The sequence below is a fragment of the Vitis riparia genome, chromosome 9 (genome assembly GCF_004353265.1).
Source record: "Vitis riparia cultivar Riparia Gloire de Montpellier isolate 1030 chromosome 9, EGFV_Vit.rip_1.0, whole genome shotgun sequence".
Taxonomy (NCBI): domain Eukaryota; kingdom Viridiplantae; phylum Streptophyta; class Magnoliopsida; order Vitales; family Vitaceae; genus Vitis; species Vitis riparia.
In genome coordinates, this window is record NC_048439.1 from 19,214,653 (window position 1) to 19,358,831 (window position 144,179).

General features: G+C 34.5%; 5 protein-coding genes across 6 annotated transcripts; 2 read left to right on the top strand and 3 right to left on the bottom strand.

Moving 5' to 3' along the window:
• Positions 1-4,933: 4,933 nt before the first annotated feature.
• On the bottom strand, positions 4,934-9,540 carry LOC117921893. Its single transcript, XM_034839839.1, has 4 exons — positions 9,204-9,540; positions 8,865-9,086; positions 6,961-8,738; positions 4,934-5,179 (listed from the first exon to the last, which is right to left on the bottom strand). Exons 1-4 carry the CDS (start codon positions 9,538-9,540, stop codon positions 4,934-4,936), a joined length of 2,583 nt encoding a protein of 860 aa, XP_034695730.1.
• Positions 9,541-21,224: 11,684 nt separating this feature from the next.
• Positions 21,225-69,213, bottom strand: LOC117921614 (vacuolar protein sorting-associated protein 53 A). Of its 2 annotated transcripts, XM_034839559.1 has the most exons (25): positions 69,050-69,213; positions 62,223-62,289; positions 61,600-61,694; positions 52,191-52,247; positions 51,846-51,996; positions 49,365-49,435; positions 48,229-48,353; positions 44,603-44,763; positions 44,355-44,496; positions 43,724-43,787; positions 36,313-36,498; positions 36,159-36,200; positions 35,337-35,441; positions 35,128-35,187; positions 34,866-34,943; positions 34,252-34,359; positions 34,068-34,133; positions 29,986-30,063; positions 29,774-29,907; positions 29,596-29,689; positions 29,159-29,236; positions 25,794-25,856; positions 22,370-22,438; positions 22,189-22,284; positions 21,225-21,690 (listed from the first exon to the last, which is right to left on the bottom strand). In XM_034839559.1, exons 2-25 carry the CDS (start codon positions 62,269-62,271, stop codon positions 21,382-21,384), a joined length of 2,481 nt encoding a protein of 826 aa, XP_034695450.1. In that variant the 5' UTR covers positions 62,272-62,289; positions 69,050-69,213; the 3' UTR covers positions 21,225-21,381. The 2 variants fall into 2 exon arrangements, with proteins under 2 accessions (XP_034695450.1, XP_034695451.1); XM_034839560.1 differs by lacking the exons at positions 52,191-52,247; positions 61,600-61,694; positions 62,223-62,289; positions 69,050-69,213 and having other exon boundaries at positions 49,365-49,458; positions 51,846-51,934.
• Positions 69,214-74,851: 5,638 nt separating this feature from the next.
• LOC117921894 lies at positions 74,852-75,400 on the bottom strand. The gene has a single exon (XM_034839840.1). It carries the CDS (start codon positions 75,398-75,400, stop codon positions 74,852-74,854), a length of 549 nt encoding a protein of 182 aa, XP_034695731.1.
• A 7,267-nt stretch (positions 75,401-82,667) lies between these two features.
• Positions 82,668-92,870, top strand: LOC117922535 (tubby-like protein 8). The gene is made up of 9 exons (XM_034840675.1): positions 82,668-83,141; positions 83,224-83,338; positions 90,606-90,782; positions 90,875-90,930; positions 91,015-91,111; positions 91,243-91,332; positions 91,433-91,525; positions 91,757-91,824; positions 92,316-92,870. The coding sequence occupies exons 1-9, from the start codon at positions 82,780-82,782 to the stop codon at positions 92,389-92,391; spliced, it is 1,134 nt and encodes a 377-aa protein (XP_034696566.1). The 5' UTR covers positions 82,668-82,779; the 3' UTR covers positions 92,392-92,870.
• Positions 92,871-111,537: 18,667 nt separating this feature from the next.
• LOC117921664 (AP2-like ethylene-responsive transcription factor At1g16060) lies at positions 111,538-115,135 on the top strand. Its single transcript, XM_034839613.1, has 8 exons — positions 111,538-111,861; positions 111,959-112,041; positions 112,186-112,194; positions 112,373-112,461; positions 112,699-112,772; positions 112,891-112,941; positions 113,177-113,253; positions 114,433-115,135. Exons 1-8 carry the CDS (start codon positions 111,713-111,715, stop codon positions 114,987-114,989), a joined length of 1,089 nt encoding a protein of 362 aa, XP_034695504.1. The 5' UTR covers positions 111,538-111,712; the 3' UTR covers positions 114,990-115,135.
• Positions 115,136-144,179: the final 29,044 nt, after the last annotated feature.

A 144,179-nucleotide genomic window follows, 5' to 3' on the forward strand; every position in this document is an offset into this window, starting at 1 on the left:
TGCAAAATCCACGAGTTAAGAAATCAGGGATTGAGTTATTTTATCTTTTAATATACTCAATTTGAAAATTAGAATTACTTAAAATGGTTTGTCATCTAACAAAAATATGCTTAGAAGATATATTCTAAACATCTTTTTGTAAAACTGATTTTGTAGATTTACAATCAACTCTTAATAAAAACTCTTGGTTCAAAAAATCATCTTGAAATTTTGAAATGCATAAATGTGGACCCTCACCCGATCCACCGGACCGGCGCGACTTGCTTTTAAAAGAAAATAAAGAAATGAAAAAGTTGAGTTTTCCAGTTTTGAAAAACCCGCCCCCGGTGAGGAACGGTGTTGTATGGAGTCGCCACTTACTTTTTATTTTTATTTTTAAAATGGGGAAAATTAAGTAAGAACAAAAATCCCTAATGACCCTAGTATGGAAAAAGCGGTCTGCGAAAACTAGATTCTGGGTCCGGGGATCAGGTTACCCATTGGGAAGGTACCTCATGCGAGGTAGCACCCCTCTAGGCCCGGAACTCGGTCTCTACTAATGAATTGGGTATGTGGGAGCATATGGGTCAAAGATGAAACCCTAGGCTAAATAGATGTCATGAATCACACAATCCTAATTGGTATTTGGCATGCATATGAATTCAACCAACCAAAACAATGGGTGCGTACCTGTGGTCCCCAGCCATGCGCTGCATAAAAAGTCAGCCAAACACAGATAAACACATAACAAACATTCAGGATTAAGCACCATGAATGCATATGATTCAACAATCAAAACCAACGATGCATACCTGTGGTCCCTATCCATGTGCTACAACAGAGGGTGAGTCAGCCACGCAACATGTATTCAAAATCAAGCATCAAAGCTTGTGCCAAAAAGGAAGATAGCTGGTTGAAATGAGGTAAAGGACTCCCCAAATGTCATATAAATCAAATTAGACTCATCTAGACCACACCACCCATAACTTCAAAAATGCTCATACTAACTGAAATCAAACACTGACTTAAACCTTAAAGATGGCTCACAAGTGCCCTATAGCAAATGGGTTTGAGCCCCAATGGATAAGGGCTCGAAAAATGCCAAAATCAAAGGCTACCTAAAGTCCTCCAGCAGAACAGGTTGAACTAGTTCTCAACTGGTACAACCTATTGAGAAGAATTTCCACATTTTTCTAGAAAACTCCTAAATGAGTGAGGATTCAAACAAAAGAAACGATTCTCAATTCCGAGCCCGGATGAGTGAGAACCAGACAAAGAAAGGTCAGGGGTTCTTCATGGCTGACAGCTCTAGACAAATTTGGGATTTTTTATCAACCATCTGAACCGGTTGAACCAGTTCCCAACCGGTTCAGACGGTTGATAAAAAATCCCAAATTTGTCTAGAAAGTTTCTAACTGAATAAAGAAGCAAGCAAAAGAAACGGTTCTCAATTCCGAACCCGGATGAGTGACAACCAGACAAAGAAAGGTCAGGGGTTCCTCATGGCTGACAGAGGCAGCCAGCTATGGCGCTGAACCGGTTGAATCGGTTTAACCGGTTGATGAAAATTCCTAAATTTGGTCAGAAAGTTTCTAAACCATTCATAACCAATCAACAACAATCATGTGTGGCCTTTATTACCCACACCCAAGCAATACAATTTTCATATCAAAGGAAATAAAAGATGATGCCGAAGGAGAAAACGCATATGAAGAAGATGAAGATAAACTGCAGGTAAAAAAAAATTCAGCCTACTTACCTCAGAATCTCCACCAGATATGATCCGTGTATGCAGATGATGACCTCCAAAAAATAAGATGTTGTAGCTTTCCTCTTCAAAATAACCAAAGTGCTGAAGCTTTCCCCCACGCTCTTAACTCAGAAGGTGCTCTGACCTTTTGTTTTTCTCACCAGCAAAATATCCCCTCTCCAAAGTGTCCTTTTTTTTTTTTTTTTTCTTCCTTTCTTTTTTTCTTCTCACCTTTTATACTCATACCCCTCTCAGCATTTGAGCCTCCTAGGTTCCTTCCCCTTCAGCACCGAAATCCCCTCCATCAGCATGGAAAATACACCCCCCATTATTTCTCTTGCACTTACGAGGCCAGCTCACTCCCTTCAGTTTTCAACTTGCTTCACCACCAAGAATCCATATGGATTTGTGGTGGGCTACAAGGAACCCAAACCAAGGCCCAAAATGGGCCCACAACATTGCCCAAAACCGATCTGGAGCTTATGGGCCTAAGCCATGTAGGATTTGGGTCCTAAAATTACCAAAATCAGTGTTTTACACTGGCTGACTCGATGAACCGGCTGAACCGGATGGCAACCAGTCGAACAGGTTTGCAAAAAATTTTGAAAATTTGACAAAATGTTCCTGGAAGAGTGAGGAATCCATGAAAAAAAACGCTGAGCAATTCTGAGTTTGGAAAATGGAGATATGATCAAAACAAACCCGAGTGCTCCGAACCTCAACATGCCCCTATAAACTCCAACTAAGCTAAAACATCGAGATGACCCCACTTCCTTCCTATAGGGTGATGTGAACGACTAGGAAAATGGCCACGATGACCCTTCAAAATGAACCACATACGCACCACAATGGACCATAGACAAGCCCACACGAGGCTCGAACACCGACTAAGCCCAAAAGGGGCCTTAGTGGTGCCATATGAGAACGATGGGTGCAGGTGACACCCAAAGGATAAATGTCAGTGTCGAGGGACAAAATTGAGGGTCTACAAATATGCCCCTCTTCAGTAGAGTGAATGAACGAGTGAATTGTGAGTGCGATGTGCAAGCAATGCAAAAGTGAAATGAACTTTAGTGAAGAACCCAAATGACCAACAATTTTGTCCCCACCCAATAATAAAGGAGGCTAAGGGAAATAAGTCATGCTGACCGAATGGACTATGGGATATAGGCACGATGCCGGAAAAAGATACAAGAAGACTAGATCACAAGGTCAAGAAAGATTAAGGATCCGATTCGGGCAAGTACCAGAAAAAAGGTGGAATCCGGGCGAGTACCGGAGAAGGGTTCGGGCAAGCACCGAAAAAGGGTCCGGGTGAGTACCGAAAAAGGGTACGGGTGGGTACCGGAGAAGGGTTCGGGCAAGTATCGAGAAAGGGTCCGGGCAAGTACTGGAGAAGGGTTCGGGCAAGTACCGGAGAATGGTGGAATTCAGGCGAGTACCGGAGAAGGGTTCGGACAAGTACCGAAAAAACTCCAGGAGAGTATTGGAGAAGGGTTCGGGCAAGTACCGAAAAATGGTGGAATTCGGGCAAGTACCGAAGAAGGGTCCGGGCGAGTACCGAAAAATGGTAGAATTCGGGCGAGTACCGGAGAAGGGTTCAGGCAAGTACCGAAAAATGGTGGAATTCGGGCAAGTACCGAAAAAGCTCCGGGCGAGTACCGGAGAAGGGTCCGGGCAAGTACCGGAGAAGGTTCCGGGCAAGTATCGGAGAAGGTTCCGGGAAAGTACTGGAGAAGGGTTCGGGTAAGTACCTAAAAATGGTAGAATTCGGGCAAGTACAGAAGAAGGGTCCGGGCGAGTACCAGAAAATGGTAGAATCCGGGCGAGTACCGAAGAAGGGTCCGGGCGAGTACCGGAGAAGGGTTCGGGCAAGTAGCGAAAAATGGTGGAATTCGGGCAAGTACCGAAAAAGCTCCGGGCGAGTACCGGAGAAGGGTCCGGGCGAGTACCGGAGAAGGTTCCGGGCAAGTATCGGAGAAGGTTCCGGGCAAGTACCGGAGAAGGGTTCGAGTAAGTACCTAAAAATGGTAGAATTCGGGCAAGTATCGAAGAAGGGTCCGGGCGAGTACCGGAAAATGGTAGAATCCGGGCGAGTACCGAAGAAGGGTCCGGGAGAGTACCGGAGAAGGGCTCGGGCAAGTACCGAAAAATGGTGGAATTCGGGCAAGTACCGAAAAAGCTCCGGGCGAGTACCGGAAAAGGGTCCGGGCGAGTACCGGAGAAGGTTCCGGGTAAGTATCGGAGAAGGTTCTGGGCAAGTATCGGAGAAGGGTTCGGGTAAGTACATAAAAATGGTAGAATTTGGGCAAGTATTGAAGAAGGGTCCAGGTGAGTACCGGAAAATGGTAGAATCCGGGCGAGTACCGAAGAAGAGTCCGGGCAAGTACCGGAGAAGGGTTCGGGCAAGTACCGGAGAATGGTAGAATCCGGGCGAGTACCAGAGAAGGGGATCGAACTCGGGCACGATGCCGAGGAACCACCGAACTAAAAGGAGTAGGGATGCAAAGACTAAGGCTTTGGACGCCTAAACAGACAGGAGATGCCTTAAAACAAAACTCAGAGCATAATTGGGAGACTCAAGATGCAACCGTCGATGTACTAACCTTGATGACAAAGGGGTATGCCCCAATATGACTCTCAGGATTGCCAACAAATGACTCGAAGAGGCCAGAAATCAAACACCTCTATCATGACAAAAGAAAGGGGCATGCCCCAGTGTAACCCCAGAAAATGACGACAAATGACAAGAGAAAAAACAATCACCATTAACAGATGGAAGGCAAGGGGTATGCCCCTACAGGACAACTCACAAATGTGACCAAGGGTGGCAAGAAGGAGTTATGCCCCAGTCTAAGGTATCAATATCATGTCAGAATCCCCTAACCACACATATGGTTAAAGTCAGAGGGCTGAAAATATCACAAACATCCATCCTTGAAGAAAAAACCCTCAACTCTAACCCATAACATTCAATATCCACAAAAACTGATAGGGGGTATGCCCTAGTGTGTACATCTGAAACTCAAATATCTCAATGAAAACTCTGAAACACGCCACTGAAGACCCACTCGTTTGAACTTAACGAACAAGACAATGAATGGGGTATGCACCCCTACTGGGTCGATGAATACCGTGAATCTGACCTCGAGTTAGATCCTAGAAGCACTATGTTGTATGAAGAAACTGAGCTGAATGCGGGGCTTACTCAAACTCTGATGCCCATAACATCGCTAGGTGAAACGGAATGCCTGCGTACATGTACAAAAACCACAGCCAGCATGCAAGGACGGGGGCATGCCCCAGTATGAACATGTCAAAACATCGAGTAAAGGTGCCCTCAATGGTCCCAACTGTTTGTATCGTCTGTCTCTGATCACGAGCCTGAGACAAGTAAATTGAATGGAAAAACAATATGTGACCCTCGATATCCCCCGAAGTAATGGAGACCTGTCAACATCCCATACTCAATCAGTAGACGAAGCCTGTCTGAATGAACCGCATCGAAGCAAACACGAGACCTCATGGCCTCAGGGTAGTCTTACGACTCGAACCATAATGTAGGCCAGAGGTAAAATGTGAATGAAACGATGGGAAACAAAGGCCCAAATCTCCAAATAGATAGTGCCAAGCCTCTGTGCGTAATGTCAAATATCACAGAACCATGTGAGTGAGGTGACTCAACCTTGTATCTAAATAAATAAAAAAAATCAAACAATAGGTGACATGCACCAAAGAACTCATCGTTCATGAAGCGAGACAACGATCGACGAGGGTAGCTGAAGATGAAGAGGGATGAGACAAACAATGAGTAGAGGTATAGGAAATGGAGAAACAAGCTAGGAAACAAGTGTAGCAATGTGTGACAATGACGAACAACTCATCTTAAGAACGGCAAATCAAAGCAAGTCACTATATGATGGGAATGGTGATGTAGATAATGATCCAGGAAACCTAGTGCAAAGGAAACCCAAACCTCACTCCCAATGTGTCACCCAGATCCATGGTGAGAAGGATCGTTCAATGCTCTCACCCGACTCTTAAAGGAAAAAGAAATCCCTCAAACCCAAAACCACCCCTGATGACCCCAAGTACATCAACGAATACCAAACAAGCACAATTTTTTCTTTTTTCATTTTTTATTTTATTTTTTCATTTTTCAATTTTTTTTTCTTTTTTTTTCATTCATTTTTTTTTTTCAAAATAGGCCGAATACCCCACTAGCATAGTCCAACCAAAAGAACCTCAAATCTCAAACCCAAATGGTCTCCTCAAACTAAAACTCCTGGATCAAAACCTAAGGGTGGAAAGAAAGATGTGACAAGCCTGACTTGTAGCCTTGAGACGAGAGCGCGTCACCATCACACAAGGGAAAACATAAGCGAAATGAATACGGTGTGAAGATGCAAAACGGAGAAGAAAAGAAACAAGCAATGATGCAAAAAAGAACAAACGAAGAATAACATAATGCTCCCAATGCTCATAGATCTAATCAATAAATACAAAGCGCGCAGGGGCAGGCCCCCAACCTAGGTCAAAAAATATATGCAAGGCTGAATGAAAGAAAGGGCCAAAATAAACCGCGTGAGGCTCAAAGGGCTAGCAGTAGGGTATATCGATGTATGGGTGTGCAATAGGGAATATGGCTACTCGAAGTGACGACCACCCATCCTCTGACCATGATCTCACACATAAAACTTTTTCAGCTGATCCACATTGACTAGCTCTGTGAACTGATTTCCGTCTAGGTCTGTCAACCAGGCAGCTCCCTCTCGAGTCAGATCTCGGATGACATAAGGCCCGCTCCAACTCGGTCTAAACTTGCCTCTAGGGTCGCTGATCAATCCCCTAAGGACTTTCAAGACTAGGTCACCTCTTTGGAATTTCCTAGGCCTAACCCTCTTTCTGAATGCACGGGTCATCTTTCTCTGATAGGCCTAAGCATGATCTACTGCCCTCAATCTCTTTTCATCCAACAGGCTAAGCTAATCATAACGAGACTGGACCCACTCGGCCTCGGATAAATGTTGCTCTAGTGCTACTCTTAAAGATCTCATCTCAATCTCAACAGGTAACACTGCCTCCATACCATACACCAAAGAATATGAGGTAGCTCCCGTAGAGGTACGAAAAGATGTACGATAAGCCCACAATGCGAAAGGGAGCTTTTCTGACCAATCCCGAGAAGTCACGACCATCTTTCTCAAAATCCTCTTGATATTCTTATTTGCGGCCTCAACTGCCCCGTTAGTTTGTGGCCTGTACACAGACGATCTGTGATGCTGAATGCCATACTCCTGAATCAACGTGTCCACCTCGCCCCTGAAATGCACTCCTCTATCAGAAATCAGCTCGTGAGGGACCCCGTATCGGCAGATAATGTGCGATCTGATGAATTTGGCCACCCTGGTCGCTGTCAATCTAGCATAGGAAGCGGCTTCCACCCACTTGGTGAAATAGTCAATGGCTACTAAGATGTACTCATGACCACTGGAGGACTTGGGCGAGATCTTCCCAATAATATCAACACCCCATATTGAAAATGGCCAAGGGGATGTGAGTGCATGCAACTCAGAAGGTGGCACGTGTATCAAGTCTCCATGCATCTGACACTCCTGACATCTCTGTACAAACTGGCAACAATCTGTCTCCATGGTCAACCAAAAGTAGCCAACCCTCATGATCTTACGAGCTAGCATATGACCTCCCATGTGTGGGCCACAGACCCCTGCATGAACCTCTCTCATCACTCGATCTGTAGATGTACGGTCTAGACATAATAATAACAGGCCATCAGGTGATCTCCTATACAGTGCATCCCCGCAAATAACAAATCTAGTGGCCAACTGTCTCAATGCTCTCCTATCCTTGGTCGAGGTTGACTCTGGGTAAGTGTCGCATGACAGAAACTGATAAATATCGTGATACCATGGCAACTCAATCTGATCCTTTATCTCTCCAATCAGACAATAGTAAGCTGGTGCAAACCTAGTTTCAATCAGCAATAGCCTAACGGTCACCCCCGCGGGGATCACAATCATAGAAGCCAAGGTGGCTAATGCATCGACAAACTGATTCTCCTCCCTGGGCAGATGTATATACCTTAACACATCAAATCCATCAATCAACAGGTCTAAGTAAGCATGGTAGGGTTTTAGCTTCTCATCCCGAGTCCTCCAGATACCCTGAGTTTGCTGTATAACCAAATTGGAATCCCCGTGGATCTCTAACTGTCTAATGACAAGATCAAGTGCAGTCTCCAAACCTGTAATGCAAGCTTCATACTCCACAATATTATTCGTCAACCGGTGATGATCGGAAAATGCTAATCGGACTGATCTGGGGATATGATCACCCTGTGGTGATATTAACAAGATACCAATGCCAAACCTCGACTGATTGGCGGCACCATCAAAGTACAACCGCCATCCCTTAATACTAGTCATTGAAACGATCTGCTCATCAGGGAAATCATCATCAACCGATTTGTCATCGGATATCGGTAAAGAAGCTAGATGATCTGCAATAATGCTTCCTTTTACTGACTTGTGTGTGACATAATGAATATCAAACTCTGTTAACAATACCAGCCATCTCATGAGCTTACCGGTCAGAACAGGCCTGTCAAATAGATACCTCAACGGGTCCAATTGTGAGACCAAGAGCACGGAATACTCTGTCATGTAATGTCTAAGTCTTCTAGTGGCCCAAACCAATGCCAAGCAAAGGCGTTCAATCATAATGTAGTTGCACTCATACTCAAGCATCCTCTTACTCAAATAATAGATGGCACACTCTTTCCCTAAATCATCAAGCTGAGCTAACATGCATCCTAAGGCCATGTCTGAAACTGATAAGTACAGAAGCAAAAGACGTCCCGGTGTGAGAGGCACTAAAACCGGAGGAGAAAGGAGACACTCCTTAATCCTCTCAAAAGCGCGCTGACAATCATCACTCCAAACTGTAGGCTGATTCTTCCTCAGAAGGCGGAAGATAGGCTCACAAATGTCTGTCAGTCTAGCAATGAAACGACTGATGTACTACAATCTGCCTAGGAATCCCCTAATCTCTTTCTCAGTCCTCGGGGCAGGCATGTCAAGTATGGATCTGATTTTCTCTGGATCAATCTCTATACCTCGCTCACTAACAATGTGTCCCAACAATTTTCCAGAAGCCACCCCAAAGGTGCACTTTTTGGGATTCAATCTCAGCCTGAACTGTCTGATCCTCTCAAAGAACCTTTGTAAGGCTGCTAAGTGATCTGTCCTGTCTCGTATCATGTCATCCACATATACCTCGACATCTGTGTGCATCATATCATGGAACAGAGTAGTAGCAGCTCTCTGATAAGTGGCTACTGCATTCTTCAACCCAAATGGCATAACCCGGTAGCAGTAAGTACCCCACTCAGTAATGAAAGAAGTCTTTTCCATATCCTCTGGAGCCATCAGAATCTGATTATACCCAAAAAAACCATCCATGAAGGACAACATCGGATGCCCTACAGTGCTATCAACCAACAGATCAATGTGTGGGAGGGGAAAATCATCCTTAGGGCTGGCCTTATTCAGATCTCGAAAGTCAACACAAACCCTAACCTTACCGTCCTTTTTGGGAACAGGGACGACATTAGCTAGCCACTCAGGATACTCAACCACTGACAAGAAGCCAACACTAAGTTGCTTCCGAATTTCTTCCTTAACATGCAAACTCCATCGAGGGTGTAGTCTCCTCAATTTCTGCTTAACGGGCTTAGCATGTGGTAAAATGGGCAGGTGATGTTGCATTATGAAGGGGTCAAGGTCCGACATGTCCTCATATGACCATGCAAATACATCCAAGTATGACCTGAGCAGGTCAATCAACCTACTCCTCTCATCAGGAGATAGAGAAGAGCCAACCCTAATCTCCCTGGGCTGATCTGGTGCCCCAAAATCTATCAACTCTGTGCTACCAGAAATGGGTGTGACTTTCTTGTCCTTTGTGTCAGAATCACACTATGACTGACCACCCAGTGGGTCATCCGTATCTCCCACATCATCAACATCATATATATGTGTCGTGGGTGCTGGTGGTGCAATCAAAGGAAAATGTTGTGACACAGTCAAGTACTCGAAAATACTCATATCATTATTATCATCAAAAATATCATCAAAACGGATGACAAACCCGGAAATAGTGTCAGAAGAAAGAGGCGGGTCCACAGAGTCGGACGATCCCTCAACAAAAGTAAAATCAGAAGTAACGACATCAAGGACTGACTCATCATCAAGTACGAAAACTCCAAATATGTCAAAAGCAGAATGGGGCCCGCGTGGGGCTACATCAAGGATACGACCAATGCCTATAAAATTCATATCATCAGTGTAGGCATCAGGAATAGAGTCATCCTCATCAATCTCGAGTACAGAAACTCCGAACATATCGAAAGTAGTATGAGGCCCGCGTGGGGCTACATCGAAGATACGACCTATGCCGATCATGTCCATCTCGTCAGTGTCATATCCCAAATCCATAGGTAGGTCATAGTCAGGGATCTCCTCAGGGAAACACATAGAGAACACACTAGCTCGGTCTAGTGATGGGGCCCGCGTGGGGCTGCATCGAAGATACGGCCTATGCCGATCATGTCCATCTCGTCAGTGCCATCTCCCAAATCCATAGGTAGGTCATAGTCAGGGACCTCCTCGGGGAAACACATAGAGAACACACTAGCTCTATCAACTGTCAACATGTGAATAAGCCCCTCTAGGGTAGTAGCAATGTCAACCCTAATCTGGCCAAGGGCTCTGACCAATGCATCTCTGTGTGTACTAGATGAGGCCAAAAGGCTCCAAATAGATATGCGAGCTTGAGTAGTGCGCAGCTGGCGTAATATCTTATCATCTTCCCTCTGAACCTCCTCTCTGGCAGCTATACCAGCAAATGGCCTGTCAACGGGTGGAGGTTGTGCTACCCTTCCACTCCGTGTAACTATCTGAACATCTCTGTGAGAGGGCCTATATTCCTCTGGGAACAGAATGAAGGGTGTCATAGGTGGCACATGCTGTAAGTATATTGGTGATACTGGAGGCGGCCCATAAATCTTGTCCGGGGTCAAATTGAATGGCCTAGGGATCTGTTGTCTAGGTATATATCCAAAAAAATATGACTCCTCATATAGACTGATCGTCTGAGGAGCCTCTCCATCCCAACCCATCATAAATATCTCATCCCCTGCAAACTCAATCAAATGTACCCCTTTCGGGGGTGGAAGTACTGCTCTAGTGTCATGAGTAGGTAGCGGGTTTGTGGCTACACCCGGGCGCCCCAAATCAACCAAGCCCTGATCAATCAAATCATGAATGACATGTCTCAGTGCTGAACAACTGTCTGTATCATGGCCTGCTCTCTTATGGTAGGTACAGTGAAGATCTGTCCTGAATCCTGGGGGGGTGGGCTGTAATGGTGGTCTAAGCGGTAGTGGGGCAATTAGTCCTCCCTCAACCAATCTATGAAAAGCTCAGCTCAGTGGCATCCCAAGCTGTGTGAACTGTCTAACCGACCTCGGTGGAGGCGGTGCTCTATACTGATGATGGAACTACATAGGTGGCCTCTGAGGTGCCTGTGTAGCATATATCGGTTGTGGTGGTGGGTGCAGATAAGTAGTCCCTGTTGGCCTAATGGAAGCAACTGGTCTGTACCGATCATGTTGTACCATTTGATAAAGAGTGCCTAAAAACTGACTCTGAAATGGAGGACGATGTGCGGACCTATGTCCTGTCATGCCAATAGTACCAACATCTGAGGGCCTGGGTCCTAATCCCGGCTTCTTCCCCTTTGAGTCCGAATGAGAAGAATCTGCCCATAAACCTCTAGATATACCCTCCTCAATGCCATAGAGGGCCTGCACTAACGAGCCAAAGTCTATTTGGGGGAAGCCCATGAGATGCCTAGCAAAGCAGGGCTGAAGGCTACGCATAATCATAGTGATCTGATCGCGCTCTGAAGGTCTATCAATAATCTATGCTATCTTCTCCCTCCAACGGGAAATGAATGAAGTGACTGACTCATCCGGCCCTTATCTGAGGGCCTCTAGCTCCCTCCGGGATACATCCACTACAGTATTGAAAGAATACTGTTTGATAAACTCTTGTCCCAAATCAGCCCATGTTCTACGTCTCGAAGGGTCCAATGAGGCAAACCAACGTTGAGCAGCACCACTCAGTGACAGAGGGAATAACATAATCATTTGTGTCTCATCTAGTCTATGTCCGCGCATAACAGTGCTATACAACTACAAGTGAATACGGGGGCAGCTTATCCCCGTGTATCTCTCAATGTCCAGCATGCGGAACTCAACAGGCAAAGCTGCTACTGCTAGATCATCATATCCATCCCAACTCATAATCCCATCAGAAACATGTAGTGATCTCATCCTCTGCTCAATCCTGTCAATACGAGCCTGGGTGTCATCAACAATCTGTGCAGGTGCCACAACAGAATGCGGCGTAGTCTCAGTTCGGCCGTGCAACACAAATGCTCCAGCCTGGGGAGCTGACTGAACTGGTGGTGATGGTGTGGTGGAACTATGTAGTCCTGCTGTATAGTAGGTCCAGATGGCCCAGGTGGTGGTGGTGGTGGTGTGGTAGAGTCATGTGGGGTGCTTCCCCGAATCAGTAATGGCTAGGCCTGGTGCCCATCAATCTTTTGACCCAATCCTAAGATAGCGTCCCTAAGTGACACCATGGTATCGGTAATCTCAGCCAATTGGTCAACAGTAGCGTACTAAGGGTCCATATCTCTATGATCTGGTATCTGCTCTAACTGGCTGTGTGGATATGATCCTCTAACCAGTCTATTTCCAATCCGAATCCAAGCTTGGGAACCTAGGTTGCTCTCAATCAATAATCCTACAAAAGGAAAGGGGTACGCCAATCCCAATGACTATCAATCTTGACATCAAACTAAGAATGTATGACTAAAATCTTCCGAGAAAATGAACTGACATGTGATGTCAACAGCTAAACCGATATACGGTTCCGCAAGCAGGAGCGAGATTCTGACATGGTGATACCTTAGGGGTAATGTGGCTCAAAAGTCAAAAAAGAGAAGAGGCAAGTCCTAAAAGACTGGATGACTGTACCCACAGGGATACACAACCTAAGGTCCTAACCAATAATCAAAGTGACATGCTGACCACGCATGTATCCATGAAATCTAGCTCAGGGTTATACAGGTCTTCATTGCTCAGATATTCGTCTTCTCCATAGTGCTCCCAAACATTGATATAGCCCTTATGCTAGACCCTATTCCAAACCCCTAGCTTGGTCGAAGGTGAACAATTGGGAATGACTCCCAAGAAACACAAGAAATCCATGAGGAATAGTTGACCAAGACTAGTGATTCGGAAGTAAGGGGATACACACGTGCCCCACAAACACAAGTAGCAAGCAGTCATGCAAGGGAAAGAGCAGTCATACAGCAAATAGTCATGCACAAAGAGATAGCCTACCACACATCTACACACAATCTAATCATCTAAGTCCAATCCCAAATGTCATAGCTAGATACCAATCAACAATGAGCAAGCATGCTAGAATCCAACAGGTGAACACACAAGCAACAACACATCACAAGTGCAAGCCAAATACCAACCAAGTACGTGATCATCAGTCATCTATGTAGCCTAAGAGTCTACTGATCAATGAACCATGTGCTCCAATACCCAACTCAAGTTCAAGCTTGATCTTCTTATGAAACCAGAGATTCTGGGTTCGATCCCCAGCAGTGTCGCCAATTTGTGGACCCTCGCCCGATCCACCGGACCGGCGTGACTCACTTTTAAAAGAAAAGAAAGAAATGAAAAAAATTAAGTTTTCCAGTTTTGAAAAACCCGCCCCCGGTGAGGAACAGTGTTGTATGGAGTCGCCACTTACTTTTTATTTTTATTTTTAAAATGGAGAAAATTAAGTAAGAACAAAAACCCCTAATGACCCTAGTATGGAAAAAGCGGTCTGCGAAAACTAGATTCTGAGTCTGGGGATCAGGTTACCCATTGGGATAGTACCTCATGCGAGGTAACACCCCTCTAGGCCCGGAACTCGGTCTCTACTAATGAATTGGGTATGTGGGAGCATATGGGTCAAAGATGAAACCCTAGGCTAAATAGATGTCATGAATCACACAATCCTAATTGGTATTTGGCATGCATATGAATTCAACCAACCAAAACAATGGGTGCGTACCTGTGGTCCCCAGCCATGCGCTGCATAAAAGGTCAGCCAAACACAGATAAACACATAACAAACATTCAGGATTAAGCACCATGCATGCATATGATTCAACAATCAAAACCAACGATGCATACCTGTGGTCCCTAGCCATGTGCTACAACAGAGGGTGAGTCAGCCACGCAATATGTATTCAAAATCAAGCATCAAAGCTTGTGCCAAAAAGGAAGATAGCTGGTTGAAATGAGGTAAGGGACTCCCCAAATGTCATACAAATCAAACTAGACTCATCTAGACCACACCACCCATAACTTCAAAATTGCCCATACTAACTGAAATCAAACGCTGACTTAAACCTTCAAGATGGCTCACAAGTGCCTTATAGTAAATGGGTTTGAGCCCCAATGGATAAGGGCTCGAAAAATGCTAAAATCGAGAGCTACCTAAAGTCCTCCAGCAGAACAGGTTGAACTAGTTCTCAACTGGTACAACCTATTGAGAAGAATTCCCATATTTTTCTAGAAAACTCCTAAATGAGTAAGGATTCAAACAAAAGAAACGGTTCTCAATTTTGAGCCCGGATGAGTGAGAACCAAACAAAGAAAGGTTAGGGGTTCTTCATGGCTGACAGCTATGGTGCTGAACCGGTTGAACCGGTTCCCAACCAGTTCAGACGGTTGATAAAAAATCCCAAATTTGTCTAGAAAGTTTATAACTGAATAAGGAAGCAAACAAAAGAAACGGTTCTCAATTCCGAACCCGAATGAGTGAGAACCAGACAAAGAAAGGTCAGGGGTTCCTCATGGCTGACAGAGGCAGCCAGCTATGGTGCTGAACCGGTTGAACCGGTTCCCAACTAGTTCATATGGTTGATAAAAAATCCCAAATTTGTCCAGAAAGTTTCTAACTGAATAAGGAAATAAACAAAAGAAACGGTTCTCAATTCCGAGCTCAGATGAGTGAGAACTGGACAAAGAAAGGTCAAGGGTTCCTCATGGCTGACAGAGGCAACCAGCTATGGCGCTGAACCGGTTGAACCAGTTCCCAACTGGTTCATAAGGTTGATAAAAAATCCCAAATTTGGTCAGGAAGTTTCTAACTAAATAAGGAAACAAAAAAAAGAAATGGTTCTCAATTTCGAGCCCGGATGAGTGAGAACCGGACAAAGAAATGTCAGGGGTTCCTCATGGCTGATAGAGGCAGCCAGCTATGGCGCTGAACCGGTTGAACCGGTTCTCAACCAGTTCAGACGGTTGATAAAAAATCCCAAATTTGGCCAGGAAGTTTCCAACTGAATAAGGAAACAAACAAAAGAAACAGTTCTCAATTCCGAGCCCGGATAAGTGAGAACCGGACAAAGAAAGGTCAGGGGTTCCTCATGGCTGATAGAGGCAGCCAGCTATGGCGCTGAACCGGTTGATGAAAAATCCTAAATTTGGTCAGAAAGTTTCTAAACCATTCATAACCAATCAACAACAATCATGTGTGGCCTTTATTATCCACACCCAAGCAATACAATCTTCATATCAAAGGAAATAAAAGATGATGCGGAAGGAGAAAACACATATGAAGAAGATGAAGATAAACTGCAGGTAAAAAAAAATTCAGCCTACTTACCTCAGAATCTCCACCAGATATGATCCGTGTATGCCGATGATGACCTCCAAAAAATGAGATGTTGTAGCTCTCCTCTTCAAAATAACCACAATGCTGAAGCTTTCCCCCACGCTCTTAACTCAGAAGGTGCCCTAACCTTCTGTTTTTCTCACCAGCAAAATATCCCCTCTCCAAAGTGTCCTCCTTTTTTTCTTCCTTTCTTTTTTTTCTTCTTACCTTTTATACTCATACCCCTCTCAACATTTGAGCCTCCTAGGTTCCTTCCCTTTCAACACCGAAATCCCCTCCATCAGCATGGAAAACACACCCCCCATTATTTCTCTTGCACTTACGAGGCCAGCTCACTCCCTTCAGTTTTCAGCTTGCTTCACCACCAAGAATCCATATGGATTCGTGGTGGGCTGCAAGGAACCCAAACCAAGGCCCAAAATGGGCCCACAACATTGCCCAAAACCGATCTGGAGCTTATGGGCCTGAGCCATGTAGGATTTGGGTCCCAAAATTACCAAAATCAGTGTTTTACACCGGCTTACTCGATGAACCAGCTGAACCGGAATAACCGCATGGCAACCGGTCGAACAGGTTGCAAAAAATTTTGAAAATTTGATAGAATGTTCCTGGAAGAGTGAGGAATCCAAGAAAAAAAAACGGTGCACAATTCCGAGTTCGGAAAAGGGAGATATGATCAAAACAAGCCCGAGTGCTCCGAATCTCAACATGCCCCTATAAACTCCAACTAAGCTAAAACATCGGGATGACCCCACTTCCTTCCTATAGGGTGATGTGAACGACTAGGAAAATGACCACGATGACCCTCCAAAATGAACCACATACGCACCACAATGGACCACAGACAAGCCCACACGAGGCTCAGACACCGACTAAGCCCAAAAGGGGCCCTAGTGGTGCCATATGAGAACGATGGATGCAGGTGACACCCAAAGGATAAATGTCAGTGTCGAGGGACAAAATTGAGGGTCTACAATAAAACAATGCTTAAAATCTCTTTTTTGATGGTGTTATAGTTGAGTTGGGCATTATTCCTAGTTCCTGAAGTATACCTAACCAATATCTCATGGTTACCATCTCTTTGCTTAAGAATCCCACCATAACCTATGTCTGAATCATTAGTTTCAACAATCTTAAATGTTTCAGGATCAGCTAAGGCAAGACATGGTAAGGTCTTAACTATAGACTTAATGGTCTTGACAATCTTAGTGTATTCCTCATTCTAAGGAACTGGATTCTTCTTAAGTCTTTGTCTTAAAGGGGCACAAAGTTGGCTTAGATCCTTAATAAAATTTGACACATAATTAAGGCTTCCTAAGAAACGTTGCAATTGTTTCTTATCCTTAATTTCATTAGGAAACTTATCAGCAAACTAGATTGACCTCTAAATTAGGGTAATGGTTCCTTGGTAAATACGATGACCTAGAAATATAATTTTAGTATAAAACAAGTTAATCGTAGTGGTTGACAAGCTTAAACCATTACTTTTAATAGTTTAAACGAACTTATTGAGATGCTTTCAATGTTCCTCTACAGAAATAGAGTAAACCAAAACATCATCAATGTAGACAATGATGTAATCAGAAAACTGGTTAAAGATTGCATTTATTATGTTCTAGAATTCTGAAAGGGCATTCTTAAGACCAAAGGGCATTATGTTCCATTCATAATGTCCAAAGGGTACCACAAAGGCAGTTTTATACCTATATTTTTCTGCAATCTGGATTTGCCAAAATCCTGATTTCATATCAAACTTAGAAAAAATTTAGACTTAACTAACCTTTGCAGGAGGTCTTTCTTATTTGGAATAGGATACCTAATCCATCTTAATGCATCATTAGGAGGCTTGTAGTTGATAACTAGACTAGGTGTTCCTCTTTCTAATTCATCTTGTTTCTGAACATAGAAGGTTGAACAACTTTAAGGGGACTTCTTTATCAACTTTTTGTCAAGAAGATCTTGGATTTCCTTTTCACAATAGCTTAATAATTCCTTATTCATTTGGATAAGTCTGGCTTTAGTAGGTATATTCTTCTCACTAAAGTCTGGCTCATAAGGTAATTCTACCTCATGTTGTTTCCTGTGCCAAAACACATGAGGAATGTTAGAGCAAACTTCTCCAACAATCATATTCTTAAATTTTTCTATCGCATCTTGAGTTTTCTTAACTTTTAATTGCTCTTCAATTCTTACAAGATTAATCTCTTGTTTTAAAAGATTACCTTGGTTTTCCTTAGCTTGAATCATCTGATCCCTTAAAGTGTTTATATTCCTTTCATTAGGTGGGTTAGTGAATTCAAATAAAACTTCCTTATCAAGGAGCATTGTTCTTAGACCTTGATCATCTACCTTAATAGGATAGATATAATTCAAAAAAGAGACTCCAAGCAGAGTCTTTTCCTTTAAGTCTCTAACTAGGATGAAGGTTTGATTAATGCAAATGCCCTAGTTACAATGTGAGCATTTGACAACTTATACTTAATGGTAAGTCTTTTACCATTGGCTCCTAAAAGAGTTTGTCTAGTTTTCTCATAAAACTAGGTAGGTACAAGACCTTCTTGTAGGCAATTCAAAGCTGCTCCTAAATCAATCAAAGCAATAATATTAAGGACAAATTTATCCTTGATTACTATAGTTAGGGAGACTTCCCACATTTGGAAAATAACCCTACTAACAGTATTCAATTATGCATCTGTCACTTCATCATTAGCTTGTGAAGATTTTGGAACCTCTTTAAGGTTTTCATGGTTATCAACAAGGTTTCCTTGATTAATAATAATCCTATTGATTTGTTATTGAAGGTTTGTAAAACCTAAGCTTGTGAATTATCTTAAATCTTTAATTTCCTTCTTATACTGTCTTACCTTTTCTTGAAGATCCTTAATGGTTAAGTCTTTGGGAGACTTCTGATTAAATCTTGTTAAGATTTCATTTAGATTATAAGGGCTTACTGTCTTCTTAACTTCTGGTTTACCAACAGATTTCTTAAAGACTTCAAAAAAGTTCTTGCTTAAGTTTTTCATAAAACATCTAAAACTAGTTCTTGATCCTGACTTATGACATTTATAGTCTTAGGTTGACAATCACAATTACCCTAAATACAATTATCTTGATCACTAGAAGTTTGGCTTGAAATCTCATCACCACTATCTAGTTGATTAATATCGTCTTCATTATTTGAATGAATCATTGATTCAGATTCTGAGGAGTTTAACATTACTTCGTACAACATGTCTTTTAAGTCTTCTGAGATATTCAAGTTATTAATTTTCTTTCTAACCTTACAATTTTTCTTATAATGGCCTACCTTACCACACTTAAAACAAATTAGCTTAGATTGTAAAGGGGCTTCTAACTTTTTCTGGGCTTCCTTGTTCATCCTTCTTTGGATGTGTCTTAATCTCTTGGTTTCATTCATTCTGTACTTGTCATGAGTACCTCTCTTGTTGTGATAAAACTTTTCCTTACTAGGTTGTCTTCCCATTTGTTTTTTCTTGCATTGTTTAAAGGGATGCTTAGTTTCTTTTTGGCTAAATCCAAATTGGCTATAGAATGAACCAAACTCATTCTTGTAGATCTTTTGCTCATTTTTCATTTGTTGCTTAAGTCATTGCACAGGTTAATTTCTCCTACTGTGACAATGCTTATAATTTCTCCATAAGTTAGCTTATCATAAGGGATTTGACCATTAAACTATTCCCTTATCTTAATCCTATTTCTCTTAGAGAAAAGTCTAGGTAGTCCTGAAATGAATTTTTCTTTCCAAAATGACTTATTACAGTTTGATCTTAGCATGACTTTGGTTAAGAAAACATCTCTATACCATCTAAAGTCATGAAGCTTGGGACACTTAAGGTTGGTTAAGAGATCTGCAATCTTGTCCTTAATCTTTGCAGGATCTCCAATGAAGTGCTTTGATATTGAAAAGATTAGAGTAGCCATTGCATCCTCTATATCTTGTCCTTCTTTGTCCTTAACCACTTCATTTTCCTCATTAATCCTATAGGCTTTTAGGATACCATTTCTATCATCAAATGTGAGATAGTTATCCCACCATTCTTTTAGCTAACCTGTAAACCTAGCAACGAGTGTTTGAGCTACAACATGATCTGATAGTTTATTGTTTAACTTATAGGTTATACTAACCATGGTCATTTCTTGAAGCTTAGTGAGTATGTTATACTCAGTCAAACCATCTATGTTCCATTCATAGATAGTACCACTAGTGTAGGAAGCTTGATTATACTGATTTCTTTCCTCAAACTACATATCAGGAAATGTTGGCCTAGGGTGGAAATTCCTAGTCTTAGGAACTTATTGGTTATGGATAATCCTTAAAACTCTTTGATCTGAGGGTTCATCAAAGATTTTGATTAGGTCATCAACCTCTGCTTCAGAACTAATATCCTCCTTAATAACATTGATTCTCCTGTGAGAAGGTTGAGGTGTCTCAAGGACAATTAAGCTATCTTTAACTTTTTGGCTAATCCTTTCTATCAATGCTTGATCAATATGAGGATTTTCCTGGAATTTTTTAGAGAATTCAAACGGCTTAAATAAAGGCTTATTATCTTTCTTAACAAACGATGTCTTAATGTGGTCTTGGGTTTCAATGATCTCCTCAACCCTATTGAGTTGATCACTTAGAGTCTTAAGAAACATGTTAGTGTAGTTGTTTTGTTCCATGATTCTTCTAACATCTACAACACTAGCAGTTCCTTTATCCTTAGGCTTAGTCTTAAAAGGTGAAGTTATTATAGTTCCATTAATATTCTTTTCTATCTCAGCTTCTGGAGGGTGAATGGATTCCATGACAATGTCGTCACTAGTTTTCCATACCTTAGTCTTTGTGGATGTGTTATTGACATGTTTACCTAGGTAATCTGGGTATTCCTCTTGTTTGAAGAGTTCAAACCAGATCCAATACTTAATATTTTTCTTTTCTTGTCTTAAGTATGTGTAGAATTCTTCTTGGTAGATGGTTCTAAAGACCTTAGGGACCTTACTAAAGAACCAATCTCTCCATTCCTTATTGGCTTCAGAATAGAAGTCCTTACTTAAAAGATCCTTGTCAATCTCAAAACCCTCATCATCTAAGCTTACAGTGTTAATCATCTATGAATAAGTGGGAGACATATAAGGAGATTCATCCTGATGTGATCCTTGAGTAGACTCCTTTTTCCTCCATGTAAAAGGGTCTAGCAAGGTTGGTTTGACTTGTAACACTTGTTAACTTAATGTTCTTAGGATTTGCTAAAGAGGATACTTCTTCTATCCTAGTGGTTCTTACTGGGATAGATGAACTTGAAGCTCTAAAGGGTTCATAATATGAAATTTTAGGGTTGCTAGAATGTCTAAAAGAGTTGGAGAAAACCAAATCTCCACCCCTATCTGGGTATAGAACAATCTATTCATCTTCTCAAATCTTTGCTCTAAGGCTGCAACGACATTGGCAAAATGCCAAGTTGCTAAAAACTCAACCTCATTCCACATGATCCTTTTGGGGATTATGAAGTTTGACTTGTTTAGTACATCTGAGTGGAAGAGAATAGTTTCACCCTTAGGACCCGCGCACAGTGCTCCAAATCCCACACTTGTGATCATACTCTTATAGGCAAATCTTGTGATGATAGAAACAGGACTATTTCCTTCCTTAATTGAAGACAATACATTCATAAAGTTTGATTTAACTATGAAGACAATAATTAACAAAATTTGTTTCCTTTCTTAATTGAAAAAGCAGAAAATACAGGATTGATAGTTACAAAGAATAACCAAAAAGGTTGATATATATATAACAATTATGTCAGATTCTCATGCATTGAAGAGCTTCCTAAAAGGACCATCCTTCCGGTCTTTTGCAGCTTCTGTCAGTGCAAGGAACCTCTTGAATCCAGTGGTGGCTGCACCTCGTCCAAGTGCAGCAGCTCTGGTTAGCACATCCTCTCGAGAAGCAATAACTCCAACTGAAGCGGGATTTGCAACTGTGAGAGCAGCAGGAGCAACAGGCGCAGTGGGGGTAGCCTGGACTACTGGTGTAGCAGTAATGGAAGGTTGTGTAATCCCTGATCCACGCTTATTGAAGTCGTCCAGTATACTTTGCTGGTCAGCTTTTTTAAGGCCCTGCACAAGTCGTATTCATGTTAAAAAATCAAACGAGAACTACCCAAAGTTAAGAGCAGATTCCCAGATCTCAACACAGGAGGTGCTCCCATCCATAAGGCTGAAAAGGTACGTATTCTCCCAATTAAAATTCATCAGAAAGGAGCTTAAATTGCTAATACTGAACCCGGTTACCCCAGTTAGCATAGTTTCTTTCTTATTAGGTTCACTAGGGTCATTCTTGGGTTGCAACCCAGACCATTAGGTGTGTATGAGCTTCGTGTTTATAGACGACTCTAGTCATGGAGGACAAATTGTGCACCAAATTTGATCTACTATCTAGATCTAGTCCAAATACTGAGAACTCTTGGACAGGGCTGGTTAACTCAAATAGTATTTTAGTAGCTTCATGGATACATTCAGATGGGTACCCCCTTTTGGGCAAAGGAGAAGTATTTGATAGGTCAGAACACCAAAAAACATGAGAGGGAAAAAGACTGAGAACTATGAGACTCCAACCTTAAGCTCCAGAATCCGCTGAAACTCCAAGGGCGTTCCCTCTGGCAACAACGCACGATATGTATTGGCCACTGAATCAACTGGAGACAATATAACCTGTATAAAGAAAACAAGTAAAATTCTTGAAACACAGAAAACTGAAACATGCAGAAAGGAAAATTACACTGGTCTGATCAATCACCTTCAAGAGTGCTTCAGCTTTGCTCATCTCACGGCTTACAAATTTTGAGTAGCTAGCAGCTCCTGACGTCTGTTTTAGGTATTAAAAGAAAGGAAACCAGTTCATTGCACGCAATTGAAGAAAGAAAGAGTGAGAAAGCAGGTCCCACTGAGTATGATTAACATACAAAAAGGAAATCATATCAAATAATCATGCAACTTTTGTTTTTCTAGATTGATTGCATATGGCACTCATGAGAGTGATATAAATGTTGATCAATATTAGTCAACATCTCAAATATTAGAAAAGCAAAGGAAGATTTCACTCCCACCCCTTAAACAAGACAGATGGCAAGATCATCCATAAAACAGCACTACGACTAAGAATTAGGGATGGGTTCTCTGCCTATTTAGGAATTTTTTAGGAGTATAATTGAGAACCTCTGCTGTTCTCTTCAGTGGGGCTGTGGTGCTCCCCTCAAAGTTGGTTGGTTTTTTCTTTTTTTTTTTTCCTTTGGTGTCTCAGAAGCAGTACAGGAAAAAAAAAAATTCACAACCCATCAATTGATGCAAACGGGATGCCTTTGGTCAAATTGATGCTGCCCGTGCAAGCAAGAGGAAGAATCAGCAAACCATAGTCTCCTTCATTATGGATTCATCTGCTGCTTGGGCTTGTTGATATTTGCTGTCTTTGGAGTGTCCTTTGCTAAGGACTCTATTTTTGTCAGTACAGTAGTTTTATCAGCGACGGAAGGAGAAGCATATGGGTTTTTTTTTTATATAAGAAACAACAATGCATTATATTGAAATAGGAATTAAAGTACAATAGAAAGATGAGGAATCCTCCCACAAACGAAAGGTGTGGAGCTCTATGTGTTAGTTTTGAAGGATGTCTTTCTCAAAGCTCTATTTGTCTAGTAAAAGAACGCTCCAGTGCATTCTATGCTGCCTGTGTACTAAGTTGCACCCTCTTTTTTGCTAGGCATTCATTTTAATACATTCCCTTGCCTAGCCCACACATTTAGCCATATGAGACCCAAACAAAGCAATAGTGGACTCAAAACCATAAAAGGGACTAGATGATGGAATAAAAGACTTCTTAATTTGTGTAGGCCACAAGATTAGCTTTAGGCTTCGAAAGAGTATCTTTATTTTTTTCCCCTTTATTGAGGATATCTTTTGTCATCTGCCTAAATGTTATCATGTCACTACTTCTAGGTTACGTTGGTACTAGGAAAATATTAAGGAAATAAAAAAATGTTAAGGGAAATGATTTTCTCATGTTTGGTTGTACTATGGAAGATATCAAAGAAAATCAAATATAATTAAAATTGGTTTGAAAATTATGCATTTTCAAATTATTTAATCTTTATATCAGAGAATTAAAATAAGTGAAATAAATTTGAAATAGTGTATAAAAATAATTGATTGACTTTAAATCTATTTTTTATTTTCCTTCACCTCTTCTTCTACTTTTTCTTTCCCTTGCATTTTCCCTCAAACTTTCCGAAAACCAAACATAGCGTTAAGGATTTTATCCCAACACCTTCAACTTTTAACTTATGTCACACCTTTTAGTTTCATTTCACAAGACAAAACCATCTCATTCTTGCTCTTAAATGGTGCTATGCCTAACTTCTCAAGAATGTATTTGCTTTTTGTACTTTGGTTCTTGCCTAGCCACTACAGTTCAAAAAGCCAGTGGCAGTATTGATTTCAAATACATGGTATAATAAAAATGGCTTGTTTTTTAGCCAAACATAAATGGATGAGACAAAAAACTCCTAAAACAATCCAATACGATTTATGAAAAATATTCTAAAAAAAAAAAGGAAGAATGCGCATTTAGATTATACAAGTAAAGCCAATAACATATACAATTTTTTTTTTTTTTTAAAAAAAAAACTATAGTATAACCTATAACAAAATAACAAGAGGCTGTCAAGATACTTTACAATGAAAATTAGAAATTCAATGAAAAAAGAATTAGAAATGCATACTTTGGATGTTTGTATGCCTGATTGATATCTATCAAAAAATAAAATAAAATGCCTGATTTAAGGCATGCCATCTTAAACCATGTACAAACAAATATACATTAATCTAAAAATCAGAAAATTCAAAAACGAAAAAGAAAATAGTTTTTTTTTATGGAAAATGCAGATCTAAGGATTGAATTTTATCTCCTTGATTAGAATGTCATATGTTGTAGTGCAATGTGAAACCATCTCCATGTCAAATTTTTTGAATTTATTTTCATGATAAAAAAAATTTATATATATCTTTCATGTTAAAAAAAAAAAAAAAAAAAAAAAAAAACCTAACGTACACAAGATAATGCTTCCATGGTTCAGCTACAAAGAAGTGTACATCAACAAAGGAATGTAGCAGAGAATATATAACTTAAAAATAAAAAAGGACCCAAGGTGATACTTCCATGGTTCATCTACAACAAGAAGTGTAGGGTGGTGTTTGTTTTCAGCTAAAGTAACTCACTGACATCAACCAACATAATTAAACTAAACTTATTGATAACAAATTCACTTTAGTTATATTGGTTAATATCAACAAGATACTTTTAGTTGAATGGAAAAAGTCAAATATTTTGGCTTTTTCTATTCAACCAAGAAACAACACCACCAGGTCTACAAAGGAATGTAGCAGAGAATATATCAAAGGCCTTTGAATACTTTTATAAAAAATGGAAAAATACTGGTCCCTATGATTATTTAGATTGCCAGGCCAAACCCATAGTGTCACCACAACATAACTTAAACTTTATATCACAAATTGAAAGTCTAACTTCTGTGGTCCCTATATTCAGAAGAAATTGACCTTTAAAGCATCCCCTATGTGAATGCATAAAAATATAGTATACAGAAATCAGGTGATGAGGCAGGGGAAAACAGAGAGTAAATCTCATGCAGCAACAGAACTTCCCAAATTAGAAACTTGGTTTATGCTTTTCCATCTCATGTGTGCAAATGGGCCTTCTCTTGCAATTTAGGACCAAAAATTTTCAATCCATATTTACATTTTTATAGTAGTTAATATAGAAACTCTAGCCATGAAGTGCCTGGCTTGTTTTCAAGGTTTTTGACTTTGTCTTGATCATAAACTAAAGACTTAGAAAGTTAAAGAGTTTTTATTGAATTTCGTTAATTAAATTTTGTGAAAGGGAAGGATTGAAATTTGGCAAAATAATCATAAAACTTTCAAAACACTTCCACATAACATTCTTTGCAGTTTCTACCATATGCTCCACAAACAACCCATGGAACCAAATATGACCCCAGATATAAGACTGAAGCACGACTAACACTTGTCCTGCCCAAGTCCCAAACAGTAATTCAATTTGTGTAGTGATAATATGCTGATAACCAATCAGGAAAAGAAATTATATACCATAGCTTCTATAGATAATTTATCTTGGTGCACTAACTCACCTGTCGTCCAAGAGAAGGAATCTCAAGAAGAATTGTCTTTACTGCTTGAGTATCCAACAACATCTGCAGTAGCATCATCCAATTAAATTATGTCTAAATTACATAAATAAATCAGCATAATTCACTTCCCAAATTCATTTTTTCTACTATAGATAATCAATGATGGAAAGTACTTTGCACCAGTAACTAATTTTCAATGTGAAATACATGCTCAAAGTATTTGTAGTACTTCAAAGTTTCAAATTGAAAATAAATTAAGTTTAATCAACTTCTAGAGAAAAAAAAATAAAAAAATGAGACCCATGCTTTTGCTTTCTGCACAAGGCATTGGGTGAACCTCAGGCCAAATTGTGGAGGGTGCCAAAATCTCATTCTGATCCTGCCCAATACTAATATTTGGTAGCACTATCAAGAACAGGAATCTCATTGACCCAAAATAGGACCATAAGTGATGGGTCTCCCATTAATCACAGACAGTGTGGTTTTCTCATTCACATGCTGGTGAAATAAAAAATAACAAAGAGATGAGGACCATGATAATGTTTTTCAACTACTAAAGGTGTTTCAGTCAACAATGATGTATCAAGAAAACACTCTAACATGCTTCATAAATTTACATCCAAATATCCAAATGAAAATCACCCACTTCGATCCTTGATTCCTATTTCCTAATTCCCTCAATTCCCACACCCAAATGACCTCATCATGTTCCCAACAAATTCCATGTGCATCCACATCACAATGGGAACCACCCACGTAGATCCTTCAATATTCATTCCTATATTTTCTCAGTTCCTGCCACCCAAACGGAGCCTAATGGAAAAGTCATGTAATTCCTGCGGGCATCCAACTAAATGAGGCCTAATGGCAAAGTCATGGAATTCCTGAGTGCATTACACTTTGATCCAAGAACTTGACCCTGAAGGACGTGCTACTAGACATCCCTCCAGCCTCAATTGAAGGCACGCCTGCAGTTGTAAACCTCACATTCTTTTCAATAGTGTGGTAATATATGTCTAGTTATTCTTTCTTAATGGCAATGATGTTATAGTTGAATTTGTGATCATGATAAAAACAGTCCTTAGCGTAAATAATTTTAATTGGGTCTTGCTTATCTAACATTCCTAGTTACAGGTCTTCATGGTATAAGATCCATCAATAGCGATGTCAAAGATTGAAAAAATGTAAAGGGACTTTCTTTGTTCAAGGAAAGGAGAGGGAAAGTGCAATCATCTCATAAATTGGGATCTACTGTACAACCCCAAAGTGGAAGGGGGTTTGTGATTAGAAAAGATTTCATTGAGAAATAGAAAGCTTTTAGGGAAGTTGCTTTAGAAGTCTTCAAAGGATAGTGACGCTCTTTGGCATAAGGTAATATTGAGTATCTATGGGTCTCTTCCCAATGGTAGAATGTCAACATTCTATTCAGATGGTCACACCAATCTCCTTGGAAGGCCATTTGCACATGTTTTTCAAGATTTCTCTTGATACACTCTCATTTTGTGGTGAGTGACAAGTATTCATTTCTAGGAAGACATGTGGTAGGGGGGTCAACCTCTTTTCTCTCATTTCCAAATCTTTTCAAAGTTGTGATTGCTAGAAGTTCTTTTATTTCATCTATACTTGGTATGTCTTTCCTTTTTTTTTTTTTATCTTGGAACCTTATGTTTCATTGTAATCTCACTGTTGGAAATAGAGGACCTTAAGGGGCTTACGTCCTCTCTCTCTTGTGTGCACCTGTCACCATTTGTCCTTGGGATGAGAGCTTGGTCATTATCTTCTTCAAGCCTATCTTTAGTAAAATCTTTCATTTTAGCCTTTGTCCAACCTATTGGATCTTGCTCCTTTCCCTGAACAAAATTCATATAAGAAATCTAAAGCTTTATCTAAGATCAAGGTGTTTGTGTGGCTAGTGGCCAATAGAAGGTTAATACTAACGACTTGCTATAGATGAGAAGACCATACAAAGATCTTAGTCTTGATCATCGCCCTACATGTATGGGAATGAGGAATAAATTAACCATCTTTCTTACACTAGCCTTTGACTTTGGGGTTATGGCATCTTAGTCTTGATCACTGCACTATGTGTATGGGGAGTGAGGAATTGATTAACCATCTTCTTACACTAGCATTTGACTTTGGGGTTATGGCACAACCTTTTCAAATTAGCTAAGCTTAATTGGGTTCCTCATAGGAGCATATGTGACATGATTTCTATATCCTTTAGTGGTTTGGAGAGCACAACTAAAGGCAAAATTTTGTGAAAAATTTATTGTCTCACTTAGTGCTATCAAAGGCGATTGCCAGGTTGCCTAGGCCATCAGGCCAGGCAAGGTAGATAAAAGTCGCCTTTTGAAGACCAAGGCAAGGCAATTTCAAAGAGGCAACGCCTAGGCAATCGCCTTGGGATAAGGCACAAGGCATAGAGGCCGCCTTTGACCATGAATTAAGATTAAACATATTTAGATTATAATTTCATTCAATCAAACATTGGATTAAACAAAGTATAAGATAAAATATTATATTATCAATCATAAAGGTAATAAGATGGAGGGTTATCAATCTAGTCTTGATGGAAGTAATGACAATTTTAATTTCAATAATGACCATGATGATGATGCCTAAAGCTTCTCTAGAATGTTCAATCTCTTATTTTGTTTTTTATTTTATCGTTTAGATGTTTGAAAAATAAGAATATATATTTAGATTGGATGAATATCTTTAAACAATATGATGTTTTTTATAATATGGGGTATAATATTTAACACTTTCAATAATTATTACTATTTTGTTAATTTTATAAGACATCGTGAGTGATGAAAAATTAATAGTGTTGATTGTTGAAGACAACACTTATATTGGTTGAATATCGAATAGGTAAATAGATGTATATTTTTTATCGCCTTACTATAGTTAGGTTGTCGCCTTGTTTTTCGCCTGTCGCCTTAGGCTAAAAGGAGTCTTATTGCCTTGATATCGCCTTTTGCTTTTGACAACATTGGTCTCACTCTGATTTGGATAGCATGAAAGGCAAAAAATGCAAGTACTTTTGAGGATGGGTGGAGAACTACAAAATCTATATGAGAACTAATTTATTTTTATTCCTCTTTTTGGGCCTCAACAACCATAACTTTCAAGGGAACTCCTCTCAATGTAATTTGGCTCAATTGAAATTTGGTGTGTAAATCATAAGGGTCAAAATAGTTAAGCCTATAAACAAGCTTCAGCCTATAGATAGTAGAGTAGCCTTTCCTTCGAATAGTTTCTTTTGGCAAAATATTGAGGTATATGTCTTGTTTTGCATTTTGGTATCAACGAATTACTATTTCAAAAAATAAAAATAAATAAATAAAAAGGGTTCTCACTTGTTGGGCTCCAGTTTCTGATATTTGCTTGCATTTGAAAATGTTGAGGTAGAAGCGTGGACCAAGAGATGATGCAAGCTGCATAAAGTAATTAAGAAATTAGCATATTGAATAGACCATAAACTAGACAAACAGACTGAACAAATGTAAATTGTACCCAGCTACTTTGGCACAAAGCTTTAAATTCTATTATTGCCAGTAGACAAAATAAAATAAACCACATTGAGTTTAAGATATCTGAAGTCAAGGTTGCATCATCCTGGAATAAACGAAAGTAGAGAAGGATGCAATAAATGACATTTGAGTTGGCTGGGATATCAAGAAGAGTAAAAAGCATACCACACTGGAGAACCTGAAGCATTATTGATGAACCTAAAAACACCAATATCAATGCTGGGAAGCATAAAGAAAGAATAAATAATCCTCTTTATAATCACCTTGTCTAAGAAGAACTGGAAGTAAATTGGTGAAAGAAGGCTCCCAAGTGCAGGAATACTACTAGTAAGGATCAAATTAATGGCATTAACATACCTGAGAGAAAAAGGATATGATTATTCACAAAAATTGTCTCAGATACTAGTATTAAATGTTGGAAATTGTAAACCAGCATCTTACTCTGATTGGTCACCAACACTTTCAAGCGTACCCCATGGTACACGTGTCATTGCAGCCATCTCAGCATCAAATTTTGTTTCCAAACCATGCACCAGGGTTATCAATGCTTTTGTTATAACCGCAGAGAATTCATCCTGCACAGTTGTTGGTTCTCATAAAAACGAAGAGAAGAATTGCTATGACAAATGATTTATTTGTGAAACAGTTTTCACCTGTACTTCTGACATATCCACTGCATCTGATAATTGGGAATCAATTATTTTAGATACATTTTCAGCCAATTCACCAGACTGTCAACAAAAGTAACACAAGTTACCAAGATTTAACAGTAACCAGTTAACACTAGATTCAATGTTCACAATCTACAATGTAATTAAAGAGTGAAAACATCAGAACCACTTAATAACCGCAGATAGAAAATGCAGATGAACTAGTGCAGAAAACATGGCACAACAAATAAATAATGCAAATCAGCCCAGTTAGATAGTCAGCTAATGCATATTTAAGGATGGTAATCCAGGGGTATTAGCTCTTAAACTAATTTTATGCAGCAGATTCAAACCACATATTGTAGCAGACCAACAAGAAATGAAACAAATTCTATTATTATGTTGTTCATACTACACATAATTTCTGCAATACAGTTGCATCATACTTGAGTTCTTAGGAAAGTTTCCATGTCAAACACTTCAGTATGGTATAGGACTCATTACTTTGAAAGTGTCCTTGTTGCACATACATTATATGACATTCAAGGTAGTCTTTGTCATTCTACCATCAAAAGCACACACAAGCATCATCCAAACAGATCAGGATTCCAATTTAGTCGATAGGGACCTCACATATGACCCCAGGAAATATCACTTAATAGCTTTTCTTTATCCAGCAAAGAAATACTGGATTCGTTTTGGTTCAAGCAACTCAATTGACATGAATATACCGAGGGACAATCTCCTTTAACTTTGCATCAACAGTTGTTTTATCTTTCCAGTTTTCCCTTGTAGACATGTTTTGCATCATCAAATAATTCAATGGATTAAACTTCTTGTAAAAATATGGAAATTGTAGAGTAACCTTTCTCTCAGTGTTATTGGCATTTTCCTCTCTAACTCTTCAGAAGACTTAACAGATCTGGTCAAGGGAACAAATGCCACCAATTACTGTAACAAATGCATATATGTTTAGAAACCTAATTGGCCCTCTTCTTTGGAGCACATAGAAAATGATGCCCAGTAAGGGTAACAATCCTGTTACACAAGGAATCCCAAACAAAGGTTAAAAGGATATAAAAACATCCTTCCAAAGGCTTTAGGTCAACCTTAGGTCATTACTAAAATGTAGAGAGGAAAAACTTGTTTTACTATTCTTTTCTTTGTTCTTTTTTTTTTTTTTTTTTTTTGATAGGTAAACAGAACAAATATATTAAAGGCACAAACTGAAGGCACACCAAAGTACAATACAAAGGGAGCCAGGAAAGCAACAAAAAGGGCCCCATCAAGACAAACCTAACCAGTCTATAAAATCTACCATGGTTAGGGAGCCTCTATCAATGTACACCCCCACGCATAGCAAAAGATTAGAAAGAAAGGAAAAATAAACAAGCAAATGAACAGATATTTCTTTGCTTTCAAAAGATCTTCACTTCCTCTCCTTCTATAAAGTCCAAAAAACACACAACAAAGTAGCCATCCAAACCTTCTTCCATTTTTTACCCACAAAAGAACTATGTCATCCTAAGAGTCTTTTACCATCAAGGCATCACCCATGCTACCCCAAACACGAAACTCCTTAAGTCTCAAGCTCAGGCGCAATGAAGGAGAATGTGGTTAATAATCTCTTCTTCTTCCATACAAAGAAAACATCGGTTCATCAGGTGCCATCCCCTTCTCTGCAATTGATCCAATGTAAAAACCTTTGCCCATGAAGCTTTCCACGCAAAATATATATATATTTACTTTGGTTCGTACCAATGGTTCCAAATAGCCTTTGAGGGGAAAGTAACCACTCTTTCTTGCTGCATAAAAGAGTAGAAGGATTTGATTAGAAACTTCCCCTTCTTAGCACCCAACCAATCTAGCGTATTATTTCCATGCCCTTCTCACAGCCTTTCCTTGAAATCTTGACAGAAACTCCTGAACCCTTTCCAACTCCTAATCATTCAAATTCCTTGAGAAACAGGAATTCCAAATCCCTCCCTCTTTGTGGGGGTCCTAAACATCTGTCACCCAAGCTTCCTTTGTCAAGGATATGGAATATAACAAGGGATAAGATTCTCTTAAAAGTAGAATCACCACACCATATATCCTTTCAAAACTTCAACCTTCTAACATTGCCCACACTAAAAGAGGTTCTTCTACTAATAATGTCCCACCCCCTCCTGATGGTCTTCCACTACCCCATAACCATACTTACTTTCCATAGTACACCAGCCCCCCTCCTCCTCCCCATACTTCCCAACAATAACCATCATCCAAAGTGACTCATTTTCGGATGCAAACCTCCACAACCACTTTCCCGAAAGTGCCTTATTAAGAATGGAAAGCTTTCTAATACCAAAACCTCCATCAAATTCCTCCCTTCAAGCAATTTCTCATCTCACTAGATGTAGCTTATTCTCCAAAGAGCCCCCACCTCACAAGAATTCCCTTTGAATCTTCTCAAGCCTTAAGCTTACTCTTTTGGACATAACAAAAAAGAAACATTTGACAAACAGCCAGGCTTGAAAGGTTGCTTTTGACAAGAGTAAGCCTCCCACCTTTAGAGAGATACTGTCTTTTCCACATGGCCAACCTCTTGTAAATGCCAATCGTTGATTTATAGTACCCCATTTAGAATAAACCAGAATTGAGATATCACTCTGTGTTTTGTGCTACTAATGAGTTTGAGGTAACCCCACTTCAGACATTATTAGATATTAGAAGGCAGTGGTTCCCACAAGACAAATAATACAAGTCAAAAGCCTCCTGTTCCAAATCCACTTAAAATCTCTAATTTCAATTTACTCAATGCCATTTCATGAAGGAAAGATCACTTTTTCTTAACCTACTTCACAAGCATTGAAAGGACACAAAATGGCATCAGTACTTGAAGAACCATTTTTAGAAGAAACAGGAATCTGTATTACTGAATCAAGGATTCAAAGAAACAACTTCAGGCTTTCTTAATACAATTGCTTTTACTTATCAAAAAAAGATTCAAAGAAACACAAAAATAACCCTGTTGAAGAATGAGGTTTCCTTCAATTGAAGAACCAGAAACAAACTGGAGCAATTGAAGTGAAAGATCCCCAACACTTAGAAGCACAAAAAACTAAGCAGGTGGGTTACTATTTTTTCTTTCTTCATCTTCAAATCTTTCCTATTTATAGTTACAAAAAAGTTTTATGACCCTCAAATCATTCAAAAAGCTATCTTAAATACTAATCTCCCTCACAAAAAAATACCAAGAGTAAGAAACCAAATTATCCCTGTTCCTTAAACTATTTGAGAGATGAACAATTCTAATGCAAAGATCAAGTTTATGAACTTCAAATTTATACAAGCATATACATCTCTGTGGCTGCAGGAAGGAAAAAGACACTAGTCTGGCATCTACTTGAAGGCTCCAACAAATAGCTAGAGTCAAGAATGAATAGGGACTCCAACTCAGGGTCATTCAAGATTGATTTTTTATCACAGAAGTATAGGGTTCAGGAAATCACTTGTTCAATGTACAGCTTGGTGGTGTATGCAGACTTTCCTTTCCTGAATAACCCAACACTATATTTCAGAACTCAAGAAGGCAAGCCTTGGACAAAGAAAAACTTTATAATTGTCGAGCAGTGAAATTTCCTAAAAGCAATGCTCCAATAAACCCCAACCCAACTTTCTCCCCTTACATCTGAACCCATACCTGCCATGAGATTAGCTACATACAGATCACCTTTTTGTGATCATAGATAATTTAACAAAAAAAAAATAGAGGACTTAGCTCAAATACCATGTTGAGCAACCAACTTCCCTAAAAACTTAAGTTGATAGGATTTTACCCACAATATATGTCATACCAACAACAATTACCCCTCCTTCAGGGAATTTATTCAAAATTAAGAAGACACCTCATAAGGGAAATTGTCTTAGTCAATTTTATTCTTTCTGGACACTTCAATCAAGATAGCATATTTGACCTTCTATATAAAATTGGATTAGCAATCAGTTTGAATTGCACAGCGAACCGATATGCATGAGCAAATAAAAGTACAATCCAACAATCAATATCAAATAGTATGGGTTTTTTATTCCAGGAACTAACTCACCGTTTTATGGCAGTACTCAGCGGTATTAACAATATAACAAATCACTCTTTCATCCCTGTCAGATGTCTGCTTGAAATTGTGAGATGGATAGAAAATACAGAATTAGTATCCAGCAAAAATGGAATAAGCAATTCTTCAATCCTCACATTACCCATGAAATGTAAAATGAGTCTGTTGATTATACCTTTATCTGTCCGTCCATACCCGTGGCCGCTGCAACAATGCCTGTACCACCTTTAGGTAATCTTGCAAAAAGCTTTGTTGCATACGCTTTGAGAATTCTTTGGAAAACCTAATTACAGATGGAAAATAAACTCATATTTTACCTACACATTAAATCTCATTTTCCATTTATAGAAGACTATATTTGCATTGTTTTAAAAAAAAGTAAGAATTTGCACAAAAGAAAGATGGGTGGAAATCCTTCGAAAAAAGAAAAAGACAATGCACAAGAGTGCATACAAGAGTAAACTAAAAAAACCTTCATAGTAGAAAGACATTCAATTCCCATTCTTAAAGGGATAGAAATCAAGAAACAAGACACAAGGGGCCAGGAGATGCCCAACAAAATCAACTAGAGAAGAAGGTCCTCTCTTGGCCAGCCTATGGGCTCCCTGGTTAGCAAATCTAGACTTCCACAAGGAGGACCAAGCTAATCCACGATCCTTCTTATCCATATACAAACTTAATAAATTTACAAGGATCAATTATTTGATTTTTAAGGTTCAATATTGACAACTGAAATATAATCAATCACATCAAGAAGGAATATTTAAATGATAAATTTCAAGACATCACCTTCAACAAATTAAATAACGTCTGGTTCTTTGTCAAAGCACTGCACCTCTTTAAACTTCTTCTAATTATGAGAAAAACCTATAAAACACGCAAGGCAACTAAATTAGAGCAATAAAAAGGTAGAAACTCATTAATATCTGGTTCTGTATAAAGTCTCCTTCTACTTATTCTATTAAGAAGCCCTCTCACATTAACTATAAATATCATGAGCAAAAGGAAAAAGTATAATTACAAAAGAGTCAAAAATGAATTATTAGATTACCTGTACACTACTGGATAAGACATTGGTCTGGCTTCCCTCCTCGATATCCCATGTTTCCTCCTATTGTCAAAAATAAATAAATAAATAAATAAAGAACTAAACTGTAAAAAAAAATTTTAAGTTTATATGAAGGATACTAAAGAAAAAGTTTAAGGATAATAAGGAAATAATCGAATGTATTTCAGAAGGATTGATACACACAAAACTACCTGGACAAGTTTCTCCAAATTCTCCATTAGTGTCTTCTCTTCTAGCTCTACATATACTGTCAAGTGAGGTTCAAAGCAAGACGAAATAATTCCACGGAAGTTAAACTGCCAAATTGATGATTACAGAAAATTCTTAGGAGCTATCTTTATTGGCTGAAAGCCTGAAACAAGATCAAAGCTAGTAGTCTAAATCAAAACAACCTCATAAGAAGACTGTACGATACCCTAAACAATTGCAGTCTATCGAAAACATGTCAAGGAATAGGCCTACCTTGATGAAGCACAAATGGATGATTTGTCAATAATTATCCAATTGAATACTTTCTGTAACAACTTAAATTCAAGATGGTGATGTGGGTAAAATAAAAACTTTTTTTTTTCCATAAGAATTTAAATTCAAAAGGGTAGTGCTGGTGAAAGAAAATGTAACAAATTTCTATTTTAACATGGTGCACTTAATCATGTTTCCACCATTCCATCTGAAAGAGCAAAAGAAGTATACTGCCTCTGGTATGGTTAAAACAATCTATGTAACAAGATGTCACAGGACTCATGGTTGGAGTGGTTGCACCACTGTTTTAAGGTTAGCAAATCTGTCAGTGCCAGCAGCTCAAACTCAAAATCTGTAAAGGTCCCATTATTTTCTAGTTATCCAAGGTGAAGTAAATTATGCAGATGAGACAAACATAAAGAGCAAATATATGACATATGTATATAGGCATTATTTTTTTCCTGGTATTGAGTTTCTACTCACAAAACAATCCATATAGCATCATAGCATAAAACAAAACTAACAGCCATCAGAGAGAATGTAAAACTTACCCCAGCTCCAGGCACGGATAAATCCTTATTTCCATCCTTTTCCTGTCAATCCAAAATCAAAAGAGTAGGTGATTTAACAAAAGAACAACATTTTGTAAATGCATCTTTCTGGAGAAATTTTCTCAACAATGTTAAGCTATCTAATAATGCATACTTCAGTCCCGCTTCCTTGATTTGCTGCAAGCTTTTTCTCATACTTCTTTCGGATATCTGATACAGTTTGACTATTATTTTCCCCTCTATCAACTTCTTCAATATCATTACCAATGTCCTTTCTTCGAGTGTCTCCCCCAAATTTCTCTGCTAATTCTTCCTCAAATTCCAGAGTTCTCTGTAGCGCCTACATGCATTTCTCAAACAATAGAAAACATCAAGGGAATGGAAGAGGTCATGTGGCAAAGCATAATCATATTATCCACAACGAACATTCATGTAAAGGGGAAAATTTGTCTATACCAAAAGCAAAAAAGCAAGTTAGTTTCCTTTCCTATTCTTCTGTAGTCCAATCGTTCAAAGATTAACATTAAAGAAGAATTAGAAAAACGCAACTGGGTGGACATTAAAGGATAGGTTTTAGGTCAAAACATTATGCTCTTGTCTTTAAAAGGATTGCTTTAGGGCAGAAGCCAAGGAAGGAAGGGAACAAATGCACCAAACACTTTTCTTGCACCTTCACTGATGGCACTAGACTCACATGGCTCTTATGTTTCCTAAATCTTAGAAAGCATAAGAATAATTTCAGTTGTGTGCACACTAATTGTCTTTTAAGATGGATATAGTTGTGAGCCCCTCTTTTACACTTACCCCATGTTTTAAAAGGCTATTAAGGCTTATGCCACAAGGCTTGCCTCTTTTACAAATTAGCCTTGAGGCTACAGCCTCAGTTAAGGTAATTAAGGCTTAAGCCTCACCCTGTCATGGCTTATAGCTTTGAGGCTATAGCCTCAAGGCTGTTGAGGCCTAAACCTCAAATATCTGAGGGATTTTTAGCCTTTATGGGCTTTTGGTATATATTTTATAAGATGCTTAAGTCTCAAAATTCAATGAGTTTTAATGGGTTCTATCATCTATGCTTTTGTGGACTTCTGATACAGATTTCATGAATTTTGTATTAGATCCCTACTTGGTTAAACCTTTTGCAAAATAATGGCTTATTTAACTTTCAATTAACTTTTAAAATGAAAAGGAAAAAAGAGATTGAAATGAATAAGGAAATAGTTGACAATCCTAGTGGTTGATCTCAAGTATAATCTAATTATTAACAAATAAAAAAAGATACAACTACAATTGGTGGACGAAGAAGAAGAGGGATGGGTGGTTATTAACACAAATGGGGAGGATAATATAGAAATTGGATATTATTATATTCCTTGGAGGATCATAGTGATAGTAATAATATGTTGAAAAATATTTGGTAAAACCATGAGAGAGTTAAATTTCATGAGAAGAACTATTAACAATGAAAAATAAACCATGAGAGAGCTAAATTTCATGAGAGAAAAAGGAACTAAATTAGAACTATTAACAATGAAAAATAATTAACTTTATCATTATGAAGTTTATGTATTTTTTATCATTCAATTTTATTGTGATTTTATGAGTATTTCTTTTATTTTTTTTTATAATTTTTTATTATTTATTTGTTTAAATTGAGGCTTACATCTCATTTTGTCTCAAGGGTTACGCCTCGCCTCATTTAAGCAAAACGTCTGCACTTACCAATATACTCCACTATCACAAACATGCTGCAACTGATCGAATAGTTCTCTTATGAAGATTGACAAGGATATGTAGTTGGATCCAAAGTATCTCTATGTGTGTAAGTGCTACTGCAACAAAATGCAGGCTAAATCAAGCCGGCTGAATGCTATAGAAGCAAACTATCTATTTGTCTGATCCTTGGGAACATAACCGATTTTCTTCCAGGAATTTTTTTCCTAAGAAGATATTTACCATTTGTTGAAAGAGAGAGAGAGAAAACCTTAATTCTCATTCATCTATTTAACTTCTTACAATAGAGAAATATATATACAAGGCTAGGTTGAACTAACTACCATATATGTGACCTATATTAAGAAAGGAAAGAAAGATTATACACTATAAATACATTATATTCAACACTCCCCCTCAAGCTGGAGCATATATGTCATATGCACCAAGCTTGTTACAAATGTATTTAATCCTAGGACCTCTGAGAGATTTAGTGAAGATGTCTGCTAGTTGATCATTTGAATTAACAAAACTTGTAGCAACACACCCTAATGCGATCTTCTCTCTAATGAAGTGACAGTCAACTTCAATATGCTTGATCCTTTCATGAAAGACTGGATTGGATGCAATATGTAATGCGGCCTAATTGTCACAAACTAGTTTTATCTATTCATCTTTTCCAAATCTCAATTCCTGAAGGAGTTGCCTCAACCATATGAGTTCACATGTTGTCAAAGCCATAACTTAATAATCAGCTTCGGCGCTTGATCTGACCACTACATCTTGTTTCTTACTCTTCCAAAATATTAAGTTACCTCTAATAAAAACACAATACCCTGAGGTGGAACGCCTATCTGAGGGTGAACCAGCCCAATCTGCATCTGTGTAACCAACAATTTGGGTATGGCCCCTGTCTTCATACAACATACCTTGGCCTGGTGTTCCTTTAATATATCGAAGAATGCGGATCACAGCATCCCAATGGTTGTCACATGGTGACCGTAGAAATTGACTAACCACACTTACAGGAAAAGATATGTCTGGTCGAGTGATGGTGAGGTAGTTCAGTTTGCCTACAAGTCATCGATATCTCCCAGGATCTCTTAGAAGCTTCCCCTGTCCTGGTACAAGTTTGACATTTGGATCCATAGGAGTGTCAACAGGTTTACATTCTAACATACCTGTTTCTTCCAAGATGTCTAAGGCATACTTCCTTTGTGACATAACCACACCTGAACTGGATTGAGCTATTTCAAGTCCCAGAAAGTACTTGAGTTTGCCCAAATCTTTGGTTTGAAAGTGGTTGAAAAGGTGTTGCTTTAGTCTTTGGATACCCTCCTGATCACTGCCTGTAATGACAATGTCATCCACATAAACTACCAAATAGATGCACTGGCTCGAAGAGTTATGATGATAGAAAACTGAATGATCTGTTTCACTTCAAAGCATTCCAAACTCTTGAACAACTGAACTGAAACGCCCAAACCATGCCCGAGGATATTGTTTCAAGCCATATAAAGAGCGGCGTAACTTGCACACTAAACTAGACTCCCCCTGAGCAACAAAACCAGGTGGTTGCTCCATATACACTTCCTCGAGAAGTTAACCATGAAGGAAAACATTCTTAATATCCAACTGATAAAGAGGCCAATGACAGATAGCTGCCATGGAGAGAAATAAGTGAACAGAAGCAATCTTGGCAACAGGAGAGAAGGTGCCACCATAGTCACAACCATAAATCTGAGTATAACCTTTAGCAACCAAGCGTGCCTTAAGGCGATCAACCTGACCATCAGGACCAACTTTAACAGTGTAGACCCAACGACATCCAACTGTAGATTTACCATGAGATAAAGAAACAAGATCCCATGTGCCATTAGAGTGCAGAGCAGCCATTTCATCAACCATTGCCTGTCGCCACCCAGGATGAGAAAGTTTTTCACTAGTGCTCTTAGGAAAAGAAACAGAGGATAAAGTAGAGACAAAGGTAGAATAGGATGAAGATAATCGATGGTAGCTCAAAAAATTATAAATAGGATGAGGATTACGAGTAGATCGATTACCTTTCTGAAGAGCAATAGGCAAATGGTCAGTAGATGACAGGGTCGAGGTAGGAGAAATCGGTGGGACAGGAGGTGAGTCATCAGGTACCTCAGCTGAAGAGAGAGGAGGAGCAACAACATGATGTCGACGATGATAAACCTGAAGAGGACAAGAGAGCGCATCTGAAGGGGGGGATATATAGGGAAGTGGCAATACTTCAGAAATGGGAAGAGATTCGAAGGATGAGAAGAATGGAGAGTCCTCAAAGAAGGTGACATCAGCGGAGAGAAAATAACGATGAGTGTCAGGGGAATAACAACGATAGCCCTTCTGAAGTCGAGAGTATCCCAAAAAGATGCATTTCGTAGCCTTGGCAGAGAGCTTGTCCTGTCCAGGTGTGAGAGTATGAACAAAACAAGTACAGTCAAAGACACGAGGAGGAAGGAAATAAAGAGGTTGGGTAGGAAAAATGAGGGAATGAGGGATTTGGTTATGTAATATAGATGAGGGCATACGATTAATCAAGTAACAGGCTGTAAGAACAGTATCCCCCCAAAAACAAAAAGGAACATGACTATGAAGAAGGAGGGTACGAGCTGTCTCAACAAGATGTCGATTTTTACGTTCAGCAACCCCATTTTGTTGAGTATGAGCACAAGATGACTAATGGAGGATCCCATGTTGGGACATAAAAGAAGTAAAGGGTGTAAAAAAATATTCCCGAGCATTGTCATTGCGTAACACTCGAATAGAAACATTGAATTGTGTTTGGATTTCAGCATAAAATTTCTGGAAAATGGAGAATAACTCAACTCGATTTTTCATTAAAAATAACCAAGTACATCTTGAATAGTCATCAATGAAAGTGACAAAATACTGAAATCCTAAAGTAGACACGATCCGACACGGACCCCAAACATCAGTGTGGACAAGTTCAAAATGAGACTTTGTCTGATTATTCAAACGCTTGGGAACAAGACACGAGTATGTTTCCCAAGCTAACACGACTCACACGCAAGCAACGACAAAGTGGAAAAACGAGGGACCATCTTTTGGCACTTGGAGAGACTAGGATGACCCAAACGACTGTGAATGAGAAGAGGAGCATCAGTGGAAATGCAAGTTGTAGGAGATGAAGGTGATGTGAGGTGATAGAGGCCTTGAGACTCACGCCCTATGCCAATCGTCTTCCCCGTACTCCGGTCCTACAAGATCACAGATTTATCAGAAAAAGTGATAGAACAGTTAAGAGTGCGAGTTATTTTGCTGATGGAAATAAGATTAAAAGGACACTCAGGGGCATAAAGGACAGAATGGAGAGGTAGGGAAGGGAGAGGATGAGCCAAACCAATACCTTTAGCCATAGTTTGGGAACCATTAGCTAAAGTAACAGTAGGTAAGGCAGAGGTAGTAGTAATAGAGGAGAAAAGGTGTTTATTACCAGAGATATGATCAAATGCTCCAGAATCTAGAATCTACGGGCCAAGAGAAGGAGACTGAGTAAAGCAGACTAAGACATTACCGATATGGGCAGTAGAAGCTGATGTGGTTGCCTGATATCGGAGATAGGCATCATAATCACTACCAGTAAGGGTGATACTCTGAGATGTGGAGCTCGCAGCGGAGTCAGGTCGAGATAGCAGAGGATCAGATGACTGAGCAATGTGGGCAGTGCGAGGAGGCCGTCCATGTAACTGATAGCAACGATCTTGAGTGTGACCAAGCTTATTACAATAGGTGCACTGAGGACGTTGTCCTTGACCCCGATTGCCACTACGTCCTCCTCGAGAGTTAGTCTGAGAGGCTAACACAGATGAATCTGAAGGACCATCAATCAACAAGGTCTGAGTAGAGGAGAGGCGTAATAGACGAGCGAACACATCATCCAAAGATGGTACTGATGGACTAGCAAGAATCTGATTTCGAACAAACTCAAGATCTGGACGGAGGCCAATGAGGGTTAACACCATAAAGAACTTGTCAGTCTGTATTTGTTGAGCTTCAGCACCATTAGTGAAGGGCATCAAAGTTAAGAACTCCTCCTTAAGAGACGCAATCCAGCCAATATAAGTAAACAGATCCATGTCCTGCTGTCTCACATGAACAATATCAGAAACCACCTTATAAAATCATTGAATATCATTTGTGTATAATCCTTTAGCCTGAGTCCAGAATTTAAAGCAAGTTTTGTAGGCACGAAGATGATGGAAAATTTTGGGATCAACAGATTTCCATAATACACTGCATAATTGTGCATCGATCTTCTTCCATTGCACTTTGTCAACATCAGGTATAGCATCCTCAAGTGCAACAAGATGATCCTCATAACCTCGTCCCATAAACCAGAGTTCCACGGACACTGACCAAGAGAGATAATTCTCACTACCAATCAATTTTTCTGATGTGATAGTAGGAGATCCAGAGATGACGAATGTAAAAATGGAATTTTTAGTCGCCATATCCACTTCACCTGAGATTGAATCACGTTTGGATCAAAGAGAGCCTTAAAGGGAGGTCGGATCACAGCTGTGGAAGAAGAACCTGGTATGTCGGGACCCAAACAAAGGAGAAAAGTGACTGGGGATGAAGAAGAGGCCTTCCCAAGGCACACACAGGTCTCGACCAAGGAAGGGAGCTGCCATCGGAGGCCGGAGGAGGCTGAAAGAAGACCCGCGGAGGCTAAAATGCCAAAAAAATGGAGAATCAGGGTTTAGAGAGGACTGACGGAGGCTTAGAAGTGCAAGACAGCGCCGAACGAGACTGCTGGAATAAGCTCGGCACCGGAAAGTGGGCCACACGCCCTCACGTGCCGGCGCGTGGGATTCAGGCCACCAGAGAAGAGTGGCGCGTGGAAGGTGCGTGGGTGGGTTTTTGGCTTCGGTGCTTTGAGAAAAGTTGCAAATCTCCTCTTTGTGCTCTTGATGATGTCATTGGTGTCGGAAAATATCGCCGGAAAAAAGTAGTCGATAATGAGGGTTTTCTGACTACAATATGGCTGATCGGAAAGTTTTGGGAGATTGGAAAAGGTGACCGGAATGAAACACAATCACTGGACAGATTCCTGAAATTAATTACACAGGTAAACCAGAAAGAATAAGGTTTTCTCCCTTGGCTCTGATACCATGTTGAAAGAGAGAGAGAGACAGAAAACCTTAATTCTCATTCATCTATTTAACTTCTTACAATAGAGAAATATATATACAAGGCTAAGTTGAACTAACTACCATATATGTGACCTATATTAAGAAATGAAAGAAAGATTGTACATTATAAATACATTATATTCAACACCATTCACAACAGTCATAAAAGGACATTGTTTGCTCCATATATGGTATCTGATTTTGGGTTTTGGGAGGTTCCAATGACAGATAATGATTGGAAAAATAAAATAAAAATAAAAAATGTTTATCAAGTAGCGCTTATATATTTGACCTCGTTCCCATAGTTTGCTTCACGAAGGAGAAAGTAACAGATACTACAAAATAGTCTACTAGTGAATGAAAAATATGGGTGAGTGGTCAGAACTTAAACACCAGAACAATGTTGAAGAAATATTTATTATTCCATAAATAATTTGTTTAATAGGCATTGATTATAGCAATGCAATTCATGTTCTGGGATATTTGTAGCCAAACCTTAGTTTGTCTAGTTAGACATAAGATCAAAAGTACAATCATTGCTTTGAATCATCAAAAAACAATACAATCATGTCAAATTTTGCTTCTCAAGATCATATAAAGCACTGGAAAAAGTATGAAAGCAATAAGGGTTCATCACTTGGCAATTAGTTAGAAAAAAACAAGACTCACCAACAATAATGTGCCAACATCTGGCTTCTCTTTTAAATTATCAAGGATCTCCACAAGTTGAGTCCTGGAAATATAAACCATGCATCAAATCTCTAGTCCAGTACAAAGTTTTTAATAGAAAGATAAATTGTTTAATGGCCCTTTACAAACTTCTGTTGTTTAGGAAATTTTCATCTCTCATGCAAAATTGGTGGCAATAAAGACAATAACATGAAGCCTAGGAAGCAGTATCATTCCCAATTACTATCCAAGAAATATGATTAAAGAAAAAAAAAAGACAGAATTAAGGATCAAGCATGCTATCTGTACCTAACAATGACACAACTAGCCTTTTTTACACAGAACTTGAATCTAACCAGCAAAGAGCATATTTACACAGTATATCAGGTTTCTTGGTGGTCACTATTTTAAAACCTTAAAAAGATGTTGGATTCCGATAACAATATCTGTATCCTAACATTAGAAAAGAAGTTTGATGAAATTCTCTGAAATTTCAAACAATAGCTGAGAATTCACAGAAATCTATGGTAGAATTCAAGAAGCCAAGAGTGTTAATTAGCCATCCAAGAAGTACAGAGAAAGATTGGTCTAACAAAGTTAAAATTTAAAGTCAAAAAAGAGTACAACAAACCTTGTCATCTTACAGAACTGGATACAGAGCAAATAAGCAACATGCCATGAAGGAGGAAAAATTTTCCAGATCTCCTCATTTGTTCTTAATCGACGTTTGATCCATGCATACCTCCGTTCAGCCTTATCCAACTTTGCCAGTTCTAGTAAAATAGCAAAAATAAGGAAATTTTGAATTCAAAGCCATTGAACATACTGATATTACATAAACTGAAATAAAATAGCAACAGAATATGAGGTCAGACAAACCAGCTCCTTCAAAGATCTGCCGGTATGAAGTAAGCTCCCTGCTGCAGAAATTCTTTACCAAATCTTCCCTCACAGATGGTTCCAAAGCATCAACAACTAAGCAAGCATCAGATAACTGCTGGAGTAAATTTGTTTCTTCTGTCTCTTTCCCAGTACCTAAGCTGGTATATATAATTTGAAAAGGGAGTTCAAGAAAGCAATATTAGAGGAGAAGAATCTTAGAATATATATGTATTTGACCTATTTTTAATATGCAGATAACAAGATTATTCTTGGAAATTAACCTAGTCATGAGATTATACATGTCCATTTGTCAGAGGGGCTAAACAAATCTGATGAAGCCTTCTAAATCATCCTATCCATTATCTTCATCTTTAGCATGAAAAGGTAAAGGAAAAGAGGGTTCCTTGGTGAACACATTTAGAAGCCCCAATCCAACCACTAGCCAGAACAAAGAAAACTAACAGAGAAAAAACAGCACTTGCTTGATTTCCTCCATCTAAACCAAGAACCTTTCCTAGAAAACAACATAGTCTAAAAAACCCTTGAAACTAGACCTTCTAATTCAAGATGTCATTAGCAATAAAATAACATCAAGAAATGAATGGTCTACCCTTAACAAAATGCCCTAGGAGGGGTTGATAATCTTGTGAAGCACATGCTAGAGGCGCCTTGTAAGGACCTTAGCTAAGGCCCTCTTTGGCTTAGCTGTAGCTTTTAATAAAGTCCTTTGTAACAAGATATGCACTAGGAGAGCTTATTAGAAAGAGATTTGTGAGTGTTTTGTTAAAATTACTTATTAAATAAATAAATGGGTGGCTTTTTACTTTATAAAAATTATTATTTGATACATGTCAATTCATAAAGTTGCAAAGGCAAATCAAGGCTTGGAGAGCTACTCCTACTTGCATTTTTTGATGATATGGAAGGAAAGAAACAGGAGTTTTTTTTATAGTGAGGAATTGTCTTTATCAAAGGCTAAAAAATTTATTCCTAAACAATTTCTCTATGTGGGTTAGGTTGTATATAGGTGGTGGCTATATGCATTTGATTGATTTTATAGAGTGGTTGGGTATTGGATGAGGGAGGGAGTATTTTTTTTGTACGCTTTTTTCTGCTTTTTGCTTGTTTTACTTGTATACAACCTGTATGCTCTTACACATTTTTTGCGCTTTTATTGATACAATCTCTTACTTATCAAAAAAAATATAAAGTTACAAATGTCCACGTGAAAGATTTTTTTGTTTTTTTTAATCTAGTTTCTTGAAGATCTTTTGGCAAAAGCTACAAAAAAAGCCCTCACATCTTCAACTAAAAGGACTTCTTAAGCATACCCAAACAACCTATGAAAGAGTTGTTATTGTGAAAAAGCTCTTTTAAGCCTTCAAAACAGTGTGCCAAATGAGACCTAAGACTTAAACAAGTAGACACTAAACTATATCGAAAGCTTTAATCCAAGGGAGGGGTCCTTCTTAAGGACAAGGATAGTAAAGGTGAAAGTGCCATTCATATAAATGAACTCAATATGGTAGAATTCTGCCAAAACTTTCAACAAATCCCCTCCAAAGATAGACTAACACTGATTTTATCTTTATCTTTTCTTTTTCTTTTTCTTATTTTTTTCCAATAAATTTCAATATTTGAAACATTGAAGCTATTCTGAATATATATTTAACACGACTACAAGAAGAAGATTTTTTTTTTTTTTTTTGTGGGGGTGGGGGCTGGAGGGGATCAAAAACAAAATATATATTGATAATAGTAAAGTTGAAGAGAAGGATGAGATGTCCTCACAAAATACAAAACTTGATCAAAGTAAGACTATACTCCTCCACTGTACGAGGAGAAGTACTGATAAAAGCGTGTACAAAATATCTCAAAAACCAAAATCAAACTCTCTCAAGCGTTATCCACCCCTTTCAAATTACAAACCGAAAGCCTACTAAGTAGAATAACTTTAAGTGGAATTCCTCTAAAACTAAAAGTGACAGTACAAGAAGCCCAAAAGGAGCAGTAGAAATGCATAAGATCTCACAACATCACTTCTATTCTACATTTTTCCTCAAAAATCCCAACATTTCTCTCTTGTTACACAACCCACAACACGATGATGCATAATATGCCAAAGAGATGAACAAGATATTCTCTCCCCCTCTCTCCTCATTTGCTTGCACCAACATCCTTTTGAATGGCAAATGGTATTTTTTTCCACTCCTTTTACTTTCGTTTTATAGACAAAAAAGTTGAAAGTTGAAATCCTTGCTATGATTGTTGACTAACCAAAATTCTCTCTTGCTTTTGCCACAGATAAAGATCCAATTTATTTCATTGTGTGAATCAAGAAGCATGAAGCCTTGAGGCCTTACCCATGTGGCAAGGACTTGAGCTGGGGGGAGGGGAGGTTTAGGTTTGATTCCATTACACAGACACACAAAAGTACATAGCAAATGGACAACTTTTATGGTTGTTGTTGATCAAAAGCACTTGTTTTAACTCAATTTATAATCTGCTTTTATTGGCCTTCTAGAAGGCAAAACTCTTCTTTTTTAGCTCAATAAGAGCTTCTGCCTGTATTTGGATAATTTTACTAGATGAGCTTTTGGCTATAAAAGAGCCTAACAGGGAAGCATGGATAATGTAGCCTATCATGGAAGCCCTTTTTTGGTTTATGCACAAAGTTCTTCATATTCATGAAATGTTCATAGCACAATGTTGTCCTTTTAAAATCACAGCATCAACTTCAGCATCAACTTCCAATTAAATCTAAAAACAAGATGCTACTTCAAGCAACACTTTAGAGCTGATTTGAGCTTAACCCAACCTGAATACTACCAAAATGTAAGGATGGATAGTGGGAATTGGAAAACCATCACTCTGAATCCAATCTTAGACCTCCACATGGGACATGGTTCTCTTCTAGAACTAGGAACCATTTTGAATTCAAATTTTCATTATATGTAGAAGGGAAACTAACAAGTTCCCAACTTTTACCATTATGTATCCCTTTTTATTGAGTGTAAGAAACAAGATGGACATCCTTTTAGAAAGCAAAAGGAGATTCTAGAAAGCAAAGGGAGATTTAGCACTTAGCTGTCAAACCTATATGTTGTTATAAAGAAGTAGGAAAGATGATCAACCCATGACAGCATGACTAATCAATTTAATGTGTGCAAGTATGATCTTCAATTACATATATAATTTTTAAATTATATGCAATGTAAATAACAATATTTCTGTGCCACTCATAACTTCATGCAAGACCCATGTTTCATCAAGTACATTGTTGGATTTCATGTGCCTTCTATGCACATCAAATATCAAGCTGATTGGAGTTTGAAAGTTATTTCATGCATTCAATTCTCTGAAACAGAGTTTTACTTCAAATTCTTTATTAAATGAAAAGCAAGAATATGGATCATATGGCTACACTTATCTAATCCATGCTATTCAATATGTGTTACATGCATTGAAGGGATATTGATGGCCAGAGCAAAACATTGGGCCCACATGACATTATCAATGGCATAAACATAACATTGTTTCACACCAAATATAATGTGATCTTTCCAAAGATGAATACCTGAGTTACAATAAATTTAATTATCTGATCAAAAAGGATAACATACCTAGAAAAATCAGAGAATACATGAGACTTAAGTATTTGTTTTATGTTCTTGAATTTCTCCCTCAGCTCTGTGATCTTTGGAACATCCCTATAGGCTTCAAAGTGGCTACACAATTGGTTTACAGCCTGAAACACATCAATAACCAAAATTAGCAAACATGATAGATCTTTCATATGAGCAAAGCCAACAATTCAGAAAAAATGTCAAAAGCTCAACGTGAAACACTTTCTTTCCTGCTGAGATAAGGTGTCACCACCCTTGTAGTTTAGGGAGGTTTTATATCATTTACAATAAAATAAGGAGACATATTTACTCATACTCTCTTTCTCTTACACTTCAATGTTTGGCAATTTATATTTATCTCCTTTTTTTTTCAACAGTATAATAAATTAACTGTAGCCCTTTTGATTGATCTATTATTTTTTGCTTGTGCCATACAATTCCTTTTTCTTTTGTTGAACTAGACACATATGGTTTGCCAATAATGTCCTCAAACTATTTTCCAGTGCATCACATGTGTTTACAACTATGCAGAAAGGGGAAGCTGATAAGTTTTTAAACAGCCAAGAAAATGTATTGGCAAAAAATATTACATGATAAGAAAAAGTTCTCTGCCACTTGTAAACATGGCAGAGCTTAAAGGTCATGAAAATGCATTTAAAAAACCATGGAAAGGCACAAGAGAATGAACAAGACAACAACAAATCGTGGATGTCCAACCAAAAAGTACCTTACATTAAAATTCCATATATCAGCAGACTTGTATGCCTCTCCTAATCAAGATTCAAAACATTACCAAAACATTATTTTTTGATTTACTAGTTGAACAATATTCGGACAGTGAAAAACAAATACAAATCACATTTTCCACATCAAGAAAGTTTCCAAACTTTTACCAGGAAATCCCAATATCATGTAAACTATATTTTCATTTCCCACTGGAAAAACCAAAAAAGAATGAAGCTTTGGCATTCAGAAGTACTGCAAGATGAATGCATATGCAATGAAACAGCAAAAAAATAATCGAGTTAAGGACTATTAAAGGAGAGTGTCCACTCAGAAAAGGGAAACACAAAGCACTTGGTAATCTATGACAAAGATGATGAAAATAAGTATTCTGCTAACAGCTAAGGTACCTCTAGCTGAGCAGCTGCTTCCTTATATTGTCGTTTTGAAGCCATTACTTGAAGTTGCTCAACAGCAGACACTGCCATATCATGGAAAAGGGTTCTGCAGTAAGAATTCATAAACAAAGATATGTCTTCAATAATTCAAATCTGTGTCCAAACCTTAAGCTGATTGAACTCTTTATGAAACGAAAGAATGGCGTCCCATTAATGTTTAAGGTGTAATGCTCAAAAGATTGCATATCAAGTTTTTGTTAGAAAATTGCATTGTGGAATCAATCAATCTAAACTCCAGTTACAGAGGAAATAAGCAATTGAGTACTGAGCTTGTGTCAGAAAATTTCACTCCCATACAATTGTCTTAGAAAAAGAGCACGACCCAAACTTATAGGGACTTGACTTCATTTAAGCAGAAATTCCCCTTACAAATATGAACCTAATCTCTTTGTTAACTATGGTTGATCAAGATTTTAAAGGAAAACCAACAAGGTTGTGAAAATATGAGAAATAAAATATAAGCTCTACTAGATGGCTAAAGAGATTTGAAATCCTTTAGCACCAAGTTTTCCATATTCATTGATTCTATCTCAGAACATCCACAAGCCATTGGTAATGAGCTAGGTTCTTAGATCCATGGCACCCACTAGAGGAAGATTCCATTTAGAGAGTGTCTTCTCAGCTGACCTCGGAGACCTGCATAATAGGTTTCAATCCAGGCTATCCAGCAATATAATACTCAAAGAGGTACACACAAGTGATGCATTAGTTGATGCCCGGAGGGAGAAAAGGAGAAATAAATTAAATCCCACAATGCCTCCATAGCTGTCCATCTATCCTCAAAAAAATCCTTGCATTCCTCCCCCACCATATGATCCAAACTAATATGAGACTAACAATACACCACAGTGACTTCCCTCTAGAAGACCTCCCAAACCCTTACAGGAATTGTCATAATCTCCACCACACTTCTAAGTGGAACTCAATCTATTCCAACAAGTTCAAACAACCTATGTCATAATGTCAATGCTACTAGGCAGTGTAATAAAAGATGATCCATTAACCGACTCCTCTTACAGATGACACAAAATTCTGTGCTAATGGCTTTACGAGGTCTCTTCTATATTCTCATACCAAGACCAAAGAAAGTCCTTGAACAACTTGTCAATTCTAGAAACTACATCACCAGAAATGCTAAAGCCAGAGATAAAATATGTCAATACATATGCTAGAAAAGATTAGATGTAATCATACCTTTAAATGGAAAATAAACTTTCTTCCAACAGCCAAAATATTTCAACACTTTTGTTACCACCAGATTTCAAAATGCATGAGATTTAGAGTTGCTCTCTGAAAAAGGCCAAAAACTTTGTAGGGCCTTTGCTTGTCTTATACTCACCCAATCATGGGAGTTAGTTCCAAAGCGCACTCTTAGTGAATGTTGACTCCAAATAGAGACCTTTGTCATGGTTCCCTTTAAAACCCAGCACCATGCCCCATTTACCAATTTTTCTATGCTAGTGGACAAAAAGAGATAGTTTCATTAGCAAACTGGAGTTATGAAAACGTCATGCAATCCTTAGCTGCATATAAATCTTCTGCTAGACATAGACTTTCCACACTAGAGATCTTTCTACTTAGGATGTCCACCGCTAGTGTGAACAAAAAATGAGGACTGAAAACCCCATGTAACGACCTACTTCTAATCATATAGATATTGTCTACTTGAGACCCCTTGGGCCCTTACTACTATAAAACATGTCTACATGATTACAAGGAGTTTATATATATATAGTGTCGGGAACTTTTTCCTTTCAAACACATTTTAAAGCCATGAGAGCCCACTAAGCCCAACACGAACAATATCTACATGGTTCGGAGCAAATCGTTACAAATGGTATCAAAGTCGATCCTCAATCCAATGTGGGAGTTTATTTGACCCAATAAAAGGTCAGACACCTATTTGGCCCCGCAATCTCGTGAGATACAATGAAAATGTTGTGTTTGCATGGGAGAATGATTGTCATATACACCATCAAATAGGGGGAAAATTTCTTGACACTATACATGTATGGTCTCCTTTTAACCATGTAGATGCACTTTAAAGTCATAAAGGTTTGTTCAACCAAGAACAAACAATATCTACATGGTTGAGAGTGGATCGTTACAATCCCCCCACCCTCCCCCTGCCCTTGCATAAGTCCCATAGAGGATCAGACCTCCCATTAGCTTCCCAATTTATCAAAACTACATAGCATAGATTATAAGCAGCACCTAGCCCATCTACACCACCCAGTTGCAATGCCATGACCCAAGATCCCAATCCACATCATCATAAGATAGCTCAAAATCTACTTTTGAAAGCCATCTATTCTTCCTCAAAGAACATTAAATTAAAGATTTATTTGGTCATGAGTCCACAAGAAGTCCAATGAAACTAAAAGAAGTTAAAGAAAACACACGTGGAAACAAAAATGGGAAAGAAAGGCTAACCTAACATGGTAAGACGATGAAGAGCAGTAATTGTAGTTGTTATATGCTTTTTTGCAAAATCCAGCTTCTTAATGTCACGACATATTTCCTGAACCATTGTTTCACTTTGCTCAGCTTTAGTTTTAATTTCTCGAATCTTATACATGAGCTCCTGCTTACCAGAAAGAAAATAAATAAGTTAGCAAAGCCAAAGAACAAGAAACACCATCTGCAGCATCAAGAGGGTGAATTTAGCGAAGGAAAATTCTTATTGACTTCCTTTAAGATGGACATCATTACACATGCCCAATAAAGTATGTTGGTTTTAAGGAAAGAACTGAAAAATCATTTGCTAAATGAACAGACCTCCACAGCATGCGTTGCAGCAGCAAGATCTTCCTTTGCTTTGGTTCCTGAATTACTCTGCAATTGCAATAAGTAAGCATCAAAAGATATAAATGACAAATATGTATGTCCATAAATAAATAAATAAATAAGTGTACACACACACACACACACACACACACACACACACACACACACACACACACACACATATATATATATATATATATATATATATATATATTATCTGATAGGAAAAATAATTTTGTCCCCATTCGGACTTGAACTGAAACCTCACACAAACCCTCCCCAACCCTTTACACTCAAGCCTCAAGGGCAATAAATAAAGAAACGTACATACACACACATATATATGTACATCATTCATTACAAGCAAATGAGCACTAGTTACTAGCAATTAAGCCCTTGAGCCCTGGCTCAAGTGGTAAAGGGATGGGGAGGGTTTGTGGGGGGTTCGAGGTTCAAGTCCCAATGGGGACAAAAATTTACCTATCAAAAAAATTAAGATATTTTCCACAACTCTAATACAAAAAGACGTTTAGTTATATGAGCAATGCCTAACCAGAGGTGTACTACCATTCATCATGCCAACATCCATAGTCCCCAAAAAATGATAATCATAATTTAAGTGTGTGGGTTAGGCATGTAAATATTGTTATGCACATGATTGCTAAATCTATGGCTAAACTCTTCGTACTCTTAAGAATGAATTAAGATGTTAATCATGCACACCACTAGACAAGGCACGTAGAATGTTAAAATACCAACACAATTCAATGTTTTAAAATATTTTAAAATGGATCCCCTTATAAAATCATACCAATCAGCTGGTGATGATTATAATGAGTGCATCATATCGTTCTTTAAAAAGCCTCTAGGACATTCTACTCACCATCCAACATATTGCAGCAAGGATAAGAAGGCTAGAATACAATTACACAATTTTGTACCATTGGATTTTCTACCTAGCCTGAGCACTACAAGGGCATGTGGGCCAAAATTTTGAGATAAAAAAAAAGGAACAGAACAGAAGGATGCTTCATAACTCCAAAAGAGAGGAGAAAAATACAGCCAACATCAACACCTCCTAAGACAACTCTCAATGGAGCAGAAGTTCCTTATAAAACGAGAAAGAAATAGGCCTCTCTGGGCATGGGCATCAACTTCCTGGTTAGCTAATCACCATGTCCATCTAAAGGGCCCAACCATTATGCTCACTCTCTCTTATTTTTTCACCTTAATGGACTATCTCATATCAATTAATCGTAATGCCAAGGGTCTCTATCTTGATGAATCTAAATGAAACATCAACCACAATTTACCTTTTAAATTTCTATGTTAAATTTCCACCAAAAATTTCCAGTTTATCTTAACCTATTGCATGCTAGAAATAAAAATTCGAATAAAAAATACTTCCTAAAAATGTACTATACCCATACTACTTTCAACTCATTGAGGACCACGTTAGAAAATACTAGAAAATTGCAGATTGTGGTGGCATCAAATGCATAAGTTTAGTCTGGAAGCCAATTCCAAGAAATAAAAAGAAAAACATTGTTCCACTGACCTAGAAAGCTATTGGAGAATATAGCTCAAACGCCAACATTAACCGACAACAAAATCCTAAATTATAAAATTATCAGTAACCTGGTTAGGATATGATCAGTAACCTAACCAATTTATCACTCCTCCTCAAAGAGATTACAACAGCCTTCAAACAATGTAATAATAGAAGGAATACAATTTGATAATTAAAAAGAAAATAATGATAACAATAGTGACAATAACAATGATAATAATCAACACACTTCCACCAAGAAATTCTATCCATAATCCATCTAAACAAAGACATTACAATGAAATCAATTGCAAAGTAAGTGGAGTTGGAGATTTGCTACAGAAAGTGAGTCCTTATGGAAGCTTGTTATTATTGAGAAGTTTGGGTAGAAGAGGGACAACAGTGTTCTTGCAAAGCAAGGGATTTGTAGGAGTGTGGAATGCAACTAGGAGAGGGTTGGATATCTTCAAAAGTAGAACCTGTTTTGTTATGGGAGATGAAAGGAGAGTAAAGTTCTAGAAGGATAGATGGTGGATCAGTCTCCTATAACCATGACCTTTCCCTCATTTTATGTCATCACTTCTCCAAACGATGCTTTGGTGTCAGATGTTTGGGATGAGCAGAATATGGTGTGATTGTTTGGAACAAGGAATGCAAAAATTTCACAGTCAAGGTCTTTTCTCCATAAGCCTAATAAAAAATAAAATAAATATTTTCTTTAGAAGCAACTAAGGAGACCTTAGACTAACTAAAAAGGAGGGGATGGGCTTTGGTGAGTAGGTGCTATTTATGCAAAGACGAATCAGAATCAGTGTATCACATTCTTCTTCACTGTGATAAAGCTAATGTTTTTTGCAAGATAGTTTCTCTTTGTTTGGCACTGCATAGGTGTTGCCTTCTTCAATTCATGAGGCTCTTCTAAATCGGAAAGGGTCTTTTGTGGGGAAAAGCAAAATAGTGTTTAGAAGGCTGCTCCTTTATGCATGTTGTGGATTATTTGGAACAAGAGAAATCAAAGATGATTTAAAAGTATGGTGCTAGATCCCGAAGGGCGAGTAGGATGAGAGCAAGGGGTGGAGTTGGTGGATTAAGGGGAGGAAGAAGTAGTTTCGTGGTGGAGGCTAAATCTTTCGAAGTATTGATTGAGGAGTTGGGAGGCAAGCTGAAAGGTTGCATTTGGGAGAGGAGCAAAGGGGCCTCCTCATGGATTAGATTCGGGGAGGTTAGCTTAAGACGGTTCCTAGATGGAGTGGAAGTCTGCTGTAGAGAGGCAAACATTAGTGAATGGGCTATTGGCTGGGAGGAGGAGAATAGAAGGTATAGGATGGAGCGCCGATCGAACGGGGCATGTAGGTTCATCTTCTGCTCAGTCCGCGACATTGATTCAAAGAAGCATAGCATCATTGTCCCAGAGGGAAAGGGTCAGTCTTTTGGTTGGAACTCTTTGGCCGAGAGGCTGAGAGCTCTTGGTGTGATCCCCTTAGGTGGCTTGCAGGGTCACAAAGGGCCAGAGGACTTGCTGAGGGTGAAAGGGGGCTCGAAGGTCCAATGGAGGGAGAAAGGGGCGGAGCTGAAATCATATGCTGATGCTGTTAGGAAAAGCCCGGGAAGGGTAGGCCAGTCTATTTGGATAGAGGTGGGGGAAGGAGAAGTGCGTGGAAGGATAGAACAAATGAGTCAGTGTCTGGTAGGCTGGTGGGGTCCTAGATCATCTGTTTGCCCCGAGATGGAGTTCGTTAGTAGCTGGGCACCAAAATATTGGGCTTTGAAGGGGAACCTGAGGGTGGCCATGCTAGGCAGAGGATTAATGCTCTTTGACTTTGAGTTCCCAGATGAGGCTGAGCGTGTTTTAGACAGAGGTCTAAGAATCTTCAAGGAGAATGTCCTAGTTTTGGAGAGATGGAACCCTGAGGTGGGGTGTCTTAGCAAGGAACCAACGTCAAAAGATGTTTGGGTAAGGGTGATGGGTCTTCCTCTTCATTTAAGAAGCTCGGAGGTGCTTAAAAGAATTGGAAATGAATGTGGAGGATTCATATCCGAGGATAAATCTTCTTTTCATGAGATGCAATGGGCTAGGCTACTGGTGAGGTGCGTGGACAGGGAGTTGCCCAGCACTATCCATATTGTTGTGGGGTCGGGTTGTTTCTCCCTTCAGCTTTGGTGGGAGTCTTCTCCCTGGTTCACGAAGGTGGTGCCGGCGGGAAGATTCAGCGGGGAAGGTAGCTCAAGGGAAGGAGAAGAGGATGGTGGGACTGTTGGTGACCTCAGGTGTGGAAGTCAAAGGGAGAAGGTGGAGCAGTTGAGGTCTCAGAAGGGAAAGAGTGTCGTGTCAGCCTGTGGAGGTGATTTTTCCCCATGTCCCGCTGTGCTCTATGAGGCAGGGGATGTAGTGGTGGGCAGAGTAGGGTCAGCTGATGGACAGGTTAGAGAGGGAGACGGCTGCTGTTTGAATAAGATGGAAAGCCCAGCGTGTGGGCCTAGCTTCGGGCCAGAAGGGCCAGCCCATGGAGAGCTGCTGGGTCTCCCTCATCAAAGTGGGCTAAGGCAGGGGTCTTTTAAAGAAGCCCAGGAGAAGTTGGGTTGTGTCTTAAGGCCCAATGGCTCTTGCGGGGAGAAGGGTGATGGTGTTGGGCCTGTAGGGCCTGGTTCAGCGGAAGGTTGTTTTTTACATGGGGAAGGCATCGTGAGCCCTCAAGCTAGGGCACAATCACCAGGCGTGGAGAAAGGCTCTGGTGATGCCGTCTCTCTTCGTGGGGAAGCATCTCCGGGCTCTCGTCCTTCGGCTCAGATGTGCAGCTCGGAGAGTCAGATTTTTATAGCGGAGGATCCCATCGTCGACATTCTGAGAGCTACGTCGCAGCCGGAAGCCCTTGCGGTGCCGAAAATGGATCAAGTACTGCGCGATGAAGCTTCCAGGTATGTCAGATTACCTTCGTCTTCTGTGGGGGGTCGGGAAATTTCTCCTTCTTCTCCTTTCTCTGGGTTCGATCGGGCGGGGACGAATGAGGGGGAAGCGTCGGGCTTGATCTCGGAGAGTGAGGGAGAGGAGCAGCTCCCCCTTAGCATTATTCTGGCAGATGGTTGCAATGGGGAGATGGGCCTTGAGGGAGAGAGACACTCGGGTGACGAAGGAAGGGGGGATGAGCTCGAGGTACTATTTCAAGATTTGGGAGGAAGAGGATGTCGATGGGATGATAGCTGCCTGGCGAGATTTAGCAAGTTCCTGGGCTTTTCGACGGAAGGATTTGAAGGAGAAATACTGAACTTGCTCCTAAGGAATAAGAGAAGAAGGGAGCAGAACATTAAGAAAGACATTTCGGGGTCCACAAAGTTTGATCGTGAGTTGAAGAAATTAGAGTGGTCCATCAATTATAAAGGGGCGAGGAAGGAGAAAGCTCTGAGCAGAGATGGTGGGGACAGAACCTCGAACCTTAAATGAAGATAAAGATCATATCCTGGAATGTAAGAGGGGCCAACGATAGGGATAAAAGGAAAGTTATTAAGGCTTTGATCAGGTCTCAAAGAGCAAATTTGGTGTGTCTTCAGGAGACCAAAATTGAAGACATGTCCAAAGGAATTGTTCACAGTCTTGGAGTGGGAAGATTCTTGGGCTGGGGTGCTTTGAGTGCAAGGGGGGCAGCCGGAGGGGTAGTAGTGTTTTGGGATAACAGGGTTATGGAGTTAATGGGTATGGAGGTGGGTCTTTTCTCAGTCTCCTGTCGCTTTAAAAATTGTGAAGATGGCTTCTTGTGGACCTTCACGGGTGTTTATGGACCCACCATGAAACGGTATAGAGAGTTGTTTTGGGAAGAGCTAGGAGCCATTCGAGGGCTGTAGTCTGACCCTTGGTGTATTGGTGGGGATTTTAACGTGGTCAGATTTCCTAATGAGCGTAGTAGAGAAGGTAGATTGACCGGGTCTATGAGAAGATTTTCGGAAGTGATTGAGGAGTTGGCTTTAAAAGATTTGCCTCTCCATGGGGGGCTATTCACGTGGAGTGGAGGGCTGAATGGTCAGTCAAGGTCCAGACTGGACCGTTTTCTGATTTCGGAGGATTGGGAGAATCACTTCAGTGGGGCGTTTCAGTGTTCTCTCCCAAGACCGGTTTCCGATCACTTCCCAATCCTGTTAGACGGGGGTGGGACGAGGAGAGGTCCAATTCCATTTCGGTTCGAGAATATGTGGTTGAAGGAGGAGGGGTTTAAGGAGCTATTGAAGGGCTGGTGGCAAGGATTTAATTATAGTGGATCCTATAGCTTCATTTTGACAGAGAAATTGAAGGCCTTGAAAATTAAGCTGAAGGAATGGAATTTGGAAGTCTTTGGCAAAGTGGGGGTGAACAAAGGGCTGGCTCTGGATAAAGTATCCTACTGGGATAATCAGGAGCATCTCAGAATTTTAAATGAGCAGGAGCTAGAGGCGAGGAAGGAGGCTAGGGAGGAATTTAAGAAATGGGTTTTAATGGAGGAGACTTCATGGAGACAAAAATCGAGAGAAATTTGGCTGAAGGAAGGCGATAAGAACACGGGATTCTTCCATAAGATGGCAAATTCGAATAGAAGGAGGAACTGCTTGAAGAAGATAAAAATAAATGGCATATGGATCTCAGAAGAGCACGACATTCAAAGGGGAGTGGTGAGGGCCTTCAAGGATCTTTTATCAGATCCTGGAGGATGGCGTCCTTGCTGCAACAATATTGAGTTTGACAGCATTGGGGATGAAGAGGCAGCCAGGCTGGAGGAGAGCTTTTCTGGAGATGAGGTGTTTTTGGCTCTCTCAGACCTGAATGGGGACAAGGCCCCTGGTCCGGACGGCTTCTCTCTAGCTTTTTGGCAATTCAGTTGGGATTTTGTCAAAGAAGAGGTCTTGGGTTTCTTCAAGGAGTTTTATGAGAGGGGAAAATTTGTAAGAAGCTTGAATACCACTTTCTTAGTCTTAATCCCAAAGAAGAGTGGGGCCGAAGACTTGAGTGATTTCAGACCCATCAGTTTGGTGGGGGTCTCTACAAGCTGCTCGCTAAGGTCTTAGCCAATAGATTGAAAAAGGTTGTGGGTAAAGTGGTGTCCTCCTCCCAAAACGCCTTTGTTGAAGGTAGGCAAATTCTTGATGCCTCATTAGTTGCTAATGAGGTCATAGATTCCGTGCTGAAAAGAAAGGAAAGTGGGATCTTGTGTAAATTGGACTTAGAAAAGGCCTATGATCGGATTAATTGGGATTTTCTGATATCGGTGATGCGAAGAATGGGTTTTGGGGAGAAATGGATTGGGTGGATTAGATGGTGCATATCCACTGCCTCGTTTTCGATTCTGGTCAATGGTTCTCCTTCCGGTTTTTTCCGGAGTTCTAGGGGGTTAAGGCAAGGAGATCCTCTCTCTCCTTACCTTTTCGTCTTAGGAATGGAGGCCTTAAGTAGTCTCATCAATAGAGCAGTGAGAGGGGGCTTTCTCTCAGGCTGCAGGGTAGGGGGAAGGGAAGGTGGCGGAATCCAAGTTACGCACCTGCTGTTTGCCGATGATACTTTGGTCTTCTGTGATGACTCTCAAGAGCAATTGGCCTTTCTAAGTTGGTTATTAATGTGGTTTGAAGCCACCTCCGGACTGCGCATTAATTTGAACAAAAGTGAGATTTTGCCGGTGGGTTGCGTGGAGAATGCTGAGTTGCTGGCAGCTGAGCTGGGCTGCAAGGTGGGATCCCTCCCTTCCACCTATTTGGGACTCCCTTTGGGAGCTTCACATAAGTCTATGAAGGTTTGGGACGGAGTGGAAGAGCGGATGAGGAAGAAACTTGCCTTGTGGAAGAGGCAATTCATTTCTAAGGGAGGAAGACTCACCCTTATCCGGAGTACTCTGGCGGGCATGCCAACTTACCTTATGTCAATATTGCGCATGCCAAGAGTGGTTAAGCTAAGACTTGAGAAAATTCAAAGGGATTTTCTTTGGGGAGGGGGAGCGTTGGAGAAGAGGCCCCATCTTGTTAAGTGGGCTGTTGTTTGTACTCATAAAAAGATGGGTGGATTGGGGATTAGAAATCTATCCAATCTTAATAGAGCCCTTTTGTGCAAATGGAGTTGGCGTTATGCGGTTGAAGGAGATTCTTATTGGAAGATTATTATTAGTACGAAGTATGGGGTGGAAAGAGGAGGGTGGAGCACTTGCGGGGCTAGAGAGGGCCATGGGGTTGGGCTTTGGAAGGAAATCAGCAAGGAAGGGCTGCTTTTGCACAATAATGCATCTTTCTCGGTGGGGGATGGTAAAAGGGTGAGGTTTTGGAAAGATATTTGGTGCGGGAATATCCCCCTTTGTGAGGCTTTTCCCTCTTTGTTCGATTTAGCGGGGTCTAAAGATGCGTGGGTTGCGGACTATTGGGATCCAACGGGGGAAGTGGGAGGGTGGTCTCCACTTTTCCTTAGACCTTTCAACGATTGGGAGGTGGAGGAAGTGGAGAGACTCTTATCGTCCATTCAAGGGAAGAGGCTGGAGGCTGATGGGGAGGATAGGATGCAGTGGAGAGGGACGAAAAACGAGATTTTCACTGTAAAATCGCTGTACAAGTCCCTTGAGCATAGCGGTGCAGTCTCGTTTCCGGGTAATATCATTTGGAGTCCGTATGTTCCTTCAAAGGTGAGCTTTTTTGCTTGGGAAGCGTCTTGGGAGAAGGTCCTTACTCAAGATCAGCTTAAGAGGAGGGGCTGGATGTTAGCCAATAGATGTTGCTTGTGTTGCGTTGAAGAGGAATCGATAAACCATATTCTTGCTCACTGCTCTAAGACGAAGATTTTGTGGGACCTCTTGCTCTCTCTTTTTGGGGTCAATTGGGTATTGCCGTTTTCGGTGAGAGACATTCTATTAAGTTGGTATGTCTCTTTCAAGGATAAGAATCAAAGAAAGGTTTGGCGGGCAGCTCCTCTTTGTCTATTTTGGACAATTTGGAAGGAAAGAAATAGGATAGTCTTCGATAACGAGGCTTTGTCGTCTCAAAGATTGAAAAACTCATTTGTTTGTAACCTCTTATCCTGGGCTAATTCTTCTTTAGGTGTAGGCCCTTTTTCTTTGTTTTCCTTTGTGGATTGGTTGGGTTCTAGTTGAGGGCCGGTAAGTCTTTGTGTTTTTGTTGCTTGTTTTAGGTCTCTCTTGTATACTCCCTGTATACTTTGGGTTGCCTTTCAAGCTCCCTTTTTAATATATTTGTGCCTTTGCCTATCAAAAAAAAAAAAGTATGGTGCTAATGACCAAAACGCTCAAATCTCCATACATAGGTTAGGAGGTTCATAGAACACTCAAATCTCCATACATAGGTTAGGAGGTTCATGGAACACTTGAAGCTCCACACGTCGGTTAGGAGGTTCATAGATGGCATGTCAATGTCTAAAGTAGATTTTGTAGATTGGTTAGATCCTCATTATACAGACAGAATTGTTTTTGTCCTCTCTTCTTTGTTTTGCCTCTTGATGTCATTTGTTTACACCATGTGTGCTTTAATGCACTTTTCTGTTAGGTGCTTTAATAACATTTTTGCTTGCCTTTAAAAAAATAGGGGCGGGGGGAATCAATTGGATAGCAACATAAGATTCATAATTCGTTGTATTTATATCACGTGTCAGAAACTTCTTGAACTTGGAGGTTTTTGCTTTCTTTTTGGAGGATCTCTCACCCTTCTTTGTACTTATTTTTACTTACCTTAATATACTATACTGTTGTTTGTCATAAAAAATATCATGTCTTATAAACTACCACCATATTTATATCCTGCATATCAAATTTAGTGGAGCTCAAATAGAAAGAATATTCTAGTTTAAAAACCTCTGAAAATAGTATGGGGTACATTAAAAGGTCAATAAGCAAAGAATCTTACCTGTTGGCGAACAGCTGCTAATATTCCAGCATCCACACGACGAATCTCACCATGTATCTTTTGCATAAGTGGCTCAACACCAGATAAAGATGCCTCTGGATATTAACCACAGTTCAATCAAAAATGGAAGTGAAAAACTAACAAGATTAACTCTTGGTACACCAAGACTTTCAACCAAAGACTAAATAACATCATTTTAATAGCAACAATGCCATATTTCTTTAACCAGTGTACAAAGATACATACAAATTGAATTAATTCAATCCATAAAAGACTACAAGATAGACCCAGGATAAAAAGACAGAAGCATAGGAAACAAAAAGAGGTTAAGACCAACTCCTGATCCACAACTAAGCCAATCAATAAAATCTAAAAAGGCGGTTGTGCAACTCTTCCTAGACCACAGGAATAAGGCCTTTGGAACTACCACTTTTTTAGCTTAAGAATAGGAAACTCTAATCCTCCAAAGAAACCCTCATTCAAAAACCTAAAAGAAGCTAAATTGTTTAATAGAAAAATCAAAGACATGGACTCAAGAATAATAAAATTAAATTAAATCCTAAAACTATAAATTAAAAAAAGCAAGAATTATAGGCAACTTAGATTAAGAACAAAGAGAGAACCTGTAGGGAACATCTGGTTGATGTATTCCAAAGCGCTGGACTTGTCCATTGCTGGTTAATGAACCACCTATAAGCAAATGACACATAATTGGGAAACAGTGAACAAATCCATTCAAACTATTCTTTAAAAATTTAAAATCAGAACAATTTTAACAAACTAAATCATCATCAAACTCATATTTAGTTTACTAAAACAAATCTGCGACTATAACTTTGTTTAAGGCTTTGGCAAGTTGGGTAATCCAGTCTAGACCAACACAATCAACCCAGATGACAATAAGTATAACCCAGGTGCTTATACATACACCCTCCTTTTGACTAGTGCCTGTCAATCCACACTTCGTCTATCAAAAAAAAAAAAAAAAAAACAAGCATAAGTCTTTGTTCTCCACAGATGCAAGAGAAGCAAAGAGCCTAACAAAAGTAAAGCTTAACACTATGAACTCTGCTTAGCCCACTAGTGTTTTATATTCAATTCTCCTTTTGTTCTCTATGTATTTTATACTTAATTTTGGTTTTTCTAGATTATTGCAAGTGCCCTAATCTTTTTAACTAGTCTTGTGAGTATAATTTCATGTTTTAAAATAGTGTGGCTACAACTACAAGCAATTAGTAATTTTTATCAATTTATGGACTACAAAATATATTCAGTTAGTATCCTTATTGGATTATGAGTCTTTGATTAGGATAAAATAGTTCTTCTTAGGGATCTGATACAAAAGCATAGTTCTTCTTAGGGAGATTATTATTCACTCAATAAAATTAATGTTCTTTCTAATATTATTTTATAATTCTGTTATGCGTTTCTACTTCTTTTCCCTCTTTGTCAGGGCATAATCCATCTTCCAATATAACTGAAATCAAAAGAAGAAGAAAAAAAAAAAGGAACAAAAGCTCTAAGTACAATATTTCGAGGAAATTGGATGGGTGCAAAAAAGCTTTTTTTGTCATGAAGGGCAGAATAACTCTGATTCAATCATACTTGTCCCACATCTCCAACTATTTCTTATCACTTTACAAGATTTTAGGCTTCCAGCATCAACAGTGTCAAAATTTGAGAAATTGCAAAGCAATTTTCTTTGATCAGTGGTTGGGGAGAGCAATCATCTTACTAGTTGTAAGCTAGTATGTACTCTAAGGAGTTTAGAGGTTTTGAGTTTGGGAAGATTTATTTGCAAAATTGTGTTCTCTTAGGCAAGAGGCTTTTGAGGTTCCTCAAGGAAAGTTTTACTCTTAAGCATCAGGTTATTATGAACATTTATGGTACACATCCTAATCGATGAGATGCCAACATTTTAATCAAATGATTAAATCAGTGTCTCTTCAAGGCCATTGTATAGAAGTTCCAAGTTTTTTCTACACACACTCACTTTATGATGAGTGATGAGGCGAGAATTTGTCTTTGGGAAGATTTGTGGTTGGGGGATCAACTTTTGTATTCATAATTTTTCAAGTCTTTACAAAGTTGTCACAGTTAAAAATTTCACCAAACTATTCTTGGCAACTCTTCTTTTTCTTGGAACATTAATTTCTGATGTAACCTAATTGATATGAAGATTGTGGACCTTAAAATACTCAGGTCCTCTCTTACTCATGTGGACATCCGTCCCAAATGTGAGAGTCTAATCATTATCTTCTTTGGGCTTATTCTCAATAAAATCATTCTTCATGGCATTATCCAATTTATCAAATATAATTCTTTTCTCTCCAACCAAATTTTTATGGAAATCTAAAGTCTCATTTAAGGTCAAGGTCTTTGCTTAGCTAGTGATACACAAGAAGGTAAATACCAACAACATGCTATAGTTCAGAAGACCTTTCAAATCAGGGTTCAAAATCTCGGTCGATACCGGTACGACTCGGCTGAGTCATATCCGCCTCGACCATGGCCGGTACCGGACCGATACCCGAGTTGGATATTTTGTTAGCTTGTGAACAAACTCAGTGGAGTAGAAATGGTGGAGAAGATGAGAGGATCAAAACCCACGAAAATGAAAAATACAGATTACAGAGAGTTAGAACCCTGCATCTTGGAGTCGTCGGCAAGGTCAAAGAAGCACGCCTGCTTGTTCGGATCCTCCAAGTTCCCGCCAGAGATGGAACTGAGCGACATGAGGAGGAGGCAGAGTCGTCGGAATCCGACACCGCTGTTGTCAACGGAGAACGACGGTGAGGTGGCTGATGGAAGTGGGAGAAGAGAGAAAGCGGGCCTGCGGAGGAGCTGCTTAAGACTCGTGGGTTTAGAGGAGAAAGTTATGGGTGTTTGACCGTCAGTTGAGGGTTATGGGTATTGCTGAGGGTTTGAATTTTAAATAGTATGTATTTGTTTTTTTTAAGTAGATAATGCGTATTTGGTGGGGATTTGGATTTTAAATAATTTGATGAAAATTATAATGACAAAAAATGAATAATGAATATTAGAATTATATCAAATAAATAGGAAATGAATATTTATATAAAAATTAAAATTAATGAATATATTTTATAAAAAAAATTATAATTATTTTTTTAAAGATGAATCATGGTTTTATTTTTTTAATAATTAAAAATATTTTTTTAAAAATTCAAAATATTTAATTTAAACAATTTTTTATAAATAAAAAATTAATTTTTATTATTTTCATCTTCAATAAGAAACATTATTATCAAGTGATTAAATTAAAATATTTTTAGAGATTTTTAATATTATTATAAATCATCCTAGAAGTATGCTTTTATTATAATTTGAATAATTTTAATATAATAGAAGTTTATTTTATTAATTTTTTAGTCTACTTATTTGAATTTAACTTTTTAATAATTTTCATAATTTTTTAAAATTATTTTGAGCTCTTAAATTAGATTTTTTGCGTATCACCCGATACCAATCCGAGATATCGAGACCGATGTGCCTCAGGACCTCCCGAGTCAATGACCGATACCGCGACTTTAAACTATGTTTCAAATCTCTAAATCCTTATTAATGCATTTTATGTATGGGGAGTGGAGAGACAATCAACCATCTACATTGTTTGATAACTTTGAGGCTATGACACGGTCTATTCAAACAAGCTAGGATGAATTAAATTCCACCCAAGAGTAAATATCACATGATCATTTCATAAAAGGGTCAAAGAGTTGTATTAAAGGTAAGATCCTTTGGAAAATTACTTGTCTCACATTGCTTCGGATTGTATGGCAAGAGAGAAATGTTGGAATATTTGAAGATAAATGGAGGGCATCATACATTGCAAGATCAACTTCACTTCTATTCCTCTTTCTATGCCTTTTGTACTGATGCTTTTAGAAGCATTCCTCTCAATGCTATTCAAGTCGACTGGTTTTTGATGTGTAAATCAAAAGGGTTTGGATAGAAATGAGAGGAGTTTAGTCTAGGTATGAGCAAATGACATTTATGTATATTCTTATGCAGACTATATTTTTTTTTCTTTGTATAGATCTCCAAGTATAATAGAGGAGTTCAATCATATTTTGATCAGGTTTTTGTAATCGTGGAGAGGACTTTCCATCCTTCTCCTAAACTTTTTATCCATAATTAATACATCTTTTTTTGTCATCAAAAAAATAAATTGAAAGAAGAAGAAGAAGAAACAATCAAGATCTAAAGTCTAAAACCAAAGACATGAGAGTTAGTCATTTTTTTTTTTTTTTTATAAGTAAGAGATTGTATTAAAAAAACACAAAAAAGTGCACAAGAGTATACAGAACGTATACTTTTTTTTTTTATCAATAAGTAATATGTGTATTGCAAAAGAGGCGCTAAAGAAGTGACTCAAATAGATACTTAGTAGAACAAAGAGTATATAGAACGAATACAAAGAGCACCAAACAAAAAACAAGAAAAAGGGTACGCAAAAAAATACTCCCTCCCTCATCCATGACCCAACCAATCTATGGAATCAACTAAATGTGCATATCCTTAGCTATAAACAACCTAACCCACACAGAGAAATTGTTAAGGAAAACATTTTTTAGCCTTTGATCTAACAATTCCTCACAAGCAAAGTATCTTCTATTTCTTTTCTTCCAGATCGTCTAGAAAATACAAGGAGAGCTAGTCATGGCTATGGGGAGTTTCCTTTGCAGGTGTTGGGTCAATGCAAACACAACATATTCTTACCGCAATTTGGAAAAAGATTCCTTCTGTAAAATGATTTATGAAATTGCCTCCAATATATCTGATGACATCTCATATATTTTACAAAACGAATGGAATTAATATGTTCAGCCTTGTCGCAAGAGAAAAAAAAAAAGCAATTAAATGAAATATTTCCCACCCTTTTCCTAAGAATAAATATCCTTTATATTTCAAAATATATCATAGTTCATGTAATTATAAAGAAGATGTCATTTTAAAGGCTCTTGCCTACTTATTAATGAAAATATTACAATATTTTTACATAAAAAGTAACTAATAGGAGCTAATTTATATTTGGAAATGTATTAAGAAGATCAAAAGTTATTAAAGAAGTTGAATAATTCTAAAATTCATTTTTTTTTCACTTAAAGAACAAAGATCTTCTGGGACAAAAGTCATATAGACAAAAAATTAACTCATTGGCTTAATTTTTTAATAAGTTAGTAAAGACTAGCAATTTAGACAAACCAACCTCATGGGGATATGAATACAAAATTATTTCATACAAGAATAATTATGAACTAAACACACAATAAGATCTGGTGCATTATGGAAGATGTTGGGTTTGGGCAAGGTAGTCATTAGTCGTTGTAAGTTCATGAATATTTTTGTTCTAGATATCTCACATTGATTTCCAATTTAGAAGTAACTAATTTAGATTATGGTACTCAAGTATCATCAAAACAATGGTACAAACCCTTTTGCTGCTTTTGTTGCTTTTGTTTCATCTCAAGATGGAAGATGACGTATTTCATATTATTGATTTAGAAGTTCCTGCCCTTATGGTATTCTTGGTGCATTAAAAAATTAAATAAAAATTCTAGGATGTTGTTATGGCCTAATTAGTAATGTTTAGGTCATTCCCCACTATTCGTAAAGTAGATTAAATCCCAAGTAAAACTTATGTTCACTAATTTGATTTCAGAAAATGACAATGCAAATAGCATCAATATTTTAGATCTACTAGTATGATTGACAATGATACAAGTAAAAACAGACAGTGATCAAGATCATTTAGCTTAATGTAATGATCACAATTGTTTCAATTTAATCATGACAAGTCCCCAATGAAGCATCAGAATTATCCTAATTCAATAGAATTGTGCAAGCCATAATCAGGAGGTGTTGGTGCAATTATTAGGAACGTTAATAGTAAACCCATCTAGCTAGAAGCCAAAATAGGTACAGTTACCCTAGGACCATGAAAATCTTAAAATTCACAGTGCATAAAAACTTAAAATAAAACAAACAAATCAGAAGCTCAGAACACAAACACACATAAAAGCAAAAAGTCTTCCTAGCCATTGCAAAGAACAGAAGTGAACAAAATATAAAAAAAGAAAAGCACTGTCAAAGAAACCCTACACAAACCAAAAATTCTGAATGGAGCACACACAAACTCTAATCAAGAAGATAAAAAGCCCTCAAAACCCACAAACACAGATATATGTTTTTATGTGCACATACTGCATTTGTAAACCTGGATCGAGTAACTATAATGGCATCCAACCCCAAGCAAGCAAACAAACACTACAATTGCATTAAGTTACACAAATAGAAGACACAGAGATGAAGCTTTCAACCATTTGAAAACAAATGGGAAAACCAAACAATCAATTATATAGAGCATATTTCTCCACAGAGAACTGAAAATTTCCATGGAGAGACATGAGAGACACTCAGAATCCTACAAATTCACTGAAAATTAATTACCTTGATTTGACTTGAGATTTTGGAGATTGATTCACAAAACTGATTGTTACCCAAAATAGTTTGAACAGAAATTTTGGTGGAGAATTATCTTAGATGGGTGTTCTTGCCTGCTTGGTGATAGCAATCTTTGTCTCTCTCCGTAGCAAGAAGATCATCATCATGTATAATACACTAGGTAACTATCATTAATTTTTGATAAAAAAAATAAATAGAAGGAAAAAAAAATTCCTTGAGAAAAAAGCAGTAAAAAAGTATGACTTTTGAAGCTGAAAAAATGTTCATAAATTTAAAATAGAATAAACATTTGACAAAAAGTTAAAAATTAAAAAACAACAATTTAAAAAGAGTATAAGATTTAAAATAAAAGCTTCTTAGTTTTTGTAAATGCAGGTGTAAGGGCATCGAATTTTTTGATCTAATATAACAAAGTCTAAGCACATTGCCATTAACTCCTATTCCAATGCTTCTAATTTTCAACCATTTCACATTATTTTTATTTATTTTATCCATTAAATATTTGCAAATTTAGAAACTAGATACAATATCATACTATACCTTTTAATGCATCAAATCAAATGTTGTTAGCATAAACCCATACATGAATATCATCAGAAGCACTCAAAAAGTCCTCCAGAATTTCAATTAAACCTAAAATTTAATTGACTTTTGGTTGACTAGAACTCCTGTATTATATATAAATAAAAAATAATAAAAGATAAAAGCCTGATCTCAAATGAGAAGGGAAGCAATTATGAAGAAAATTCCCAAATTCATTAGTGCTTAAGCATTTAAATCCATTTTCATCACAATTGCAGCTCATAACAATCGAGGAAACAGAGATCAAACACGAATCGATCAAAAAAAGTTCAAACCTTGCAGAACGAAGTCACAGATCTAGAAACAATTCACACAAAACCAGACAAATGGAATGAAAACAAGACGGTGAACGGAGATTGAGATGAGAATCGGACCCTACCTCGCTGGAGAGAATTGTGGAGATCCGACTTTGAGGAGATTGAGAAGAAATTCCAGAGGGCGAAGATAGATCTGAATCGAGGGTTCCGTTTCTCTGCGCTTCACTCCAGTTTTGGATCCTTCAAAAATTATATACCGTTATCATTTATTCATTCCTTCCAGACCTGGTTGGGTAGTCTTATGAAAAGCGTTTTAGTATTTGCACAGGAATGTTTTTTATTTTTTATTTTTATTATTGAATATAATAACTTTTATACAAAAATAATAAATTTATATTTAAAAAAATTGATGTAATTAAAATTTTTTAATACTTTTTAAATCAATTGTTAAAATGTTTTTTCTAAGTGATTATATATATATATATATATATATATATATATATATATATATATATATATTAAAAATAATAATATCTTAATTTTTTAATCAATTTTTAAAAAATTAATACTATTTAAGATTTTTTTATTTTATATAAAAATTAATTATTATTTAAAAAAAATGTATCCTAATAAATACTAAATTTTAGTATTTTTAGAGTCCGTTTGACAATAATTTTATAAAGTATTTTTAACCCTTCTAATATTTTAAATTTTTTATCATTCAAGTATTAAAATTATTAAAAACGATTTTTAAAATCATTACCAAATTCACTCTTAATAAAAAAATGTTAAAACATATTTTATTTCATGTGATAAAATTGGTCAATTTTAAATTATATTCATGATGTAAAACCTTAAAATCATTAACACTTCTCTTTTTAATTTGTTAAATTATAATTTTTGTTTTTCCATTATTTCATGTTAATAACAAGAGGCTACTCTAAAGTGTCTCTTGGGCTTAAAATTAGTAGCATAATGGGTGCGATAATGGGTTGTCACTACTGACATAAGATTGGAGTTTTTGTGGCTAAAATTTGCTAAATATTGATGCACTCACAGGCTGCCACTACAACCCGAGAATGGAGCCACATGGGCTGATTTTTATGGCTGGTAATCAGCACAAACACGGGCTGCCAAAGTGTCAGAATTTGAAGTGCGTAATTGGAGATTTATGGCTGCAACATGGGCTGCCACTACCGACTTAATATTTGGAAATTTATGGCTGAACATGGGGCTGAAATAAGTGTTAATTTTCATATAAGAAAGTTTCTATTTTGTATTGCTCAATGGGCAACCGCATAGGCTGGCTTCAAGGGCACTTATGTGTTGCTATGTGAGTCAATTTTGAACACACTCCAGGCTTCTCCACATGCTGGTTCTAGGCGCAAATGTGAGCTGCACTCCGAATAGGGATGACAACGGAGCGAGTTTTTTTCGGGTACCCGCCCCGCCCATAATGGGACGGGTTTAAATTTAATAAACGGGTTTGGGACTGGTATGAGATTTTTTTTTTAAATCCGGGGTGGGTTCGGGTATTGCCCCATCCCGCCCTGATTATATATAAAATTAATTTTAAAATTAAATTAAATTTAAAATTTAAAATGAATTTAATTAAAAATTAATTTTATTATTTTTAATATATAGATAATAATAAAAAATTTTAATAAAATAAGTTATAAAAAATATAATAATTTTATTATTTATAAAATATATTTATTTTAATGTAATTAAAAAATTTTAAAGTAATTTAAAATATATATATAAAAAGAAGCTAATCGGGGCGGGAATGAGAATTGTTTTTAATAAACGGGGCGGGGTTGGGATGGGGGCGACCTGTCCTAAACCCGCCCCGTTGCCATTCCTAACTCCGAGGCACTATTTTGGCAAGTTTCCATGCCAAAAATCTGGTGCTACCACTTGCATGGATAGTCGTATAGAAGCATTATTTCAGCAACTTTTGATCTCAAAAATTGGTGTCAAGTTAGGGAAAGTTGAAGACCAATAACTCTTATCCACATTTGAAAAGTTGTTTGAATTACATAGCCATCAGAACTCTTTTTTATTATTTTCTTATTATGTTTATTGATTATATTGTATGTGATAAGAAATATTTTCAAAGTTGATAATTTTGATTATTCTTATGAAAAATAAATTTTCATGAGAAGGGTATTTCCAAATTAAAGTTATTCAAAATCGGAATGACTATTATCAAGAAATTTTTTATATAGAAAGATTTATTTATTTTAAGTTGTGAGAAAATTTAGTTTCCTTTTCTAGAAATCTTTGGAAGATCTTTTTTTAAAGTTTTTTATTTCGAGATTTTTAATGACTTGAATTTCTATATTAAGGAAAAATTCTTTTATTTTGAAATTTTTATAAAGTTTTTAGAAATTCTCTTGATGTATAACTTATTTTAAGAAAGTCACCAAAATTATTGAAAAATTCTTCTTAATGGATATAAATTTTCTACTATATTATTTTCTAAATTTTGGAATAGTGTAGATTAAGAAAATAAAACTTGTGAAAATAAATTAGAGAGCAAAGTTTCATTTTCTAAATTATTCCAAATGATTCTAAACTATTTTTTAAAAAAATTATTTTGATGAAAATCCTTGTAGAATAAAAGTTTCTTTTTTTTGTTAAAGTGATCTCTAGTTTTTTTATTATTTTTTATTTTTTTGAAATTTTCTTATTACATTAATTCATAATTTGGAGAGTAAATATTTTTTGAAAATTTTCAAGATAGATAATTTATTATTAACATAATTACTAAAAGATTTATTTTTGTAATTTTAATAGAATAGATTATTGTGAAAAGTAGAATAAGGAAATTTTAAGAATATTTATTAAATTGGAAAGGTGTAGGAATAAAAAAAAATATTACAAAGAATTTTGAATATGAGAGCTAAAGTTCCTTTCTAAATTTATTTTTAAAGATTTAAAATATTTTTCTTAAATTTATTTTTTGAGAATCCTTGAAGAATTAAATCTTTCCTAATTGGATGAGGTGCTCTCAAGTTTTAAAAATTTTATAAAATGAAAGTTTCCTTATTACATCAAAGTTTCCAATTTCAAAAATAAATATTTTGAAAATTTTCATTAGAAATAATTTATAATTAAAAAAAATTATGAAAAGATTTAAGGAAACTTAGTAATTTGATGGAAATAAATTTCTTTAAATATTTCAAAGATAAATAGTTATTAAAATTGGAATTGTGTAAAAAGGGAGAAGTTATGAAAATAGAATTTAAAATTTGAGAGTAGAGATTTTATCTATTTATTTATTTATTTATTTTTTGATAAAATGCTCTCATGAAAACTTTTAAATTTTCAAATTCAAATTCTCCTATTATAGGAGACTTCCCATTGAAAATATATATTTTTGAAAATTCTCAAAAGAAGATAATTTATTCATCAAATTAATTATTATTATTTTAAAAGCTCTTAATTATTTTAAACTATTAGGTAGGAGAAGATTATAGACAAACTCATAGCCTCCAAGATCAAACTCATCTTGATTTTAGGCTCATTACCGTCGTATAAATGGGGTGATAACTCCTAATAATAGTAAGCATGAAAATAGAAATTTAGTTAGAAGAGTCATTCTCATTCTTCAAAAGGAGGAATTAAGATGCAAGAGGAATCAAATAGCTTAATGAAGTATTGAAGGTTTGAATAGTAAAATGTATATATATATATATATATATATATATATATATATATATATATATATATATATATATATGTATATATATCCTTTTTGGGTATTCACCTCAAATTACAAAACACCTTTTAGCGAAAAGATCAAAATATGCTTAAAAATTAACACATGCCTATCTTTCTCTTGTTCTCTCTCCTTCTCCTTTTTCATTCTTTCTATAACCCTAATAACACCTATTACCGAAAATGTTTTAAAAAGCTTCTAAATACATAAAAATATTAGGTGTTGGAATTAGTTTTGAACTTACGTTAGATATTTTAATATTTCTATAACCTGATATTTTTTTTATTATACTAGAGTTTTCAATTTGGAGAATAAATATTTTGGAAATTTTTATTAGAGATAATTTATAATTAAAGGACATTACCAAAATATTTAAGCAAACTTAGTAATTTGATGAAAATAAATTTCTTTGAATATTTCCAAGATAAATAATTATTAAAATTGAAATTGTGTAAATAATGAGAAGTTATGAAAATAGAATTTAAAATTTGAGAGTACAAATTTTATCTAATTAACTTTTGGATAAAATGCTCTTATGAAAATTTTAAAATTTAAATATTCAACTTCTCCTATCACACTTGGCTTTCAATTGGGAAGTAAATATTTTTTGAAATTCTTAAAGAAAATAATTTATTCATCAAGGTAATTACTAAGCTCTTAATTATTTCAAAATATTAAGTAAGGGAGATCACTGACAAACTCAACATCTAAGATGAAACCCATCTTGATTTCGGATCCGTCATCATCCTAAAAATAGGGTGATAACTCCCTATCATAAGTAAGCATGACAATAGAAATTTAGTTAAAAGAGTCATTCTCATTCTTCCAAAGGAGGAATATCCCTTTACTCCTTCCTAAGATGCAATAGGAATCAAATAGCTTAATGAAGTCTTCGAGGTTGAACACTCATCAGTGAAAAGATCAAAATACACTTGAAAATTAACATACACCTATCTTTCTCTTCTTTTTTCTCTCTTTCTTCTTTTTCATTCTTTCTATAACCATAATAACATCTTTGAAGAAAGCTATGTTTTTTGGAGATTAAAAATTGAGGGATGATCCAAAGTTTCAAGGTTGAAAGATTTTTAAAACATTGAATATCGTAGCTTTAGATGTTCTTAAGAGTTTTTGACATAAACCTCCGAACACCACTAAAGTGCATCCGATATTGTCATTTAAAACATCTTTAAGAGACCATGTCCAAAAGTATAGTATCGAACTCCCTCAAGAGCATCTAAAGAGACTTAGGTGGTGTTTGTTTTTTTACTTAATTCTAAATAGAACATTAATGCTTAATAGTATTAAATATCAGGTTCTTTGTTTTTGTAGTATTTTATTTCTATTAAGTATTAGAAAAATAAAAAAAATCAATATATTATTTTTTTTATTTAGAAAAAGTTACATATTTTGGCTTTTTCTATTTAGTAAAAAGTTTATAATAAGTTATGAAAAAGTAGAAAAACAAACAACCTAAATTCTAAAACTAAATTACTTTCAGTAAAAAGCTAAAAAAACAAACACCACCTTAGTGCTAGACACTTCAAAGACCACTTACCTTAACTCCATATGGTAATTCTAGATCCCTCATTTTTTAGATCCGAAAATGTTTTGAAAAGCTTCTAAATACATAAAATATTAGGTGTTGGAATTAGTTTTGAACTTACGTTAGATCGATTTTTTTTTTTTATGAGAAACAAGCTCGAGAGAATATGATTTTGCCTTACAATTTTGAAAAGAAGAAAAATAAAAGAAGGTAGAAATAGAAGTGGTACCCAATCAAATATTTAGGTAGATGTATTAAGAGATTTTTTAGTACAAAGATATCGGGTGAATGCAAATATAAACTCTCAAAGAAAAAATATCTTTAATTTTCACCCTCAAACTTTAGAGTCTTTTTGGAACTTAAATAAAAAAATCGACTTTCTCGATATATTCAATATAAAAGTTTTCAAAGTATTCTTCCTCGTAATTTTTAATTGTTACTTTCAACACTTAAAAAAAAAAAAAAAAGGTTAAAAGAGAATGCAAATGCACCCAGAAAACACCCACAGAGCTATTAATTAGACAACCAAAAGTAACATAAAATCTTTTATTTATCTATATTTTGAGCACCCAATTTAACTGCATGCATGCCTGCCTTGACGAATAAAAGACCACATATGTCCCTAACATCTCTGATCTCTCCCCTTGCAAAATATATTTAGTAGCTAGTTACACCTCTCGGATGGCGTACCCTAACCCTAACATCACTCTTCTTGCGAAAATCTGAAGAAGCAGTTGGTGCCGGCGGCAGTACGGTCGTCTTCTTCGAACCCCTTACACCTCTGGGATGTCGGCGTACCCTTGTCTGATCTGAAGCTGACTTTTGACCAGATTTTCTGAGTGACGATTGGGATAGCAGCAGCTTCCAACACGCTTCCGAAACAAGCCTGAGTGCGCCTTCGGCTGCCACAGAACCGTTTTTGCCGTCTGGATGAAGGAGATCAACCAGTTCCTCGTATCTGTTCAGTATCGTATCAATGTCTGGGTCATCATCCACTATTCCTACAATACCATACCAATCTATCTCGCCATTGCTCTTCCTTCTCATGGCCGCTGCATGGATGCGGTACGCAGCCAGGTACGGGGCAATAATGCCTTCAAATTTAGGGTCTATCTGGTTAGCCACATTGGCCAACACCAGAGCTTCTTCAAGACTATCAGACTTGAAATCCTTCTCGGCAGCGTCCATCAGAAGCTTTACAGTCATGTCTGGAGTCATGTTGAGACGGAGACGAAGACGATGAAAGAAAGGCGGGGCTTGGAGAGGAGATTACAGTCAAAGCTGTATGAAGAAGAGTATAAATAGGGTCTTGGAAAGAAGACTTGGATTTTGGAAAGCTTCTAATATTAGTTTTTTTAAAATTATTTTTATTTTGAATGGTTGATTTAGTTTCAATATCTACAAAGTTTCTATATATATCTCTATTATTAGAAATTTATACTTTGTTAGGTACGTCCAAACAAGGCGTAAGAGGGTAATAATTGTGACATTTAGGGTATGTTTGGTTGCTATAAAATTTGAGGGAAAATATGGAGAAAGAAAAGAAAGAGAAAAAGTAAAGAAAAATAAAAAAAATAGATTAGAAAATAATAAATTATTTTTATATATTTCTTTAAAGTTATTTAACTTTTTTTTTTTTTTTCTGTTTTAAGATTAAATAATTTTAAATTACACAAATTTCTAATTAATTTTAATTTTATTTGATTTTCTTTCGTATTTTTTTGGGTGAAACCAGACATAAGAAAACTATTTTCCTAATCACTTTTTTCTTTCCTTGATACTTTCTAGTAACCAAATATAATCTAAAATTATTTAATTTAAAAAAAAAATAAGAGAGAATTGAGTTTTACACCCACTTGGACTTGAAAATTGGTCCAAAGTCCTTATATCCCTTGTATTTAAACTCAAAACCTAGTGGATGAGTGAAAATTGAGTCGAAGGACATTACTCTTCAAAATTTTCTGAAATACCTCACTCATTCTTTTTTTTCCTCTCTCTTTATCATTCACCTTATCATTCGCCTTACCTTTCTCTCATATATTAATTGGTGGGACATGTAAATTAATTCCTTACCTGAGAGGTGTTATTATTTCCATCAATTATTTTTCTTCCAAAAAACCATGCCTAATAAATTAAATGTTAAAAATGATTATTACTACATTTTTTAAGTAAATATTTTTTAAGCACCTCATAAAATATTTTTTTTAAAACTTACAAAATATATAATAAATATTTTTTAAACACCTTAAAAAAAATTATTATTCTTTTTTATACAACATATAAATATATATATATATATATATATATATATATATATATATTTGAATATTTTCTCTATTTTATGGACAGTACATAGATATTGTCTTAATATATTATTTTATAACATGATCATCTTTTAACTAATACTGATAATTAATTTTTAATTGAATAATGTAGTATAACTTAATAATTTGAAAAATATTCAAATACCTTTTTAAATCTAAAATAGATGTGGACTTGACATGGTTTAAATTATTAAAGCACGATGTCATTAAGTCAAACAAATGTATCATATTAAGAGATGTGTATGTAATTATATCATAATTTTTTTTCCTCGATGATATCTTTTGTATAAAGTTTTTTTTGATGAAAAATAACAAAAATTTTTTTTATGTAAAGAGGTATAACAACACATTAAAATCGAAAAGAGAATATAATGGAACACAAATTAGATGAAAATCACCTTAAATAGGGATATAATAGAAAACATGTAAATGCAAGAAAAAACAAGTTTAGATGAAATTTAAAATAAAAAATCAAAGAAAATAAATTAAAAGTAATAACATAATAGAATCTTCAAAACTATAATTACAAAAAAGAATTAAATTAAATTAACTTGATAATTTAAATTAATGATTTTTTAAAAAAAATTACAAATGTTACAAAGATAATTTTTTTTTATCCTTTTAAATTATATTTAAGTATGAATTTTTTAATCTCCACTGGCATTATGTTTATAAAGGTAAAATAGTAAAAAAAATATATTTCATTCAGTTTAATTGTAATAAACACTTTAAATGTGATTAATTTTAATTTTATTTCCTATGTTTTAATTTTGGTAGGGAAGATCTAAATGACATAGTTTGGTAAAAAAATATTGATAATTTTTCCTCAACAATTATTATATGTTGTTTATATTATCTTAAGTCATTTGAAACAATGACACTAATGATATCCATTTATATTAATTTGATTTCACAAAAAAAAATATAATACCTAAATATTATGGTTAATTTTCCTTTATATAGGATGTAAATGTAGTAAGAAAAAATATTGTTAAAAATACTTAAACGAAATATGTAATTACAAATTTTGGATGATGAAATTTAAAATTTAAAATTAAAACAATTTTTAGATGAAGGAATGTGTGGAGGAAAAGTGTTCAATCCTTGGGTGACAAGAAAAAAAAAGTTCAGAATTGATTGAAATCTTGCATAAAGGGTAGCCTTGTACACCCTTATATAATTAGTACATTTGTCTCATATAGTTAATCCATTTGTCTTATACAGTGAGTGTAATACACTTGTATAGTTAGTGTAACACCCTTATACAATAGTACAAATTTCATATACAATTTGTGAGTGACAAAGAAAATAAATAAATGATTAAAAATCGACTAAAATATTTCACAAATGATAATCTTGTACACCCTTGTACACTTGGTACATTTTCCTTGTACAATTAGTGTAACACCATTGTACAATGGTGCAATATATCCCTCTTAACTTGTGTCTCCACGTAGGTATATTAACCTTATTTCTAATGGTTTGACTAACAAAATGGTGGATAAATTAGGATTATATTTTTTTTTTCCTCAAACATTATTACTAAGGAAAGTATCGGAATTTCCATGTGGAAGTTAAATAAATTGCATGACATGGGTATGCAATCTATGGGTGACAAGGAAAATGAAAAAGTGATTCAAAATCGATTATAATATTTCATAGATGGTAGCCTTGTACAATCTTGTACACTTAATACATTTTCCTTGTACAATTAGCTTAATACCATTGTACAATGGTGCAATATATATCTCTTAAGTAATGTGTCCATGTAAGTATATTAACCATATTTCTAATGGTTTAACTGAGAAAATGGCGGATGAATTATGGTTAATTTTTTTCCCCAAACATCAGTACTGGGAAAGTATCGGAATTTCCATGTGGGAGTTAAATAAAGTACATGACATGAGTATGCAATTTGTGGGTGACAAGGAAAATAAATGAGTGATTTAAAATAGATTAAAATCTTTTATAAATGGTAATCTTATGTACTGCTTGTACACTTAGTACATTTCTCTTGTACAATTAGTAAATACCCTTGTACATTGATACAAATTTCATATTCCCGTAGTGCATGTATGTCTATATGTGTATTAAACATGATTCTAGTAATTTGATTAAAAAAAATAACAGAAAACTTGAATCCAATTTTTTTATGAACATATTACATTTTTGTGAAAAAAAATATACAATTGACCAATTCCTTTATTTAATTATGAACATATTATATTTTAAAAATAAAAAAAGAATAATCAATAAATGAAATTTAATTCTTTTTATTATCTTCATATGAAAAAAATAGTATTAAACAAGGTCTTCAATTTTTATTTTTAAAAATAGTTTTCATTTTTTTTAATTAAATGTATTTTCAAAAAGAGACAATATAAAAAATAAAAATTATTTTTAAAAATAAAAAAATAAAAACTAGAAAAAATATTTTAAAACCAAACTCAAACGTAATTTATATAATTTTTAACTACTTGTTTTCATTTAAAATGAGTAAATATATCATTTGACCCTTTTATACGATAAAATTCAATCTCTATTGTACAATGTATTGATATAATCCATTTCTAAATACGGAAAACATTTTAGTTGGATATTTAAAATAAAAACTCTTCATCTATCCTCTTTCTATTTTTTTCTTTTTTCTTATTTCAATAAATTTTCAATTAATTCAAATCATTAAAAAAATTCCTTAATAAACAAATTTGGAACATTCATATAACTTATTACCAAAAGTCTATGTTCAAAAAAATATTAAAATATGGAAGGAAAAAGATTAAAAAAAAAATTAAACTTTTTATTTTATAATAGTAAAAAAAGTAAACTTTAAAATAATTTTTAGTATAAAAGAAAAAAAAAGTAAATATATTTATTTTAAATAGTGTTTTAATCATTAAATTATTTACTTCTAAAATGTAAAAACTAATTTTTATTCATTTAAATTAATATTTTTTTGGAAAGTATTTTCCAAAATAAATTTTGAATTATTAATATAATTTTTGTTTATTTATAATTTAAAAATAGAAAATAATGCTGATTTTTCAATTATTTTTAAAAGAGTTTAAAAAATAATGAAAAATAAAGGAGAATTATATGGAAGGAGCATATAAAGAGTGGTGGTATAAAAACAAAAATGATGAGTGTAAGTCAAAGGAGTATTTTTGTCTATTCCAACCTTATATTTTTATAATCAATTATGGATGTTTGAAGGACTTTTTATTAATTATCAAGTCTGTAAAACACAATTCTCCCAAAAAATAATAATAAAATATAACCAAAAATTAATGTGCTTCCAATATTTATTTTTATTTGATTCGGTAGTACATATATTCACTCCATGCTAGCTCTAGGATATTTTAATTAAGAGCTCAAAATTCCAAATACATATTTATTATTTTTCTCAATTTGAAAATATTATAAATTTAAAAATTGATTAGTGTATATATATATATATACAAGTTTTTAATATTTTTTATTTTTAAAAAAGTAGAAAATAGAATATGTCTTAAAAAAAAAAGGTCTCTTTTGGAAGGATTTCAACAATATTTATTAAAAAAATTATTTAAAATATTTTCAATCACTTCTAAATATAATATTTTGTTGGAAACTCAAATTGTCTGGAAATTTTCTTATTATGGGTTACATATTAACATCAATTGTACATACGTATGATTATAAGTTTATTAAAAGTGATTGATTAAGTTAATTAATTATTGGGCTTTTAATACATCTCTTAATTGGAATAGGCTTTGCAATATATGGAGACCATATATTTTATTTTATTATTTATGATGGACAATAAATAAAATAAAATAAAATATACTACATATATGAATAGGGTTATAGTCTTCAGTCTAAACATAACATATTATCATTTACTCAAATCCCATCCGGAGTGAGTTGAGATTATGGCCTTTCAATTTATTTGTCACAAATTCCTAAAATAATTATCTTGATTTATTCTATGTGAAGGTATTATATGCTCATGTTCAATATAATTTTTTTTCAAAATATTTTTTATATTTTTAATTATTTCTTAAAATACTCTTAAAATACGCATCCCAAAATGCCTCAAACTTGTTTTAAAAAAGCAAGTTATTTTTGTAACAGATTCTCAAAAAAATATATATATTGTTATTTATAATTATTTATAATATAAATTATAATATTAATTAATTTAATAGGATTAAATAGGACAAAATTTTAATTTATTATTAAATTAAAAATGTAAAAAATTAGTAAAATATTAATAAAATAAAAAATACATTCAACGTGTTCTTTAATTTTTTTTAAAAAGCTAGTTTCTATTTCAAAGAATTTAAAACTATTTTAAAGATCAATCATCGTACAAGGCTTTAACTTAAAACCCTAATTGCCCAAAAGGTCTCCAACTCTAGAGGCTTTACCAATTTGGCTTGAAAGAGCCCAATATGACAAAACCAGAAGTAGCAAAGCCCAAATCGACCTTCAAATTGTTTTTTTTTTTTAAATAATATTTTATATATTTGAAATATTTACAAACCATATCATTATGTTTTTGAAAATTATATGAGGGAATTTTACAAATATTTTTTTAGCTTTAATTTTATTTTTGAAAAAAAATTGGTAAAAAAAAAAACCCATAATTCACAAGTGTTTTCAAATCTATTAAAAAATTTCAAAGAAAATCAACATTTTTGGGAATACCATTTATCCTCTCCCCCTCGTTAATTTCATCCTTTGATTCCTTTCCGATAAAAAACAGTTTTCCTTTTTTGTTTTTTTAAGCAAAATTTGTTTCCCAATAGCAGTATTTTTTTTTTTTTGCCCTTTATATGTAACACATTTTCTCCCTCATTTTCTTTTGAAATCCCACTATCCAAACAACCACCCAACCCCCCCCCCCCCCCAACATAAAAAAGACAAAAATCAATTAAAGCCAGAAATAAATGACTCACAAGTGCAGGCAAAAACCCTGGCAGAGAAGATAATTCTTTTAAAACGGTCCACAACTTTCCCAGGTGATAGTACATACAGTTCATATAAATATAATTATTAAAACTAGAAATAACAAAATTCAAATCTTATTTTATTTTATTTTTTAAGTTGAGTCTTAACGTTAGATTCTTGGTTTGAATATAGAAGCAATCCTTTTTTCTTCTTTTTTTTTTGGCCTAAAATCAATGATTCTTTCCAAACTTCAAATGGGAAAATAATAGTTAGTCTAGTTTGATAATATATCTTATTTGCAACTATTTAGGTATACAAAACAAGTTGGTGTGTACCTCAGACATTTTTCTGAACCCCCACTTTTTTTCCCCCCTAAAATCCCATTATCCAAACAACCCCACAAAAGTAAAAAGACAAAAAACAATTAAAACCAGAAAAAAAAAAAAAAGACCCACAAGTGCACCCTTGCAGAAAAAAGGATTGTTCTTGTGAAATGGTCCACAACTTTACAAATAGTTTACAGTACATCACACTTACACAAATAATTAAACTTGGTTCGAATGAATTGAATTCAAACTTGGTTCCCGCTCTTTAAGCCCCCAAGTCAAAACCCATCAACAGAGGGGGACAATGTTTTGAATAGTAGCCGTTAGCCCCCACCAAACACCACTCACCCACATGCTTTCAATATTCAACGCACACAGACAACCCATTTCCCCATGTAATTATTTTTTTCTTTTTTTTTTCCTTTTTATGTTTAAATCTTTTTTGGGGTTTCAAATTCAAACTTGCTTGTGCCTATCAGTGGTGTTGGGGAAAATGGCATTTGGGTCAGTTGGGGATGCTGAGTTGGAGGGTTCCAAATTGGGTTTTGATGAAAGAATGTCCCATCTCTACACCTTTTTTTAATGATTTCCTTCTGGGTATCATTGGATGTTATCATATGGTAATATATGGAAAGATGGTAAATTTGGACTTTGTCTTTAGATTTACAAATGACCTTACAATGAAAGGGACAATTGTAAAAATATGCTTTGAGTTGATTATTTATTTATATCAAATCACTAAAAATAAATAACTAGATAGCATATAATAATGAAAATGGCATTCATTTCTAAGGGAAGTTTAAAAAGGTGATTATGGGGAACTTCAATGCAAAATCCTTGTAATTTCCCAAAACAATCTAAAGCCCATAATTCAATTCAAATCTATCAGCTGCCTAGAAATCTTGAACTTGCTTCTCCACTATAAGTCTATAAATAGCAGGCAATAAATGTAGAAAACAACTCAACCAACTTGAACTCCCTCCCATCTCAGTTACATTCACAAATGGCTGGCTTCAAGAAGTCTCCATACAATTCACTCTATGTCAACCCCCTCAATGATCTCAAGCATATAAGGAGCTGCAGTGAGGTTGACAAAGAAAATGCAGCCCCAAAAGCCAAAGAAAATGGCAATGCACCACCACCCACCAAGCAGTTTCCATACACAAAATGCTCCTCCACCACCACCAGGGTCCCCCTGAAGCCATCTTCACTGCAGCTATGCATGCAGCACAATGAGCCTGATTCAACTCTTGGGTCCAAAATGTGGTGCCCCATCAACTCAGAGCCCTTCACTTCCTCCCATGTTTGGGACTATTCAGATTCTGAGGCTGCCCCAGCTTCTTCCTGGTCTACACTGCCCAATAGGTCTGTTGGTGTGGCATTCTTTTCAGCTTGGTTTGTTGTGTTTGTGTATGAGATTGTGTTATGTGTGAATTTGGTGTTTCAGGTCCTTGCTGTGTAGGCCTTTGCCTTTGGACATTGGGAGATGCACCTGTGTCATCGTGAAGGAGGCATTACCACAAGGGTTGGATGGGGGTGCTCTGTATTCACTTTACACCAATGTAAGACCCCTGAAACCCACAAAAAATTTCCATGAAATCTAATGATTTGTTGTTAAAATCTATCACTATTGCCCTGGCTAACATTTCACTGAGCAAATTTTCTCTCCCAATCTAATTATTGTGTTTTTCCTTAGAGAAATGGTACTTTTTCTGGCTGAATTCTCCAAATGGGTTACCAGATAGACCTAATCGTTTGCCTGTATAAGTTCTTTGTGGAAAATTTAGGACAATTTTGCAGTGTCTAGTGAGATAATCCATTTGGGTAATTTTTTCGGTTATGTTCGTGGATGACCTGATAAGATTGCATATTGAGTTCTGGATATATAAAGAGCAGAAAGGGAGAGTGGTGTAAGGTCAGAAGCCTAAGCCATGTGTAAAACCACTTCGGGATGCATATTCTCAATCTAATTAGGGCCTTTTCTTGTGTTCATTTATGCTCTACAATTTGAACCCGGAAAAGCTCAATGGTTATAAGAGCTTGTATGCCATGGGGTTGGGCTATTACGATTGAGAATCTAATAGTTTGGAGGATCTTTATACTCAAATTTGACAATAACAAGTATTGATTGTGGGACCATGTTTTCATTCTCATATCCTATCAAGTTAGGAGGAGAAATATGATGTTGTACTGGAGATCAGAATCCAATAAAAAGCCCTGTTATTTTGAAGAAATTCTAATGATGAAGATGGTGAAATCAACTCCTTAAAGGTAAAGACAGGCAGCCTGTTGATGGTTGGAAGGATTTGTCCTTGAGAATAACGAGATAGTTTTTTTTTCCTTAAACAAAACTACATACACTGAATGACACTTCAAGGAGAGCTGTGTTGCCTTATATAAAAAAATGTGTGGTGTTGTGTGCAGCTGGAAAGGTAACTGCTGGATGTTTTATGACTCAACTTTTGTCTTTTCACAAATTTCACTTTCTTTGATTATGAGATTTGAACTGTTCGAGGGGTAATTAGAGCAATTTGGTTCTGATTAGTTTAAATGTTTGATTTCATTCATTAGTACTTGATTGTGAAAAAAGACTCTTTCTTTGTTCTATTCGGTGTCTTTTGTGAAAGTCACATGATACTCATTTGTTGGTAAGAGATATATACTGCTTAACTGATACGCACAAAGCAAGAAATTAACCAGAAAACGCAGAGAAAAAATAGAGGAATGATTGGTATTTCTATATTAATGTCTGAAATGGGATATCCAAGCTTTCGAGAGGCTTAGTTCTCTCCCAAATGGGCAAGCCCAATTCTATATCATTTTTTCCATGCCCTCCCCCCAAATCCCCCCTCACCTTTTATTCCCTTCACCCCTCTGGTCCTAACAGAAAATCTCAACCAAATACCCAACACCTCCTTTCTAACTGAATTTGCAATCATTCCTTCCACGTCAGCTACTACTTGCAATTCCAGCATTATTCTTACGCCTAGTGTAGGTGAAGTGCACAGGTGGCCTAACATTACCTCCCCCCAAACTTTCACCTTGTCCTCAAGGTGGAAAGCAGGAAATTGTTGGTGAATCAAATGAAAATCTTCCCAAGTGGCTTCATATTCTGGCAAAGACTTCCATTTCAACAGCACTTCAACTTCACCCGGCTGGCCTTGAGCTTTCGGACGAACATCTAGCAATAAATCCGGTTCCACAACAAGTTCAAGTTCAGGAGTTAATTGTGGAGGTAAAACTGGTGAAGAAGAGGAGACTCCATGTGCAGGTCGCAACTGAGAGACATGGAAAACAGGATGGATTGCTGCTGTTGGGGGAAGCTCCAACTTATAAGCCACCTTGCCAATACGCTGCAGAACCTTGAAAGGACCATAATATCGAGCAGCCAATTTTTCGAACTTTCGCTGCGCAAGAGAACGCTGCCGATATGGTTTCAGCTTCAAAAAAACTAAGTCACCATCCTGAAATTCTGCATGATGACGCTTGGTATCAGCTTGCAGCTTCATCCGCTGTTGCGCCCGTAACAAATGCATGCGCAAATCATCCAAGACAGCTTCTCGATCATCCAAAAGCTGATCTACAGTAGACACCAATGCAGTGCCTCGTTCATAACGGATGAGAGGGGGTGGATCGCGACCATACAAAGCACGGAAAGGGGTACAACAAGTGGAGGAGTGAAATGAAGTATTGTACCAATATTCAGCCCAAGCCAACCATCGAGCCCAACTACGTGGCTTATCAGAAGCAAAACAGCGCAAATAAGTTTCTAGACATCGATTAACAACCTCCGTTTGGCCATCAGTTTGTGGATGATAGGCAGTGCTACGCTTAAGAGAAGTCCCTTGCAACTTAAACAACTCATTCCAGAAATTGCTCAAGAATACTCTATCCCGATCAGAAATAATGGATTGAGGAATGCCATGAAGCCTCACAATTTCACGACTGAAAATGGTAGCGACCGAGACGGCTGTAAATGGGTGTCTTAAGCCGATAAAATGAGCATATTTACTAAGTCGATCCACCACTACCAAGATTGCATCCAAACCTTCTGAACGAGGTAGCCCTTCGATGAAATCAAGTGTGATCTCATCCCAAACCTGCGCCGGAAGAGGAATGGGCTGCAGGAACCCAGCAGGTGTGGTGGCCAAATACTTGTGCTGCTGACAAACCAAGCATTCCCGAACAAACTTGGCTATGTCCTTACGCATACCAACCCAATATAACTCAGCTGCAAGGCGGTGATAAGTTTTTGTTTCCCCTGAATGGCCCCCAACTGGAGTGGTATGAAACTCTCCAATTAGAGTAGAAATGAGCTTAGATGTCCGTGGAATAACGAGACGATTCTTGTAAAACAATACCCCTTGTTCCACAGTAAACCCAACATGAGACTGAGTGCCCGAAGTGATGTTGTCCTTTAATTTCTTCAGAAAATCATCCTCTGCCAATTCTGTCCGCAACGTGTCCCAATGCTGCCACTGAGGTACTACTAAGGTAGTACACTCTACTTGATCAGATACACGGGAGAGAGCATCTGCTACTCGATTGCTTGCCCCACTACGGTATTGTATTTCGAAGTCATACCCCATGAGTTTAGTAACCCACTTTTGGTATTCTTCCCCAACTATTCGCTGCTCCAAAAGGAACTTCAAACTCAGCTGATCTGTCCTCACAATGAACCGTCTTCCACGTAGATATGGCCGCCACCTCAAAACAGCAAATACAATGGCCATCAATTCTTTCTCATATATAGACTTAAGGCGAGCTCGAGAACCAAGAACTTGGCTATAATAAGCTACTGGCTGCTGGTCCTGGAGAAGAACAACACCCAAACCAAATCCAGAGGCATCTGTCTCTATGATAAAGGGTTTGGTGAAATCGGGCAACGCTAAAACAGGGGCTGAGGTCATGGCTTGCTTAAGTGTTTCAAAGGCTGCAGCGGCTTCCGAATTCCACCCAAATTTATCCTTCTTTAATTGATCAGTCAATGGCAAAGCAATGCGGGCATACCCAGCCACAAACTTCCGATAATACCCTGTCAATCCCAAAAATCCCCTTAGAGCTTTCAAAGTGGTGGGGGTTGGCCAAGAGAGCATGGCCTGAATCTTGCTAGGATCTGCTGCTACCCCCTGTCCAGAAATGATATGGCCCAAGTAAGCCACCTCAGTTTTCCCGAATTCACACTTTTTTTGGTTGACGAAGAGGCGGTTAGCTTGCAGAATCTCTAGAGCTTGTTTTAGGTGCTGCTGGTGAGACTCCTCAGAAGGACTGTAAATCAGGATGTCGTCGAAAAATACCAAGACAAACTTCCTAAGGTAGGGCCGGAAGACATCATTCATCAAGGATTGGAAAGTAGCAGGGGCATTCATGAGCCCAAAGGGCATGACGAGGAATTCGTAATGCCCATCGTGAGTCCGAAAAGCTGTTTTGTGAACATCTTGGCTACTAACTCTGATTTGATGATAACCCGACTTCAAATCTAACTTAGAGAAAATTTTTGCACCGTGTAACTCATCTAGTAACTCATCTATTACTGGAATTGGATACTTATATGGTACTGTTACCTTATTCAATGCCCTATAATCCACACAAAATCGCCAAGACCCATCCTTCTTCTTAACAAGCAGAACTGGACTTGAAAAGGGACTGTTACTGACTTGGATTATTCCAGCTGCAAGCATTTCCTTGATTAATCTTTCAATTTCGTCTTTTTGGGCATGAGGATAGCGATACGGACGAACACTAATCGGTTGGCTGTCGTCTTTGAGTACAATGGAATGTTCATGTCCTCTAATAGGGGGTAATCCCATGGGCATGTCAAAAACTTCTGCATAATCTGCCAAAATCTGATGTAGAAATGGTGGCACATCGGACTTTTCTTCACCCAAGCCTTCTAACTGATTCAACTCCACTAAAATTCCAGTGCCCTCATGCTTGATGGTTCGCATCATTGCCTTTAGAGACACTAGTGTCTTCCCTAGTGAAGGATCCCCACGTAGAGTAACAGATTCATTACCCAGCCTAAACTTCATTACTTGAGTTTTCCAGTTGGTATGTGTCATACCCAAGGTCTCAAGCCATTTGATTCCCAAAATCACATCAGCACTTCCCAACCCTAGTGGTAAAAATTCTTCTACAACATCAATCCCCTGTAGATGAAGAGCTACTCCTCTGCATAATCCTCTCCCACGGACAGCAGTTCCGGTCCCCATAGTAACCCCATATTCCTCACTGTCATCAATAGGCAACTGTATTCTTTTAACCAAATCTAAAGATATAAAATTATGGGTTGCACCTGGATCGATCAAGACCACCACCTCCTGCTCACCCACCATTCCCTTTAATTTCATAGTTTTTGGGGTAGTTAATCCCACAACAGAGCTGAGCGAAACTTCCACCACTTGATTAAGTTCAACCGCCTCCAAATCAGCCACTGCCTCTTCCGTAACGTCCATCTGACTCGATTCTTCTTCATCGGCGTCATGTATGAGAAGAACACTTAGTTCTTTCTTCTTGCAGCGATGCCCGGGTCCCCATTTTTCATCACACCGAAAGCACAATCCCTTCTCTCGTTTCTTTTGTAGCTCCGAATCAGAAAGTCTCCTCACTTCCCCGGCGATCTTGGCTTCCGAAGGATTTGCCCTAAAAATTGATCGAGAGGCTTCAGAGGGCACAATACTGCCCCGTGAAGTCCCTGTTCCTGCTCTTGTAACCCCACTAAAGGGTTTATGGGCTTTAGTGATCCACAATTTCTCCTCAATCCTTTGGGCCAAGTCCATGGCCCGGCCCAAATTGCTGGGTTCCAGAATCCTCACCTCCACTCTGATTTCTGGCTTCAGCCCATTAATGAAATTACCCAGAGCTACTTCATCAGAAATGTTCTCTAATGGCGCCGACAACTCGATGAATCTCTGGCGATAATCGTGTACACTTCCGTCTTGAACCAGGGCTAACCATTGCTCGTGAAGACTGCCGGCCTGGGTTGTTCGAAACTGCTTCAAGAGAAGCATCTTCATCTCTTCCCAAAGAACGATGGATCTTTTCCTATTTTCCCACTGATACCAAAGCAGTGCATCACCTTCAAAAGCCATAATTGCAGCCTCAAGTTTCTCTTCATTTGTTAGCCGATTAAATGCAAAATATCGCTCCGCCTTGAGAATCCATCCATCCGGATTCGTTCCGACAAACGGAGGCATTTCGAGCTTCCGAAATCGGGATTCATGGCGAAATCCGGCGGAACCAGGGCTGCCATCTGACCCCTGAACCTCCCCCATAAAAGGTCTGTCTGCCCTATTTCCCCCAGACGAAATTCCTCCAGCCCGTACAGCGTCTTCTTGCAATTTGATGAATTGCTCGAATCTGTGATTCAGATTCTGCATCTCCTCCTTTAGCGTACCCACTTCACGCCGAAATTCTCCCTGCACTGCTGCAATTACCTCCTCCATAGAATCCATACGCTGAGCCATGTTTTTACTAGCCATTTTCTCAAGTTCGTTACCGCTCTGATACCAATTTGATACGCACAAAGCAAGAAATTAACCAGAAAACGCAGAGAAAAAATAGAGGAATGACTGGTATTTCTATATTAATGTCTGAAATGGGATATCCAAGCTTTCGAGAGGCTTAGTTCTCTCCCAAATGGGCAAGCCCAATTCTATATCATTTTTTCCATGCCCTCCCCCCAAATCCCCCCTCACCTTTTATTCCCTTCACCCCTCTGGTCCTAACAGAAAATCTCAACCAAATACCCAACACCTCCTTTCTAACTGAATTTGCAATCATTCCTTCCACGTCAGCTACTGCTTGCAATTCCAGCATTATTCTTACGCCTAGTGTAGGTGAAGTGCACAGGTGGCCTAACATTAACTTCAATGAAAATTTCGCTGTCTTCTCTTCAAATAAAATAGTGAAACCCTTCTGGTAAGGTAATATGCTTGTTCAGTTAGTACTTGGATATTAGCATCATTGATGGACTTCAACATGCATCTCAACATGTCTTTCAGCTATATAATTATGTGACTGTTCTGTATGGTTTCCAGAATGGGGGTTATGTTTGGGACTCTGGAATATTTTGTTGTGTTAGAAAAGCTTGATAATTTGGTGAATATACTTTGTGGAGAAGATTATGATCTAAGATCGTGATGGTTACTTTAAAGGTGGTGAGATGCCGAGAAATTGTGAGTATGGCTTCTTACATGGCAAGAAAGGTAGCTCTATTGATAATTAAGCATCCCCTCTGTAAACAGGATGTTAAACTATGGAAGGTTATACAACTTCTTAAGAGACCAAGAAGATGTCTTTACATAAAAAGGACACTGCATGGGCCATGGAGAGAGATGTAAAAGACTAAATCAGACTGATTTGTTGTCACAAAATGGTTTTTCTCAAATGGTTGGTTCCATTCATCAGTTTTTCAAGAAACCATAAATCTCCCATGAAGTATTTTTGTGTAAGTTACCATCTTTTCTAGAAAGACAGTAGTTCAGAGTCGTTTTCATGAAAGAGCACTATAGTCCATAAGGTGACCGCTACTTTCTACATATGCTAACTTCTTGTCATTCTCAGTTGCTTAATCTTGAGGTCCTGACCCAAAGGTAGTATGTGCTAACATGTTCGTCTATTTAGTCAGTCTATTTTTCAGGCACATGATCTTTTTCATTGGTGACTAATGAAACAATGGATGATAAAAAGTGAAGGTGCTTGTGCTGTTAAATTTGGAGCTAGTATGGTTATGGACCCTGCATATTTTTTTGTGGCATTAGCAATCTGAAAAGTGCATTGAATTAGTCTCAAAATTCAATTTTCAGTCTTCTGTTTTGCTGATTACAGGAAGGCCAAGGGCGACAAGATAGAAAACTAGCTATTGCATATCATAAACGGCGTAATGGAAAGTCTGAGTTCATTGTAGCTCAGAGTGTAAAGGGGATATTATGCAACTCAGATGATAGCTTCATTGGGATAGTAACAGCCAACCTCCTTGGTTCAAAATACCACATATGGGATCAGGTTCTATTCTTTATACCTTTCGGAGCTATAAAATGACACATATTGCCTATATTTTTTGTCCTTCAGTTGGCTGATGGCCTGTTTGATTGCAGGGGACTTGCCTCAAGTCTGTAGCAAAGCGGTCTAAACCTCTTTTGGCTGTTGTAACGTAAGCCAAATCTATCCCTTTCTCTTCTAAACACACAAAACATTGTACACTTCTGGCTGTATTCAATGCCTGCGGTTTCTGCAGATTCATGCCTACAATAGCCACCTTGACAGGAAGTTGCAGAAGCATACGGGCATGGATACCAAAGCACCAGTCTATGCAGCTGAAGAACTCAACTCAGGTGACCTCGATCAGATGCCAAATACCTTCGGCTCTCACCCCATTAAGAATATGTAGCAAATATTCCATTCATTTGCCTAATTAGTATACTTTCTGGTATAATCAATCACCTTACAACTTCTTTCTCTGCAGATACAACATATTAATGGACTGCCCAGCGACTGGGAGAGCAAAAAGGACAAAGTTCACCAGCTATTCTCAAGGGTTCCTCATTATAATAGTGTAAGTACAAATATGAAGTGCTTCTTCCTGAATAAATGAAGCAGAATGTTTGGACTTTTTTTGGGTTTCTATTTTTTCACTGTTTTTGTTTCGTGTTTAGGTTTCAAAGCAGTATGAGTTAGATTTCAGAGAAAGAGGAAGAGCAGGACTTCGAATCCAAAGCTCAGTGAAGAACTTCCAACTTACTTTGGAGGTATAATAAAACTTTTCTGCTTTAAAGAATCCTTGACAATTTCATTCTTTCTGTCCAGAGCCATTATACATGGGGACAAAGCCATTATAGTAAACGCAAAAGCTTCACAGCTTTAAGATACTATAAGTGAAATTTTTTTATTTCTATGGTCTTAATTTCAGGTTGCTCTGCTTATAACATTGTGACATTCATGTTGGTGTGGAAAGGCTAATTTCAGTTTGTTTGTTTTAGGAGAAAGGAAAGCAGACGATCTTGCAGCTTGGAAGGGTTGGGAAATCAAAGTATGTGATGGATTACAGGTAAACATGAAACCAACCACTTGTTAAGAAGTTTACTCCTCTGCTGAACTGTAATAGCTGAGAACGCTGAATGAGCTCGGGTTTCTTGGGAGTTGTATAAGACTAAGAGCAAGTAAGAGTTGGAAAACCCCTTTTTAAAACCTTGCTGTAAGTAAGTTGATTTGGTGAGCTTAGGTTGCTCGGCCTTCCTCAATGCCCAAACACCCTTAGACTGAGCTTGTTCAGCGTTTTCAGCTCCTACAAGTTGAAAGAATTGGTGTTGATGGTTTTTCTCAGTTTTCCTCTCAATTTCCAGATTTCTTTCTTTTATCCTTTTCCTTTTCCTTTCTCTTCTACTCGCTATATCTCCATCTTCATGTTTTGAAATTTTGGAGTTCCCCCATTGGATCTGAATATGCCAACTTGCTTTACCTCCATATATCTTGATTCACAACCTTCAGAATGAGGAAAAACCATGAAAAGGGCACTAAGAAAACTATCTTCTTGTGCAGATATCCTTTGACAGGTTATCAAGCATTCTGCATATGTTTGGCTTCTATAGATTCAAAGCTCTGCTGCACAGTATAATCCCATTTGTGATTCAACCTCTGAACACAAGTTTTCAAATTGTTCCTCTGGTTTTGATTCTTGGTCTGCAATTTTGAGCTCAATGCATACCAAGTTCCCTGGAGCATGCAAGATGTTTAGGCAATGCTTCACTTCCAGCCCACATCACTATTTTGTGGAGAAACTTGGCATGCCAAGCATGTAAATGGAGTTGGGAAGGAAATGTATGGCGGGGTTGGTTCATTAAACCGAAAAAAGGAGACTTGAAGGATGTGTAACATTGCTTGTTATCAGTACTCTCCATTATTAACATACATTTATCTGAGTACTCTGCATTGATGACTTCAAAGCCTTTTTTTTTTTCCTTTCGGGTTATCTTCTTCAAAGTGTGTTGTTGTGCTGTACATGCAGTAATGCTCATCATGTTGTTGGGAGCAGCCATGGTTAGAGACTCACAAATCCTTTGGAAATGCAGTTTTCACACTTGTATTTTAGTCTTAGAAGAGGCTCTGCCAACTGTTTTTCTTCTTACTAAAGCTTATATTTTTATTCTAGGTGGATTAAGATATCAGTTTGGGAGTGATTTTGAAATGGGTTAAATACTTTGTAAGTGTTTTCTTACAAAAATTAATTGTTAAGCAAAATTTTTAAAATCACTTTTAAGAATTTAGAGAATTACTTGAAGTGATGATTGAATAATTACTTGAAGTGATTTATAGATGATCAGTTGAACTAGTTCTCGGACAATCACCTAGGGTATGTTTGGGAACTGTTTTTAAGAGCATTTTTCTATTCTCCAAAACAAAAAAAAAATAGAAAAATACATTTGACAGCCAAAAATTGTTTTATACAAAAATGTAGAATGATTAAAAATAAAACACTAGACATATAAATTATTTTTAAAATAAATTTAAAAATATTAAAAATAAGTTAAAAATATTTTAAGTTTTCAAACATACATTTTTTTTACAAAACATCAAAGAACAATTTTCAAAAACCGGTTTTTTGGATTGTGCTTGAAAACAGTTACCAAAGAAGCCCTTAGGTCCTATTTGGTAGTTGCTTTTTAAAACAATTTTTTTGTTCTTTAAAACAATAATAATAATAAAAAAAAAACAGTTTTGCAACTAAAAAAAATAGAAAACATGGTGTTTTTAGATATTATATTAGAATTGTTTTAAGTTGTTTGCACTCGTTTTTTGAGAGTTGTTTATTACACAATTATGAATAATGATTAAAAATAAAACATTACATATAAAAGTTATTTTTAAAACATATTTAAAAAAGTAGAAAATATGTTAAAAACATTTAGGTTCCCAAACAGACTTTTATTCTACTTAGTATCAAAAAACAAATTTCAAGAGTTGTTCTCAAAAACTATTTCTCAGATTTAAAAAACACTTATCAAACAGAGCCTTGTTACTTAAAAAAAAAAATTAATTACATAATACAGTGAAATATTTTATATCATGCTTATATTCAGTTTGTAAAAAGAATAAAAAATAAAACGAAAATGTATTATTTTTTCAATGTTTGATATTTGCCTAAAATAAAAATTATTTGCATCCTAATATTATATATTTAGTATTATTAGAAAATCATTCTACAATTTATAGTTTAGTAAATATTTTTATTTCTTTATTCATAAGATTCATAATTAATATATTTAAAACTTATAAATTAAAAAAATACTTGTCAATATATATATATATATATATATATATATATATATATATATATATATATATATATATATATATATATTTGTTTAACGAAAAGAATAATATATAAACATGGATAAGAAATGTTGGAAAGTGTCTCAAATTTCTAATTAGTATAGATTTCTTTTTGTAAATAATTTTTTATAATATCTTTCTTAAGTTAATATATAATTATAATATCAAATTTCCTTATAGAATAAGGAAAGTATTTAAGAATATCTGTATAAATATCCTATGGAAAAGTTATAATATGAAAATGAGCTTATAAAGATTATATGAGGTGCATAGAGATGTGAAAAAGAATAAGAGATACTTGGTGGAGTGAAAGGATTCGTGGTTTAGGGTGTTAATATAAAGCGTGGAAAAACATGAGATGTTTCAGAATTCTAGTAATTTTATTTGGTTTCTATCATCTGTAATATTCTTAATGATATAATGGAATGATTTTATCTTATTTGTGGATGTAGGCATGGTTGGTTGAACCATTTTAAAATTTTGTGTACATTTGTATTAAAACTTTTGCTAGCACAATAAACTAGTTTTAGAGCTTGGGTTAAAGATTTATGAAAAAGTTAAAGAGCATAGAACACATAAGAAGATGGAAAAATGAATTTTAATTGAAGGTGGAGTCGATTATTCTCTCATTGGGATTGGGATGTGATACAAAAATGGTATATATGGAGATATGAAAGAGTGACTTAATGGAATTTGATCCTTTTGGAAAATATCTCAAATTCCTAATTGATATAAATTTTTTTTTTTGCAAATAATGTTGTATAGGAGATTTCCTAAATTAATATATTATTATAATATTATATTTCTGGAAAGTTCTTAGGAATATCTTTATAAATATTTTAGGTTTTGAGATGGGCTTATAAAGATTATGTGAGTTGGATAGAGATGTGAGTAAGGCTAAAAGACATCCAATGGAGCATGGATTGAAGGGGGTTGTGGTTCAAGGTGTAGATATAAGGAGTGGGGAAACCCAATATTGTATCTCATTTTTTTTCCTCTATAATATTTTATATAGTATAGTGAAATGATTTGCTCTTATTTGTGAATATAAAAATGATTGGTCGAACTACATTAAAATCTCATATACCTTTGTATGAATTATTTATCTTTATATATTAAACTAACATTATTTGCATTAAAGCTTTCTTTGGTACAACAAGAAGAGTAAATTTATGATTTATGAAATATGTATATCTTATATTTTAACTTAAGATTAGCATATCTCATCCACATAGTAAAAAAAGAGGTGGAAAAATTTATCTCATCATGAACCAAATATGAGAGAAGATATATTATGCCTTCTTATTTTATCCCATGCTTTTTCCCACCAACCAAACATGACCTAAATGATTCTCTTTGGAGGCATTTTGCACTATTGAGGTGATAATATGATTATTGGACTCTAAATATCATATAATGAGGAGATAATAAAAAAATCGTTTTTCAAAATATTTCTAGAAAGTGCTAAAATATTGTTTTTCTCATTTTAAATAATAAATGTGTTTTAATAATTAAAAACAACTTAAAAAGACCCTACCATGCTTCCTTTTTTTTTTTTTTTTGTCATATTTTTCATGTTTTATATCATAATCATATTTTTCATATTTTATATCATAATAATATTTTTCCAACTTTAAAGTCTGAAATTCATTATCTTAGAAGAATCCCAAGGTGGTCCTCTAAACCCTTTTGAGGCCGCTAGGGTTGGTTACATGTCATAAAAACATTTGGAGATTGGGAGAGGAATTAGTGTGGTGGGGCTCCAAATCTCACCTACTTTGTAATAACTCTTTCAAATCAAGTAGCCCACATCTCCCAAGTTCCCAGCTTCCCAGCTTCCCCGCTTCCCAACTTCCCAACTTCCCTCTACTTCATGATGTTTCTCCCATCAAATATGGTCACCAAATCAACTTTGGTGGTGTATTTATGATAGGATGGTATTAGCTAGGAGTGTTTCATTAATACTTGAAAATGCTTTTTAGTGTTAAAAAAAAAAAAAAAATTTTAAATTAGATGTTTTTAGGGAATTCTATTTAGAAAGTGTTTTTGAAAAAATAATTATAATGTTTTTCAAATAGGATCTAAGATTTATTTAATACTAGTAATTCAAGAAGATGGAAAAAGAGAATTGTTTAGGCAATGTTTGGTTCATAGAAAATTTGAGAAAAAACGAGGGAAAGAAAATAGAGAGAAAAAAAAAAGAAAAAAAAATAGATTTAAAGTTAATAAATTATTTTTTTTATGATTCTGTAAAATTATTTCATCTATTTTAACTTTTCTACATAAAGATTAAAAAGTATATTTAATTTTTTTATAGTAAAATCAAATATGAGAAAACCAATTTTCCTTAGGTATTTTTTTTTTAGTTCCTAGAACCAAGCATAACAATAATGTTTGGATATAAATTAAAAAAAGTGTTTTGATAGTGTTTTTGATAATATATCAATGGTATCTAATAAGTTTTACCTACTATTGGATTTGAACCAATGACTCCTACGGTATGAAAGCAATACTTTAACCACTGAATTAAGTAGGTTATTTATCATCCTAAGGTGAAACAAATGGAACCCATCACATCGATGGAGTTTGTTCAAAAGGGCCTTTTTATTTTATTCCCACGACTAGTACCTATCCGAGCCTTTTTTTGTTCCGATGAATCATAAATATAAAAAATTATCTAGTTTGAAAAACAAAAATGTTTGTTATTAAATAGCACAAAAGTGATAGTTTGGGAGTCATTTCAAGTGATTTTTCAAAATTTTTGAAGTGATTTTTAAAAGTTGACCAAATATTTAACATTTTATAAGAAAGTGTTTTGAAATATTAGAGAGTGCTTTTAGCATTTTTAAAAGTACTCCAAAATGGGCAAAAGGAATTTTTTTTCTTTTGAATATATGAAAAAAGATTAAATTATGAACCACAACTTAAAAGTTATTCTATAAAAGTTTTGGATCCCTAATTTCTTTAATATTATTCTTTGACTAGAAATTGTTTATACTTATGAGTTATGAAAAAGAATTAGAGAGCATTAGATGATGTTTCCATTCAAAATGCTTTTAATGAAAGTGTTTTTATGAGAAATATATAAAGAGTTTTTCTAGAAAGCACCAAGCATTTTTTCAACATTTTAAAAGCGTGTTCTAAATTTTGCCAAACACTCAATTTTTTTTTTAAAGAGCTTTTTATGTTGAAAGTGCTTTCTAAGACATAATCAAATCAACTCTTCACCCCAATTTGAGGGAAGATTTGTGAAATTCAAAGAGTAGTATTCCAAACACTCAATTTTTCTCCAAAAAAAAGTTTTTTATACTGGAAGTGTCTTTTAAAACATTATCAAACGAACTCTTCACCCCAGTTTGATGGAAGATTTGTGAAATTCAAAGGGTAATATTTTGATAAGGAAAATATAGAGTGTTTTAATTTTTTCCAAACACAAATTTTTCTTCAAAAATGCTTTTTATAGTGAAAGTGCTTTCTAAAACATTATCAAATGAATTCTTTACCCTAATTTGAGGGAAGATTTGTGAAATTCAAAGAGTTTATTTTGATAATATGTGTGTTTGTGCATATTAGGATTTAATAATTCTTTTAATAAAAATTTAAATATAATAACTATTGGCTAAAGAAAGTTGTGAAAAAAACTTATTTGTTTGAAATAAAAATTTTCCATGGATATTTATAATATTATAAGTTTTATAAAATGATAAAATTATTTACTTTATTTTTATCTCAAAATTATTCATATGACAAATTCTTATAAAAACATAATCAAATACAAATAATTTTTTTTTTCAAACATTTTCTATATTATACAATCATTTTAAAAATGACTACATTAAAAGTGAGAGTAACTCCCAATACAATCATTAATGTTTACAAGAAGTTTGAATGACTTCAAATTTTAAATAAAAAAATTATTGAGGTGGCATTTGTATTTTGATTTCATGTCCGAATAAGCTTTGATCTATCTAGAATGAAGAAAATTAATGCAAAATTTTCATTCAAAATAGCAAATTTTAAATAAGAATTAATTTATTTGTTATATTTTTTTACATTAGCTAAAAATATTTTTGTTTGTTTGTTTGTTTTTTATTTAAGGCAATTTTAATTTTTTTTTTAACTCATTGCTTTTAATAAAATAATTTTATTTTAATGGAAAAATTCATTTTTTTTTTCATTTTAATCTTATACAAAAAGTAAATTTTTTCTCCTATTTTTAAAACTTTTGAGTTGTTATAAGAGCATTGTTAAATGTATTTACCTCATTTTTTCATGCATCCACCTATCTCTTTATACATCTATCCATTTTTAGAAAATAAATTACATGTAAAATGATGAAAATGTCCTTCTCTTTGTGCTATCAACACCCATACATCCCAAACTTTAACACCATATCTTCTTCATCTTCTCATTTTTTTCTTTTCTTTCTTTCATTTTATTCCTTAAATTTTTTTCATAGGTAACCGCTAATAGCATGGTCACACTGCTGTTAACCAAATCACACAAACACACAAGTAGAAAATAAAGAACACGAGATTTTTAATGTGGTTTGACTATCAATATGGTCCCTACATCCACATAGTGCACCAACACTTACGAATCCACTAATCAAGAGGAATGAGGAGTACAACGGTGAACCTCTCAAAACACCTCTCATCCGCGGCCGCATTCTCTCAAAAAACAAAACCCCAAAACATAAAAGGGTTAAAATATATAATAGAGGCAAACTCGTCAATTATCACATAAAAAAATTTCTCCAAGGGGCGTTGTCCCCTTCAACCCTTGCAAATTGACTAGACAACTTGACTTTGGTATTTGAGCGAAGTGCAACAAAAGTATATTTTAATTTTAGGGTTTTAAAAAAAAGTTGAGGAAGAAAATAAAGGGAAAGAGAAATACATGAAGGTAGAAAAGGAAGGAAAGGAAAGAAAAGAGGAGAAAATTGGGAAGAAATAAGATTAGAGTTTAGGATTGGTAAGTGTTGGGAGGTTAAAAAGGGTTGTGAGGTTAAAAAGGGTTGTGGACCCCTAAAATAAAAAAAATAAAAATAAAAACAAAGGAAAACCCCTAGCCACAATCCACATTATTTTAGACCCTCTATCCCCTTCATTTCCCCATCACTCTTCTCACTTTCCTTTTCCTTCCCACTTTCTCTTTTCCATACCCATTGCCCCCATTTTTTTTTTTTTTTTTCGTTTTTCTTATTTTCTCACCACCCAAATTGTCCATCCCTCTCTTTCACACAATTTGCACTCTTCTCTCATTTCTCATATGCACTCACACCTCACCACCTCACTACCACAACTCACCACCCCACATCTCTTTCTCTCCATTCCCTATTCTCACCTCACTCCTTCATCGACGTCACCACTAGTTCAGTTTGTCCTCACCATTCCCATCTCCATGCCACCCACAACAACCTTCTCCTCATGTCTCCATTATATGCACAATGTAGACACTATTAGGATTGAGTTCCTGAAAGCAAGACATAATGTAACAATGTCAAACTTAACTATCTCCTTACTATCCCTTTTATGCATTAACATTGATTTAAACATTCATTCCATATCTCTTACTTTGTATATGACTTTGGTGCATTAGGAGTTACACAAAAGATATAAGTCATGAGTTCCTTATATATAGATAAGTTATCCACAATTAATTCATGGATTTGGGTAATCCAATAAAGACTATAGTGTACTGTTGGGAATCTTGGATTTCTCCATTCCTTTACCCTGGATCGTATAGGTGCATACAAAACTACCCTCGACCTTTGGATCCTATGCAACAAAAGAAAAAAAATAGATTTTTACAATTCTAGGATAAAGAGGAAAGCCATTAGAGAACTTTACCTTTGATTTGGATGTTCCCAAATCCATTCCAGTTAGTGAAGATGAAAAACAATGAATCTAGAAGTCTCGTACACCCAAGATCTTTCGCCCGATGACTTAAACTAAGATCTTGACACTCCAAAGTGTGGACTTTGGAAATGATGATCTCTTGGCTCTCACTGTCTCTCTTTTTCTCTATAAGTGGAAGACAAAGTCTCTCTAAAAGTCATAGAAACCCTAGCCTTTATGGAGGGGTCTATAGGGTTCTCCTATTAGGCTTAATTGACTTGAGCCCACAAAGGCTAGTGTCATTTAATATAGCCTAAAATGGGTCATAATTGATTAATTAACCACACATGGTCATCTAATTAATCAATTAGCCCAATCTAGAGAACTTGTTCACTATGCCTTGTGCAATCTTGCATAATTGCCAAACTACCCTTATGCACAAGAATAAACCAAGAGCCAATTCAACCGTCATAAACCGTGCCATCATAGTATATGAGTTTAGAGCGGAGACCACTAGGACCCATAGGAGTACTTACTCCCTCATAATCCAATTATGAAGTTGATTCAATATTCCATTAAAGAGAATCAACTACACTGTAGTATCTTATATAAATAACAACGAGACGAATCTTAGGGTCACACTTACTATCCACTGTATGAAAACTCCCTATGAATTGGTGTTCTAATCTAACAAGGTAGTGCTATCACTTATCAAGATTACTTTTCTAATCCTTCAGTTACAGATCTCATTTATTTTGTGATCAATTGACATACTTTAACTCTAAGAGGAATATGTCAAATTTTCACAAAAGGAAATACTATGACCATAGTCTTCTAGATTACATGTCCTTTGGGTCACCCAAGGGGACACACTGTCTCAATCCATGAGATATCATGGTGCCTCTATTGAGAATACCTATTGTTACAAGCCTTCATCAATAGTGACCCAATCCATAGGGATATATGACCACTTTAGGGTCTCACCCATAGGTCAAAGCCTCCTATTAACTTTGGCACAAACTCAATATCCTCTCAATTGAGAGTCTATGCAGTATAGTAGCTCGGTAAATCATGACAATTGATAGCCTTGTGTCATGATTCACCGTAGGTCCTGTCTAATGCGCATCACATGCACTAGTACACTTACCATGGGAAAACCATCCTGACATCCAAGACAAGCTATCCCTCCAATTAGGAGGTAGTGTACTATAGTCTCAGATGGATAACCCAAATCCATGAACCAACTATCGACGACTCATTACTTTACAAGGAACCCATGACTTGGATCTTCTGTGCAATTCCTAATGCATCCAAGTTATGTACAATGTAAGTGATGTAGGGTGTGTATGCTCAAATAATCAATTAATACAAATAAGATATTTAAGGGAAACCAAATAACATAAATAAATAAATTTATAAATGAATCTCAATTTGTTATATCATGTCATGCTTTCCTGGACTCAATCCCAACATGCATGATTGGAGCCAAAGTATGTGCTCTAATGGCACATATTTGATATGATTTGTGCACCAAAAGACATTCAAATCACCCAACTTGATCTAAATCAATGCTAACGTCCTAGCCATGAGTTTAACTTGTTCTTTGGGGAATTTTCTCAGGTTTATGGGAAAAAAATGGTGCAAGTTGAATCACTTTAGATTTTAAAAGATCAAGAAAGGGTTAAATGAGGAAATAAGTGAGTCAAGACTCATGAACCATGAGGAAAGGCAAAAAGAATACCATGAGTTTGGAAGATGAGAAATGACCATCATGGAGTAAAAAATAAGGTAAGAAAACATGAGAAATGAGGCATGAAGCAAGATTCAACTGCATAGAAATTTAGAACTCAAAATCTAGTGGCAACATATATTTTGAATTTGAGGATAAAATTTGAGAACTTTCCGGATTCTATTTTATACATCCTATATATTTTTTTGAAGCTTGGGAAGTTAGGAGTTCAACACTTTAAAGGATGTGCAAATCGGAGTTGAAATAAAGAAGTTATAGTCATTTGAAGACAATTGTGCAAACCTAAAGGGTCATTTCGAAATGATTTTGAAATTCAACTTATCAATTCGAAATCCAATTCAAACCCCAATTTTGAATTCACCTACTGCCACTTGGATGTTTCACCTTCTCTACCTCAGAAATTGCATCTAGGGCACTCCATCCACCCTAAGTGGACCTTACACAACTAGAACCATTTTATTATTTTTAAATCATTTTTAGATAATTATTTTTGTAATAAATGGCCAATGAGAGTGTGCCATTAAGTAATTGATGATATTATATAAATCTAGGTTTTAGAGATCTTGAATATTTTTTCGGAGAGTTGGACATTAAAGGTGGAAGAAAGCGAGAACTTTGGTTTGTTTTCTCTTTTTTCTTTATTAAATATATTTTTTTTAGTTTATTTTTATTCAAATTATGGATTTTTACCCTATTATGGATTGTGAATGTGACATCACCCTCATGAGAGGCTAAAAAGCCAACTTGGGGCTTGAAACATGAAAATCATAGGGTTAGGAAACCTATAGGGACAATGGGTAAATTATTTTAACAATGAGATTAATTATTGTGACAATTTATCAAATTCTTTTATCCTATCCTTGTGAGTTAGTTTAGGGAATGATATAGTATGTTATTACTCGATTCTAGTGATCCTTAGAAATTTTTTATCATTAGTTATTCTCGTATTCCCTATTGTTATTTGCCCCAAATCATAGTTATGAGGAGTAGGAAGGGTTAAATAGCGAAATCTTAAACTAGTAATCAATCTCATTCATTTGATGATTTTAGGAATCTATTTTAAAAAGGAAAAATTAGGTTTTGGATGCGATTTTGAGTTATAGAACTCAAGTTGATAGCGAGCGGCCAAGAATCCCAAAACCTTAAGATCACTTTACTTAATAAACCTTTATTCTCTCTATTTATATACCTTAAGTTGGATTGTGGAAAGCCTCAAACTTGAATTGATTGAATTAAAAATCAATATTCATTTTGTTATTAATTTAGTTTCATTCACTCAATCTCATTTCTTAAAAGATAATTCCCAAATTATTTTTCACTTTAGGATTTAAACAAAAACAATTCATTTATCCTAGTATTGACAAATCCCATAAGCTAGTCCTAGAGGACGATACTCGGAATACTACAAAAGTCGTAGTAGTTTTTTCTCTGATTTTTCTTAGCCAAAGCTACTACATATTAGGCTTAAGTATTTTGGTACAACAACAAAGTTTGGTCAATGCACCACCTCTTAATTGGAGAGATGACTTATCTTGGCCTTTAGGATGAGTTTCATATGGTGAGTGTACTAATATATGTGATGCACACTGGACAAGACCTATAGTGAATCATGATGTAAGGTTATCAATTGTCATAATTCACCAAGTTACTATATTGTATGAACTCTCAACCTTGAGGGGATATTGAGTTTGTGTCAAAATCACTAGAGGACTTTGACCTATTAATAAGACCCTAAAGTGGTCATATATCTCTATAGATTAGGTCATTATTGATGGAAATAGGTGGCAATAGATGTTTTCAATAGAGATACTATGATATATTTGAGATAGTGTGCCACTTTGGGAAATCCAAAGGATATGTGATTATAAAATTTGTGGTCATAGTAATTCCTTTAGTGGAATTCGACATATGCTCCTTGAAGTTAGAGTATGTCAGTTGATCACATAATAAGTGGGATATGAAACTCAAGAATTTGAGAGATAATTTTAATAGTTGATAACACTACCTAATTAGATACACCGGTTTATGAGGAGTTTGCATATAGTGGATAGTAAGTTATAGACCTGAACTTCATTTTGTTATTATTTACATAGGGTACTAGAGTGTAGTTGATTCTTTTTAGTGGAATGTTCAATCAACTTTAAAATTGGATTTTGAGGGAGCTAGTACTCCTATGGCTCGCAATGGTCCCTACTTTGAGTTCATATACCATGATGACAAGGTTTATAAGGGTTGGATTGACTCTAGTGTCATTCTTGTGCATAAGGGTGTTTTGGTAATTACATAAAGTTGCACAAGAGATAATAAACAAGGCTTCTGGATTTGGCTAATTGATTAATTTAATAACTTTATGAGGTTAATTAATCATTTAGGACCCATTTTGGGTTAAATTAAGTGACTCAAGCCTTGTTGGGCTCAAGTCACTTAATCCTAGTAGGGGAATAAATACCACTTAGGGGTTAGGGTTTTCATCACTTTTTAATGTAAGTGTTGTTTTCCATCTTCAAAAAAGAGAAAAAGTGAGCCTATGATTCCTCCATTTCAAAGCCCACACTTTGGAGTGCCAAGATTGTGATTCGAGTCATTGGGTGGAAGATCTTAGGTGTATGAGACCTCCGGACTCTTTGGGCTTCATTTTCATTAGATGGATTTGAATTTAGGAACATTCAAATCACAGGTATGAGTATTATATCTCTAGATCTATAGTTAATAATGGTTTTTATTGTCATTTTATTCTTCTACAATAGATTTAAAGATGCCTAGGGATAGATATATGCACCCTACGAGATCCAAGGTCTACGAACGAAGTAATGTAGGGTTCCCAACAGACACCCCATGTCCATAACACCCAGTCATTGCCCATTGGATGTGATCTTCATTCTCGAGTCTCAATAAAATGGGTAACTTTCCTTCTCAATTTTTTTTTAATTCTTTTGATCTTCATAGTTCTTGTTCACGTTTTGGGATTGTTTATTTTTGGTTATTTTTTGCTTATCTTATTAGGCTTGTGTTTATCTAATTTGGGTTCCCTATTACATTTGTATTAATTTAAGCTTTGTATTAATTTTAGGTTTTTCTGAGTTGCATGTTATTGAGTTGGGCTTAAGATATTTGTAATACCTAGTACTAATGAATTAAATAGGTGATAATGATTATCTTAGTACTTAACTTTAAACGTGCTTAATTGGATGTTAAAACTAGTTTAGTACTAATATTGTTTAATTATGAATTAAACCTTGATTAAGGTTAAGTAGGATTAGCTAATGACTTAAACATGCTTATTAGATTCTTAGGGGCTGATTAGAGTTATGAAACCTAAAGGACTAATGGGTAGCTATAGGTTTAATATTGGATAACTTGAAGGACTAAATAGCAATTTTGAAAAGTTGAGATTGGTGGCAGCTTTATGGCTTGCTACCACTTGCTTTGTTGCTTGGGGACCTTTTATAAGGGCATGCAGCCTTGTTTTGGAGCCTTGTTTCTGTAGCAGCCTGGGTTAGAGAGAGAATCTAGAGAGAGAAAGTGAAGATTTGAGGTAAGGAAGTTGATTAATTTAGTAATTTTGGTATATTTGGGTTCCTAATGATATTTTGAAACAAATTAGTGGTAAAGTTTATGTAAAAGTTGAGTGTATTTAGTTATAAACATGTTTTAGTTATAAATTAGAATTAATTAAGGTTTAAAGTGTTTTAACTTAAGTATTTTATTGATGAAAAGATCAACATACATCTTTGTTTAGTTTGGTTTGATTGAAAAATAGATTAGTAAAACATGTGATTAATATGGTTATTTGGACACTTGGGACTTGTTAATGGGTTAGGTCAGGCTTTAGGAAAATCAAAATAATTAGTGTTTGGTAATTAATTAGGGAATATTAATATGCATTGTAAATATTGTTTAATTCAATTCAAATTTGATTTGAAAACCTATGGACATGTAGATTAGAGAATATGAGAATTAAAAATTAACAACAGTAAGTTGTTAAAAATTAGTAACAAAGGAAAATGTCATAAGTTTTAACTGTATAAATTTTCATGGTTAGGAAACCTAAATTATATTGTTTCATTTCAGTTCCTTGTAATAGGTAAAGATCGCCTACATAGAAGAATCACAAAGGGGAAGTCAGTGTAAGATAGAGAATTTTATGCCATTCCATGGTGTATTTTGGTTTCTTTCCTTGAAACATTTATTGAAATTTCATGTCATTTCTATGATTTCATGGAATGTTTAAATGTGTCATTGTATCTCAGTTTATTGTATTGAAATGTTACAACGATATTGGAACGTATATTGGTATGAAGATTCATGGTTCAGTGTTGTGAAAATAGTTCATGGTGTGGTTGCATTGTAAGAAGGATATGGAATAATGATAGATGATATCCAGAGAATTGATTGATATGTGAGAAGTGTTTATGTGAAGCTATAAACACTATCCTTTGATATATTGTTTATGTGGGATCGTGGGTCCTTGGGTGAAAGCTCCTAAAGCCCTCGAGGAAGACACTCTAATGTGGGTGTATGGGGTTGGTCCTGCCCCTGCCCTTGGGTTTTAGTCCCTAAAGACATGAGGTTGGACCTACCCTTGGGTATGAGTCCCAGAAGACACGGGGTATGACTTACCCTTAGGTGATAGTCCCATAATAGTCATTATTATATTGATCGAGTATATTGTGGAGCATTGGTATCTGATGTGAACATTGGTGGGGGTTACCAGTTTATCAGTTACGAAAGGATGGATGAGGAAAAGTAGAGATGAAACCATTAAACACATGCATACATGCTTAACATTATTGTATATTTGTTAATGGTTATAAAATGTTTATCATGCATGCTAGCTATTATACGTTTAATTCAAGGTTTTTAAGGGTATGCTTAGGGTGGTTATAAACTTTCCTACTGAGTTGTGAACTCACCCTATCTCTTCCACCTTTAGATACAGGTCAAAAGACCTATGCTGGAAATAATGCTTGAGCATTGCTTTTCTGTTGATTGGATGCTATTTGCTCACATTGAAAGTGTTTTGAGGCTTTGCCTTTGTATCATACAATGGCTAAATCTTTTTGAAGGAATGATGTAATGTATATTTGTCATGTACACTTGTAGTATGGGCTACTCGTAGTGAACAATGGGGTTTTGGTATATCTAAAGTAATGTAATACAAGTTCTTTTTGTAAAACATATCATATTTTGTTAACTAATAATTATAAAGTTTAATACAGGATGTATACCTTTTTATAACAGGTTTTCATATTCTCTTTTTGCACAAAATCAAGCAAGAACTCAAAATTTAAATTTTTGTATCCCCATATTTTTTTAAAGCACTTATGTTGTATTTGAGTATCAATTGTTAAGTCTGAAAACCAGGGTGTGACAATATTATTTCATTTGAGCTTGGATTATCAAATATCATATTGAGCCCTTTGGATTTCATTTACTCATTTGGGTTTCATTTTTTGTGCATCGTTATTGGTTGAGGTGATTATTAGTCAAGTTGTGGATGAATGACGTGTGGAGGGTTAGATTTTGAAAAGAATAGAAGGTTCGAGAAAGCTATTTTAAGGGCACAAAACCCTAGGCAAAAAATGGAGGACATCTCATATTTCACTAGGATTTTTCTCTATGTTTTTTTAAGGTTTTCTTGTATTTTTTTTGCTAGTTGTATTATTATTATTATTATTATTATTTTATGGGTAAGAGAATGCACTACTTTTTATCACTTGGGTATTATTAGAGCTACACTAATAAGTTGTGGGAGCATCCAACGTATTTGGGGTATCCCTCTCTTACCTCTTTATTTATTTTTATTTTTGTTCTTTGGGTTGTTCATAGTTTCAATTTGTTGTATATTTATTAGATATATTTTCTGATAGTTGTTCTATATTTATTAAATGCATTTTCTATAGTTGTTGTATATTTATTAGGTGTATCTTCTTATAGTTGTATTTTCTTTTTCCATATTTTTTTCTTAGTTCCATAAATAATCATTTTCATATATTTATGCTTAAGTTAAAAGAAATTTTAAAGTATTTTATTAACAAAATTTAAATTAATGATTTCAATTTGTTTATTTAAAAAAGAGTCATTTTAATTGCATTCAATTTTCAAGAAAGTTATCTTGAGGGAATTGTAAAGACCAATTGGAGCTAGAAAATCTAAGTGTAAATTATTGAAGTCTTTGGTTGAAGGAAATCTTGGTGATAGTGGAATTCCTCAAGCTTGGATTAAAGGAAGAGGAAGTAGACATAGGTCATTTTTGAACCACTATAAATTCATTGTTTACATCTTCCTATATGTCCTCGCTTTAATTACATTGTAATTTATTCATTTATTGTTATTTGCTTAAAATTTGATAAAAAAATTTATTAAAAGAAAAAATCAACATCCTATTCATCCCCCTCTCGGATGTTTACCTTAGGATTGATTAGATTGATTTCACATTTTTCTTTTAGATATTTTTTTTTAACTAAAATGTAAACCACTTTAATTAGTACAAAGATAATTAATAAGGCCAATATTTCACATTATGGTCAATGTTGCTTCCAAAAAAAATTTATCCAACATTATTTCTTTAATTTTTTTTTTTTTAGAGGTAACGTTATTACTTTGATATATGATACCTGGTCTTATAGAAGATAGTTTGAATTTGTTGATTTAGGTTTATTTTTATTGAAGCCAACAAGTTTTAAATTGCTTAAGTTATTTGAAATTATGCATATTTCGACTTGTATACAAACTTACCAAATGTTTCAAATAAAATGGAATTTAAATTAAGTGATTATTTATTTATTTATTTATTTTTCTTTTTTTCTTTTTTTTTGGTGGAAGGAGAGAGATAAGGTATAATTTTATTAAAAAAAATTATCTATAGGTAATATTCAAATTCATACTTTATAATATCTTTATAGAAATTTGACTTTCAAATAATAGATTCAATATAGTAAATATCTTCATTATTGTTATATTTACTTCTATAAATATGATGATATTTATAAATATTTAACTGTTGAGTTAATTTTCAAATATCCTAATAAAACCAATAATATTAGTATTTTTATTATAAATTTTTGTAATTAGCTTTAGTTTCTAAATTTAGAAATCTAGGGCTTTTTTGGCAACTAGTTTTTAGAACAATTTGCAATTAGAACATAAAAAATAAGAAACATATTTGGCAACAAAAAAAACTGTTTTTATTTTATTTTTTATTATATTCTTAAAAACTTAAATATGGTGTTTTTAGATAATATTTTTTAAATTTTCATTTGTTTTTACTTTTTTTTTAGAAATGTTTTAAAAAATAATTGTACAAATATATAAAATGATTAAAAATAAAGTACTTTTAAAAATATTAAAAACATTTTAGATTCTCAAACAAGCTTTTATTCTACAAAACATTAGAGAATAATTTTAAGGGTTGTTTGATAACTGTTTTTCAAAATAATTCTGAATAACAATTTTTAAAAATAGTTTTTGAAAACTGTTTTATGATTTTTGTATAACAAAATCTATTTGAAAACTTAAAATATTTTTAACCTGTTTTAATATTTTTAAATATGTTTTAAAAATAATTTTTATGTCTTAGTGTTTTATTTTTAATCATTCTATATGTTTATATAATTATTTTTTTAAAACAAGCTTCAAAAAACAAGTGAAAATAACATAAAACAATTAAAAAATGTTATACGAAAACAATTTGTTTTCTATTCTTAAAAACATAAAACAGAAAACAATTTTTGGTTATCAAACGTGTTTTCCTATTTTTTGTTCTAAAGAACAGAAAACCATTCTAAAAAACAATTATCAAACAAACTTAATTTCTCAAAAACTGTTTTTTACAACTATTTTTTAAAACGGTTACCAAACTACAAGATTATAAATTTTGTAATAATTACTAGTGCATCAATTAGATGTTTATTTGTAGCAATTTGTATAGTTTCATTAAAGTGTCTTTTCACCATCCTAAAACACTTTTATTCGGTATTTTGGTCCATTAAAATTTAATTTAAATTTTCCGGAAGTAACACTTGAGGGACACCATATGGAACACCTACCAAAGTTAAATGTTAGGCACATGATCTTCAATTTTCTAGGAAAATGAGTAGGTGGGGTATTAATAATGTATGACATAAGAGGTGTCAAATTTTATGTAAGCTACTCATCCAATCTAATTCTCCTATTAATAATTAAACTCCACCAAAAATTTAAAAACAAAATTAACAATTTGAGATATTAGGCCAAATGAGTTGATTAAAAACAACTTTTATCCACAATTCCAATTATATTAAGATAAAGTAAGGGCTCTAAAAATACATTTCCATTGAAAATTGAAAATGTATAGAAGGATGGAAAAGAACATCATATAGGTTTAAGATAAAGTAAGGGTTTATTTCAATTGGAAATTTATAGAAGGACTGCAAAGAACATTATATAGGTTATTAAGGGTTTGTTTGGGAACTATTTTTTAAAACAATTTTTTGTTCTTAAAAAAAAAAACCATGTTTTTATTTTTTGTTATTTTCAGATAACATCTTTTAGTTGTTTTTTTTTTCATTTGTTTTTTGAGAATTATTTTAAGAAATAATTATACAAATATATAGAATGATTAAAAATAAAATAGTTGATATAATTTTTTTAAAAAATATATATTTAAAAATATGTTAAAAACATTTTACGTTTCAAAATAGACTTTTGTTCTACAAAAAATAAAGAACAATTTTCAAAAACTGTTTTTAAAAACTATTTTTTAGAATCATTTTCGAAAATAGTTACCAAACAAGCTCAAAGCACGAAAAACTCTCAAACATAAATTTCATATAACTCAATTTGATTTATCTAAGTTTTAAAAATAAAACCTATTTTTTCTCCATCCAACTAAACACAAATTTTATTCTAATGAAACTTTTGAAAAAAAAAAAATCACACAAAATTAGCATCATATGAACTCTTTCTGTTTTTTTAGATGGTTACTTGATTAGGTAGTGTTTGTTTTTTGGTTAAATAGAAAAAATCAAAATATTTTATTAAAAACAACCCATTGCTATCAACCAATATAATTAAAGTGAACTTGTTATTAATAAGTTTTTAGATTAGTTATATTACTTGATATCAAAATATTACTTTTAGTTGAATAGAAAAAGTCAAATATTTTAATTTTTTCTATTCAACCAAAAAAACAAACACCATCTAAAATTAAGGAAATAATTTCAATTTTACAAATCTAACCTTTTAAAAAACAATCAATTTCTTACAAAAATACTTTTCATCTTTTTCAATTTTAATCAAATATTTATTTTTCTTTCAAGGGAAACTAATAATTATTTCAAACACGTAAAGCCTATCCTTAACCCATAAAGTAATCCACAAAATCTCACCTTTTGCAAGTAGAGTATACTTGAGTCGAATTGAAATTTCTTTGAAAAGGTAAAAATTGTTATCATCTTCATAAAAACAATCTAACTAGTTTCTACTTTTACTTGTGCTTCTTTGATTACTCATCAACAACAAAACCTAATAGATATTCAACCCATTTATTAGTGTATCCTTAAACATAGAGACACCCACTTCTCCCAACCCATCATAAATATCTTCAATTTTGTTAAAATAAAATAAAAATAAAATAAGAAATCACATTCAATATGATCCCCACACGGGTCTCATCGTAATCAATATGATAAACCACACCTTTTTACAAACATTTTCTCATCTCCATAACCACACAAAGAAGAATAAAGAAAGCAGCTGGACCAGCCCATACACAACTCTAAGCCTACAAATGGGGACAAAGGAGAAAAAACCACAACAAATAGCCGTTCAGAGACGGCCAAATTACACCAAATTTCACCCTCCATGGCCGGCCCCCTCTCTCTTTCTCTTTAATTTTTGCCAGCCCACATACTCCACTCCCTGCCAAAAGGGCCTCTCCTTCTTTCTTTATATGCCCTTTTCCTTTCAAGACCCGGTCATATTCATACACCCAAGTTCCCAACTCCCTCTTTTTATCATTTTTCTCCCTGGCTTTCATGGCCAAGACCTCACAGAAGAGCCAGAAAACCACTGGTAATAGTACTAACAACAATGGTGGCAGTGTGGCCAAGGTCAAGAGGACTAGGAAGAGTGTCCCTAGAGACTCTCCCCCGCAGAGAAGCTCCATTTTTCGGGGCGTTACAAGGTGAAGTTGCAGGCATTGCTGACTTGATCAGGATTTGTTTTTTTTTTGTTGTTGTTTGTTTATTGCGTTTATGTTGATGGGAGGTGGTCGGTTTCAGGCACCGGTGGACGGGTCGGTATGAGGCTCATTTGTGGGATAAGAACTGCTGGAATGAGTCACAAAACAAAAAGGGAAGGCAAGGTAGATGAAAAAGAATATCATCATCATCATCACCTACTAGGGTTTATCTTCTGAAATTTTTTTTTCTTTACTGATTTTTTTTCCTGGTTTCTTTGATGGGGTTCTGGAATTAATGGTGGTGGTGGGATCCAAATGAAAATGCAGTGTATCTAGGTGAGTTTGGTGCCATTAACTGCCTTCACATGTACCCTTTTCTTTCCAAGATCGAAGAAAAGAAAATAGAAATTTTTTCTAAGTTGTTTTTCATATGATCACCATCAGTATGTTAATTTGAATTCAGTCCTTAGGGTTTTGGAGGATTTTGCTGAGTTTATGGTTGTGGGTTTGGTAGGGGCTTATGATGATGAAGAAGCTGCAGCACATGCTTATGACTTGGCAGCATTGAAGTACTGGGGTCAAGAGACCATTCTCAATTTCCCAGTAAATTATCTCACCTCCCAAATACATTAATGATGGTTTGATCCCTTTATTTACTTTTTTTTTTCCTTATATGTTTTATCTTCTGATTTTCATAAACATAAAATTTTCAAATATTTTTTCGTAAATTAAGAATAATTGTGTATTTATTTTATTTTATTAATTATGTCCAAATAATTTATTAAATAATTGAATTATTAAAAAAATGACAATAATAATAAATTATTGTGAATATTGTAGTTATCGGCATATCAAGAGGAGCTTAAAGAAATGGAAGGACAATCCAAAGAAGAATATATTGGATCTTTGAGGAGGCAAGTATCATTATCTATGGATTTATATCAGGAATCTAAGTTACAAATGGTTTGGAGATTGGAGATATTGAGATGAAATTTTCTTTTCTTTTCTTTTCCTTTTGAATTGAATTTACAGAAAAAGTAGTGGGTTTTCTCGAGGGGTGTCAAAATACAGAGGCGTAGCCAGGTACTTACAAAATAAATCCATTTATTTTGTATTAATTTTTTTTTCATAAATCTAAATTTAAATTTAAAAAATATTCCTAATATATCTAGATTTAAAGTTGGAGACAATTTAATTTGGAGGGTGGAATTTAATGAATCCAATAAATATATTAGCAAAAAGAATGAAACAATATTAATTAATTTGTATGAAGAATGAATTTTCCCTTATTTAAACTGTAGGTAATTTAAATGTGCAGGCACCATCATAATGGAAGATGGGAGGCTAGAATTGGAAGAGTTTTTGGCAACAAATATCTTTACCTTGGAACCTATGGTAATTTCTCTTCTACCTTTTTTTATTTTTAAATTTACCGATCTATTAACTTCCATAGTGTTTCACTCAAATGTTACTAATGAAAATATTTTATCTGAAAGTATTTATAAAATAATCATCTATCAAGTATTTATTTAAAAACCAAATTTTCAACACTACTAGTAATTTTTCAAAATTTTAAAACTATTTTTTAAATTTTATTAACACTTTTTTTTTTTTCAAAAACACTTTTCAAGCTAAAAACGTTTTTTAGAATCAATTTAAAACATATTTTAAGAATACATTTGACAGTAATTTTAGAAAGTGTTTTCAATATTTCTAATATTTAAAAAACGAAAAATTTTAAGTATTAAAAAAATTAGAAATATCTTCTAAAAATCTTTATATACAAAATGTCAAGAAGAGAAAAAAAAAATACTAGTTGTGTATTAAAATATTTAATTAAAAATATTTTATATAAATTGGTTAATTCTAAAAAATAAACAACCTAAAATAATTGAAGGGATGGAAAAGTTTCTAAACAAAACACTAGAAACAAAATTTGATCTTGGAAGAATATTAAATAATTATTTAACATTGATTAAAATTTGAAACCATTGACCTATTTTTTTTTTTTTAATAAAAAAGGGAATATAAAAGTGAAAAATGAGTAAGTGAAAAGAACTTGTGGGTTGCCAACCAAGAGAAAACCACAAACCATCCCCATCAAGGAATTATTAAAAACCCTAGCTAGAATATGACTTTATTCTTAAATATTCATGCACCTACATCATACATGACTTTCAACTTTTTCATTAATTTCAACCAAAAACTAACTTGTTGCCATATGCATGCCTCCAATCAATGAATTTACACATGGTGAGTCCAATTTGCAGGTCACATTAATTGTGGGTTTTAAACTTCATCATAAATTTTTTGCCTCAAATGAAGAAATTTCAGTCAACAAATTGAGAAAATGGACAAGTTTTCAGTGGAAAATATATGTATGGAAATCCACCACCCCTAGTTGGTTGGGGTGTGGTGGCCCAACCTCTAACACCCAACTGCCTCAATCCACTTTATAAATTTTTCCAACCCACCACCCAATTTCTCAAGAAAATTGAATTCTGAATTGATTAGGAGTTGTAAGTTGGCTGTTGTTCCCAAAATGCCCCTGATGGTTCCCATTATTTACTGCAGCCACCCAGGAGGAGGCAGCAACTGCATATGACATGGCAGCTATAGAGTACAGAGGACTTAATGCTGTGACCAACTTTGACCTCAGCCGTTACATCAAGTGGCTTAGACCTAACCAAAGTGATAGTGTTGGCTCCATGCAAAACCCTAATGGCCAAAGCAGCCCAGCTCCAAACCCTAACCCAAGTGATCATGAGCTTGGCATGAGCTTCCTCCAACAGCAGCATGGCTCGGATGCGACTGAGCTGCCTCTAAGCCATGCACGATCGGGTGCCGGTGGCAGTGGCAGTGGTGGTGGTGGTGGTGGTGCATCATCTGCACTTGGGCTTTTGTTACAGTCATCAAAATTCAAGGAAATGTTAGAGAGAACATCAACTGCAGACTGCCCATTGACTCCTCCAGATCAGATCGAGATGCCCAGGAGTAGCTTTCCAGATGACATTCAGACTTACTTTGATTGTCAGGAGACGAACAGCTATGGCGAGAGTGATGATATTATTTTTGGCGACTTGAAGTACTCCTTCTCTTCCCCTATGTTCCAGTGCGAGCTTGACACATAATCATGAAATTACAGCTACAAGATTGACTTGAAATTAAGCTCAAAAGATAGATTCTAGATTCTTTTGGAAATCATTTTCTACTTAATTTCTTCTTGATAATGGAAAAATAAAATAAAATAAAATCATTAGGTTTTTTTTTTTTTTTACTTAGGTATGGATGGAAACAGATAACTTTGGTAGTTTTTGGGCTATGTTTGGTTCCAAGAAAAAAATAATAAAGGAAATGGATTTCTCATGTTTCCTTTAGTTATAAAAATATGAAATAAAATCAAATATAATTCAAATTAATTAAAAATTTATGTATTTTAAACTTATTTAATCTTTAAATAATAGAGAAAAATAAGTGAAATTATTTTAGAGGAGCATATAAAAATAATTTATTGATTTTAAATCTTTTTTTTCTTTTCCCTTTTGCTTTTTATTTTTTTCCGTCATATTTTTCCTCGAATTTTTCAAGAACCAAGCCTTAAGGAAAGAAAAAATTTCAAGGAAAATGTTTTTCTCATATTTGATTTTACTATGAAAAATGAAAAAAAAAAAGTCAAATATAATTGAAATTATTAATATATATATTAAATTATTTAATCTATAAATAAAAAGAGTTAAATAATATATAAAAGTAATTTATTAACTTCAAATGAATTTTTTATTTATTCTTTATTTTTTTCCCTTTTCCTCTTTAATTTTTTTTCCTACACATTTTCCTTCAAACTTTCAAAAACCAAACATAGCCTTAGCAAAATGGTCTTTCTTTATAATAAGACAAATTGGCATGTAAGAAGCTTAGTGATATTAATTTCCTCATAATGCATGTCATTGTCATTTAATTCTGTGAAAATGATTGAAATTCTGAATTAATGGTATTCATTAGAATTTTTAAAGAAAGAAAAGTCAAAAAAATAAAAAATAAAAGCATTAATGAGTCCTAGCCATGTTTGAAAATTGTCCAAGGACAGATATAGTTTTTTTTTTTAATTTAAATAATTGGTCTTGAAATAGACTTTGTATTTAAAATTAGAAAAAATGTTTTTTTTATTTATTGTAAAGCGAGAATAAATGTGACTCAAATAAAAGTAGAGATGACTATAGATTACTTTAATAATATATATAAAGGGGAGAAAGAAATCGAAGAAGAGAAGTGTTGAGAGAATGAAAGAAAGAGAGAATAAGAGAAAGAGAATGAGAGGAAGAGTGCAAGCTTTTTTTTCTCTGGATGCTCCTTACATAGGGTGTAAGAAGCCTTTTATAGGCTTCACCATATGAACTCCCGTTACTCATCTTAAAGATGAGTAAATGGAGTTCATAAATAACCATTAATATTTTATTCAATGTGATCATTCACCACTTTATTTACAGCAATCCCCCTTGTATGACCACCATATTAAAAGAATATGTCTTATTAAAACCTTGCTAGTAAAAAACCTTAGAGGAAAAACCTAACGAAGGAAAAAGAATACAATGTTTTTTTCTTGGTATGTTAGGACTGCCTCGTTAAAAACCTTGTAAAACCAAGTAGGACAAAACCTAGACAAAGGAAAAAATAGTACAATACACTAACACCCTTTTATAAGCATACTCCCCCTCATGTTGATATCCTTGAGTTGACGCATTCCAATCCGGTGTATTAACTTTTTTAATGTGGAGGTTGGCAATAATTTTGTGAATAAATCTGCTAGATTATCACTTGAGCGTATTTGTTGCACATCAATTTCACCACTCTTATGGAGTTCATGTGTATAAAAGAATTTTGGTGAAATGTGTTTAATTTTATCTCTTTTAATATAACCCCCTATTATTTGTGCAATGCATGCAACATTATCTTCAAATAATATTGTTGAGTCACTTTTGATAGAGGAGAATCCACATGATTCCTGAATATGCTGGAACATAGATCTTAGCCATATACATTCACGACTTGTTTCATGAATTGTCAGTATTTCTGAATGATTTGATGATGTGACTACTATTGTTTGTTTGACAGATCTCCATGAAATAGCAGTACCATTGCAATTAAACACATACCCTATTTGTGACCTACCTTTATGTGGATATGAAAGATATCTTGCATTTACATATCCAAGCAATTGTTGCTTTGATTCCCTTGAGTAAAATGAACCCATATTAGTAGTTCCGCGAAGATAATGAAATATATGTTCGATACCATTCCAATGTCTTCGAGTTGGAGCGGAACTATATCTTTATAATAAATTGACAGAAAAAGCAATGTCTGGACATGTACAATTGGCAAGATACATAAGTGCACCAATAACACTAAGATATGGTACCTTAGGACCAAGTAACTCTTCATCTTTTCCGCAAGGACGAAATGGGTATTTTTCACATCAAGTGATCAGACAACCATTGGAGAACCTAAAGGATGTGCTTTATCCATATAAAAACGCTTCAATACTTTCTTAATGTATGTTGATTGATGCATACTAAAACTCCATTTGGAAAATGCTCGATCTGTAGGCCGAGACAAAATTTTGTTTTTCCAAGATCTTTCATCTCAAATTCCTTTTTCAAGTAATTTGTTGTTCTTGTGAGCTCTTCAGGAGTTCCAACAAGATTTAAGTCATCAACATACACTATAATAATTTCAAATCCAATTTCTGATTTCTTAATGAAGACGCATGGGCATATAGGGTTATTCACATACCCTTCTTTTAGCAAGTATTTGCTAAGGCAATTGTACCACATGTGTCCAGATTGTTTTAATCCATACAAGGATCGTTGTAACTTGATTGAGTACATGCTACGAGGCTTTGTACTATTTAATTTAGACAATTTAAATCCTTCATGGATTTTTATGTATATATCATTATCCATAGATCCGTATAAATATGTTGTAATAACATCCATGAGACTCATATCCAGTCCTTCTGAGACTGCCAAACTAATTAAGAAATGAAATGTGATTGCGTCCATGACGGGAGAATATGTTTCCTTGTAATCAATACCAGGTTTCTGTGAGAAACCTTGTGCTACTAATCGCGCTTTATATCTTATGATCTCATTATTCTCATTGCGTTTTAGTACAAATACCCATTTGTACCCAACATGCTTTACATTTTCAAGTGTTTGGACTACAGGTCTAAAAAGTTCTCGTTTTGTTAATGAGTTTAACTCTGCCTGTATATCTTCTTTCTATTTTGGCTAATCATTTCTATGTCGGCATTCTTCCACATTTTGTGGTTCGGGATCTTCATAATTTCTTATGATATCGGAGGTCACTTGGAAAACGAAAATATTGTTAATAACAATTTTATTTTGATCCCATTTTTCTCCCGTATGTACATAACTTACTGAGATCTCACAATTTTTAGGTACTTGTGCCTCTTCAAGGACTTCTTGTTCAATATGTGCCTCTTCAGGGGCTTTCTGCATTATTTGTGCCTCTTCTAAGGCTATAGAATTATCAATTTTAAACTAATCAGTCATTTTGATGGTCTCTTCTAGAGTGTCAAGTTTTTCTTGGGTTCTCCTTTTTTAGGGAGTCACATTCTTTGAGCCGACAAGTCTACCACACTTCAAGCGTATCTTAGATTCATTTGTTAACTGTCCTACAAGGACATCAATCCATGTTGAAGTATTTGCAGTCGGGATATGTGAATTTGTCACTTTCTTTGTCTCAATAAATGCATCTGGTAGTTGATTTGCAAGATTTTGCAAATGAATGATCCTTTGAACTTCTAGTTCATATTGATTTGTACGAGGATCAAGATGAAACATAGTAGATGTCTTCCAACTAATTTCTCGTCATTCTTCAGGAATTGAATTTTCTCCCCTTAATGATGGCAAAACACTCTCATTAAAATGACAATTAGTAAAGTGGGCTGTAAAAACATTGTTTGTTAAAGGTTCAAGATATCTTATGATAGATGAAGAATCAAAACCTATATAAATCCCAAGTCTTCGTTGGGGACCCATTTTAGTACGTTGTGTAGGTGCAATTGGTACATATACTGCACAACCAAAGATTCGTAAGTGAGAGATATTTGGTTGTTTTCCAAGCACAAGTTGTGAAGGGGGGTATTCATAGTAAGTTGTAGGTCGAATACGGACTAAAGCTGCAGCATGCATAATAGCATGTCCCCAGGTGGAAATAGGTAATTTGTTTTTCATTAGTAATGGTCGAGCTATTAATTGGAGACGTTTGATGAAGGATTCTACTAAACCATTTTAGGTATGAGTATGAGCAATAGGATGCTCAATATTTATCCCTAATGACATGCATTAGTTAATGAATGCTTGAAAAGTAAATTCGCCAGCATTATCAAGACTTATTGTCTTAATTGGATAATATGGAAATTGTGCTCGTAATCTGATTATTTGTGCAATGAGTCTAGCAAAAGAAACGTTACATGTAGAAAGGAGACAAACATGTGACCACCTAGTAGAAACATCTATTAATTAAGATCATAAAATAACGGAATGGTCCAAATGGTGGATGTATATGCCCATATATGTCCCCATGTATTCTTTTGAAAAGATTGGTGACTCAGATATGATTTTAGTAAAAGCTGGTTTGACTATCAATTTACCTTGTAAGCAGACAACACATGAGTCTTCATTGGGTGAAAGAATCTTTTGGTTCTTTAGTGGATGCCCATGTGAGTGTTTGATTATTCGACGCATCATTGAACTTTTGGTTCTCGACAACATATGATTCAATAGGCTTTATAGTTGTATGATACAACTTAGAGGAGAAAGTTAGAGTTTTTCCATTATAAGCTTTTGGCCAGATATAATGGAAGCAATGTAAAGATATTCTATATTATCTTTGTTCATAGTTTCAATATGATATCTATTTCTACGGATATCTTTAAAATTGAGCAAATTTCTTTTAGATTTGCTCGAATATAAAGCGTCATTTATATGGAATCTTGTTCCATTTGGTAGCGTTATGTTTACTCTTCTAAAGCCTTCAACTAAGTTTGTAGTACCAGATATGGTACTTACATTAGCTTTTATTAATGTCAATTCGAGGAAATATCTTTTATCTCAAAGAATTGTGTGTGTGGTTGCACAGTCTACGAGACTTACGTCATCTTCATTCATCTTGAGACCAAATAACATATGGATTTCAGATATAACTAAAAAAAAAGGCATAATATAAATAACAAAAGAAAATAAGATGTAAATATAAGACATAATAATATATTATTTGATATATAAAGTAACATTAATCAATGTTAATCTTCTCATCATTTATTAAATGGTCTGTTTTTTCACTAGAACCTCCAAAGAAATCAATGTCATTTCGTTTTGTTTTTATTGATGCTTGTAAAGATCGACCAAATGTTTGGGCGTACAACAAGTACGCGACCAATGCCCCTTCATATCACATCTATAACAATTATTCTCATGGTTCTTAGGAGGTTTATCTTGTAAACACTTCCCATTGTCTTGTTTTGCCTCGGTATTGTTCCACTTCTGGTGGTGCAATGAGATTTTCATTTTCTAAGAATTTCATGAATTATTATTATAATAACCATGGTATCAAGGATTTCTTCCACGACCACAACCACGTCCTCGTCCTCGTCCACGTCCACAAGTTTGGGTCGATATTGCATTCACTTCAGGGAATGGTTTAGATCCAATTGGATAAGACTGGTAATTTCTCATCAAAGCTCATTATTTTGTTCAGCAACAAGAAGACATGATATTAATTCAGAATATTTTTTAAATCTATGCTCTCAATATTGTTGTTGTAGGAGCACATTCGAGGCATGAAACGTAGTAAAAGTTTTCTCTAACATGTCTTCTTTTGTGACTTTTTTCCTCTGCACAGCTTTAATTGAGAGTTGATTTTGAAAAGTGCAGAGTTATATTCACTAACAGTTTTAAAATCCTGCAACCTCAGGTGCATCCAATCATATCAAGCTTTTGGGAGAATCACAGTTTTCTGGTGGTCATATATTTCTTTTAAATTACTTCATAGAGTAAAAGGGTCCTTTACCGTAAGATACTCATTTTTTAAACCTTCATGGAGGTGATGGCGAAGGAAAATCGGTGCTTTTATGTGATCCTGTAGGGATGCTTGATTTCTTTCTTTGATCGTAGCTCCAAGGTTCATTGCATCAAGATGTATTTCAACATCAAGGATCCCAGATAGATAGTTCTTTCCCGAAATGTCAAGTGCTACAAATTCGAATTTTGTGAGATTCGACATTGTCAAATAACTTCATATATATGACAAAACAATATTATTAGAATCAATAATAAATTGATAGCATTGGTATAACTTTGATTATAAACAAAATCAAATAATTGTTTTATAACCTTTAACAAAACAAATCAACAATAATATAAATATGTAAAATTTTATTCTATATAAATAACTTCAAGTTTAAGATCTAAGAATTACCTTCAAAGCAATTTGTGTTGATAACGTGTTGTAAAACGAGAATAAATGTGACTCAAATAAAAGTAGAGATGACTATATATTACTTTAATAATATATATATATATAACGGGGAGAAAGAAATCAAAGAAGAGAAGTGTTGAGAGAATGAAAGAAAAAGAGAATAAGAGAGAGAGAATGAAAGGAAGAGTGAAAGCTTTTTTTTCTCTAGATGCTCCTTACATGGGGTGTAAGAAGCCTTTTATAGGTTTCACCATATGAACTCCCATTACTCATCTTAAAGATGAGTAAATGAGTTCATAAATAACCATTAATATTTTATTCAATGTGGTCATTCACCACTTTATTATAACATTTTAAAATTTTTTTGACATAAAACTAATTTTTTAAGAATTTGTTTTTGAAAATAAGTTCTTTTGCAGAGCAAATTTTTAGTATTTTTTGTTGTTTAATGTTGAGTGTGCGCATAGCAATTTAGAAAACATTTGTATTATGTATAAATGCATATTGTTTCTTGTATTTAAGGGTATGTGTATTAACTATTCTTTACAATAAAAAACAACACAAAAAAAAAAAAAAATTGTTCGACAATCAAAGAAAACATAAAATTTTATGTTTTCTAAAAAACATAGGGTCTGTTTAGTAACATTTTTTTTAAAAAAAAAGTTTAAAATAATTTTTGAAATTTGTTCTCTGAGTTTTGTGAATCAAAAGTCTGTTTGGAAACCTAAAATGCTTTAAACCTATTTTAAGTATTTTTAAATATGTTTTAAAAGTAATTTATGTATCTAGCATTTTATTTTTAATCATTCTACGTATTTATATAATTATTTCTTAAAATAGTTCTCAAAAATATTATCGAAAAACATTATGTTGTCTGTTCTTAAGAATAAAAAACATAAAACAGTTTTTGATTGTCAAATGTGTTTTCCGTGTTTTTTGTTTCAAAGAACATAAAACTATTTTTTTAAAAAAGTTCTCAAACAAGTCCATAATGTTCATTTATTTTTACCTATTTTTAGGAATGTCTTAAAAAATAATGAACAAATTCGAAAAATAGTTGAAAACAAAGTATTGTATAAAAAAATTATTTTTAGAAGAATATCTCATGTCAAACCAACTTGATATCAAGTTATGAATTATCCATGCCCATCAAACCAAGATACCCACAGTTTGGCATGGATCAATAATTCCCAATACGATCTCAAGTTGAATTTAATATGGGTTGGACATATTGATTGCGGGTTTGGTATGGATTAGCCTTCTAACCGTCCCAAATTGCAATGCTAAGCACTTCCAATTATTTGAAGTGATAGACTATCAAAATCTTCAGTAGAAAATCCAAGAGTATCTGTACCAATTCTTCACTCCATCCATTTTGTTACCAATTCAAAATAATCTAGCTGTTAGTGTAACTTTCTCCTACAAATGTGTATTTAATTGTATTTGATTGTTTCCTTATTATACGCTTGACATTTCAATTGTAAAGCTATAAATATAATGGAAAACTACACGACTTAGGTGTGTTAACCAAGCCAAAGATATCTCGTGTCCTCATCAATATGTTGAATAGTTAAGATCTTACATGGTATCAGAGCCACATCCTATAAGCTCACGCTTTTCAAATGATCATTTCTCAAGATTCCGCATCATTCAAATGGCCAACACCAACGACACCCCCATTCCTGAACCTATCCTACTTCCATCTACCACCATTATTTCTATTAAGCTAGATGACTCCCACAATTATTTGGCATGAAAAATGCAATTCCTTAATCTCCTTTGAGGACACGACTTAGTTGGCTTCATTGATGGTATTGACGTCTGTCCTCCAAAAAATCTTGCCTCTGGTTCATTAAATCCTGTCTATATTGTTTGGTAGAAGAAAGATGTTTGTCTCCTTGGATGGATCCTTGCATCTCTTTCGGAAAAACTTGTTTCCACTGTCTATGGATTGGAAACATCTAAGCAAGTCTGGACTGCCTTGTAGACTCGCTTTTCTTCTCAATCTCGTTCCCGTATTTCCCATCTTAAACATCAACTTCAAACATTGACTCAAAGTACCAAATCTTGTTTTGAGTATCTTGAAAATGCCAAAAATCTTGCAGATCAATTGGCAATAACTGGTAAGCCTGTTGACAATCAAGATTTCATCTCCTTTCTTCTTGGTGGCTTGCAATCATCATACACCCCATTTGTCACATCTTTTAATTTTGCATCTCGTGACACTAACTTCACATTCAAAGACTTTCAAGTCGAATTGTTGGGCTATGAAAATCTTCTTGATGTCCATCAGATTGTTCTTGGCATGGATAGTACTCATTTTGCATTTGTTGCAAACAAATCTAAGGCACCTACTTATGTGAAAAAGAAAGAACCTCCACTCCCACCCACAAAAATGCAGAATGCAAGTTCCTCTAATTATCGGCCATACCAGTAGACCAGATCTATTCCTTCTCAACTCCCCAACAATTGCCCGATTTGTCAAATTTGTGGTAAATCTGGCCATACTGCTATTGATTGTTTTCGTCGTTTTGATTATTCATATCAGGGTCATTTCCCTCCTCAAGATCTCACAGCAATGGTGGCTGAGACTAATGCCACATTTGATCATCAAATTTGGTACATGGACAACAATGCTAATGCCCATACTACATCAAATGCAACTAATCTCACTCATCAACAGCTCTTTTGTGAATCAGAAACTGTAACTGTCGGAAATGGTTCAAGTTTGCAAGTTCTCAATACTGGTTCTACCACCTTTAACTTCAGCCAATCCAATTTTCATCTAAACAAAATTCTCCATTGCCCAGAGGCAGCTACTAATCTTATCTCTATCAATCAATTTTGTTTAGATAATAATTGTTACTTTATATTAACTGCTAATGATGTTATCGTGAAGGAGAACTTGACAAGCAAAATTCTACTTCAAGGTGTGGTTGAAAATGACCTACATCCACTAGTCGGGTGCAAGACTTCTCATAAGAGCCTCACATGTCTTTCGACAACAATAGGGGTTTGAGCTAATACAGATACTTGGCACTTAAGACTAGGACATCCCTCTAGTGTCATTTTAGATAGTTTGTTTCATTCCAATAAACTCTCTGTCAAAGGTTCGTCAAATAAAATAGAATTTTGCTCAACTTGTCAACTTATCAAAGCTAAGAAACTATCTTTTCTAGAGTCTAGTCGTCAGTCTTCTGTTCCTCTTACTTTAATCCACTTTGATGTATGGGTTTCCCCTATACAATCAACTGGTGGTTGTTCCTACTATGTTTTTTTTATTGATGATTATTCGAGATATTCCTGGCTATATCCTTTGCATAGAAAATCTATTGTGTTTGCAACTTTTGTTAAATTTAAAACCATTGCAGAATTTTTTTTCTCAACATCAATAAAGCAAATCCAAACAAAATAATGGTGGAGAGTTTACTTCCAATTAGTTTAATTTTTTTTACTGCACAAGGGATATACAGGTTGACTTGCCCACACACTTCTCAACAAAATGGAATTGTCGAGAGAAAACATAAACACATCCAAGAAATGGGACTCACACTTCTAGCCCAATCAAGCTTGTCCTCCCAATATTAGGTTGATGTATTCCTTAATTCAATGTTCTTAATAAACAGATTGCCTACCAAAGTCTTAGATAATATGACACCTTACTTTTTACTTCATAAAACTGAGCCCACTTATATGGACTTGCGTGTTTTTGGATACACTTGCTATCCACTCCTTCAACCATATAACAACCATAAGTTAGCATTCCAAAGTAAAAAGTGTCTCTTCCTAGGCTATTCTAACTGTAAAAAATGATATAGGTGTCTTGACTTAGCAACTAAATGGGTATACATCTCATGACATGTCTCTTTGATGAGAAATCTTTCCCAACTAAGGAACTAGTTGAGCACACCATATCTCGAAGAACAAATCCTACTACAGGTAAACCATTGATAATCCCAAGTTCAGTTATATCTAGTAATTTATTATCTAACATTTCTGTAGTTGTGCCACCTTAAAATGATTCTTCTTCTCCTTCAGTTGCAACGCCAATTCTTGCGGCATCAAACTTTGCACAACAATCTCCACCTCCTGCATCTAATGATTATTCTCCTCCTCCTCCTACCACTTTCAATTTTGAAAATTCCATTGGCCCAGAAATTATCATTCCACTAATATCCCCTTCTCCACAGGTGCCGCAAGAACCCAATAATACCTCCAACAATCCAATTGTCTAGCTTACCTTCACTCAAATTCAAACACGTTCCAAAATAGGTTACTCTCGACCAAAATCATTTCCTGATTACAAATTATTCTATAATACCTAACATCCTTTGCAAGCTTTTTTTGCGGTCTTGGATACTCTTGAACCAACTGCTTACACTCAAGCAGTTTTGGATCCACAATGGCGTGCTGCAATGGGAAAGGAATTTGATGCATTGATGGAAAATTGGACTTGGTCTCTATGTCCTCGTCCACTTGATAAACACATTGTTCGAAACAAATGGGTATACAAAATTAAGAGGAGACCAGATGGCAATATTGAAAGTTTTAAGGCTAGACTCGTGGCTAAAGGGTATGATCAAAAGAGTGGTGTGGACTACCATGAAACTTTTTCACCCGTGGTTAAGCCAACTACTATTCTTTAGTTTTGGCTATTGTAGTTCATTTTCACTAGCCCGTTCGAAAATTGGATGTGTCAAATGCATTTCTACATGGATTTCTAGATGAAGAGGTGTTTATGGAACAACCTAAAGGTTTTGTTGATGAGACCAAACCAAACTGTGTTTGCAAATTACATAAGTCTCTTTATGGTCTTAAACAAGTCCCAAGAGCCTAGTTTCGACGATTATCATAGCAACTTATTGAGCTTAGTTTTCAAGAATCTGTCAATGACTACTCTCTGTTTACTCTACATACAGAAAATGTTAGAATTTTTGTCTTAATATATGTAGATGATATTTTGGTGACAGGATCTGACAACTCAGAAATTACCATACTCATTCGACATCTATAGAGTATTTTTCATGTCAAGGATCTTGGTTCTCTGTCTTATTTTTTAGGTGTGAAGGCTGACAGGAGCTCACAAGCACTACATTTACGTTAAACCAAGTACATTTGTGACCTTTTAGATCGGACTCAAATGGCTGGTGCCAAGCCACTTGCATTGCCAACAATGGCAAGTACCAAACTATCCAATACAGAAGGAGAACTAATATTTGATCCTTCTACTTATCGACAAATCATTGGGGCACTCCAATACTGCACAATAACACATCCTGATATTTCTTATGTTGTTAACCAACCATGTCAGTATATGCACCAACCAAGAACTCCACACTGGCAGGCTATGAAGCGAGTTCTTTGCTACTTAAAGGGCAATGTAAACCATGGACTATTCTACACACCATCTCTTCTACAATTACATACCTACTACGATTTGAATTGGGCAGGCAATCCAGACAACAGAAGGTCTACTAGCGACTATGGAGTCTTTTTGGGCAGAAACCTAGTTTCTTGGAGCTCCAAGAAACAAAATGTGATATCTCGTTTGAGTACCGAAGGTTAGTACTATTCAATGGCACTTGCTACAACTGAAGTCTATTGGCTTAGAATGTTTTTCAAAGAATTGGCTATTGGTCTAGTCCACATACCAACTATATGGTGTGAAACATTGGGGCAATTACACTCGCTTCAAATCCGGTGTTCCATGCAAGAACGAAGCATGTAGAGATTGACTATCATTTTATTTGGGAGAAAGTATGCAACAATGATATTAAAGTCCAACATGTCTCAACCGTGGATCAAATAGCGGACGTCTTCATCAAAGGCCAAGCTGCACAATGTTTTTAGTATCCAAAGAGCAAATTAATGGTCTGTAAAAACCCCATTAATTCGAGGGGGGTGTTAGACTATTAGAATCTTTAGTAGAAAATCTAGGAGTTTTTGCACCAATTCTTCATTCCATTCATTCTGTTACAAATTCAAAATAATCCAGCTACTAACGTAACTTTCTCCTACAAACGTGTATTTGATTGTATTTGATTGTTTCTTTATTATACGCTTGACATTTCAATTGTACAGCTATAAATATAATGGAAAACTACACGACTTAGGTGTGTTAGCCAAGCCAAAGATATCTCGTGTGCTCATCAATATATTGAATAGTTAAGATCTTACATGAAGCTTCTTCTAATCAAGAATATAAATTTGACCTAAAAGCCTAAAATCTAACCTAGTTCTAGCTAAGGATGACCCGAGTCATGAATCGAGCCCCTGGTCCAATCCCTTGTCTCTCCACTCCTCCCAACTTTCCCATGTGACCCAACCCCAAAGCTCGAACCCAAATATCAAGAATCTTAGGGCCAGAGTTAGAATTAGGTTTGGACATTAATCCAGTTGAGGCCCAACCTAGCTCAGCCCTCAGCATATATTGGGCTATTTGATTAAAAGAGCAATTCAAAACACAAATTGAGAGAATGACTTCCCTCTTTTGAAAATATGAAATATAATTTTATTTTTTTCTTTTGAAAAAAATAGTTTTCAATAATTTTTTAATTTCTATATCCCATTTAACACTTTTTAAAGGAAAGAAAATATTAAAATGAGATTATGCATGCAATTTTCAATACATGAAAGTCATTTTTTAAAACATGGGTATTATTTTATTGCTTTTAATAAAATATTTCATATATATATTAATGTTTTAGTACAATGACAAGTTTCATTCATGTAATTAAAAATAATTAATATTTATACTTAGTAAAATATAATTTTATTTTTTAAAAATAAAAATAAAATGCATATATATACTAAAATAATTCTCAAAATTAGGGTTTGTTTGGTAACTATTTTCAAGGATAGTTTTTTTTTTCTAAAAAAAAAAAACAGGAAAATATGTTTGACAATCAAAAACTATTTTTCGTTTTTTATTCTTAAGAATATAAAATATGATATTTTTAAAGAATATCTTTTAATTGTTTTTTTTTTCACTTGTTTTTTAAAGGTCATTTAAAAAAATAATTATACAAACATGTAGAATGATAAAAAATAAAACACTAGAGATAAAAATTATTTTTAAAATATATTTAAAAATATTAAAAACGAGTTAAAAATATTTTAAGTATTCAAACAGACTTTTGTTCTACAAAACATTAGAGAACAATTTTTAAAAACTATTCTTAAAAATTGTTTTTGAAAACTGTTACCAAACAAGCCCTAGTTTTCAAAATTGCTTTCAAAAACACTTTACCCGTTTTTTGGTCTCTAGTGAAATCAAATTTATCAAGTTGATTCACGGGGACATGAGAAGAATACAAAAGTTTATTTTGTAACTAGGGATGGCAATGGGGCTGTTGTTTTTTTTAGTTTTGGGCCAAAATGGCCTTGTACCCAAACATAATATCAAAGTTAGGCTTCAAGCCAAACTAATGTTCAAAATAACCTATCTTTCCACGTAAGCAAAGCCAACAATTTTTATATATATATATATATTTTTAACTTTCTCATTTCTTCATCCCGCGGTTGGCATTTTTTTATGTAATTTTTTTGAACTTTTCCCTTTTGTTTCATCCCGTATTGGTTGTATCTAGAGGTTGTCTTCAAGCCCTAGCCCCACCAGTGGGCCCTTGTAAGAGACGTTTTTGGAGCTGCAATTGAGGTTGGTTTTGAGTTTATGCATGAGAAATATTTTTGGGTTACAGGTTGTGCTTCATTGCATGAGAAGAATTTGTGAGAAATTTTTTAGGTTTGTTCCATGCGTGAGAAGTTTTTTTGAGAATTTTTTTTGGGTTACAGTTTTTTTTAGAAATATCATTTACTGCAGAATGTTATTGCCTTTGACAATACTGTTCTATGATCCATTGTTTTTGGGTTCCTTCCAGATGTATTTTACTTAAAGCATGCCTGACTTTAGTGGCATCTTGAGCTCTTCCATTTTTTGTTTGAATTGTTTTTGTTTTTATTATTGCCTTGTGGTGGAGCAATGTGATGGCTGAAGATGTCTTATACAAGCTCCTTGCTTTCAGGCCTTTCCATTTGAAAATAAATCACCAGTGTTCTAAAGTTGCTGATTTCTATCACTATTTCATTGAAAGTGAGACATTTTTTGTTTTTTTATTTTCCACTACATTTTTTGTGACTTCAATTAAACTATTAAAAATTACATTTTGTAGTAGACTTTTTGTAATTAATTTCATTAACTAATTTTGTAAAAAAATCTATATATGACAAGTACGGCTTAAGAGTATACTATTATTTCCATAAAGATAAATTTGTCATAATACAAATAAATTAATATCTTAAAAAAAATTATATATTTTAAATTAATAAATTATACAATTTTATATATTATTTATATGTTATATAAGTTTATTATTTTAAGATTATTAATTTATTAATAAATAAAACATTCATTTATAATATCTTCTATTTATTAATTTATGTTTGTTAAACTAATACTAGATTCTTAAGTTTAAATATAAATAATTTATTATTAAAGTATGCATTTTTAATTTCAATAATAAATTATAATTTAATAGTTTTTAATTAAATTTGAAAGTAAAAAATATATATATAATTGAAATCTCAGTTACCAAATGCGGCTTAAAGGTATATTATTATTTTGATAAAGATAAATTTATCATAATACAAATAAATTAATATCTTAAAAAACAGCAAATTAAATATCTTAAATTAATAAATTATACAATTTTATATATTATTTATATTTTATATAAATTTATTATTTTAAGATTATTATTAATAAATAAAATATTCATTTATAATATCTTCTATTTATCAATTTATGTTTATTGAAGTAATACTAGATTTTTAAGTTTAAATATAAATAATTTATTATTTAAGTATATTTTTTAAATTTCAATCATGTAATTTAATAGTTTTTAATTAAATTTGAAAGTAAAAAAAAATTATAATTGAAATCTCAGTTATCAACTGTAGCTTAAAAGTATACTATTATTTCGATAAAGATAAATTTATCATAATACAAATAAATTAATATCTTAAAAAACAACAAATTAAATATCTTAAATTAATAAATTATGCAATTTTATATATTATTTATATGTTATATAAGTTTATTATTTTAAGATTATTAATTTATTAATAAATAAAATGTTCATTTATAATATCTTCTATTTATCAATTTATGTTTGTTGAAGTAATACTAGATTTTTAAATTTAAATATAAATAATTTATTATTTAAGTATATTTTTTAAATTTCAATCATAAATTGTAATTTAATCATTTTTAATTAAATTTTAAATTTTAAAAAAAATAACTAAAGCCTCAGTTGGCAACTGTGGCTTTAGTTCAAAAATGAAGCCGCAGTTGACAACTATGGCTTTAGTTCAAAAATAAAGTCACAGTTGCCAACTATGGCTTTAGTTCAAAAATGAAGTCGTAATTGCCAACTACGGCTTTAGTTCAAATATAAAGTCGCAGTTGCCAATTGCGGCTTTAACTAAAATGAAGGAAAAAAAAATATTTTTTAATGACATGGCGCCTACGTGGCACCAAAGAGGTCAATTTGAACATAAGTTTCAAAAAGTGGTTATATGTTATAATTTTTTTTAAAAAAATGGGTCATTTTGACCCAAAACTCTGTTTTTTGGGTACCCGCCTCACCCCACCCCTAATAGGACGGGTTTGAATTTTAACTAAATAGGTTTGGAACAGATTTGGGAATTTTTTTAAAACTCGAGGCGGGTTCTGGTATTGCCTTGTCCTACCCCGCCCTATCCCACTCGAATTATATATAAAATTAATTTTTAAAATTAAATTAATTTAATTTTTATTTTACTATTTTTAATATATAGATAATAATAAACTAATTTTTAATAAAATAAGTTGTAAAAAAATATAATAATTTAATTATTTATAAAATTTATTTATTTTAATGTAATGAAAAAAAATTAAAATAATTTTTAAAAACTTTAAAAAATTTCAAAAAAAGGGTTAAATGGGAAGGGACGGGGTGGGTATGAGAATTTCTTATACCCGTCCCATCCCATTTAATTTTTTAAATAGGATGAAGATGTGAATTATTTTGAATAAATGGGGCAAGGTTGGGATGGAGGCGACCCGTCTCGAACCTGTCCCGTTGTCATCCCTATTTGTAACTAGTTTCGAGAATAGTTTTGAAAAACAATTTTTAGAATAATATTTGAAAATTGTTCTCAATTTTTTTATAAAATAAATATCTATTTGAAAATTTGAAATTTTTTAAAATTTATTTTCTATGTTTTTAAATATATTTTAAGAATAATTTTTATATATGGTAATCTATTTTTAACCATTATCTATCTTAATATAATTATTTTTTAAAACAACTCTAAAAAAAATTAAAAACAACTAAAAAAATATTTTTTGAAAATATGTTGTTTTTATTTTTAAGAACAAAAAACTGTTTTTTATTTTTAAGAATAAAAACCTATTTCTCTTTTCTGATTATTAATCGTGTTTTTCTATTTTTTTCTTAAAATTTAAAAAACAAAAATGTTTCTGAAATCGATTACACCTAAATTGCCAAGTCATTTCCTACGACTTCTCTCTCTCTCTTGTTCAAATGATTCATCAACCCATATATGAATATTTTCATTGATTTGGAGGAGACACTAAACATGTTAGAACTTCAAAATAAATGTATTATAACAATCATTTTTTATTAATTTTGTTGAAAAAATGTAGAGATCCCTCCAAAAACTTCTTTTACCCAACATCAAAATTTGTTCTACTTAGACTTTAAGAACATAATCCAAACTAAAATATTGAAAATCATAATAGTTACATTTGAATAAAGGAAAATTTAAAAAAAAAATTTGATATCATAAGGTATAATGAATGTTGGAATACTTGTTTATCAAGACCTTTACAATCAAATAATGAAGGAATTTATTGTAACCATTATATTCAAATAATAAAAACATAAGATATTATTAGAAATGAGTGCTATATTATGAATACTCTTGGAAAAAAGTAAGTTTAAAATATTTGTGGAAATGTGTATGAATACCTATAGGCTACATTTGGTTGGCGAATATAGCATGGGATAGGATATAGTATATCATATCTTATGTTTGGTTAGTGATGGATAGGATAAGTTATCCAATCACTTATCATATCCTATGTTTAACCAAACATGGGATAAAATAAGTGATGGAATATATTATCCACTCTCTATTTTTCATCAATTTCATATGAGATATGTTAATCCCATGGGAAGATATGAGATATACATATCCCATGTATCAAAAATTTATTTATTTTTATCAATTTTTTATTTTTAATATACTCATTTTATAAAATAAATTCTTTATTATAAATTAAATTTACAATTAAAAAAGAAAAACTAAAAAAATATTTAATATATATATATATTAAATAACATAAAAAAAATATTTGTAAAGTTTAAATATTTTAATCATAAATATTGTTAAACATAAATGAAATTTCATTTTTTAAATAGAAAATATTTGAATGTGATATAATTTTTATTTTAAACATGAAAAAAATAATATATATTTCATATTATTTTTTATTCATTTCACAAACTAAATATAAATGTAATATAATATAGCATATCTCATTGGATATATTATTTTAAAATATTATATCCATATAATATGTATATTTAAGGATATCATATTTCATTGGAAATCATATCATAGGATATGCATATCATATCTAATGAGATATGATATCTCAAGATATACAAATTCTATCATATCTTATCCCGTGAATTAAACGTAGTCATATAATATGGAAATAGATAAATAAAAATGTCTCTATGATGCATTGTTAATTTATTACTTTTTTTTAGAAAAAAAAAAAGTTTTGACAAAATTTTTATATTTTTTTCAAATAAAATTAGAAGTAAACTAGATATAGCAATGACGGCTAGGATTGCTCTTTCCATTATTATATAATTTGAAGACCATAATGGATTTATAAGATAAGATTGCTTATTTACAACAGAATGGTATACAAAGTCAATAGATCTCAATGAATACAATAAAATTTATGGTTACAAAAATCGTTGAAGATAGTTCTAGATCTCATCCAAAACCAACTACTATATGAGAGTTATTAAAACCGTTGAATTCGAAATATGAGTAATATCTTAGGTGTTGTTTTTTTTTTTTTTTTTTTAAAACTTTTTGCTAAAAAGTAACTTGACGACGTTTGTTTTTGGGTTGAATACAAAAAGTTAAAATATTTGACTTTTTTCTATTCAACTAAAAATAACTTATTGATATCAATCAACATAATTAAAATGAATTTATTATCAATAAGTTCAATTTAGTTACATTGGTTGATATCAACATGTTACTTTTAGTTTAACAGAAAAATAAAAATATTTTGGTTTTTTATTTATTTAGCCAAACAAATTGGAGATAGTATTTCTTAAATTTTTTTACTGAATATAAAAAGTTAAAATATTTTATTTTTTCTTAATGCTAAAAGTAACTTGTTAATTTTCTCTAATTCATAATACTTAATAAAAATAAAATATTAAAAAAAAATAAACAACTTAATACTTAATAGTATTAAGTCGTATTTAGTTTTAAGTTATATTTAGAATTAAATTAAAAAAAAAACAAACATTATCTTAGTAAAACTTTTTTTTTATTGTTACCTTAGAAGAAATTTTTAATCTTCAAAGATTTGATTATCAATCACAATTATTAATTTTTCAAGGATAATAATTAAATTTTCAAATATTTTATAGTTAAAATAGGAGAGATATAATATTTATACTACATCATAGAATGATCCATTTAGTATTTTTCTTATTTGTATGTAGAGTAAGAGTAGTATATATTATTGCCAAAAATAAAATAAAACAAACAAGTCTCATACAAAAGAATGAATTTATCTATATTAGAAAAAAGAAAAAGGACAAATTAGACATCAAACGACTCAAATAAAATATTACAAATAGGGGACAATAGTATCCATTATATTATTATGGGAGAATTATGTTTTGGGGTAGTTGGGTTTAATAATTAACCCAAGGTTCTCCTATTGGCCATATTTAAACTCGAAGCCCAATGAAAGAGTAGAAATTGATGTGAAGGATATTGCTTTTAAAAATTCTTAAAATACCCTTGGTTATTAAATAGAAAAACTTGTCGGCCACCCACTTTTCTCATTTTCTCTTTCACCTTCTCTCACCTATTTATTAGTGGGACAAGTTCAAGATTTCTCAATCATTTTTCTCCAATAAATTGAACATGAGAGATAAATGGTTAAAAATTATTATTACCAAATACATTTTTTTATATAAATAGCTTTTAAATACCTTATCAAATATTATTCTTTTTTTTTTAAAACTTACATAATATATAATAAATATTTTTTAATACCTTGAAAACTTACATAATATATAATAAATATTATTTTTTATTTCAAACTTCCATTATTTCTCATATATATTAAACAATTTTTAAACTCCTCATAAAATATTAGTATTCTTTGTTTGTTCTAACTTGCAAATTAGACATCATCAATTTTTTTTTTCCAAACTTATAGAATATATAATAAATATTTTTTAAATACCTTAGCAAATATTTTTTTTTGTTTCTTACTTACAAAATAATAAATATGTTGTACATTATTTGTTATATATATTAAAAAAATTTTAAATACCTCTGTGGACCCCACATTTCAGCTCATGCGTTTCCCACTCGATGGTGAGCTCGATTTTAATTTGAAAAATGATTTTTATTGATTAAGAAAATGACTTGGAGTCGCCACTTATTTTCGTTTTATTTTTGAAAGGGTAAACAAAATAAGAGAGAAAACCCTAAGTGCGACTCCTTATTTTGGAAAAGGTGATCTATGAAAAACCGGGCTCGAGGGTCAGGTTACTTATCGGGAAGGTACGGTAAAAGACCATAGCACCCCTCTAAGTCCCAAAATTCGGGTCTCTACTAATAAAATGAAGCTGACGTGGCAATTGACAAGTAAATCAATGAATATCCCGAATGATTATGCACACATAAGAGTCGAGACATGCATAGACAACGATTAGAGGGAAAATGGGTACATACTTGGGCAACGAGCCGCCATGCGCTATTAATAGAGAGGGTTAGTGCACAATTTAGGAATAATCGTATGTATATCAGAGAGTAGGGTAAATCAAGTATGATAATCAAAGCAAGCGATCAATCAATCAATCATAAAGTCACCCATGTTGGGCCCCCACCAAAGCCTGTTTATTTAGCATGACTTAATGTCCCCGGTTCCATTATTCTGGAATTATGAAAAATTCGTTCACGCTTACTAAAACCAAGAGGAGTAGAAGATCATTTGAAAGCCAGAGTGGAATTAAAACTATTCGGGAGAAAATTAGATTTTTGAAATTTAATTGAAAAATTGGAATCTCGAAGATCACTAGAAAATTGGAGTTTTAGAGTTTATTTGGAGATTAGACTTTTAGAGATTGAATGTGAGAATGAGAATTTTTAGAAACTGAATTTGAAAGAGGTTGGAATTTTGAAAATGATTTGAGGGTTCAGGATTTTAAAGAAAGATTAAGTTGAGAAAATTGGGACTTTGGGAGTTGAATTTTGAAAGAGATTAGAATCGTAAGTTATTTGAGAAGTAGAAATTATGAAAGTTGATTTATGAAAATTGGAAATCTCGAAAATCATTTGAAGGCGGACTTTTTAGAAGTGAACAAATAAAATGGTAATAAAAATAATGATGATAACAAATGAGTAACTGGGTAAATATGGTAATCGGAACATTAGGAACTGAAAGTTAAGTTCGGAGATAGGACACTTGGAATTTTAGATAGCTAAATTTAGAAATCGGAATTTTGAAGAATTAGACTTTAATGATTTAGATTTTTAAGAGAAATAAATGGGTAAATATGGAATAATGTTATTAATTAATCAAAACGATATTTGGACGGATGAATAGTGAATAGTGGGATTTTGAAAATTAAGTTTGAAAGTTGGATCTTTGAATAATTGGACTCTAATTATTGGAATTTTTAGAAGAAAGAAACAAGTAAATGTGGAATTTATAACAATGATAACAAAGATGATATTTGAATGAATAAAAGTGAATGGTGGAATTTTTTAGTCTAAAGGTTAAATTTGGAAATCCGGTTTTGAAGAATTGAGTTTTAATGATTGAAATAAATAAATAAATAAATATGGAATAACGATACTATTTAATAAAAATAATGTTTAAACCAATAAAAAAAAAAATGAATAGTGGAATTTTTCTAATTGAGAATTTGAATTAGGGTGTTGGATTTTTAAAGGATATGACTTTGAATAAATAGGTAGGTATGAGATTATAATACTAATTAACGAGAATAATATTTAGGTGAATAAAGATGGATAGTAGAATTTTTGGGATTGAAGTTTTAATTCAGAAATTGGATTTTTTAAGAATTGGACCTTATATAAATAAATAGATATGGAACAAGAATCCTAATTAACAAAAATAATATCGAGACGAATAATGAAATTTCTGGGATTGAAAATTGAATTAAGACATGGGGCTTTCGGAAGATTGGACTTTGAATAGATATGGAATAATGATTCTAATCGATGAGGATAAAATTTAGACGAATTGTTGAATCTTTAGGATTTAAAAAAAATTGAATTAAGACAAGAGATTTTTGAAGAACTGGGTTTTAAATAAATAGATGAATATGGGATAATAATCCTGATTGGTGAAAATAAGATTTGAACGAATTACTAAAAAATTAAATTAAGACCGGAGATTTTTGAAGGATTAGACTTTGAATAACTAAATAAACATGGGATAATAATTCTAATTGATGAAAATAAGATTTAAACAAATATTTGAAGAATTAAATTAAAACATAAGGTTTTTGAAGGATTAGACTAGATGGATAGATGAATATAAGATAATAATTCCAATTGATGAACATAAGTTTTAAATGAATATTTGAAGAATTAAATTAAGGCATGGGATTTTCTTGATGGATTAGACTTTGAATAACTAATAAATACGGATGATGATTCGATTTATGAAAATAAGATTTAAATGAATTATTGAAAAATTAAGTTAAGGCGTGGGATTTTCGAAGGATTAGACTTTAAATAAGTGAATGAATATAGGATGCTAATTCAAATTAAAGAAAGTAACATTTAGACAAATAGTACAATTTTAGGATTGAAAATTAAATTATTACATTGGATCTTTTAAAAGGATTGGATTTTGGATAGATAAACTAACATAGGGTGATAATACTAATTAACGAAAATAATAATTTAAAACGAAATAAAAAGAATAATGGAATTTTTAAGGGTTTGAAAACTAAATTATGACATAGGATTTTTGAAGGATTAGACTTTAAATAAATAAATATGAGACAATAATTCCTAATTAACAAAAATGACATTTAGACAAATAAGGTTTGAACGGACTATTGAAAAAAATTGAATTAAGCCATGGGACATTGAAGGGTTAGACTTTGAATAATTAGGTAAATATAGGATAATGATTCTAATTAATGAAAATAAGATTTAGGCGAATTATTGAAGAATTTAAATTAAGACATGATTTCCTTGAAAGATTTAGATTTTAAACTGTTAGATAATGTGGGATAAATAATTCTAGTGGATGAAAAGGAGATTTAAACAAATATTTTGAAGAATTAGAATTAGGTTTTAACGAATGATATTTTAAAATGTGATAAATAGATACATACGGAATAATAATAATAATTAATAATCATAATGTTTAAGCTGGTGAAGTTGAATAGTAAAAATTTCGAGATAAAAATATAATTAATAATTTGTCTTTAAGTTTGAGCTAACTAAATTGGTGAAGATCAAAAAAAAAAAAAAAAAAAAAATTGAAAATGCATGAATAAATTAATAACTTACTAAAACTAAAGATTTAAAACTTGTTAGGACATGAGATAGCTATATGGGCTCAATTATCATGGACCTAGGCTGGGTTCCAAAAGCAAACCCTTATCTGATACTATGGGCAAGCCCAATGGGCTAACTGGATCTCAAGCTTGGGCTAGGCTCCAAAAATAAGCCCAAATCCAATGCTAGCATGGGCGGGCTCAAGAAAACATCTTCCTCACCAACTCGCCCCGCCTGGCTACATCACCCTCACCACCCCTCCGTGGCGGCAACAATGGAGAGAGGAACCGTGGCGGCGGTATTCGCCTTTCTTTCAACAAATTCGCATTCTCTTCTTCTTTTGAGAAGGTACCCAGACATCCACCCTGAAGACATCGCGGAGTCGTTCCTTTGTCGTTGGTCCGGCATTCCTGGGATCTTAGCAGATGGATCGGAGAGGAGCTCCACCTTGTTCGCATCTCCTTCCCAGCGTGAGACTACGACGATGACGCTGACGTTGGGTGCACGTGGAGCGACCGAAACCTTGGCATCGAGAGGTGGTGAGGAGCGGGATTTTCACGGAGATGGGTATGGAAAAGTGGGTATTCACGTGGATGTTGTAGGGGGGGTAGTCATGCAAGTTTTTCATGCATGTGAGAGGAGAATGGGTGTGGAGTCTAGAGAGGGAAAAGGTGGTGGGAACGTTAATGGATGATTGAGGTGGGGGATGAAGGAGTGGGAGTGAGTGAAAACGTTTATGGGGAATGGCCATGCATGTGAGTGAATAGGTGCCGAGTGGTGAGAGAGAAAGGTGGAGGAAGGGTCCGGTAACTTGCCGCTCTTGGTGTACTCCTTCTCAATCTAGACTCCCTCGTGGATCAACAAGGTAGCGTCGCCGCCGCCGTCCATGATGAGATTAGGGCTGCCACTGGGATTCCAGTCGAGGACCCGCTTCGTGCACCACCAGTACTCCTGGAGGGTCTCGCCCTTCCAAGCGAAGACGACGGCGCTGTCGCGGGCGATGGCAGCAGCGGCGCGGTCCTAGGTGGAGAAGGTATTGCAGGAGCACCAGCGAACCTCGGCGCCAAGGGCGATGAGGGTCTCGATAAGGATGGCGGTCTAGATGGCCATGTGGAGTGAGTTAGTGACCTCGGCACCCATTTCATCCATGTCTCCAATTGTTAGTGGATTAAGATGGACGATACTTACCGGAATGGAATACAAAATATAACTAGCCTCTCAAATATTAAACCAAAAAAAACACAAAATCAAAACATACTGACAAATAGAGTGTAAACCACCAAGAATGAGTTATGCTAAACATGAAGAAAGAAAGTATATAGGAGAACCATAATAACCATACCTGAAGATGGTTCTTTCCAGTTATGTGAGCAAGGGAATCACCAAACCATCTTTCTTCTTCCCCTTTCCTTCTTCCTCCTGCCAGATCCCCCCGTACCTTTTCTTCTATCTCCTCTCTTCTATCCCCTCTGTCTGTGTCTTCTTCAACAAGTCACTACTTGCTTTTTTCTGTTCACCAGTCAGCAGCATGGCTTCGTTCACCTACCAGCCCTGGCTGCCCATTCTCTTTGTTGTATCCATGAAGCTGCTCTCCTCTCAGCAATGGGTCCCCCCCATCCTACCAAAAAAAAAAAAAAACTCCATTCTCGGGGTGGTGGTCGCTAGATAGAAATAAAACCTTGGTCTTTTAAGGGGTTTACAACCTCATAAAATATTATTATTATTATTATTTTCTAACTTGCAAATTAGACACATAGTGTTTATTATTTCGAAAATAATGTAAACACTCACATGTACTTCAAGATATTCAAAATTTCTCCATTCCAAAATTGCCTAATTGTTCCTCACACTAAACCTAAATATTTTAAAATAAATATTTAAATATTTTAAACCATTAAAATAAATATTTTCTTATTAAAGCAATTTTTTAAAAGTAATAAGATAAAAATCATGAAATTTTCAAAACTATAATTACAGAAAATATTTTTAATTTTAAAACTAATTTCATAATTTAAATTAATGATTTTAAAAAATAAAAATGTTACAAAAATATTTTTTTTTATTTTTAGTCCGATTTAAATATGATTTTTTAATATTTTTATTGATAAGGGTGAAATTATATTTATAAGGGCAAAATAGTAAAAAAATAATAATTTAGTTTACTTGTAATGAACAATTCAAACATGATAATTTTAATTTTATTTTCTATGTATTAATTTTGGTAGTAAAGGTCTTAATGACATAGTTTGGTAAAAAAAAACACAATTGTTAATTATCATCCTAATGTCAAGCTTAAGTTATTTAAAAATCATACAAAATCTATTTGGAGCTTTGTACACCCTTGTACACGTGACACATTTTCCTTGTATGGTTAGTGTAATACCCTTGTATATAGTGTAAATTTCATATCCGTTTTAAGTTATGTGTCCATGTAGGTGTGTTAACCATGTTTTCAATTGTTTGATCGAGAAAATGGTGGATGATTTAGGGTTAAATTTTTTCCCCAAGAATCATTATTGGAGAAAGCATTGAAATTTCCATGTAGGAGTTAAATAAAGTGCATGACATGGGTGTATAATCCTTGGGTGATAAGAAAAATAAATGAGTGATTTAGAATCAATTGAAATCTTTCACAACGGGTAGCCTTATACACCCTTGTACACTTAATATATTTCTCTTGTACAGTTAGACAATGACACAAATTTCATATCCCTCTTAAGTTATGTATCCACATAAGTGTGTTAATCATATTTTCAATGGTTTGGTTGAGAAAATGTTGGATGACTTAGGGTCAAATTTGTTTCCCTAAACATCATTACTAAGGAAAGTATTGAAATTTCCATGTGAAAATTAAATAAAGTGTATGACATGAGTATACGTGGGTGATAAGGAAAATAAAAATGAGTAGTTCAGAATTGATTGAAATCTTTCACAAAGAGTAGTCTTGTACACCCTTATACACTTAGTACATTTCCCTTGTACAGTTAGTGCAATACCATTGTACAATGACATAAATTCCATATCTCTCTTAAGTTATGTGTCCACGTATGTGTGTTAAACATGTTTTCAATGGTTTGGTTGATAAAATGTTGGATGACTTAAGGTCAAATTTTTTTCCTCAAACATCATTACTAGGGAAAGTATTGGAATTTCTACATGGGAATTAAATAAAGTGTATGACATGGGTGTACAATCTGTGAGTAATAAGGAAAAAAAAAAAAAGTGGTTTATAATCAATTGAAATATTTCAAAAATGGCAGCCTTGTGCACTTCTTGTATTATTAGTGAATACCCTTGTATAGTGGCACAAATTTCATATCCTCTATAGTAAATCTATAAGTGTATTAAACATGATTCAAGTAGTTTGGTTGAGAAAATGATGGAAAACTTAAATCCGATTTTTTTTTTTTTTTTGTGAATATATTATGTTTTTATGAAAAACAAATACACAATTAGCCAATTCCTTTATTTAATTGTGAACATATTATATTTTTTATTTTTTTATTAAAATAACTAATAGAAAAAATAAAAAATAATAATCAATAAATGAAATTTAATTCTTTTCATTATTTTCATATAAAAAAATAGTACTAAACAAGGTTTTCAATTTTCATTTTTAAAAATAGTTTTCATTTTTTAATTAAATGTATTTTAAAAAAAAAAAAGACAATATAGAAAATAAAAATTATTTAAAAAATAACATAAATAAAAACTAGAAAAATATTTTTAAACTAAACTCAAATACAATTTATATAATTTTTAACTACTTGTTTTCATCTAAAATGAGTAAATATACCATTTAACCCTTTTATATAAGAAAAATTCAATCTCTATTATACTATATTTTAATATAATCCACTTCTAAAAGTAGGTGATACAAAAACATTTTAATTGGATATTTAAAATAAAAACTCTTCATCCATTATCTTTCTTTCTTTTTCTTTTTCTTATTTTGATAAATTTGTTGAGATATTAGGAATGTTTAGATATTAAGAAAGTTGAGATATTAGGAATATTGAGATATTATGAATATTGAGATATTAGGAATATTGAGATATTAGGAAAGTTGAGATATTAGGATATTAGTTGTTATTTCCTTATATCATTCTTTCCTTGTATCATTCTTTCCCATTCTTAGAATGGCGATCACCCTCTATATATACTCTGTACATGAACGAATGAGATATTAAATGAAAAAACTATTATTTATCAATTTGAAGATGGTATCAGAGCCAGGGAATTGAAATCCTGGATATTTTGTCGCTATGGTAATCCGACAGCAATCAACCATCCTAAGACAAGCCTTAATATTGATAAGTCAACCTTCAAATGCACTCAATGCAATAAGACTGATCCCACCAGTCTGGATATCCCACAATTTCAAAGCAACGACTCTTGGTATGACCAGGAAAACAATGAGGAACCGAAGATTTGAACTATGGACCTTTAGATCATGTTTAGGCTATCACCACTTTGTTATTAATGACAATAATCGTGATCAACGGAAGAAGGATTCCAAGAAAACCTCGACTGCAACTGTTGCCGAAATAAAAACAAAGGCTAATGTTGCTAAGAAAGCTTCTGCATTGGTAGCCGCTACAGATCATGGTGGTAAGTTTCTAAATACTTTTACACCTGTTATTAATAGTGCATGGATAATTGATTCTGGTGCTACAGATCATATGACTTTTGATTCTAGACAAGTTTCACCCCTTAGACCTTCCTCACAAAAAATTGTTTCCACAGCCAATGGTAACACAACCCCAGTCATTGGGGAAGGATCCTTAACTCTTACTGATACTTTGAATTTGGATTCTGTTTTAGTTGTTCCATCTCTAGATTACAATCTTTTGTCAGTTTCTCAAATTACTGCAGCCTTATCTTGTATTGTCATTTTTTGGCCTGAATTTTGTGTGATTAAGGACATCCAAACAAGACAGACGATTGGTTGTGGTATTAAGCGGGGAAAACTCTATTACTTGGACTTGCAATCAAAGGATTCAAATAAGTTGCAACAAGCTTTGATGGCAGATGGATCTGAGGAGGAGAAGAAAAAGTCTGAAATTTGGTTGTGGCATCGACGTCTGGGACATGCTTCCTTTGGTTATTTAAAAAAATTGTTTCCTAGTTTGTTTGCAAAGAGTGATATTTCTGGTTTCCGTTGTGATATTTGTGAATTGGCTAAAAGTCATCGTGCTTCGTTTCCGTTAATTTTGAATAAAAGTCCGCTTCCTTTTATGGTTATACATTCTGATGTTTGGGGCCCATCCAAAGTCCCAACTTTGAGTGGCTCACGTTGGTTTGTTACTTTTATTGATGATTGTACCAGAATGACATGGTTATGCTTGATGAAGACCAAAGATGAAGTGAACTTGTTGTTTCAAAAATTTCATAAAATGATTGAAACTCAGTACAATGCAAAGGTTCGGGTTTTGCGTAGTGATAATGGTGGAGAATATCAGAGTTCTAATCTTCAAAAGTATTTGGAAGAACATGACATCATTCATCAGACTACTTGTTCCAATACACCCCAGCAAAATGGAGTCGCTGAATGGAAAAATCGGCACTTGTTAGAGGTTGTTCGTGCTTCCTTGATAGCAGCAAAAATACCAATATCTTATTGGGGAGAAGCAATCACATCTGCCACATACTTGATCAATCGGGTACCTTCTAGCTCAATTAACTTCCAAACACCTCTCCAAGCTCTTACTAATGCCATAGTTGCCCCAACCGTCCCAAATCTACCTCCTCGTGTTTTTGGTTGCATGGCATTTGTGCATCTACACAAACACCAACGCACCAAGTTAACTTCCCATGCATTGCAATGTGTGTTTGTTGGATATGCATTGCACAAAAAGGGATATCGATGTTACCATCCTCCAACTCGACGAATGTTTATTACAATGGATGTGGTGTTTCATGAAGATTCAATGTAT

What these genes read in the sequence shown, in the direction of transcription:
- LOC117921893 (XM_034839839.1), bottom strand. Translation starts at nt 9,540, where the DNA reads ATGTCGGACCTTGACCCCTTCATAATGCAACATCACCTGCCCATTTTA. An exon ending in ACACATTGTTAGTGAGCGAG is followed by an intron (nt 8,739 to 8,864) that starts GTATAGAGATTG and finishes CTAGACTGACAG; the next exon opens with ACATTTGTGAGCCTATCTTC. An exon ending in CTAACGGGGCAGTTGAGGCC is followed by an intron (nt 5,180 to 6,960) that starts GCAAATAAGAAT and finishes GGATGTTGACAG; the next exon opens with GTCTCCATTACTTCGGGGGA.
- LOC117921614 (XM_034839559.1), bottom strand. Translation starts at nt 62,271, where the DNA reads ATGGACAAGTCCAGCGCTTTGGAATACATCAACCAGATGTTCCCTACA. An exon ending in CAACCAGATGTTCCCTACAG is followed by an intron (nt 61,695 to 62,222) that starts GTTCTCTCTTTG and finishes GTTAATATCCAG; the next exon opens with AGGCATCTTTATCTGGTGTT. An exon ending in TAGCAGCTGTTCGCCAACAG is followed by an intron (nt 52,248 to 61,599) that starts GTAAGATTCTTT and finishes TTGCAATTGCAG; the next exon opens with AGTAATTCAGGAACCAAAGC.
- LOC117921894 (XM_034839840.1), bottom strand. Translation starts at nt 75,400, where the DNA reads ATGACTGTAAAGCTTCTGATGGACGCTGCCGAGAAGGATTTCAAGTCT.
- LOC117922535 (XM_034840675.1), top strand. Translation starts at nt 82,780, where the DNA reads ATGGCTGGCTTCAAGAAGTCTCCATACAATTCACTCTATGTCAACCCC. An exon ending in TGGTCTACACTGCCCAATAG is followed by an intron (nt 83,142 to 83,223) that starts GTCTGTTGGTGT and finishes TTGGTGTTTCAG; the next exon opens with GTCCTTGCTGTGTAGGCCTT. An exon ending in GGGTTCCTCATTATAATAGT is followed by an intron (nt 91,333 to 91,432) that starts GTAAGTACAAAT and finishes TTTCGTGTTTAG; the next exon opens with GTTTCAAAGCAGTATGAGTT.
- LOC117921664 (XM_034839613.1), top strand. Translation starts at nt 111,713, where the DNA reads ATGGCCAAGACCTCACAGAAGAGCCAGAAAACCACTGGTAATAGTACT. An exon ending in AGACCATTCTCAATTTCCCA is followed by an intron (nt 112,462 to 112,698) that starts GTAAATTATCTC and finishes TGAATATTGTAG; the next exon opens with TTATCGGCATATCAAGAGGA. An exon ending in TATATTGGATCTTTGAGGAG is followed by an intron (nt 112,773 to 112,890) that starts GCAAGTATCATT and finishes TTGAATTTACAG; the next exon opens with AAAAAGTAGTGGGTTTTCTC.